At 44.2% G+C, this 125698-nt stretch overlaps 5 protein-coding genes and 1 non-coding gene across 10 annotated transcripts; 3 read left to right on the top strand and 3 right to left on the bottom strand.

Moving 5' to 3' along the window:
- Positions 1-5886: 5886 nt before the first annotated feature.
- Positions 5887-44394, bottom strand: TMED8 (transmembrane p24 trafficking protein family member 8). 2 transcript variants are annotated; one of them, XM_055435927.2, is made up of 6 exons: positions 44009-44394; positions 25903-25984; positions 17406-17535; positions 15508-15634; positions 14729-15034; positions 5887-13517 (listed from the first exon to the last, which is right to left on the bottom strand). In XM_055435927.2, the coding sequence occupies exons 1-6, from the start codon at positions 44124-44126 to the stop codon at positions 13300-13302; spliced, it is 981 nt and encodes a 326-aa protein (XP_055291902.1). In that variant the 5' UTR covers positions 44127-44394; the 3' UTR covers positions 5887-13299. The 2 variants fall into 2 exon arrangements, with proteins under 2 accessions (XP_055291902.1, XP_088695543.1); XM_088839417.1 differs by lacking the exon at positions 44009-44394 and having other exon boundaries at positions 17406-17528; positions 25903-25982.
- SAMD15 (sterile alpha motif domain containing 15) lies at positions 44334-55417 on the top strand. Its single transcript, XM_055435926.2, has 3 exons — positions 44334-46131; positions 47178-47276; positions 53657-55417. Exons 1-3 carry the CDS (start codon positions 44485-44487, stop codon positions 53876-53878), a joined length of 1968 nt encoding a protein of 655 aa, XP_055291901.2. The 5' UTR covers positions 44334-44484; the 3' UTR covers positions 53879-55417.
- A 554-nt stretch (positions 55418-55971) lies between these two features.
- NOXRED1 (NADP dependent oxidoreductase domain containing 1) lies at positions 55972-78746 on the bottom strand. 2 transcript variants are annotated; one of them, XM_088840275.1, is made up of 7 exons: positions 78701-78746; positions 78013-78184; positions 74166-74377; positions 69636-69816; positions 68729-68880; positions 67209-67431; positions 55972-56215 (listed from the first exon to the last, which is right to left on the bottom strand). In XM_088840275.1, exons 1-7 carry the CDS (start codon positions 78744-78746, stop codon positions 56038-56040), a joined length of 1164 nt encoding a protein of 387 aa, XP_088696401.1. In that variant the 3' UTR covers positions 55972-56037. The 2 variants fall into 2 exon arrangements, with proteins under 2 accessions (XP_088696401.1, XP_055292439.1); XM_055436464.2 differs by lacking the exon at positions 78701-78746 and having other exon boundaries at positions 74166-74362; positions 78013-78170.
- LOC129563647 (U6atac minor spliceosomal RNA) lies at positions 74423-74548 on the top strand. The gene has a single exon (XR_008687389.1). It is a non-coding gene; the product is annotated as a U6atac minor spliceosomal RNA (small nuclear RNA).
- A 4037-nt stretch (positions 78747-82783) lies between the features above and the next one.
- On the bottom strand, positions 82784-108801 carry VIPAS39 (VPS33B interacting protein, apical-basolateral polarity regulator, spe-39 homolog). The gene is made up of 20 exons (XM_055436463.2): positions 108663-108801; positions 104456-104548; positions 103724-103826; positions 101830-101973; positions 100714-100752; positions 100310-100374; positions 99523-99579; positions 96425-96517; positions 95700-95733; positions 95094-95196; positions 93069-93096; positions 91658-91731; positions 89690-89765; positions 89111-89245; positions 88463-88504; positions 88059-88148; positions 85836-85922; positions 85179-85268; positions 84659-84763; positions 82784-83788 (listed from the first exon to the last, which is right to left on the bottom strand). Exons 2-20 carry the CDS (start codon positions 104546-104548, stop codon positions 83768-83770), a joined length of 1479 nt encoding a protein of 492 aa, XP_055292438.2. The 5' UTR covers positions 108663-108801; the 3' UTR covers positions 82784-83767.
- A 359-nt stretch (positions 108802-109160) lies between these two features.
- AHSA1 (activator of HSP90 ATPase activity 1) lies at positions 109161-116689 on the top strand. Of its 3 annotated transcripts, none has more exons than XM_055436602.2 (10): positions 109161-109180; positions 109303-109474; positions 110809-110999; positions 112603-112685; positions 113099-113216; positions 114263-114351; positions 115163-115291; positions 115755-115856; positions 116129-116180; positions 116298-116689. In XM_055436602.2, exons 2-10 carry the CDS (start codon positions 109395-109397, stop codon positions 116468-116470), a joined length of 1017 nt encoding a protein of 338 aa, XP_055292577.1. In that variant the 5' UTR covers positions 109161-109180; positions 109303-109394; the 3' UTR covers positions 116471-116689. The 3 variants fall into 3 exon arrangements, with proteins under 3 accessions (XP_055292577.1, XP_055292578.1, XP_088695542.1); XM_055436603.2 differs by having other exon boundaries at positions 109166-109180; positions 109300-109474; XM_088839416.1 differs by lacking the exon at positions 109161-109180 and having other exon boundaries at positions 109245-109474.
- The last annotated feature ends 9009 nt before the right edge of the window (positions 116690-125698 follow it).

Below are 125698 nucleotides of genomic sequence, written 5' to 3'. Positions count from 1 at the left end.
CTCAGGAGACCAACCTGATAACAGCTTACCTTAGGCTGCCCTGGAGCAGGTCCCCAAGCCTGGCAGTGAGCAGCCAGAACCAGGATCATCTCTAGACAGAGATGATCTCCCCAGTGCTCTCTGAGGGGAGATTGGGGTCACTTCTGGGAGAGAAACAAGATGACTTGTATATCCCATACCTGAGATTTCTCTTCCCCTGTGTAACTGAGGTTTAAATGGGGAATTAAGATTTATGTGTCCAGTCCAAATGGAAGTCACCTCTCTCAGCCATGAGTCTTTTTTCTTTTTAAATATTTACTTATTTATTTGGCTGAGCTAGGTCTTGTTCGCAGCATGCGGGATCTTTAGTTGCGGCTTGTTAACTCTTAGTTGCAGCCATGTGGGATCTAGTTCCCTGACCCAGGATCAAACCTGGTTCCCCTGCATTGGGAGCTCGGAGTCTTAGCCCCTGGGCCACCAGAGAAGTCCCTGTGAGTCCCCTTTTCTTAAGCTCCAGTCCCAGGGCACCTAGCTTTTCCCTCTCATCCTGGGTTCCTTGGTGGCATCTCATCTCTTAGATGACCTGGGTTCCAGGCTCTCCAGTGACCAGGGCAGGCCACTCTGGTCCCAAAGTGAGTTCGTCCCGGTGGAGACAGAAGCACAGATGGGAGGGAGATGAGACAGCGGTGGAGAGGGAGGCTGGGCGTGTCCTGCTCTGCTGCCGTCTGGGCCCTTTTCCCAGACGGCTCCAGACTCGCCCAGCTGCATCAGGCTCCCCTGGGCTCTCCCCAGGAAGCCTTGAGATCAGAGACTAATCTCAACTTGGGGATCTATAATGGTCATCTGACTTGGACTTTGAAGGTGATTCAAGCTCCGGTGGATTTTAAAGAGGGACTGAGCTCAGGGGAAAGAGTGGGGGCCCCACACTTCAGGCTGCACTCCCTGGCTGTCCAGAGAGAGTGGGGTCTGCAAGGAGCAGTGGGCGAGCAGCAGGGGTGAGGCTTGGCCAGATGGGGTGCTGCTGCCACCTCCCCAGATGAAGGAGACAGCCGGCTCTGCCTCTCACTCACCCACATAATCCAAAGTGATTGCCAGCACTGCCGAGGTTACCAGGTCCTCCCACCCCTCCCTCCTCCCAGGCTCGTTTCCAGGTGACAGAGAATCCCAACAGACTTCTGGGAAGTGCAGGCACCAGATAGAAGCCACGTCTAGGACTAGGCTCCAGAAGCAGAGACAAGCTGAGACCACTCCCCCAGTCTGAACGATTCCACAGGGAACTTGGTGTAATGAGCCGGGTGGGCTGGGGTTCCTCCTAGAAAGAGACTGGCTGGTGGCTGTCCTGCTGCAGCTGCTAACGGACTTCCCCTTCCTTCCACTCAGTCTGCCAGCATGCAGTAAGCCTTCCCACGCCCCACGGGCTGAGGGCCGGGGGCTGTGGCTGTGTGACTGGATAAGGTAGCTGCAGCCCCTGCTCTTGCTGAGCTGATGCCTCCCCACTGACTTCTGGATATTTACCATCCAGCTCTGACTCCACCGCCCAAACATCATGCCTGTCTGCTTGTATGTCTGATCTGAGATAATGTCCAAGAGCTGATGTATTTCAAGTCACATCTCCTCCTGGACGGGTAGCACAATAGAAACCTGTCTGGGACTTCCCTGGAGATCCGGAGGTTAGGACTCTGTGCTGCCGATCCAAGCGGGAGAGTTCAATCCCTGGTCAGGAAACTAAGGTTCTACCTGCTGCAGTGCAGTCAAAAAAAAAAAATGAACCTGTTTAACTAGGGCCTCCATCAGCCATCCTAAAACTGGTGGCCAAAGCCGAATGGATTTTAAGGAAATCTAAATGAGGTAAAGAGGCAATACAGCCTCTGTTATGAAGCATTTGTAGAAACGATCCTCATGCACAAAACTCATTTTGATATTTTTCTCATGGTTCTGGGCCTCGCTAGTTCAACATGAATTTTCTGACGTGTTGTGAGGTGAACACCAGCAGTGGGTGGGGGCGGGTAGAGATCAAACCCTGTGACTTTTCCTCTGGGCTCAGTCAGATCCTTGGAGTCGTGACATTTCTGAGGCCCTCCTTTTGTCTTCTGGTTTTCCCCGAGCCTAGACAAATCTGTTCTTCCCCACAAAAACAAATGTGTCTAAGCCAAAGAAACACCCTGGGCTCCTCTGAGCTGCCGAGAATCACTGGGTTGGGTTCTTCAGGCGTCCCCCTATCCACGACCTGAGCCACCCAGAGATGTGGCTGACTAACCTTTGTGGTGATGCGACTGAACTGAACTGAACCTTTGTGGTTCTCAGCTGTAGAGGAACCATAGTCTGTCTGCTTATTTCATGATGCTTTTGTAAAGGGGAGACTTTTGTGTTTTAAAGAACCTGAACCACGGACTCTTCACACAGCCTATAGAAAAACAGTCTCCAGGTCAGGGCTGGGAAGCATTCTTGCTGCCGCCTTCACCTGAAACCAAGAAGACTAACCCAGAACCAACTCAGATCCCAAGAGGCTCTGCAACTTTTCTGGAGATATCTGTGAGCTTTGGAGTCTGGGACTGTGGAGGTAAGGGAACCTGGGAGGATGGAATTGAGAGGAGCAGAGAGCAGGCAGGCCCAGGGAAGCCACCAGCTCAGGACCAACTGAGGGATGGAAAAGGAATGGGGCTGGGGGCAGTGGGATGCATAGCATTGTGGCCTCACTGAGCGACACAGCTCCTGAGAAAGGAGAGCACCTGTGGGTTTCCAGGCCTGCGGTTTTAAAGCTACTAAGGCTATCTGTGTTCCAGCCCTGGGGCTTCCATGGTGTCCAGGGCATCAACATGGGTAGCTGCCCTGCTGCTCAGAAAGATGGAGACCTGAGATGTACCCAGCTTCAGCCCCTCCCCCTAGGCAACCATCTTTCCAGAAACTGGGGCTGGATACGTGGGTGAGAAGAGAAGACTCCTCTATTACCAGAGGAACTTAGCTGTGCTGTAGGGAGAAAGCAACATTCCTATACCTTCTCCCCTGTGTGAGGGCAGAGCTCCCTTAAGCTCCTCTAGGGCTGCACTACTGACCAGTCTCTCTTGACCCCAGTTCCAAGCACAGCGACTAGCCTCAATCCATAAATGCAGGTGAAATTGAGAGATGCCCTTCCTGTACAATCATGACTGGTTACCTTCTCCCTCCCTGAACGTCTCTTCCTCTTTTAGAGCCCTGGCAGATCACAAAGGAGCAAATACTTCCCCAAGTGCGTAGACTTTTCTCTAGAGGTCAGACGGTGGCTCCAATGCTTAGCAATAATTAAGCTTCTATAGAGGGTTTTTAAAAACTACCTCCTCTGCAACTCTCTCAAGTCTGCAAGTAAATTCTTATTTGACTGGGCGGGGGCTGAGTTCAGATACATCTCTTAATCCAAAAGGCATCTCCTATTGAGAGGATGTTTTCCAGGAGGGGTTTCTCTCCCATGGCTGACCGAGTGGTAAAAGGCAGGTCCTTCTTTATTTCCACATCAGTTGTTAGATCTGTGAAGACCGATCCTTAGACACCCGATCCCAGGATGCCAAGGACGGCAGGGAGGTCTGATCTGCCCTCCTTCTGCAGTGGGCGTGGCCACAGTGGATTAAGAACAGATATTGGAATGACTTAATGCTGGTAATTAGATACGGAGAATCTTCCAGCTCTATGGAAGTAGTAAGTTCTGATAAATGGATGAAAGCAGAATGGGGGTGCTGCCAGGAAATCTTTAAGAATATAGCAAAATGTAAACGATTTTGTTCCAAAGCAATTTTACACAATCATTAAGGACAGCAGCAAACTTAACTACTGGATAAGCAGGTAGATACACATAAGATAAGTCTCATTCTATTGGCTCCTCCTATCCTTTGAACATAGCTTATTTAGCTCTTGTTTCCAAGGTCAAAAGCAGGCATTAGCCCACTTAGGGCAAATACCTGAACTAAGATGTCTGCTGAGTGTAGCAAGAACTTCACGGGCTAAAGAACATCAGACTAGACGTCAAGGGCTGCAGTGTGTGGCCGCACACATGTATATGATCCTGAATGATGTCAGGGTCAATGATATGACAGATCATATAAAGAGTGCCTTTAAAAGTGAGAAAATGGGACTGCCCCGGTGGTCCAGTGGATAAGAATCTGCCTGACGATGCAGGAGACAGAGGTTTGACCCTGGTCCGGGAAGATTCCACATGCCGCAGGGCAACTAAGCCCATGAGCCACAACTATCGAGCCTGTGCTCTAGGGCCTGGAAGCCGCAACTACTGAGCCCATGCTTCACGACTACAAAAGGCTGCCTGCCTAGAGCCTGTGCTCCTAAACAAGAGAAGCTACTGCAGTGAGAAACCCAAGCACCATGTAGCCCCTGCTTGCCACAACTAGAGAATCTCTGTGAGCAGCAGTGAAGACCCAGCACAGTAAAAAATATTAATTTAAAAAAGAGATGCCTGTTCATATGCTTCCTGATTTCAGTGGGGATGAGATTTCATGCAGCAAAGGCCAAGTGATAATGGTTTAACTATGAAAAGCAACCATTTACACACAAAAAAAAGATAAAAGTTAGAAAATAATCTCCAATATGTTCTGTGTCATTAGTGACATAGTATATTTGGCATACCCAAACACAATGCATTAAAGATCCCCAGGGACTTCCCTGATGGTCTAGTGGCTAAAACTCCAGCTCCCAATGTAGGGGACCCAGGTTTGATTGCTGGTCAAGGAAACCGGGATTCCACACACTGTGGGGCAAGCCCACATGCTATAACAAAGATCTGCCGTGATGAAGACCCAACACAGCCAAAAAAAAAAAATCAGTATTTTTTTTAAAGTAAGTTATAATACATATGTGGCAAAAGAAAGCAGGGAAAAATCAACAGGGTCATCTCAGGACCACAGGTATCACTTAGGAAAATATTTAATGGTGCCCCTCTGCTCAGATGTGAGCCCCCTCCTGTTCTGGAATACACACCAAGGATGCACAGAGGCAGCATTATACGGCATGTCGAAGACATCGTACAGTATCATTTCCGTAAATGAAAGTAGGCTGAATATTACCCAGACTATGTTAAATGATTCCTGTGGTGTCCAAAGTGCTGATTCCAAGTTTGAGTAGAGTCAGCCCACTGGAAAATGGACATCCCTGGGGATCAAATACTAGCAAAACAAATGAAGTTCTATTTAGTAATCATCACTCTAAACTTAGGGGCTTCCTTGGTGGCTGAGTGGTAAAGAATCTGCCGCCCAGTGCAGGAGACACGGGTTCAGTCCCTGGGTCAAGAAGATTCCTGTTGAAGGAAATGGCAACCCACTCCAGTATTCTTGCCTGGGAAATCCCACGGACATAGGAGCCTGGCAGGCTACAGTTCATGGGGTTGCAAAAAGAGTTGGACATGACTTAGCAACTAAACGACAACTCTTCCCTTGGGCCAAGCCCAGTTCCCAGTTTATACTCAGCTATAAATTTAAATGCAGACTTCCCTGGTGGTCCAGTGGTTAAAGAATCCACCTGCCAATGCAGGGGACATGGGTTCTATCCCTGGTCTGGGAAGATCCCACATGCCATGAAGCAGCTAAGCCTGTACACTACAACTACTGCGCTCACAGGCCTACAGCCCATGCTCTGCAACAAGAGAAGCCATGGTGATGAGAAGCCCATGCACCACAACCAGAGAAAGTCCACGTGCAGGACCTAAGACCCGGCACAGCCAAATATACATATATATTCTAAAATTTAAATGTGGATGAAGGCTCTATCATTAGTCTCACTCTTAACTTTTTCTTGTTAATTTTTCTTAAATTTTTATAATAATAGATTATAAAATAATTCATACAGATTTAAAGAATACTTATCCTCTTAAGATGCAGAGGAGAGATGAAGAAAAAAATGTTAAAAATTATAACTCAGATGTTTCAGGTGCATAGTGAAAAAGTTTATTTATATGACATTTCAAAATTTGGAAGAGAAGACAAAGAATGCACAAAAGCATCACAAAACGGTTACATAATATAAAAACACAAGAACTGAGCTATTTCAGGAACAATAGCTCAGGATCCTCTGTGTATCAGGCAATACAGTGCCACGGGGTGGTGGAAATAGGGTATTTTAAAGGGAAAACCACTCAGCAGGACATAACAAATAACAATTTGGTTCAGAGTTCTTAGAAATCATAGGCGATACTGGCAGCATTTGTCATGACAGGAAACACATAACTAGTTGAATGTGACAAATGATTGCTTGGGAAACCATGTATTTTAAAAAGGCTGTGACACTGTTTCCCTTTCAGACTCCTTTTTGTAATGTCAGCATCAGTGCATGATCTAGAATGATAAGGAAAGAATGCCTTTGTGGTTGCCAGTTGCTTAAAAATATTTACCAAGAAAGCATGATCATCTTTCAGTCAACTGATAGATCTCAATGCATGGCACCAAAGCAGGCCTTTCAGAAACACAAGCTAAATGGCATAAGGTAGTTTAGGAGATCTTCAAGCACCTCCTCTATTCCAATTATCCTTACCCAAAGACTGGCTTTCTTATAATCCATCACTTTGACTACAAAGCAGCTTTCTTCTGGGGATTTCAGGACACTTCCCATTATTAAGGGAAAAGGGTACACCAGAGTCATGGGTGACGGGGTTGCTTTCTCCAGACTTTACTTGCTCTTGAACATAGCTACTAAATGGAAATAATTCAGCTTGACTAAATAAAAAACAAATTCATTTATGGGACAGTCATTTCAGTAAAGGATGTTAGTGGAGTTTTTAATATGAAATTTCTCAGTAAAATATGCTGCTTAGGAGAGGAGAGAAAGAATTAGGATAATGTTTTCCACCTGATTCTTGACTGAACCTGAAAACCAATGGTAATAATCAATTACAGGTAACATTACAGATGAGGCGTTTCCAACCTGAGTGAGGAGAAGAGTTCAGGAAGAGAGCCCCTTTACCTGACTGTGAGTTCAAGGTTCTTCTATTATCCCACATACTATCATATTTCAAACCAAGACTTTACAATTGTTCATGATCCTGTATCAGAACATTCAGAAAATATATGTACTTGATCTCCTGGAAACCATTTCACATATTTTAATCCCCAGATGAGTCAAAACTTTCAGCTTAAAATGACAGAGAACTGTGGAATTTAATTTTTCAAAAGCCTGTTATCTCTAGATTTCTGGCATACATTTTCCTTATCTGTTTATAAGAGTGAAGAAGAGCCATGAAATCAACTCTGGTCCACATGCCTGGGGGACTGAAAGAAATCAGACTGTGAGTTCAAACCAGGGACCAGGACTACAGATCATTTCAAAGCCAGAGTCTTGTGCCTTTGGACTTAGTTTCTGAGGACACTGCTGTTTGTAAATGAACCCCCACTAACAAGGGTTTAGGCAATTAACTACGTTTTCTTAGATTGGTGACAAGACTTTAAGATAGGAGGGGCTCTGTCTGGCCTTGGTTCAGGAGGGACGGTGCAGCACCCCAGAGGGAGCGGTGATTTCTGAAATCTGGCCACACAATACTTAGCAAAGTTTCTCTCACCCTTTGGGTCCCAGATCCTGCCCTAACCTCACTACCTAAATAACTGGGTAGATGTCAAAGGTGTGCCCACAGGTGCTGGACTGGTTGGACAGAGCAAGTGGGTGACACTGATCATTAACCAGGTACCAAAAGAACCAAAGCAGCTCTTGCCGGGGTGCCGCTGCCCATTCCCACAAAAGAGGCCACTGGGAACTGACTCTTAGGAGGTTCTGCTTTGCGGAAGGCCAGTCACTGCCCACATTAGACTGGCCCCTTAGTGGGCCCTGAAGCCAGACTGAACCTGCAAAGCTGCCACCTCACACTGAGATCACACGCACAGCTGGTGACAGGGTCCAGTGCCCGTAGATGGAGGCCTTGCTCTGTTTCCCAGCCAACTCAATTAGTGTGTCATCCTCATTGGCATGGCATCATCACATCCTCTTCACTCACTTAGTGAGCTTAACGAGAGTTCCAGCTGCACAGTCACACAGGAGTTACCCAGCTACGCCAAAGTGGGGCTGTAAGTCATACGCCCTCCCCAGCCCTACTTCCAGCCAAGGCTGATGAGCTTATCTACTATTACCTAATTCTGGTTAATTATGTAAACTTGGATATCATGCTGCCAGTTGCAAAACACTACCATAAATAAGAGAAGTGGAGGGGGTCTAGCCCCTCTCTCTCAGTTGTGTGGAAATGAGGGCCTAGGGACAGGATCCCACATGCATGAAAACTGGGACTTTGGTCATAGGGACAGTGCCCATATATTGGGTTGCTGGGAAGCACCCAACTTGTGACTAGTTTTAAACACCCATCCCCTACTTACTCCCCAAAGAATCATGCATCGTGGCTTCGTCAGCACAATCAGATACAATGAATACAAGGACCTGCTCTCTAAAGAGCATGAATCCCTTAACAAGCTGCTGCTGCTAAGTCACTTCAGTCGTGTCCGACTCTGTGTGACCCCATAGACGGCAGCCCACCAGGCTCCCCCGTCCCTGGGATTCTCCAGGCAAGAACACTGGAGTGGGTTGCCATTTCCTTCTCCAATGTGTAAAAGTGAAAAGTGAAAGTGAAGTCGCTCACCAAACAAATGAGACCACCTTCCTTCATACAGAAACTCACTTTCCAACTCTTTTTGACCACTGAGATTCTATAGGGTGGATGCCCTCTCCGCTTCTAGCAAATTCAGGCTTCCAAAAGGTCTACGCTTTTGGCTAGGTGGAAAGAGACTAGTTAAAAAGGTTGGTGTGAACTTTTTCGACCCAGGAGAGATTCTAAATGGAAGCTCTAAAAAGAAGACCAAATTGTGTCTGTCTGTTGGTCCCATTGACTGTGTGTGTATGACTGGCCCACACAGATGAAAGGGAATGAGATTCCTACCCCTCACAGGGAGGTCAGCCTACAGAGGGCACAGCTCCTTCACAGAAAGTTTTGTGTCTTGAGGCTATTCTGGGATGTTGGTCAAAATGAAATCTGTTTCATCCTTTCTTGGCCATAGTATAGTCAAAACCAACTGAGGCTACGGGGACATAGCAGGAACTCCTCCTAGCCTTTCTAAAGTCACCATCTTTTTTCATGGCGCTGGACCCACAAGTCCCAGAGGGTATAGAGGTGAAATCAATCCTCAGGTCAGGGTTACACTTAGCAGAGGCGACCTACTCAAAAATATTTCTAAAGGCGATCGTGTTGGAAAAGAAAGCAAAGTGAGTTTGGGATGTCTCCAACAAGCACAGTGAGAACCAGTGAGGTTTCTGGCTGAAAGAAAAACCCCAATGGATGAAACGCAAACTAAAGAACTACACAGGATTGGACTATGAGCGAGATTCTGGGACACATCTGATAGCTTTTCTTTCTCTCGTTTTCATTCCTTACTATCAATGTAAAAAAAAAAAGCACTTCTCAAGCTGCACGAACCTTTTCACTCCTATCCTTTCCTCTAAAACAACAGCCTTTTGTGTAAATGTTAGGGGTCACTCAGCTCTGTACCTTAGAACCTTACACTTTGGGGTTAAAAGGCAACCTTCTGCAGAAAAGTGGTCTTAAAATAAACATAAAAATACTTTGGGTTTGGGTTTCACCTAATTTCTTTCAAAGAGGGACTGGATAGGGCTCCTCAAAAACATACAGGTATTTTCTATAAATGATGTTTTACAATAATATCTAAACCCCCTGATTAAAATAAGATAGTGAGCTTTCAGGAAACTTCCAGTTAAAACTCTTCCTTATACATATTATAAGGGACAATATATACTTTTTAAAAGTACAAGATTTTCTTTCCTAAATAACAGATAAAAATATTGTTAAAGTGCATGAGTCAATTAAGAAAAAAAAAAAAAACTAAGAATGGCCTAATTTCAAGTTACTACCTACTTCCATTTTAAAGCTACATTATGTCTGAGGATCCGAGTGTTAATTTCAGTCCTGAGGATATGTTGGAAAGCAACAGAGATCAGAAAAAAGTCCTTCCAATGGAAAGCAGTTTTACAATTACCTTCACTCTGACATGCCAATAGAGAAGAAAACATTAGCTTTTAGAGCCTAAGGGAAAGGGGAAATATGGCATGAGTTCTGAAAGATGCAGAGCAGGAAACATTTTCTGAGGATCACCTGCCTGGTTACCTGGCATTGAATGAGGTGAGTTTGCTAAAAACCAGGAACTCTGACACTGGAGCGCTGGTGTCTATGAAGGGGATGCTCTACTGGACACCTGTCAAAAGGAGCAGAATGGCAGACTCATCTTTGTTTAAAAGTTGGCAGTTTATAAGTTTAAAATCTAGGTGATGGATATACAGAAGGGTGCTTATATCATACTTCTTTTAAATGTTGTGTGCTGAGAATTTTTCAAAATAAAATGTTGAGAAAAATGAATACCCTAAACTTTCTAAAAGCCCCATCTCTCAACAAAGTAGCAAAACCAAATAAACCAAAGAAACTTAAGAACTTGGCCACCTTGTGGAGAGAATAGAATTCCAGTCTCTGCTACTGTGAAGTACTTTCTTTCCATTGTACGTTAACATTTATGCTCTAAAGAACAGGGTGGAGGTGAAAGCAAGTGATTTTCACTTCATTGTTTGGTTCTGTAAACCGAGACAGAGACAGACTAAGGAAATGACTACCTCTTAGGATTTGCCAGACCTTGAAATTCCCAGTAATTACATGTGTTTTGTAAGTAATATTTTGTCCCTAAAGTTCAATAATTTCAGATGACTTAATATGGGATAGTAAATTCATTAGACAGTGAAAACACCTTCTTTTAGCTATTGTGTGTGTGTGTGTGTGAGAGAGAATGGATCAAAGCAGCACTGACTGCTCACAAAACACAGGATGAAATATAGCAACGTCCAGGACTTCAAAAGTGGCCAGACAATAAGAGGCACACCGAGGCGATGGGAACGAGTCCCTCAGGCTTCCCTGATGCAACAGGACTAGGATTCTAAAGAAACAAGTATACAGAGGCTCTCGTGGCAAAAATCAGCAACAGCAAGTGTCATCCCAGGGAGCCTCCCATGACCCGACAGCTCCGTCTTAAGAGAAAGTCAGAAGTTAACAATAAACGGGAAAAATAAGCCAGGCTTTAGCTGACTGAAGAAAAGCTCAGTAGAAAATTATTTTATAAAGATTCTATTCAATTAGCTAAGGCATGATTCAATTTCAGTGATGATCACACGGCTACCTGACGGGATGACCGCACAGCGAGTTTGCTTTCAGCACCTCAATAGGCAGTCGCTAGAACAGTTCCTAACTTCTTATAGGGCATGGAAATTTGGGCCAGTGTATAATCCTCTACAGAATGCACTCAGACGTAAAGTAATGGAGGTATGAGGCTGCTTGGAAGAAGAGGGATGCTACGGCAGTCCCCGGCATCGTCTCCCACCTGGGGCTGTGCTCCCAGAGGAGCAGAAGGTGCGGCTCTAGCGCCCTTTGTTCGTGACGGAGGTGCCACCACGGACCTGTTGTGCGGAGCCCTGGTCGCTGAGTTTCTGCTTCTGTGCAGAGGGGAGGCGTGGTGTGAGGCTCCCACACAGGGAAGGAAGGAGCCAAAGGAACCATCGTGACACAGCTGACTCCTCAGAGCAGGCAGAGGGCTTGGCAGTCCTGGCATCACGGGATGTCTCTGGTTGGCTGGTCAAGTCCTCTACACTCACTCAATCCTGGACAAACAGGCAGATTCCCTCACAACCTAGAACTCTTCACAGGGAGTGCTGGGGGCAGCAGGCTGGGGTGGAGAGGGCATCATCCGTCCGTCTCAGGAGGGGCAGACCCCTCCCAGAGCCTCATGGGGACTGACCCCACGGGAGTGGAACATCAGCCCTCCCCGACTTCACCTGAAATCTCCATTTAGTTAGACTCCACAGGAGAGGGGGCCTAGGTGGCTCAGAGCAGGTGGAAGCCTTCTGAGAAACAGATGGAAACTATTTCAAAGGTGAAATGAAATGTGGCTTTAACAATAAATAAAAGTAATAAATAAATCTAATTCTTCCTCGGAATTCTAAGGTAGTAGTAACAGGCTTGATGCAAGGGGTAAGAGAGGAGGAGGTACCGACCGTTGCAGTGGTCCCTTCTCTGCCTCCTCCTCGGCCGGGGTGGGGGGCGCCGGCCACCACATGCTTCTGGGGACACTGGAGGCAGCTCCCCACAGCACGCCAGCTTCATGGCATGGAAAAGACCGTCCCCAGGGAACGTACAGGCTTCAGCCTGGTAAAAGAACAGAGCCGACCAGCAGCAGCAGTGAAGCTTCATGACTACCTCCCCTATGAGACTTGGAACACCAAAAGCCTCTAGCCCTGAATGCAAGCAATCTAGACATCTAGAAACTTAGGAAATCTGACTGGTCCCAAAGCAAAATTTCTAAATATCACCCCTTTTATAAAGACTAAAAAAAAAAAGCAATGGGGAATCTGGAGTGTTGTTTTGTTTTTTAACCTCTTCTCTCATATTATCTACCCCTCCTTCTTTGATTATACATAAAAATGACTTAGTAACACTTGACTTCCAGAGATGTGACATCTGAGATCAATCCAGTACCTAATTTCCACCCCTCCCCCTTCCACCCCCAGGGCCCTTGGAAAGGGACACTGCCTCTTGAAATAGGAAGTGATGGAGGCAGTTTTTCTTCCCAGAACAGCTTAGACTACAGGGATCATCACTGTGGATTGCATGGAAGTTCATGCTGTGATGGCAGGGACACAGCCTTAGAAAAGGGAAAAGAGAGAAGGAGAGGCAGGGTGAAACCACCACCCCTCCAGAGGCAGTGAGGGCTCCCAGCCTGCACTAGAGAACGGGGAGAACCAGCAGGCGGGAATACGGCAGTGGTGAGAGCCTGGCCAGAGCTTTCTGCGTCCCCAAGACTGGGCTCCTGCATGGACAGAGTGCTGTTCCCTCTCTCAGTCCTTTCAGAAAAGTGGAGAGCGCGTGGCCACTAAACTCGCCTGCGTGAAGGCTCTGGAAGAGGAGAGCGCAGCAGTTGAAAGCGCACACCTGGAACCGAAACAAACCTATTTTGAAAAGGCAACACCCAACTTCCTCTTAGGCTTTTGGCCTGATGGTTGTCCCCCGCAGAGAGATTTTGCCGGAGTCGGAAGCAACAAGAGCGTGAGTCAGGGACCACAGAGCAGGGGTACCACACCACCATCTGCGGAAGCCAAGGACGGGGCAAAGCTACATGGATGGGGTCAACAGTCAGGCCCGCCAGGCAGGGCGTGAGGGTCGGGCGCCCCACGCTCAGCTTGGAGCCCTTGCCTATCCAGGACAAGCGGCCCCAGCTGGGAGCCTGCTCCAGCCGGTGCGCGCCACCTGCGTCCCAGCCCGGCGGGCCTTCAGCTCGTGTAGTAGACGTGGAAGTAGAGAGTCTTGTTGCGCAGCAGGGAGTAGGAGTTGTCGAACTTCAGCAGGTAGATGCCCTCGCCGGGGTAGTCATGGCTGCCGGCCTGCACGTCTCGGTGGCTGTCCCGGCGGTACACGGGCATGACCTCCCCGTAGCGGCCCCGCAGGGAGCTCCTGGAGCCTCGCTCCACATCTCCAGCTGGGACGGGGTCTGCGTGAGCAAAGGGAGGGCAGAGTGTTCGGCTATGAATTCAGAGACCAAAGAGGCCTACCTGAAGGCGAGAAGGTGAACCTGGTAACAACCCGGTGGCTCTCCTCCCACGGGGCATTTGGAAATGTCTGGTGGTCTCCAACTAGGCCATCGGAGTGACCGATGGTGATACCGCCATTGAGTGCTCAAGGGTTCAGGAGTGCTAAATGAAAGGATAGCACCTTCTCAACAAAGAAGTGTCTCCTTCCAAATGCCAACAGTATTTGCACTGAGAAACAATGATTTAGCCTTACAGAGCCTTCCTAGCTCCAGGAGTATCTGGAAATTTCCAAGGAGTATCTGGAAATTTCCAAGGGGAAGGGCAAGATATTTAGAAGGGAAGATTCAACAGGTGAAAGAACTCACTAAAGAAAGTAGGACGTGCACGTAAAGGTGCTATAGCAAGTGACCCCCAAAGCCCTCCTGGTCCCGAGGCACAACAAATAAGGTCCTAGGCCCTCCCCCTCCTTGAACACGTGCAGACCTCCCTGTAGACTTGCTTTTCCACGAAGAAGCAAGTTAAGGGGCTGACTGTAGGACGATATGGGAAAATCAAGGAATAAGGCTAATGCTTATTTAAAAAAAAAAAAAAGGCAGCCTAAGGGCCACTGTGAGGAGGCTTGTAAGGACTGGAGCATAGCACAGAGACTATTTTTAAAACTGCTCTGGGCACGAAGGCAAAGTAAACAGAAATCAGCCAGCTGTGACAGTCTGGAAGGAGGAGAGAATGGGTATGTTTGGCAAACTGCAATCACTCAGCTTGGTTCCAGACCCAAGAAGAAATGCAAATATCCCACAGAGAAAGAAATATAAATATCCCTAAGAGAGAAATAAAAAATAATCTCAGGTTTACATACGTGATCTGAAAAACACTGCCTCTACAACACCCCTTTCCCTGCCCCCAACCCACCCCCGTCCCCAGCAGATCCTGGGGGGACAACAAGCCAGGGACCGACTAAAAAGAATAGAAGCCTTCCACTCAGGCATGTTCTCTGAGGGTCTGACTTCAGCCTGCATCACTCAACTTGGCTTGCAAAGCTGAAAGGGATTCTCTATCTGCATTCTCAGAAACAGGAGGACGGGTACAAGGCAGGAAGTGATCGCCTGGTGATCCCTAGAAATTAGGTTGAACTAGGAAAGGAGACTGCAAATTACGTTCAAATTCAACGTACCTTCGAGCTCCTCGTCTTCTTCCTCATCTTCGTCCTCATCCTCACTGGAATCACTGACTTGCACCGTTATGTCAGTGCTGGTTACTGGGGTCCAGTCAAAGTAAACTCCAAAGCCAATGTCATAGTTGTCGGTCGCAAACTCCCAGCACACACGCTTCCCCTCGGGATGGGTCGGCACCCGTATGGTCACCACCTCCCCCCGCTTCACCACCAGACGGCTGTTCTTCTCCTTGCCCAGCTTGCTCTTGAACTCCTTCATCTTGGCAAAGGTCCAGATGCACGGAGGAGCCATCAGAGGCGGGGAGACTGAAAGGACAGACCGCTTACTACTGAGAAAGAAACCCTGAGGAAACGCTGCCACACCCGGCCTTTTGCTTAGGGGAGGTGGTCATAGTCAAAGACCTTCTTCCTACTGACTCCTTGACTTCTGTTCACAAGGAAGGAGGGAGCATTGCCCTGAGGGTGGGTCACCTGCTCAGTTCAAAAAACAGGTCTCTTAAACTTTATTATAAATGAATATATATATATTTATCTATACACACACACACACACACATATATATATACACACACAATGAATAGAGTTCCATATACATATATATATATATAAACTGAATAGAGCCTACTCTATTCAGAATGCAGAATTCAGACACTGGTTGTTTTTCCTCTTTTTGCCGAACGTAATCTTATGCTTTCTCCTTCCTTCCATCTATCTGCCTGCCCTTCTTTAAGTACCTACAGGAACAAAACAAAAACACCTTCCACGCCCCCAAGTCTCACCTCTTCTGTGGTCCCCCAGCAGGTCTGCAGATTCCAAATCAGCTGACAAAATATCAACAGCTCCTGTGTGTTCAGACTGGATCATCACAATGTCCCCAGACATTTGTGGGCCGTGGTACTTGGCCATCTGCACAAGACAGTTCTGGTCACAGGACATACTCAAAGGCAGGTTCCTATTAGCCCCTTTCCAACTGAAGGCTGCCGGCCCTGCCTTATTATTATTGCCTCCCCTCTCCCGACTCACAGGTCTCCCGACTCCCATTGGTCAGTGTTCCTTCTCTCTCCTCCAGCCCCAGGTTGTAAGAAACTCTCCCCACTTTTATTTCCATGCCACCAACATGTTCCCTAGTGTAGAGCTTCTTTCACGTTCTCTCCAGCTTTTTGCTACTTCCGCACTTCAGACTCTACATAAAAACCTGGCCCACAAACATCCTCAAGGCTTGCTACTGACTTTCCCGTCCAGGATGTTTCTTGGCCACGCCTGCACAGCCCCTCCCCACCGCTCCTCTCAGGACATCTCTTGGTCTGGGCCTTCACTCAGCCACACGTCCTCCTGCTACAGTTTCTATCCAGAGGTTCCTTCCAGATCGCTGTCAATCAGTCCACCAAAGTACTGCAGAGAGAGAACCTGGCTCCTACTCTGGCTCCCTTTGTCCCCATCTCTTACCCGTGGCACACCTTGGAAGTCTCACCTGACACAGGCTGTCTCACCCACCAACAATGTTCTATAAATAATCACAGTCTCACCTTAGACCAGCCCCAGGATTTGCATTTGAACAGTATACCCACCGCCAGACATCTAACTTGCATAGAAGAGTGCAAATGTCAATCGATACTCACAGCCCTCACTGACCCACAGCAGGAGCCGGTGGCCTCTCCCTAGTGGGTGTCACTTCAAACCACTCAGATTAGCATTCCCCTATTTCACGCCATCATGCCTTAATTTCCTGCTCCTTCCCCAAGCAGTTGGCAGGCAACTCAAGAAGAAATGCACACCTACTGCCAACACGGAAGAGCCCATCAGTGAGACAGCTCATGTCAGTGACTCCAGGCAAGAGTCAGAATGACAGTTGCAAGAAATGAATGAATGCATGAATGCTGTAACCCTCCCAGATTGTATTACCCTAATATCTGTTTCGAGAGAGTCCTTCAGTTCCTATCACCATTATTAAATGCCTTTGACTAACTTCCTTAACGGAGTCCTTCCCTTTCCACAAGGTTAAACAAAGATTTAGCTTGCAACCTATTAGCTGCATAGACTTAGTAAAGTCAATATCAGCTCTTAACCACAGGCTCCTCATTTGGAAAATGGCGACATAATAGTACCTATCTCACAGGGTTATTCTCAGGGGTAAGTGAAGTGATGTTGGATAAAAATGCTTTATAAACTATAAAGCATTATACAAATGTAATTATAATGCCTGGCATTGTCTTCACTGACACCAACACCATTTGTTATTCTGTATATGCTAATATGTATACATTGTACATAATATATTCTGTATATATGTATACATTATACATAATGTATATGTTAATAATGATACAAACAACTCTTCCCTCCAAAGCAGGGAGACCACGGCTATCAGTACCACTCCCATGGAATCTTTACCATAAATCCCAAGTAGATCTACCACAGGAAAACTGAGACTAATACATAATCCAAAGGTTAAGGGCTCCTCAGATGGACAGGATTTTAGACAACATGTGAACATTCATTATAACCATTTTTTGAACAGATGCTTCCTGGGTGCTAGTACAGTGATGGACCTGGGGACAATACACATGATTATTCCCCACATAACTAAACGTGAGATGACAGTGCTTTCTAATTCCAATCTACCCAAATGCGTCCAAACTTGTGCTTTTGAGAGAGAGAGTAAGAATGTGCTCCCAACCTTGCTGAGGATCTCGGTCTGGTCTGCAGACAGCAATTCCTGTTCCACCGAGGCCTGAGCCTCCCCGGCACTGGCGGCCTTCTGCTTATCTTCTGTGGCATCCTCTGTCACTGGAGACACCATCTGTGACCTCCCAGAAGAAGACAGCAAGTCAATTCATGGACTATTTTTTTTCTTTTTGGCTGTGCTATGTGGCTTCTGGAATCTTAGTTCTCTGACCAGGGACTGAACCCAGGTCCTTGGCAGTGACAACATGGATGGAGACCTAACCACTGGACTGCCCAGGAATTCCCCTCAAGGACTCTTCTAAAGGGTACAGGAGTCCTGGAGAAACTCAGAAAGAAAGAAAAAAGCCTTCAAAGGGCACTCCCAACCCCTGCTTTCCTCTGGCATTTAGGTCCACTGTCATTTCAGCTGACCAACGCCCTGGGCTGAAATGGCCCACAGTGAAGCAGTGATACCATGTAAGGACCCAGGATGGACAACGCCAGGTCCCAGGACCCGAGAACCACAGTAAATACACAGTTCAGTTGTCCAAGGTGGGCTGCACGTCTGGCTTTTATTCCCCACTCTGGGACCCATGCCATTTGCTCAAGCAGAATTTCAACAACAAAGGGGCTGGAATCCCAGTTCTGTTCTACATGGAAAGCTGCCCTTAGAAATAAAGGGAGGAGGCCCCGCCTAAGCCTGAAACTGATTACGATAGGAAGGAAGTGCAGAAGGATTAGCAAGGCAACACTCTCCCCTGTTATCCCAGGAGCAGTTCAGTATTTCCATTCATGTCCTATCACCGATACTCAGCGCACAGCCAGTTCATGGGGTTATAAAAGCAAGGCAACCACTTTTTTTTTTTAAAGTATGATCTTTTATACTTCTTTCTTAAATGTATTTTTGGTTGTGCTGGGTCTCCGCTGCTGCGTGGGCTTTTCTCTAGCTGCTCTCTATAGTTGTGTGTGGGCTCCTCATTACGGCGGCTTCTCTTGTTGTGGAGCGCAGGCTCCGGATGCGCAAGGCCTTCAGTGGTTGCTGCTCATGGGCTCAGCAGTTGGGGCTCCCAGGCTCTAGAGAGCAAGCTCAGTAGCTGTGGCACAGGGGCTTAGTTGCTCCGAGGCACGTGGGATCTTCCCAGATCAGGTTTCGAGCCCGTGTCTCCTGCATTGGCACTCATATTCTTTACCACTGAGCCACCAGGGAAGCCCACTTTTTTTCCTGTTTAAAGCATATTAATCTACTCTTCCAATTACTTCAAATACAACTATTCAAATAGCTAATTTTAAAGAAGCAAGGGAATAACGTATTCTCTCTTCCATTTCTTCTGGCTTCAGAGAGACTAGAAAAGTAGAGTTAAATGCCAGGGCTGTAGTGCAATATCCCAGGCCTCTTGAAAATCTGTTGCCATCAAAATGCGGGGTGGAGTCTTTAGAGAAGCAGTTATCAAAGTACGGTCTAGGGGCCGCTGGCATCCTTAGGATTCCTCTTTCAGGGCAGTCTGTTAAGTCAAACCCTTTTCATAATAATTCTAAAATATTGTTTGCCTTTTTTCATTTTCATCCTGTTAAGCATTTTCCAGACACTACCTGACATATGATATCACAACAGAACGAACACAGAAGCGGATCTGAGAATCCAACTGTCTTTTGTTAATGCAGACGTTAAAGAGATTTACAGCATCTCTCTTCTCACTAAACTATTTTCCTTTGGAAACTAGTTGTTTTTCATTAAAGACAAGTTATTTATATTAACATGTAATGAGTTCCTTATCGTTATTTTAAATGAATGAATAACTTTTTTCAATCTTGCAGTTTTAATTTCTAGTATGGTGAACATTGATAGATATAAGTCACATAAATAAAAATTCTTTAAGGTCCTCAATAATTTCTAAGAGTGTAAAGTTTTGAGAGCTGCTGCTTGAGGGTATCGCCCATGTCCTCAGAAAGGCTGAGTGAATGACTGGGAATCAACACTATAAACTGCACGGGGAAACACAGGGTTTACTTTGGTCATTAGTTTCTTTTCTTCTTTCTTTATGAACATAAACAAGAAAAATCATTCCTAGTTTATAAATCAGCTCTTCTTCAGAGAAAACAAAGCCATCGTTTAGACTATCTAAGTCACTCCAATTTACCTCAGAACAAACAAGAGGCAGTTACTATGAAGATCAGAGCTGCGGTTGATTATCCTGTGTAAAGTGTAAATTGGTCTAGGCTGTGAGTTTACTTTATTCTCTTAAACCCAGAAATCAGAGTCCAATTCGGTTCCTTGACACTACTTATTAACTGTCTTCTCTATTAAGAGGTGAGCTTGATGGCAGGGACTGGGTCTTTCCCCCTCTGCGTGCACAGCCTCTACAGCCAAGCCCGTCCTGTGGAACCCTAAGGCCCTCTGCACTCTGACTTATCTCCGAGAATGACCTCTTGCCTTCCCTGGTCCACTGCAGTCACAATGGCCTCTTCAGTCTCTTGAGTCCTCAAACACCTCAACTCTCCCTCACCTAAGGAACTGGGGTGTGCTATGGCCTCCGCCTGCCAATGTGGGAGATGCGGGTTCGCTCCCTGGGTCGGGAAGATCCCCGGGAGAAGGGAATGGCTAACCATTCCAGTATTCTTGCCTGGAGAATCCCATGGAAGGAGGAGCCTGGCCACAGTCCACGGGGTCACGAAGGGTCAGACGACTCAGCGACTAAACAAAAACAACAACATGGCCTCAGGCTGGAATACTCCTCCCCGTTTCTCAGGGCTTGCTTCCTTCCTTCTTCCCTTCTGCTCATCCAACACTTTCGAGGATGCTTCCTCTCCCTGGCCCATCACTCTTTACACCCTTACCTGCTTCGTTTTTCTATACTGCACTTATGACTGCCTGACGTATTATGTACCATATTTTTGTTGATTGCAAGACACATTTTTGTTTTCTGACTTTAATACAGCTGATATACATGATGTCCTAAAAACTGCTGCTGTCTTAAAACTGTCTGGGGCCTGGAATGACACGGAATCCCTGCCAGGGCCTGGGAATGCCACCAACTGAGGCAACTTGAATTGAGTTGTGTCTAAGAGTTTTGTTTAGATCACACTGGCAGAATGAGTTCAGACAACAGACTTCGGGCTCATATTCTCAGGGGAGGTGTTTTTCCTCCCCTCGCTCAGCACCAAGGCGGAGACATTCAAATTGCCCTCAGGTTCTTTTCTGTGTGCAACAATCTCTTTCCTTTTTTCTCTTCTCACTGAAGGTGCAGGTTTTTGGGGTCCCAGTTTCATGTCTGGGGGGGGGTCTCTTATTAGCCTATCTTGGGCATTCTTTCCTTTCTTGGTGGTATATAAAGTAACAGTACATCTTATAGTTGATGACAATTTAGATTCTATGAAATACAATGTCTACTTTTTTTCCATCTGCCTCCCCCACTAGAATATAAGCTGCATGAGACCAGGGACTTGGATTGTTGGTTCATTTATGGTATCTTCAGTGCCTAGAACACTGCCAGGTAAAAGCAGGCTCTCAACAAATAATCTGTTGAATGATTAAATGAGTGAGTTAACTTTAGTTTGGGAACAAGAGGACTATTCAGAATGTGAGAACACAACAGTTAATCTGACCATCAGCCCAAGCTTACTGTGTATGGCCTCTAAAATGCAGCCTCTCCTTTGCCTTTGTGTATGCTACTTTGCACAAATATGGTTCTGCTTATTTAGAAAAATATTTTAAACAGGACATGCAACAGCTACATAAATTTAATATTCATATTAGCATGTTATGCTCTAAAGAATTAGTGAAGGGTATCTGGGGAAAAATAAATTGCAAATCACTTGATGCTGATGATAAACCATGTAAGGGAAAAACACCCACTGTAAGCCTTCTGGTTTATGCCAACCCAGAGCAGGGAGGCCATCCTGAAGGGAGGGAGAACCAGGTCAGCCAGCCAGCCTCACTAGAAAAGATAGAGTCATGCCATTTCCATTGCTAAAATACACAAAACACAAACACCAGGCTTCAGGCATCATACTCGCTGGATTTTTTTTCTTCACACACTAGATTTTAGAAAAAAAATTTGAACAATATCTCCCTTTTTCTAAGAATATTCTATAATCTTCACTCAAAATATTCATTTACTCTGAAGAGGAAAAAGAAATCAGTTCTGTACCAAAAGCCATTCCCCAAGGATCCTACAAATCAGCATGTGCAAAACAAAGGTGGTAGCAGGAAAATGGAAGGGCAGGGGACATCCTCCTCAGGGGATTTGCTGAAAACATCAACTATCTCTTTCTCTGGTGGCTCAGTGGTAAACAATCTGCCTGCAATGTTGGAGACCTGTGTTCGACCCCTGGGTTGGGAAGATCCCCTGGAGAAGGGCATGGCAACCCATTCCAGTATTCTTGCTTGGAGAACTCCTTGGACAGAGGAGCCTAGAAGGCTACAGTCTATGGGGTCGCAAAGAGTCAGACACGACTGAGCGATAAACACTTTTTTCACTTTTTTTCAATCAGTGCCTTGAGGACACTATGTCTTCCAAAAGGATCCTTATATGTAATAACCTAGTAGCTCTAACAGACAGAGTGCCTGATGAACTATGGATGCAGGTTCGTGACACTGTACAGGAGATAGGAATCAAGACCATCCCCAAGAAAAAGACATTCAAAAAAGCAAAATGGCTGTCTGAGGAGGCCTTGCAAATAGCTGTGAAAAGAAGGGAAGCGAAAAGCAAAGGAGAAAAGGAAAGATATACCAAGTCGAATGCAGAATTCCAAAGAATAGCAAGGAAAAATAAGAAAGCCTTCCTCAGTGATCAATGCAAAGAAATAGAGGAAAACAATAGAACGGGAAAGACGAGATCTCTTCAAGAAAATTAGAGATACCAAGGTAACATCTCATGCAAAGACGGGCTCCATAAAGGACAGAAATGGTAGGGACCTAACAGAAGCAGAAGATATTAAGAAGAGGTGGCAAGAATACACAAAACTGTACAAAAAAGAACTTCACGACCCAGATAATCACGATGGTGCGATCACTCACCTAGAGCCAGACATCCTGGAATGTGAAGTCAAGTGGGCCTTAGGAAGCATCACTACGAACAAAGCTAGTAGAGGTGATGGAATTCCAGTTGAGCTAAACTCCTGGAAGATGATGCTGTGAAAGTGCTGCATTCAATATGCCAGCAAATTTGGAAAACTCAGCAGTGGCCACAGGATTGGAAAAGATCAGTTTTCATTCCAATCCCAAAGAAAGGCAATGCCAAAGAATGCTCAAACTACCGCACAATTGCACTCATCTCACATGCTAGTAAAGTCATGCTCAAAATTCTCCAAGCCAGGCTTCAGCAATTCGTGAACCATGAATTTCCAGATGTTCAAGCTGGATTTAGAAAAGCCGGAGGAACAAGAGATCAAATTGCTAACATCCACTGGATCATCAAAAAAGCGAGAGAGTTTCAGAAAAACATCTATTTCTGCTTCATTGACTATGCCAAAGCCTTTGACTGTGTGGATCACAATAAACCGTGGAAAATTCTTCAAGAGATGGGAATATCAGACCACCTGACCTGCCTCCTGAGAAACCTGTATGCAAGTCAAGAAGCAACAGTCAGAACTGGACATGGAACAACAGACTGGTTCCAAATAGGAAAAGGAGTACGTCAAGGCTGTATATTGTCACCCTGCTTATTTAACTTATATGCACGGTGCATCGTGAGAAACGCTGGGCTGGAGGAAGCACAAGCTGGAATCAAGATTGCCGGGAGAAATATCAATAACCTCAGATATGCAGACGGAGAAGGCAATGGCAAGCCACTCCAGTACTCTTGCCTAGAAAATCCCATGGACAGAGGAACCTGGTGGGCTGCAGTCCACAGGGTCCTTACTAGTCGGACACGACTGAGCGACTTCACTTTCACTTTTCACTTTCACACGTTGGAGAAGGAAATGGCAACCCACTCCAGTGTTCTTGCCTGGAGAATCCCAGGGATGGCGGAGCCTGGTCGGCTGCCGTCTGTGGGGTCACACAGAGTCGGACACGACTGAAGCAACTTAGCAGCAGCAGCAGCAGCAGATATGCAGATGACACCACCCTTATGGCAGAAAGTGAAGAAGAACTAAAGAACCTCTTGATGAAAGTGAAAGAGGAGAGTGAAAAAGTTGGCTTAAAGCTCAACATTCAGAAAACTAAGATCATGGCATCCGGTCCCATCACTTTATGGCAAATGGATAGGGAAACAGTGGCTGACTTTATCTTTCTGGGCTCCAAAATCACTGCAGATGGTGACTGCAGCCATGAAATTAAAAGACGCTTACTCCTTGGAAGGAAAGTTATGACCAACCTAGACAGCATATTAAAAAGCAGCAGAGATGTTACTTTGTCAACAAAGGTCTGTCTAGTCAAGGCTAGGTTTTTCCAGGGGTCATGTATGGATGTGAGAGTTGGGACTATAAAGAAAGCTGAGCGGCGAAGAATTGATGATTTTGAACTGTGGTGTTGGAGAAAACTCTTGAGACTCCCTTGGACTGCAAGGAGATCCAACCAGTCCACCCTAAAAGATATCAGTCCTTGGTGTTCATTGGTAGGACTGATGTTGAAGTTGAAACTCCAATTCCTTGGCCACCTGATGCGAAGAGCTGACTCATTTGAAAAGACCCTGATGCTGGGAAAGATTGAGGTTAGGAGGAGAAGGGGATGACAGAGGATGAGATGGTTGGATGGCATCACCGACTCAATGGACATGGGTTTGGGTGGACTCCGGGAGTTGGTGATGGACAGGGAGGCCTGGCGTGCTGCGGTTCATGGAGTTGCAAAGAGTCGGACATGACTGAGCGACTGAACTGAACTGAGCAGCTCTAAGCATATAACTCAGAACCCTTCTATTACTACTTACGAGAATAAGCTTTAGAGCAAACAAAACTAAAGCAAGCTGTGTGAACTTGGGCAAATTACTACATTCACTGTTTCATTTTCCTCACCTTAAAAAAAATACTTATTTCATTAGGTTTCTTACAAGGATTAAATTAGATAACACATTTAAACACCTAGTTCAGTACTGAGCAAACAAATATTTGATAAAAAGGAAGATTTTATTCGGGGCTTCCCTGGTGGTTCAGATGATAAAGAATCCACCTGCAATGCAGGAGCCCTGAGTTCAATCCCTGGATCAGGAAGATTCCCTAGAGAAGGAAATGACAGTATTCTTGCCTGGAGAATTCCACAGACAGAAGAGCCTAGCAAGCTACAATCCATGGGATTGCAGAGTTGGATAAGACTGAGTGACGAACACACAAGATTTTATCATCATTATTACAGAGAGACATTAAAAAAAAAAGTGGCTATTATATTATTATCACCAACTCTATTATAATTACAGTAATCATTATTATCTTCCATTGTCTGAATTCTGGAGGAAAAAGTTTTATTTCATATACAAAGGTAGGAAGAAAGAATTTCTACTTAAGAAATAGTATTTTTTAAATATTATGGAGGGTTTCCCTGGTGATCCATCGGTTAAGATTCCACACGTCTACTACAGGGGACTAAGGTTCAATCCCTGGTCGAGGAACTGAGATCCTACATGCCATGTGGTGTGGCCAAAAAAAACCACAAAACTTGACATTCCCCCATCCCAAGCTGTCAACTTTGGGTGGGGCATGGAGACCACATATTCTATTAGCCAGTATTATACCATGAGCTGATCAGCTGGACTATAATACCCACTAGCACAGCTCAGTTTTGCATTAATCATTCCAATAATGTTGTGTGGCTGCCACTTATTTCAGGACTCAGTACTACTATTCCCTTTCTGCTATATACTCTGATACCAGTAATGGCAGGTGAATGAGATGGGTGGAGTGGGAAATTAAGAATGATAATCTGAAGATCATCACCATGATTTAATCTGAAAATTACACAAGGAAAACCTGCCTCCAATGCCGTACTTCTGCGTGTGTGTAAATTTTATGGGTAAAAACCAAACACGCATTCTCTTCCAAGTCTAAATCTATTGCTAAATGTTTTAACGTTTGAACCTGGTCTTCAAGAGGAGATAAATGAAGATACTACACTATTTGTTACAGTTTTATTCTCTGAGAGTAAAAGAAAATTTTATCACCTGAGATAGACCTGACATTGCCTCTAAACACACTTTGCTGTTGTTCAGTCGCTCAGTCATGTCTGACTCTTGGCAATCCTATGGACTGTAGCCCGCCAGGCTCCTCTGTCCATGGGATTCTTCTGGCAAGTATACTGGATTGGGTTGCCAGTTCCTCCTCCAGGGGATCTTTCCGAGCCAGGGATCAAACCAGTATCTCCTGCAAGTCTCCTGCACTGCAGACGGATTCTTTACGGCTGAGCCACTGAGGAAGTCCTAACATGCTTAAGGATTGATTAATTAATGACAAAACATTCCATGCTCTTTACTTCAACTTGTCTTCCCCCTTGAAGTCTATGTTTACTTTTTTTCATCAATTACAACCTCAGAAGATAAAACCCCAAGAAGCATAATATCCAAAGCAGTTGCAGTCCCTACCTGTAGGGTGAAGAATGGGGCTCTGGATCAGAGGCAGAAGCTGCTGGAGAGGTGACCTTGGTGTTTTCTAGATCTTCATTCTCTGGAAAATCATGGGAAGAAAAATTCAATACTTCAGAGGGAACACAATCAAAATTATCTTGTATCTTTAAAAAAAAAAAAAAACTGGCAGTTTCAAGTAACTTGCTCTTTCTAAAAATATCCTAGGCACAAACTTTATACTCTGGGAGGCCCAGTACATAAATTACTCAAGTCTTCATATCTATGAGTTCTCAAGACCGTTATAACCCACTCATTAAAAAAAAAAGTCATTTCCCAAAACAAGTCCCCACAAAACTAATCCTAATTCAAGAATCACATTTCACAGACACCAAATGGTTAAATTCAGCAGAAGATAAAGGACAGAAGGGAATGTAGAATGCAATGAACCGGAGTTCAGTGCCAGGGCAGAGCACGCAGGCTCTACACTCGACCAGCTCACACTGCCGTATTCAGGGTGAGGCAAAGGGCTTCTGTCACTTCATTCATTTACTCACTGACCAACGACCTGCCAAGTAACTGCTGGGCACCCTCAAGGAAGACGCAGGGGAACGGTACCATGAAGACGAGTTCACAACAAGCCTACGGCGGATGCTATCATTGCCACTTCGCAAGCAAGCAGAGGAAAGAGAGAGGATGCAAGCCCAGGCAATTAACCGTCACCATTAGGTGCTACCAAGTTTTACAGTGTGTTCACTTAGCCTTTCTGTGAGCACTCAGAAAAGCATTTGGTTCAGTGTGTTTAGATAACCCCTGGTGAACCTCCTCTAGTAAAGACAGCAAGAAACTGAAGTTCACTTCTCAATATAAAATACAACTCACTGACAGAAACCTCAAACACTGAAAATTTCAGAGTTTGGTAGCAATATAAAAGTATAAATGACAAGCAAATATTTGTGCTTCAACTTTATTGTCTTTTTTTTTTGGTATGTGAATAGGATCAGTTTTTTTTTTTTTTTTTTTTGTCAATTCATAAGTGGAAAGACCTTAGAGCTTTTGTGACCAAATTCCCTGTGAGATAATAGAAAATACATACATATATTAGTTTCTGCCTCTAGTTCCTGGCACAGAACTAAAACCTTTCAATTTCCTAAGTGATTAGAGCACTAGGAATTACCTTTTGTTCTAATATTTGGTCTTTGACTTTGGTTCCTGACACAGAGTTCCTTAATCTTGTGGAGCTTCCTGGGTGCTAAGTGTCTCCTGTTCTAATGAGGTGACTCTTGGGTTCCTGGATGGGGGCTGGTAACCAAGCCATGGTTAGAAGCTTGGAATTTTCAGCCCCACCATCCACTCTCCTGAGAGAGGAGAGAGACCGGAGATGGAGTCAGTGATGGATCCCACTTATATTATGAAGCCCCCATTAAAATCCCAAAAGTACTGGCTTTGGAGAGCTTCCAGTTCAGTGAACATGTCTCCATACCAGAAGGGCGACCCACCCCAGCTTCACGGAGACAGAAGCTCCTCTTTTTGGGACCCTCCCAGACTTCACCCTCTGTATCTGACTGTTCATCTGTAACCTTTACCGTATCTTTTAATAAAGTGGTAAACCTAAGTGCTTCTTTGAGTTCTCTGACTTGTTCTAGCAAATAATCAAATCCAAGGGGGAGGACGTCGTGGGAACCTCCAGTTTGTAATCATGTCTGATGAAAGTTGTGGGTAACCTGGGGACCTGCTACTGCTGTTCGGCATTTGAAGCGGGGTGGGAGCAGTCCCATAGGACTGAGCACTCAACCCCTGGGGTTGGACATGATCTCCAGGTAGAGAGTGTTTAACACTGAGCTCAACTGCAGGACACCCAGGTGGCACTGCAGAATTGCTCAGTGCGTGGGAAAGCACTCCATACATCTAGGATCAGGAGTGTTGGCAGCATGGGAGCGCAACAGAGGAAAGCAGAAACACAGGAGGAGGACTGAGGTTTTCTCACACCTCTCCACAAAGGAACTTTGTCTAAGACAAATATCCCCAGGGTCCCCAGTCTGCTCCCCAGGGTCCAGCAGTCTGTGAAGAGGCCCTTTTCACCGAGAGATAATGAGAATAGAAAGCTCTTTCCCATGTTGACCTAAGTAAAATTTGCTTCCCAATAAATTCTGCTCTTCGATCGCTACTCCCCACAATATCCTTTCAAATATTTACAGACTGCTATCACATTTCCTGCAAGTTTCTTCCCAGGCCAACCACCTCTAGTTTCTCTCCATCATCCCTCAGACAACCTCTGACGATGCTGGCCTCATTTTGTTGTTTCTCTTTGTTCCGCTGCAAGTAAAAGAGCTCAAACAGGCAACTTTTTCAGATGTGTTCTAAATCATGCACAGTACACTGACACAATCATCTCTTAATAAGGACACGGTATTTCTTGATGTAATATATTAACTGGGCTCTAGATTTTTTAACTGCAAACTTATCCCATTGGCCTAAATAAATCAATCGAGATCTCCAAGGGCTTATAAAAATAAACTTATTCCAAGCTTAGCTTCTCCTAGGCTCTATTTCTGAAACAGATTTTTGGAAAAATTTTAACTTAAATGCAGAACTTTAAATATCCGTATTGTCTGTTTTAAATATCCGTATTGTCTGTTTTAAATATCTGTACTGTTTGTTTTAAATTAGGTTGTTGAAGGGCTTCCCTGGTAGCTCAGCTTGTAAAGAATCAGCCTGCAATGCAGAAGAACCCAGTTTGATTCCTGGGTTGGGAAGATCCCCAGAAGAAGGGATAGGCTACCCACTCCAGTCGTCTTGCCTGGAGAATTCCATGGACAGAGTAGCCTGGCGGGCGACAGTCCATGGGGTCACAAAGAGTCGGACAGGACCAAGTGACTGAGCACAGCATAGGGTGTTGAAATGACACAAACACATGCTTTGCTCATTGTATAACAAGTTAAATACAGGTAAGAAAACATTTTGCAGTTACCCTTCCGGACTTTAATATACAAATAATCCATTATTCAGTGTAGAAAAATCAGGAAACACAGAAAACAAAACAAAAAAACAACCAAACACAATCAGACGAGACAAAAATAACCATTATTAACCTTTTGGTGCATGTCCTTTCAGAAATACGCACATATGGATATATAGATAAACATATACATGTATACATCTATATATTTATATATTCCCCCTCTATCCACAGCCATTAACTTTGTGTGGGGCATGGAGACCATAGGTTCTAATAGACAATTTTTACCATGAGCTGATCTGTTGGACTGTAGTACCTACTAGCTCAGGTATTAATACAGCTTTTCAGTAACTATTCCATTAATGTTTCATAGCTTCTTATTCTAGGGTTCAGTAAAAATAAAAATGTATATATAATAGTTATATGTGTATCAGTTCAGTTCAGTTCAGTCGCTCAGTCGTGTCCGACTCCTTGCGACCCCATGAATCACAGCACGCCAGGCCTCCCTGTCCATCACCAACTCCCGGAGTACACTCAAACTCATGTCCATCAAGTCGGTGATGCCATCCAGCCATCTCATTCTCTGTCGTCCCCTTCTCCTCCCGCCCCCAATCCTTCCCAGCATCAGAGTCTTTTCCAGTGAGTCAACTCGTCGCATGAGGTGGCCAAAGTATTGGAGTTTCAGCTTTAGTATCAGTCCTTCCAATGAACACCCAGGATCGATCTCCCTTAGAATGGACTGGTTGGATCTCCTTGCAGTCCAAGGGACTCTCAAGAGTCTTCTCCAGCACCACAGTTCAAAAGCATCAATTCTTCGGCGATCAGCCTTCTTCACAGTCCAACTCTCACATCCATACACGACCACTGGAAAAATCATAGCCTTGACTAGACGGACCTTTGTTGGCAAAGTAATGTCTCTGCTTAGGGAAGGGGGAGCCTGGTGGGCTTCCGTCTATGGGGTCACACAGAGTCGGACACGACTGAAGTGACTTAGCAGCAGCAGCAGCAGCAGCAGGTTGGTCATAATACATAAATATTTATATACAAATTATGTTTATATACTTATATTTCTGAAATGACATGTACCTAGTATTAGTGAACATTATTTATGAAAATTTTTCAGTGTCAATAAAATTGGACTAAAGAAAATTTTTTTTTTTGGTCACATTGTGGGATCTTAGTTCCCCGCCCTTGGCAGTGAAAGCATGGAGTCCTAATCACTGGACCCCCTGGGAATTCCTGGGGCTAAAAAAATAATTTTAAACAGTTGCATATTATCCCATATGCTGTACCAGAATTTCTTTAACCAATCCCCAAGCCTCTACTATTAGAGCTACAGGTTGTTTCAACTCTTTCACTGTTATATAGAGAATGATGTTATATTAGAGATGTTCACAACTCTTTCTTAAGAACTTTCTCCAGGGCTTCCCCAGTGGTTCAGTGCTAAAGAATCCATCAGCCAATGCACTAGACATGGGGTCTATCCCTGGTCCAGGAAGATCCCACATACCGTGGAGCAACTAAGCCTGGGTGCCACAACTACTGAGCCCATGTACCACAAATACTGAAGCCCACATGCCTAGAGCCCATGCTTGGCAACAAGAAAAGCCACTGCAATGAGAAGCCCACACGCCACGACTACAGAGTAGTCCCTGCTTACCACAATTAGAGAAGACCTGCACAGCAACAAAGACCCAGCACAGCCAAAAACAAATGTATAAATTTTTTAAAAATTATTTAAAAAAAGAACTTCCCCTGTCCACAGCCTTGAAGGGGCAGTCCTGTGACCAAGGAACATAATGCTGGCCATTGTTTTTGGGTGAACATTTGCCCCGAAGTGTCCAGTTCTCTTCCCCAAAATCTGGGGTTGATACCAAAGACACAGACTCATTGCCTCAGTTCGGTAAGGGACTGAGCCTACCTTTTGAGAGAAGCCTTCACAGGCCATATAAAAGCAGATCACTAAGCAGACAACTGTCAGAGACAGAAAATGATGCATTCAAGCAATGCATCAAGCAAAAAGAAGAAACAAGGGATTGTGGCATCCAGGTAGCTGGTGTCAGCTGAACTTGGATCAGGGACAACCAAAGGCACACCGTGGCCTCCTCCAAGCCAAAAGCTGAGAACTGAATTATCTTTTTATTATTTATGAGATCTCTATACAAAGTTTTATCAATTAAATGTGTTATAAACACCTGCTTCTACTCTGTGATTTACCTTTTTACTCTTTTAATGCTGTCCTTTGATGAACCAAAGTTCTTAATTCAAAATTTATCAATCTTTTCCTTTATTAGTATTTGTTTGTCCTATTTATCTTTCCCTACACTGAGATCAAGAAAATATTCTAGATTATCTTCTAGGAGTTTATTGTGGTTCTTTTCACATTTTGATCTACAAGTCAGCTGGAGTTGATTTTTTTGTGTTTATGGTGTATGAGATCAGGATGAAGTTTTTTTTTCCCCCTTTCTTTTCTCTTAGGATATGCAATTTCATCAGCAACACTTATCATTCCTTCTCCACTACTCCACAGTACAATCTTTGTTGCAAACCAAAGATTTTGTTTCCAGGCTTTTATTCTATTTCTAGGGCCTAGTGGGCTGTTCTGTAAAAAGCATTAATCCATTTATGTTTTCTTTTGCCAGAGCCACGTGGCATGTGGGATCTTAGTTCCCTGAACAGGAATCCAACCTGTGCCCCCTGCAGTGGATGCATGGAGTCTTATCCACTGGACCACTAGGGAGGTCCCAATAAAATTTTTTAAAAGTCTTGATACATGATAGAACAAACCTTACCATCTGTTGTTCTTAGTCAAGTGTCTTGGCAATTTTATGGCCTTTCATTTCTATATACATTTTTTAGAACGAGCTTGTCAAATTCCACCCTAAAAGCCCACCAGAACCCTGCTAGGATTTTTATTTTATCTATATTGGGATTGCATTTTATCTATAAATCAAGTTGGGGAGAACTGACATCTTCACAATATGGAATCTTCCAAACTGAGAATATGATACATTCTTCCGTTTATTTAGATATTCTTTAATTTCTCTCAATAATAATATAATCTTCTGCATAGAGTTTTTACATATATTTTGTGAGGTTTATTCCAAGGTATTTGAACTTTATGCCAAATTATATATATATATATATATATATGTATGTATTTTTTAACTTCTTTGCTAGTATACATGAATGCAGTGGCATTTTGCATACTGGCCTGTACGCAACAATTTGGACAAACTTATTAATTTGATAAATTATCTATAGACTCTTTTGGACCTTCTGTGTACACAGCCATCATCTGCAAACCACAGGTTCAATAGGATTCCTTTAAAATCCTTATATATTCTCTTTTTCTTGCCTGACTGTTCTAGCTAGAATATTCAGTAAAATGATGAAAAGCAAGTGTTGAGAGTAGACAACCTTGTCCTATTCCTAATCTTAAAAGGAAAACATTCAAATTTCCCCATTAAGTTTGATGCTGCTTGTGGGGTTTTTGTAAACGCGCTTTATCCAATTAAGAAAGCTTCCTTTCAATCCCAGGTTGGCTAAGAGTTTCGAATCATAAGTAGAGGCTGAATTTTACCACTTTTTTTGGGGGGGGCTGCTATTAAACTAGAAATTTTAATCCTCTACTGTACAAAAATGGTGATTATACAGCTGACTTTTAAAAAAAATGTTAAAACAACTTTGCATTTCTGTAAAACCCCACCTTGGTCATACATAAGGCTGGATTCAGTCTGCTAATCTTTTGCTAAAGACTTTTTCCATCTATGTTAATGAGGGACATTAAATTGCAATTTCCTTTTCATCTGGAATCATTTTGATTTTGCCTAAAGAATATAGTTACCTGTAGGTAATCAATCCTGCTTTTTAATTGCCTGAAAATATCTTTATTTCACCTTCATTCTTGAAGACTATTTTCACTAAGAAAAATTCTATACTGGTAGTTATTTTCTTTCAGTATTCTAAAGATAATCTAGCTTTCACTGCTCTGTGCATAAATCAGATGTCAGCCTAATTACTATTCCTTTGAAAGTAAACTGTAATTTTTTTCTGGCTACTTGTATTATTTTGTCTTTGCTTTGGTTTTATAGTAGCTTTAATTTAATGTACCCCTGCTGCTGCTGCTGCTGCTAAGTCACTTCAGTCGTGTCCAACTCTGTGCAACCCCATAGATGTCCTCCTACCAGGCTCCCCATCCCTGGGATTCTCCAGGCAAGAAGACTGCAGTGGGTTGCCATTTCCTTCTCCAGCGCATGAAAGTGAAAAGTGAAAGTGAAGTTGCTCAGTCGTGTCTGACTCTTAGCGACCTCATGGACTGCAGCCTACCAGGCTCCTCCGTCCATGGGATTTTCCAGGCAAGAGTACTGAAGTAGGGTGGCATTGCCTTCTCCGAATGTATACCTATTGTCACTTATATACCCCTTCTTGGGGTATACAAGGCTTTATGAATCTGTAGATTCCATTAGTTTTGGAAAAGTCACAGCCATTATCTCATCAAACATTCATCCTGTCCATTCTTGACCTCCTTACCTTCTAGGACTCCAACTGTATAAATGTCAGACTTTTTACCACATCCTCTATGTCTCTTACATCTTTCCTGAATTTTCTACTGTTGTATTTTATATATTTTCTTCTGACCTTTCTTCCAGTCCACTATTCTCTCTTCAGGTGTAATAACTTATTGTTAAACCTATCAATAAAGTTCTTCATTTTCATCTGTATTTTTCAGTTACAGAATTGCTAATTGGTTCTATTTTTATAAATTTCAATTTTCTGCCAAATTTCTCAAGCTTCTCTTTTACCTCTTTGAACACAGTAAATACAATTTTTAATTGAAGTATAGTTGAATAGTATATTCACGATACTATACTACAGTATAATGGTATAGTTGAATTATATTGGAAGTACAACATAATTATTTTAAAGTCTGTATCTGGTAACTCTAAAATGTGATGTTCCTATGGATCCAGTTTTACTCATTGTTTGATTTTTGTTCAGATTGTGTCTTTTCATGAATCCGGTCATTTCTGATACATGCCAGAAACTGTCTCACAAAACTGTTTGTCAAAATAATCTGAAGACTACAGTGACCCTTCAGAAAAGATCTGGCTTTGTTTTTTCCATAATGAGGGAGCGCTAACACCCTGGGGTAATCTTAACCCAATTTCATGAACTCAGATGTTTCTGAAGCTGAGCTGTAGTCTCTGCAATGGCCTGCTTCTAACTTACCGTTACTTCTAGAACATAGCCTTTCAAGGTTCTAGCCCAGAGAAATGGGGGTTCACCAGGGTTCCCCCAACTTGATTAATCCCTGTTGCTTTAATTCAGAGACATACTTCACAGTCTTGCCATTCAGTCTGTCCACTTATGAGTCCAGCATATCCTCTCAGAGGAGAGAAGAACCCCAAATTGGACCCTCATCCTCTCTCTCTCTGCCCTCACATGGATCATAGTCTAATGGTCATTCATTATCTGAGTAGTTCACTGCTCTCCAGGATCTTTAAGCAGATATTTATATTTCAACAATTATTTCCTAATTGTCTCCAGTGGGAGAACTAACCCCAATTATCTAGTCTGCCATTACTCAAAACAAAAACCTGCATCACCTCGCCCCTTTTCAGTTTGAAGATACCTTAGTGAATAGGGGACTGGAATGCAAAAGTAGGAAGTCAAGAAACACCTGGAGTAACTGGCAAATTTGGCCTTGGAGCACGGAATGAAGCAGGGCAAAGGCTAATAGAGTTTTGTCAAGAGAATGCACTGGTCATAGCAAACACCCTCTTCCAACAACACAAGAGAAGACTCTACACATGGACATCACCAGATGGTCAACACCGAAATCAGATTGATTATATTCTTTGCAACCAAAGATGGAGAAGCTGTATACAGTTAGCGAAAACAAGACCAGGAGCTGACTGTGGCTCAGATCATGAACTCCTTATTGCGAAGTTCAGACTTAAATTGAAAAAAGTAGGGAAAACCACTAGACCATTCAGATATGACCTCAATCAAATCCCTTATGATTATGCAGTGGAAGTGAGAAATAGATTTAAGGGACTAGATCTGATTGATAGAGTGCCTGATGAACTCTGGACGGAGGTTCGTGACATTGTACAGGAGACAGGGACCAAGACCATCCCCATGGAAAAGAAATGCAAAAGAGCGAAATGGCTGTCTGAGGAGGCCTTACAAATAGCTGTAAAAAGAAGAGAGGCGAAAAGCAAAGGAGAAAAGGAAAGATATAAGCATCTGAATGCAGAGTTCCAAAGAATAGCAAGGAGAGATAAGAAAGCCTTCGTCAGTGATCAATGCAAAGAAATAGAGGAAAACAACAGAATAGGAAAAACAAGAGACCTCTTCAAGAAAATTAGAGATTCCACGGGAACTTTTCATGCAAAGATGGGCTCGATAAAGGACAGAAATGGTATGGACCTAACAGAAGCAGAAGATATTAAGAAGAGGTGGCAGGAATACACAGAAGAACTGTACAAAAAAGATCTTCACGACCAAGATAGTCACGATAATGTGATCACTGACCTAGAGCCAGACATCTTGGAATGTGAAGTCAAGTGGGCCTTAGAAAGCATCACTACGAACAAAGCTAGTGGAGGTGATGGAATTCCAGTTGAGCTATTTCAAATCTTGAAAGATGATGCTGTGAAAGTGCTGCACTCAATATGCCAGCAGATTTGGAAAACTCAGCAGTGGCCACAGGACTGGAAGAGGTCAGTCTTCATTCCAATCCCAAAGAAAGGCAATGCCAAAGAATGCTCAAAATACCGCACAATTGCACTCATCTCACACGCTAGTAAAGTCATGCTCAAAATTCTCCAAGCCAGGCTTCAGCAGTATGTAAACCGTGAACTCCCAGATGTTCAAGCAGGTTTTAGAAAAGGCAGAGGCACCAGAGATCAAATTGCCAACATCCGCTGGATCATGGAGAAAGCAAGAGAGTTTCAGAAAAACATCTATTTCTGCTTCATTGACTATGCCAAAGCCTTTGACTGTGTGGATCACAATAAACTGTGGAACATTCTGAAAGAGATGGGAATCCCAGACCACCTGACCTGCCTCTTGAGAAACCTGTATGCAGGTCAGGAAGCAACAGTTAGAACCGGTCATGGAACAACAGCCTGGTTCCAAATAGGAAAAGGTGTACGTCAAGGTTGTATATTGTCACCTTGCTTATTTAACTTATATGCAGAGTACATCATGAGGAACGCTGGGCTGGAAGAAGCACAAGCTGGAATCAAGATTGCTGGGAGAAATATCAATAACCTCAGATATGCAGATGACACTACCCTTATGGCAGAAAGTGAAGAGGAACTCAAAAGCCTCTTGATGAAAGTGAAAGAGGAGAGTGAAAAGGTTGGCTTGAAGCTCAACATTCAGAAAACAAAGATCATGGCATCTGGTCCCATCACTTCATGGGAAATAGATGGAAAAACAGTGGAAACAGTGTCAGACTTTATTTTTTTGGGCTCCAAAATCACTGCAGATGCTGATTGCAGCCATGAAATTAAAAGACGCTTGCTCCTTGGAAGGAAAGTTATGACCAACCTTGATAGTATATTAAAAAGCAGAGACATTACTTTGCCGACCAAGGTCCGTCTAGTCAAGGCAATGGTTTTTCCCGTGGTCATGTATGGATGTGAGAGTTGGACTGTGAAGAAAGCTGATCGCCGAAGAATCGATGCTTTTGAACTGTGGTGTTGGAGAAGACTCTTGAGAGTCCCTTATACTGCAAGGAGATCCAACCAGTCCATTCTAAAGGAGATCAATCCTGGATGTTCATTGGAGGGACTGATGCTAAAGCTGAAACTGCAATACTTTGGCCACCTCATGCGACGAGTTGACTCACTGGAAAAGACTCTGATGCTGGGAAAGGTTGGGGGCGGAAGGAGAAGGGGACGACGGAGAATGAGATGGCTGGATGGCATCACCGACTCTGTGGACATGAGTTTGAGTGTACTCCGGGAGTTGGTGATGGACAGGGAGGCCTGGCGTGCTGTGATTCATGGGGTCGCGGAGAGTCGGACACGACTGAGCGACTGAACTGAACTGAGTGAATAAAATGGAAACAAAATAGAAACTTTAAAAGTCTGCCTTCTGTCTGTCACTGGAAAACAGTATAAGCCTCTGTGAGTAGTGAGTCATAATGAATACTTCGATAACATTGATTTTAAGACAGAAATGAAAATTAGCACAAAAATAAGGCTTCCCTGGTGGCTGAGATGGTAAAGAATCTGCCTGCAATGCAGGAGACCTGGGTTTGGGCCCTGGTTTGGGAAGATCCCCTGGAGGAGGGCATGACAATCCACTCCAGTATTCTGGCCTGGAGAATCCCATGGACAGAGGAGCCTGGCGGGCTACAGTCCATGGGGTTGCAAAAGAGTCAGACACGACTGAGCGACTAAGCACAGCACAGCACAGCACAACAAAGGAAGACAGAAGTGGACTTAAAGAGTAACATCATAAAGTAAGCTAACAAGGATATATTGTACAACATGGGGAACATAGCAAATATTTTATAATAACTATAAATGGAGAATAACCCTTAAAAATTATGAATCATTATACTGTATACCTGTAATCTGTGTATTATACATCAATTATACTTCAATTAAAAAAAGAATTACATGAAAATAATCCCTAAGCAGATTTGTAAACCGTATTTCATAGAAATTTCATCTGAGAGAAAAAAAGTCCAGGAGTCAGTTCCTGATGAGCAAATAGGCAAAAAGAGATATGTAGAATGGCTGTAACTTACAAAATAAACACAGTGAAGAATCTCATGACATGCTTGTGTATAGTTTTTCTGAATACATAATACATGCACATTATTCAGAATTCAAAAACCATAAAGGTATAAGTGAAAACTTCCCCCATTCTCAGTCCCTACCTCCAACATTATTAGGTTTTGTGTAGTCTTTCAGAGATATTTTACATTAAAAAAGTGTGTGCATAAAAAGAAAAATATATATATATACACTTTTTCATACAAATAATGGACATACTAGACCTAACACATGCTTTGTTTTCTCCATTTATATCTCAGAGACCTTTCCACAACTATATATAACAAACTTCCTCATTCCTTTCCACAGCTGGTTAATATTTCATTGGCAATGTATTCCATAATTCATTTAACCAGTTCCCTATTGATGGACATTTATGTTTTTTCCAATCTTTCACCATTACAAGCAATGCTATAATAAACTTGTATTTGTTTTAGTTAAACAGGTGTGTGATCTATAGGATAAACTCCTGGAAAAAATGGGGCAACAAGGACATATATTGTAATTCTGAAAGACATTGACAAATTGCCCTCCATAGTATTTGTACCAGTTTTCACCCCCTTCGGCAATGCATGAAAGTGTTTCTGCACACCCTTATCACCACTGAGATATCAAACTACCCAACACAGTCATGATTTCCAGTTTCCTCACAATGAGTCAGGCTGAGCATCTTTCATATGTGAAAAGCCACTTCCCAAAGCATCTGAACAACTTAATGTATGCAGGGGAAAAGAGTGAAAAGAGATACTACTTTTGATTTTTAAGTTTAAAGATATTCACTAAATATAAGAACTACTGGTAAAATAACTTGTAATTGGATTTAAAGAGGCAGGAAGGAAAAAAAGAAGAAATATATGTTTATTTCCAGAAGTTTAAGGTGTTGAAGTTGCAGTCCTGTTTTAAAGAGAAAGAAAACAATTACAAACACAGCTTTTTAGGCTTCCTAAATTTAGTTAGTGAAATTAAGAACACTATAAAGAAGAAAAAGCCAATTTCTCTATAGTATAGCTTTTACTATGTCAGCCAAATGTAGACTAATTCTACAAGTATTCCTAGAAGACAACAGAGAAACCAGGACAAATGTTGCAAATTTAGATGGCACTTAGGACAATGTTTTTATTTTAATTGTATTTATTTTCATATATCTTAGGAAAACTGAGGCATCAAACTAGTAATATCATGAATATTATTTAGAATGAAACATAATATTTTAAACGTCAATTTAAAGAAAAAACAATAACCATTAGAATGTATTCTCTAACGTGGCAAAAATTCTGGCTGTGGTACCTGAATGGCCAAAGTCTTGGAAACAATGAACAGAAAGAGGAAACGGGAAACTCAAGAATAACTCAATTTTAGGGAATTCCCTGGAGGTCCAGTGGTTAAGACTCATTGCTTTCACTGCCTGAGGACCAGGTTCAATCCCCGGTCAGAGAACTAAGATCCCACAAGCTACATGGCTCAGCCAAAAACAATTTTAAAAAAGAGTAACTCAATTTTCAGGGACCTCCCTGGCAGTCCAGCAGTTAAGTCTCCAAGCTTCCATTGCAGGGGACACAGGTTCAATCCCTGGTTGGGGAACTAAAATCCTGCATGCCCTACGGTGAGACCAAAAAACTAAGAAAGAAAAAGAGAGAGAGAGAATAACTCAATTTTGCATTGATGGCCTTTAAAGCAAAAGTGAGAAGGAAAAAAGAAATTTTCTTAAAATAATTTATTTTATATCTGACAATTTTAAAAACATGTTTTCTTTCTATGTTACCAGAATAAGGTTTTAGAAATTCTGGTCATGCTACAGATTTAAATGTAGTGTGTACTTTGTACTCTCTCTACAAAGAGAACCAAAACGCCAGCTTTTTCTAAAGTATTTGAATATCAGGTCAGGGTTCTTCAGAATAGGTCTCACAGGACTTCCCCTTCACTAAACAGGCGGCAAAGATAATTAGCCTAGCCTCTTAGACTCAACTACAGAGGAACCAAAAGCAGGTTATGTGGCTATAGACTCAAGAAGCTTAAATGAAAAGAAACCAGCTGAGTTTAGAGTCCAACCAAATCCAGAGACCATGTCCATGTGATCCAGTTTCTCTTTAGCCCTTGGGAGTGGGTCACGCTCCATGGTCATTACAGATTACAAACCTCGGTTGTACTGTTACAAACAGAATTATGATGGGACTAAATTGACCACCTCAACAGCGTAAAAACACAACTGCTGTTAAAAAAAAAAAAAAAAAGAAATAACCACAGGCAGAAGAAATCTATACTCTTTTGATATAAAACTACAACAGAAACCCCAAAACCACAGGGACTCTTTGGCATAGACATCCACTCTTTTGCTCCATCCAACACAATAACCACCAATTTTAAAATTTTAATTGAAATTGAAATAGCCACAGATAAGCAACATTTCCAAAACTGCAGAAAGACTTATTGCACTGCTCTAAGTCCTACATAAGAATAACAAACAAATTCAAGTTCACCTGACCTGTTTGCAGTCCTTGACGGTCTACATGAGTTGATAGTTCTCAGGGTCATATATACCAGACCAAGTTCTACTGCTACTCTACTCTAACATTTCAAGGTTATAACAGACTTTGTCCTTTATTTTCCCTAAAGCTCCCTAAACTACAAAACAAACAAACAAACCAACAAACCATGAAAGAATGAAAAGAACTATTCTTAAGTGATGTAACATATGCATCAGAGTTTCACTCTATAGAGTGCTCACTCTCTCCTCTTGGGAAGTGAAGGACCCAGGTGCCCCAAATAAAAGACTATTAAAAATAATTACAGTTCATAAAGCAACAAGAACACTATGACCACTGGAGAGCTTAGTTCAGAAGAACATCAACATTCTTCATAACCAAAACCTCAGCTGACAAATATGAAGACCCTGAAATGGTAGTCTCTATCGAGAATACTTTTAAAAAACAAGTCACAGTTATTCTGGATAATTATAAACTCCTGCTTTGACAGAATAAGACACACTGAGACATCTAAACCCTTAATTCAGTAACAACTGCATGTCCAATCTCATTTCTTACTGCACTTTTCCCTCTAATAAAGGATGACAGAAACCTCTTGATTTCATTTTTAGGTCTCTACTGGTTACTCCACTGCTTATTCACTGGGTCATTTTCCAGAGGAAGGCGGCACAAGGATTCAATCAAACTCCTAATTTGAAGCAGCGTACTGAGTTTACTCCCAAGCCTACACACCTCTGAGCTAAGGCAAATGCATGCCGTCCACACTGCTTTGGAAACCCAGCTTAACTCTAATTCAGGATTTCTCGACAGTAGCACTACTGACGCCTGGGGCCAGGTACTTCTCTGTGGTGGGGACAGTCCTGTGCACTGGACGATGTTTACCCGGTGGCTCACCCAGCACAGAATCTGCCTGCAAAGCAGGAGACCCCAGTTCGATCCCTGGGTTGGAAAGATCCCCTGGAGAACGGGATGGCAACCCACTCCAGTATTCTTGCCTAGAAAATCCCACAGACAGAGGAGCCTCGTGGGCTACAGTTCACGGTGTCACAGAGAGTTGGACACAACTGAGCGACTCATATTTTACTTCTTTCCTATACGTGGATGGAAGTTTCTGAGTCTCAGTATCTCAGTAATGGCGCTTCCTCTCCTCCCCAACCCAAGTGACAACCAAAATGTCCCCTAGGAGAGGCAAAATCTCTCCTGATTGAGAACCACTGCTTTAAACTAAAGAACATTCTTGATACGCAGTGGATGCTCCTTCAAATCTCTATGTATGTTGAGACTTCGTCTCACAATCTGGCAAGCATTTCCAGAATGCCTAGGACACAGCATCAAGGGCTCCAGGAGAGAAAAAGACAACAGAGACTCTATCTCCACTCCCCAGCTGACTTCTTGGGGGTACGCACATAAATAACTGCAACAAAAGACACCCAATTATATGAAGTTTTGAATTGTTGATTTTTCTTCCTAGGCACTCTCATCGTACCAAACTAAAAACCCTTTGACGGCAAAGACCATTACCTGCCCGAGAATATCAATGCTTGATCAATGGCCAAAAAATAAATAAACTATTGGGAACTTCATCAAAATAAAGTAACAATTTCATACAGATGGTGAAAACTCCACACCTAACTTGGGCAAGTAAGTTAACCTCTCAGCTGTAGCTTGCTCTGTAAAATGGGGAGGAAATGACTGTTGACAGGATTAAGTCAGATAATACAAGGAAATCTTTTTCCACATTCTGGCACAGAGTAAGCATTCAATTAGTGTAAGCTCTCATTACTATTATCTTATTAGCTATTTTATTAGTAACAAATGTTACCTCAAGGAGAAGAGGTTGTTCTGGAACACAAACAAACCCCTGCTGCTGCTAAGTCACTTCAGTCCTGTCTGACTCTGTGTGACCCCACAGACGGAAGCACACCAGGCTCCCCCGTCCCTGGGATTCTCCAGGCAAGAACACTGGAGTGGGTTGCCATTTCCTTCTCCAATGTGTGAAAGTGAAAAGTGAAAGTGAAGTCGCTCAGTCGTGTCCAACCCTTAGTGACCCCATGGACTGCAGCCTACCAGGCTCCTCCATCCATGGGATTTTCTAACAAACTCCTACACAACATAAAAGAAAACAACACTCACCCTGCTTTCTGAGGGCAAGAGGAAGGAAGTAATCATAAGTATTTCTATCAAGTCCTGGGAGGAAAATGTGAATGCAGGAACCAATTACAAGGGGTGGGCTGGGGGGAGACACACTCAGAGACAAACCCACTATCCTCCAACACATTTCTGGACTATTCTTAAGGCCTTTATATTTAAAATGCTTGGGTATATTTGCCACAAAGATCTAAAGAGGAAGTAAAAAAAAGCCTTAATTTATAAATATTGATAGCTGCAAGGGACAGATGTTAATGAGACATTCTGAGTGTTCATTTGCTCAATCTTTCAGAAAGTAGGCTTAATATTTCTGATTTACTACAAAGCATCAGAGTTCATAAGAAGGAAAAAGCCAAAAATTGTTAAACATTTTAAAGTAAGAGAACATAAAGTCACAGGAAAAGGAAAAAGCTGGGTGATTCAAAGGGGTTTGTGTGTGTGTGTGTCCTAAGTACTCTGGCCCATTAGGAAATGGGAGCTATTTAGGACAGAAGAAAAAGACAAGGAAAGTCACCATGCTGGGAGATGAGCATTCAAGAACACGTCTGACCGCACGTGGAGTTTCGGTGAGCAAAAACAGACCTTATTCTCACAGTAATGGGTAACACCAGTAATCGTGCATACCCTGGGCTAGGCACCAAATGCCTCATACACACTGGTCTGTGCAATCATCCCAGCAGTGTTTCAGGCAGGTACTACAGTGCCCTCAGTTTATAGATGAGGAAACAAATAGAAAAAATAACTTGCCCAAGATTCAGCCTCCAACCCAGGCACCACCTGTACTATATGGGGTCGATTTTAATTTCAGAACTGGAAAGTTAATTCATACTTGCTACTCGGGGAGACCAGTTCTCTCCCCACCTACCCTTTTGTATGTCAAAGGAGCATCTTTTCAGTTGCATTCCGTGTAGAGATAAGGAGACGTGAAAGGTAAAAGTGCAATCGCGGCACACTTTCGCCTTCGAACACTGACAAGGTAGCAATACACAGGGAGGAAACTAGCGTGGGTAGAAACGAGATAAGTCTCCTGAAGAGGGTCCCGGAGAACGACGGAGGTCGCCAACGTTCCTACTTGGTCGCTATTTCCTGCCTTGGCCGCTATGTTCATTCAAAGAGACCCCAGAGCCTACATAACTTCCAACTCTGCTTTTCATCTCGCCCACTCTTGATGGACAGAAAAGGATGCGAGGGGAGGCGCGGGGGGCCTAGGTGCAGGGCGTGGAGGCGGGGGGAAGGAGGCTAGAGCAAATGGGATTCTGGAGAGAAGAAGGCGAGGCTGCCTCTTCGGATGCGGGGCGGAGAGGCGCGTGGAAGAAGGTCAGGACCTGAGACGGAGGTGAGGATCAGGGCGGCGGGGTCGGGGGGCAGCAGCCCAGGAGTGATGGGCGGGCGTGTGCTGAAGGCTGAAGAGCCGCCGGGGGCACAGCAGCTCGGTCACTACCACCGGGGCTGATCTAAAAAGGAAGCGGGCAGGAACTAAGGCATTTCGAAAACAGAAGTAGAAAATAATCTCGAGCGAAGAGCAAGCCCGGAGGATGGCAGCAGCCGGGATGGGGGTGCTGGGCGCAGGAGGGTCGCGGCCCGGGCAGGAGCCGAGGCGAAGGCTCCGCGCGCGAAGGGGCGCCCCCCCAGGCCGGTCCGCTCCTCCAGGCATCGCGGGACGGAGCTCGCCTTGCGCCAAAGCGCGGGGCCCCGAGGCCGGCGGCACGCACCCGCCGGCGCCCGGCCTTGCGTACCTGAGGCGGCCGCCTGGCTCCCCTCCACTCCCGGGTCGTCCCCGAGGCCGCGCGCCGGCCCTCGGCGGGCTGCGGGGCTCCACACGCCCGGCCCCTCAGCCGCCCGCGGGTCCGACATCTGCAGCCCGCGCCCGCAGCGCCGCTGCCGCCCGCCGCCGGGAGCTCCGGAAACAGCCGAAGGCCGAGCTCCGCCGCGAAGAGCCGAGCGGAGCCCGCGGGCCGGAAGAGGCCGCGCGCCCCCGGCCGCGCGCTCGGGGGAGCTCTGGTCAGCGGAGGCTGGCGACCCGGGCTCGGGGGGCGGGGTGGGGTTCAGTTCAGTCAGCCATGGCAGATTTTTAGTCAGTGCTTGAAAGAAGAAACAAAACCCGGGGAGGAGGAAGATTCCTTGAGACCTGGCCGGAAGTCGTGGTCTCCATAGAGACGCTATCGGAAGTTGGAGTTGCTAGGCGGCCTGGGCGCGACGGCTAATCTGCGTCATGGCTGAAGTCCCAGAAGATTACGATTCCCCCTCTGATGAAAATGAAGACCTGAAGACTGAGAGACCGAAACGTCAGTTTCTTCAGGTGACCGAAGATATCGAACCAGGCAGCGTGGCAGAGGCAGGCCCAGAAATTCCCGTAGAGATTGACCAAGAGCCAGAGACAGAGGAAGAGGCCTTCAAAGAGAAGACACCAGAGACTGCTGAAGATGTGCCTCTGCACCTAAAACTAACCTGGACGTCGGAGGAAGAGGTTCCCGACAAGTTCAGGATAGACCTTTTCAGCGAGGTTGAACTAGGGATTCCCCTAGAGGTAAAATCAGAGGCTTTTGGACAGATAGAAAGAGAGCTTTTCAAGGATTTGCAAATCCCTGTGGACAGAAAGCATGAAGAACCAGAGGAGGAAGCCAAACCGGATGTTCCTGAGGATGTACCTGAGGATGTACCCGTAGAAGAGAGCAAACCAGAGGTTCCAGAGGAGTCACTCAGAGAGCAATATGAAAAGACAGGTCTAGAACCTACAGAGCCGACCAAACCAGAATCTCCAAGTGAGAAACCAAGAAAATCAATTGAAGAGGCAGATCAACAGCCACCAAAGGTGAGCACATCAGAGAATCCAGAGGAAATACAAAGTAAGTCACCAGAGAAAAGGACAGAGTCCCCTGAGCAGGCCAAACCAGAGTTTCCAGAAGAGAAACCGAATACAGCCACTGAGGAAACACAAGAAAAAACTCCAGAGCCATTAAAAGAGATCGAATCAGAGTTTTCTGAGGAAAAGTCAAGAAAACCAATTGAGGAAACAGTTACAGAGCCATCAGGAAAGACCACACCCGAAGTTCAGGAGGAGACACCAAGTAAGTCAACTGAAGAGAGAGTTCTAAAGCCACCAGAGGACACCAAACCAGCAGATCAAAAAGATAAGCGTAAAAAGTCAACCGAAGAGACAGATCTAACACCATCACGGAAGTTCAGATCAGAGGAGACACTAAGAAAATCAACTCAGGAGAAAGGTCCAGAGCCCCCTGAACAAACTAAAGCAGAGTTTCCAAAGAAAGAACCAGAGAAAACTGAAGAAACAGGTCAAGTGCCACCACAGAAGATCAAACTAGAGGTGCAAGAGAAGACACAAATAGAGCCAACTAGGGAGATAGATGTAGAGTTACTGGATAAAACCAGACAACTACTTAAAAGAGAGACACCTGTAGAATTTGCCAAGGAAGATAGGCCAGAAGCAATCAAATTTAAACATTCTGTCAACAGGGATGAGCCCGAGTACTCTGACTATCCAATAGGAAAGTTGTTAATAAAAGAAACTAAAGTTTCAAAAGACTATGTATTAGAGCCTCTTCCCATAAGTGAAGTAGACTCAGTGAATACAGATTATGAGTTTTCTAAAGAACTCCAAAATCTGTTCCAGCTTTCTGATACCAATTATGAATTCTACTCCTTTTTCTCTGAGTCTCAGAGGGATGTAAAAGAGTCCTCTGGTGAAAACCAAGATCTGCCCCTAGAGTCAATGAAACTGGTATATAAAGATAGAGACACCCAGCCAGAAAAAAATTCTGATCTACAATTTGAGTATCTTCAGTGGAGCCCAGAAAAAGTTGCCAAGTGGATTTGCCAGCTAGGCTTCCCTCAATATCAGGTACACAAAAATAACATTTTTGTGTATGTGTGTTACATACCCTCATTCCTTTACTTCTTATCCCTCCATCCTTCCCTGAGATTTTGCATCTTCACTGGAAGAAGTGTAGGACAGGCATGGACGATGGTAGAGGTAACTTGGATTTTAATTTTGGCCTTTCCACTGATATATACATATATTCTTATATTGGGAGAGGAGGGAAAGGTCACATTTGTTTTTCCTATTCATCATAGTGATTATACTTCTCTACAATCCTTGACTAATCCTTGACTAATTTATGTAGGCTTTTTTTCATAGAAATCTGTATTCCTAAAAAGATTTCATCTATGGTAGATTTTTTTCGATTGGGGTTTTTCTTTTTTTAATTTTTTTTTGGCTGCAGTGGGTCTTCATTGCAGCTCATGAACTTGGTAACTGCTCCGTAGCTTGTGAGATCCCGACTCCCCGACCAGGGATGGAACCTGCATCCATCCCCCACACCAGAAGGTGGACTCCCAACCACTGGATGGACTACCAGGGAAGTCCCTGAGGTAGACTTTTTGATACTTTGTTTTTATTAGCAGCTCCCTTAACTTGAACTTGCATTGTCAGTATCTACCCCAAATGTGTTATATGTATTGAAATCACCCACCAGTACTAATTTGTATAGCCAATTAACCAAGACTAGTTTTCTTTTTAAAATGGAGTGAATCCTCTTATTTTACTGCCAACTATGTTCTTAGGCTACTATAAACAACACAAGATCTGAAATGTTCGATACTTCTGTACTTAAAAATGTGGTTCAGGTAAGAAAGAAGCACTGGTTGTATCATACCAAAAAGAGAAAAATAAGCAGCAGTATGAAGTTTAATCAAGAGTTTGAGATATGTAGGATTATTAGGATTATTACAATTATTTTTTTTCAGTACAGCACTAGCAACAAACATGATTTATGTATTCCTCCCTCCTAGCCTCTTTCCTTCCTTCCCTCCTCCCTCTCTCTTTCTTGCTTTTTCTTCCTGTATTTGCCATCCATCTTTTGAGTGACGTTCTCATTGTACTGACAGGAGTGTTTTACCACAAACTTCATCAGTGGCCGAAAACTCATACATGTAAACTGCTCAAACCTCCCTCAGATGGGGATAACAGATTTCGAGGACATGAAGGTGAGTTGTACGTGGTTTCCTGATAGAGCACTGCAGCAGTACTACCATCTATCTCAAACCAACCTCCTTTTATTCCAACCTGGCCTTCGATTTCTGCCAGTGGTGTTGTACTCCCAGTCCCCCAGGCTCAAAGTAGTTGCTTCCACTCTTTCCTTTGATCCCCCCACAAAGATCCCAAGAACTGTCTCTCCTCATTTAGCATCTGGTTTTCTCCATTCCCACTTGTTCAGACCTTTATCAGACCTTTACTAGAATATACACAACATTCCAGTATCCTGCTTTTAGCCTCTGTCTATAGGCCCTTTGGGGGCTTTCCAGGTAGTGCTAGTGGTAAAGAACCCACCTGCCAGTGCACAAGACACAAGAGACATGGGTTTAGTCCCTGGGTCGGGAAGATCCCCTGGAAGAGGGCATAGCGACCTGGTCCAGGAATCTTGCCTGGAGAATCCCATGGACAGAGGAGCCTGGTAGGTTTACAATAGGGTCACAATAGAATTGGACACAGCTGAAGCAACATAGCACAGCATAGGCCCTTTGGATTCAAGGGCCCTGATTTTAGACTGTCGCTTTCCAACCATTTACACAGTATTCTCCTCAGAAGCCTTCTTTAGATAGTCTCAACTCCTTAGCTTCACAGTGGTGGGCTTCCCTTGTGGCTCAGATGGTGAAGAATCCTCCAGCAATGCGAGAGACCAGGGTTCAATCCCTGGGTTGGGAAGATTCCACCGGAGGAGGGCTTGGCAACCCACTCCAGTATTCTTGCCTGGAGAATCCCCATGGACAGAGGAGCCTGGCGGGCTGCAGTCCATGGGGTCGCAAAGAGTCGGACACGACTGAGCGACTGAGCACACACACAACTCCTTAGCTTAGGATTCAGGATCCTCCACAGGTGTTCTCCCACCACCATGAATCTCCTGCTCCAGCCGCACAGGTCAAGCTCACACCCTCACAAACCTGTCTCATGCATTCCTCCTCTTATTAATACATCTTTGCTCAGTTCCCCCTCCCCCTGCATGACTACTATGAATCTTAGTCATCCTTCATGACCCCAGTCAATTCTCATCTCCCCAGGAAATTTTTCCCAATCTTCCCAGACCATGGTAGCCTCACCTCCAAAGCTATCTTGCATTTTATGTCTCTAACACCCATATGGCACTAAAACAACAAAAACCCACCATACGCGTTTTGCTTGCTCTACTCCCTAACTTTGAAACAAGTTACATTAACCTCTCTGGACCTCAGTTTCCTAAGATCTCTCCAGCACCAACAGTCCATGATTATCTTTGCATCACAGTACCCTCCATGTATAGTGTTTTGTAGTGTACAAAACTTCCCATACATAAGCTCATTTCTAACCTTTGCTTGAATACCTCCCATCTCAACATACCAGTGGTTTCATTCATTACACTTTTGCCCATAAATGCTCTGCCTTGGTGGTTCTCAATCTTAGATAAGCTTTGGAATCAAATGAGATTTAAAAAAAAAAAGATTCCTGGGTTCCAGGCTCCAGAACTTTTGATTCATTAGGTCTCGAGTAGGCCCTGGAATTTGTTTCCTAGGTGACTCCTTTTTTCTTTTCTTTTTCCCCACCCAAGGGGAATTTGGTGAGTTTTATTTATTTTCTGGCCACGCCACATGGCTTGCAGGATCTGAGTTCCCTGGCCAAGGATTAAACCCAGGTTCTCATCAGCAATAGCACAGAGTACTAACCACTGGACTGCCAAAGAGTTTTCCCCTAGGCAACTCTTGATCAGTCCCCAGAACGATATAATCCCATAAGTCATATGATTTAGAAAGTAAGAAAATTATCCTTGTTAATACATAAAGTCCTTTTTCTGACAACAAGATATAAAGAAATCCTTTAAATTGTTAAATACATAGTCCTAAGTGAACATTTAGCCCCTTGTACTAGTTATTGATAGATAACTATCCTCTCTGAGTTTTTACTGTATGTTGGACACCATACATCTATTACTTCATTTAATCCCCATTTACACAAGAGAAAACTGAGGCCAGAAAAGTGAAGCAACTTACCCAAAATCATTCAGATAATAAGAGCTAGGATTCAAATATATTCTGTGTAATATCCCAGTCCATGCTCTATTTAAACCACTACACTATATTGCCTCTTTTTTTAATATTGCCTCTTTAAATGAATAATTTTGTAACTGTGAACCCACATATACATAATATAGAAAAGGGCAACTTATTACAAATTATTAATTACAATCATGCTTTCATGTAGCTACCAAGTACTACCAGGTAAAGGAGATCAGTCGTGGGTGTTCATTGGAAGGACTAATGCTAAAGCTGAAACTCCAATACTTTGGCCACCTCATGCGAAGAGTTGACTCACTGGAAAAGACTCTGATGCTGGGAGGGATTGGGGGCAGGAGGAGAAGGGGACGACAGAGAATGAGATGGCTGGATGGCATCACCAACTCGATGGACGTGAGTTTTGAGTGAACTCCGGGAGTTGGTGATGGACAGGGAGGCCTGGCGTGCTGTGATTCATGGGGTCGCAAAGAGTCGGACAGGACTGAGCGACTGAACTGAACCAGGCAAATATCTTATCCTTTTTATGTTCAAAAATAATACAACCATTTTTATGAGCTCTAATTTCTACTTATGTATATAATGTACTCAATTTTCTAAATAAAAATAAGGAACAGAAATGCAAAAGTTTTTGCAAAAGTTTTGCAAAAATGCACTGGTACAGTAACTTGTAATATAAATTCCTAAAACATTAAAATACCAAAACTTCAACTTTTCATCATGAGACAGTGTTGAGTCTGCCAAGTCATTTTGCTTTCCTTGACATTTTCATTCCAAAAGTATAATATCAGTGTGAATAATAAAAATTCTAATTATGCTTTTTCTAGTCTTGCAAGAAGCAAGAGGTCTTAAATATCTTCTGAAATCCTCAAGAGTAAACGATGAACCCAGTAGTCTCCTTATATTCCAAGAAGTTTGAATAAACAAACTTTGGAATACTTATTATCAAAGTCAGTAGACAAATATAGGCTCTTCTTGAAATTACTAGGGTAACAAAGATCAAGATATTCATACAGGTATGTTAGATAAGCTTTGCTTGACAGGTCCACGTAAAAAAAGCTAATTATACACTATGATACAGGGAACTTTTTAGAGTTCAAACGTGACCTTAAGCACACCACAGATACCGTCCTTACTGATATACTAAGCGTTTGTTATCCCACCATTGTAATTATAGCACTAGTATGGTATATCCACAGTTTTATCTCATAACAACACTTAAGCAATGTAGTTATCTTTCTCATGCCAACTCTCAGTTATCATCGTTCACAGGCATTAGAGATTGGGAGAAGTCAGGACAGGTTGCTTGAGTGTACAGATTTTGGACATGGCTGCTAAGAAATTGGATCACATGTAAACTGTGCTTCCCATTTATAAGTGAAGTGAAGTCGCTCAGTCGTGTCCGACTCTTTGGGACCCCATGTATTATAGCCTGCTAGGCTCCTCTGTCCATGGAATTCTCCAGGCAAGAATACTGGAGTGGGTTGCCATTTCCTTCTCCAGGAGATATTCCCGACCCAGGGATCGAACCCAGATCTCCCACGTTGCAGGCAGACGCTTTACCGTCTGAGCCACCAGGGAAGCCCCATTTATAAGCCTTGAAGTTAATTCATGGCCAGTTTCTGTTCTCTTCAACTTCCTTTTTACTTTCATAACTTTGCAACTACTCATACTTCCCCTACAGAAATAACTCACCTTTCCCTTTATCCTTCCTAGTACATACTAAGATGACTAGAGAAGAGCTAATGTATAGGTTAGACTGGGAGGAGTGCAGAAGAAAAGAAGCACTAATTCTTCTTCCCTGGCCAAGAGAGCTCTGGAAACTGCTCTCCTGTGTTTCCCATTTGTAGTGATGCACTCCTTTGGTAAGAAGGAGAAAATATTTCTATATTGTCCTTTTCTTGTCCCTACTTATTCTAGGGACAAGCTATTAATAGACAAGATAGCACTGCATTTACTTTAGCTTTCTGTCTTAAAAAAATATTTCTCAAAATATTTTCAACCATTCACTCCAAGTGAATAACAGATAACTCTGTGACAAATATTTGGAGAAGAACAGATGAACTGCACATCCCTTTTATATGCCTGATTGTATATGTCAAAGTAGAGCCCTATCAGCTTTATAATATCTCAGTAATTTTACTACACCTGCCTTGTTGCAAGCTGCTTAAATAGCACAACTCATGTCAACAACATGTCAGCAATTGTCACTAAATGAAAAAAATTTTTTTTTAATTTTCAAGTAATTTTAGTTTTACAGAACAGTTGCAAAGATAGTACAGAGAGTTCCCATGTACTCTTAACCCTGTTTCCCCTAATGTTAACATCTTATGTAATCAGGATACCTTTATCAAAACAAAGAAATGAACACCAGCACAGAACTATTAAACCAACTTTGGACTTTATGCAGACTTCTACAGTTCTCCCACTGATGTCCTTTTCTCTTCCAAGATCCAGTTGGAGATTGCATTTAGCTGTCCTGTTTCCTTGGTCTTCTCCAATATAGGACAGATTGTTGATCTTTCTTTGTCTTTCATGACCTTGACACTTTGAGGAGTAGCAGCCTGGTATTTTGTAGATTTCCCTCAGTTTGTCTCATGTTTCCCATGAAATTACACTTTGTGGGGAAGCCATCACAGAGATGATGATCTCATTTAATCATGGCAGGGAGTACATGGCACTGACATTCTCTGTTACTGGAGACGTTGGCTTTGGTCACTGGGTTAAGGTGGCGTCTGCAAGTTTCTTCACCACACTTACTGTGTTTCTCTTTCATACTCTCTTCACCAAAAGTGAGTTACTGAGTCCAGCCCGCAGTCAAGGGAAGAGAATGAAGCTCCCCCTCCTGGAGGGTGTGAGGGATCTGCAGGCAGTGTGGCAGACCTGGGTTCAATCCCTGGCTCGGGAAGATCCCCTGGAGGAAGGCTTGGCAACCCACTCCATGCTTGCCTGGAGAATCCATGGACAGAGGAGCCTAGTAGACTATGGTCCGTGGGGTCGCAGAGTTGGACAGAGCTGAGCGGCTAAGCACAGTACAGACTTAGAGTAAGCACCACAGTATTAAACATACTGGGGGAGGTAGTTCGAGGCTATGCAAATTACCTGTTTCACCTTAAAGCTTTGCCCATAATTTTAGCATTCATCAATGTATCTTCCCTGCATCAGTTATTACTGTTATTCTAATGATGATTTCCTATTCCTCCATTCCTTTCATGTCTAATTGGAACTCAGCTTAAGGAACGCCTCTGTGTTTGTCTTTTGAATCTTGAAACCTCAGTGGCTACAGACCTCAATTAGTATTCCTACTGGGAATGCAAGGCAATGATATAGACTCTGTCTTTTACCTACAACCATCCCTAGAGTCTGAACAACTCCAACTTAAGTCAGATTTGAGAAGAAAGTTATCTTACTTATCTAAAATGCACTTTATGGGCAGTTTTGCATCAGGCTTAGAAATATCTGTGCTGTGAATTTTATAGTCTTGTAACTATGGTCAGCATTTTTAAACAAATGCAAATTCATTCCACATACTCCTTTGACTGTGTTCTACCAGCAGTCTCATGGACTACATTCTCACCCAGAGGCAGAATATGAATTCAAATAGCAATGTTATAGCAGATCTACAATTAAAACTAGACTTTGAAAGTGCAGTGACAGTTTAATGGAGCATATCAAGTGGCATGGTACTCAGTGAATACCAATTATATTTTAGAGACATTGAAAATTCTGGCAAAAGTATTTTTTAAAAAATATACAAGTATAAGCACTAATAAATTTTAACTGGAATTTTAATGTCTGGTTTTCAGTGTTTGAGATTTATTTCCAGTCCAATGCATTGAATAACTATTTGAGTAATGATTTTTTTCTTAGTTGACTATTAACTGAGCCCCTTATAGACAAGTTATTTATTAACCTTCCTAGAGAAAGTTATGGCTCCTAATCTGAACATATTATCTGCTCATATTGTTGGTCAGATCGCTCAGCCAAAAAAAAGAGAAATGAACCCATCTGTGCCTATTTGATCCAAGGGCCTAGAAACATCTTTAAGTGGTACTTTTAGAAAGATAAATCACATTTAAGAAATGTGTTTTGATAATGCCAGGGTGGGAAACCTTTCAGCTCAGTTCAGTTCAGTCGCTCAGTCGTGTCCGACTCTGCGACCCCATGAATCACAGCACGCCAGGCCTCACTGTCATAGTTTTATTTCCTCATAGAACTAGCTTGAGGGGTTAGCATTCAAGAGGTCTATGAAACTAAGTAAAACTTACTCAGTTATAGTTGTATTTTCAGGAAATTCCCATTAAAAAGCTATCCTTGCATTACAGGTAATTTCTCGGCATACCCGGAAGCTGCTGGGAATTGAAGAGCCATTATTCACACGCTCCATCCGCCTTCCCTATAGAGACAATATTGGCTTATTTTTAGAGCGAAAAGGTCATAGTGGAGTTAAATCTGATTCCTTGACCTTGTCTGAATTTGTGCGAGAACCGGGATTACATGATTATGCTCCACGGGTGACCACCCTTGAAAATGACACAGCATTATAGTCCATGGACCTGTAGGGCAAGCTGGTTCACTTAACTTGAAAATCAGACTAAATTATGTGGGGGAAGAAATGAGGCATTTCTGTGTTTACTTTCTCCTCTTCATTCAGAATCTAAGTTTAAACTGCTGGTCCATTCCTCTTTCTGCCACTGACTCACAGCGCCCTCCCTTTATTTATGTTTCAGCTTCACCCCTTGTTAAAACAAAGATAGCAATAGCTCTCTTTCTGGGTAACTGTAAGACCTCCTGATAAATTCTCCTACTTCATCTGGTTTTGGAACACCTTGGGAAGACATAACTGAAAGTAAAATCACCTGCCAACTCAGATAATCCCAGATAATTATTGAATCAGCATTAAATCAGACTGTGATGCACATTACAGGCACGTCACTAAAGAGATTGCTGAGACAAGGACCTCTCACCCTTTTATATAGCCAGGCAGATATGATCCATTCTTGACATGTTAACTGTCTGTATCCAAAAGAAATTAAAACTTTTCATATCTTTGTGACAAACAGAAAGTTACTACCTGGAGCCACGCCCTTAGGCTAAACTCCCAGTGTCAGGACGACAAAGTAGCCCCGAAATGTTCACATTTCAAAGTGGCTCCAACAGCCCTGCCCCCAGAAGACAGTCCTGGGATAGAAAACTGGCAGAAGGTTTATTCACTTTTTACAAAATATTAGCACACATCTCCAAAACGGAGAAAAAGGATTTAAATTACAAGTTTTAAAAGAAAATGTTTTGTGAAAAAGTGGGGGCAGGGGGAGTTCTCATTCCTTTTTGGCATCAGAGAACAAAAATTTTTAAATATCTTTTTAGATTTGTATTTACCTGTTAAAATAGCATGGCTTATAGAAGTATCACAGACCATGGAGTAGGTCTGGGGTTTGTCCACAAGGCTTTCTTTGCGGCACCACCAGACTTTTAAAAAATGAAATACAGACCAGCGGCTACGCATGACTGGACTGCTCACAAGAAATTAAAAATACTTTTTGTTGCTTGAATGACTCTGATTCCTCTCGACTTTCATAGACTTTAACTTCTCTTTCTCTTCCCAGGCACACTTCTTAATCCTAAAAACCACTGTACCTTATCCAGTTCCTTACACCTGAATGAATATTCAAAGGAATGCTTTTTTATTTTTCCCAGTGAAAGAAAGAACAGTGCCTCAATTTAGCTTTCATACCAAGAATATTAATATTTGATGATGAACCTAATCTTTTCCCCAAGCAGACTAACAAAATTTTATCTTAGGCCATTTAAGATAGTACCATTGAGTCTGCTTGGCTCACAAGCGTGCAAAAGTGAAAAATGTAAATGATTAACCTAAGACCATGGTGGTTTCCATGTACAGTGAATAGCTTTCTTCGAAAGCGCTTTAGCATTTGGCTGACAATAGTTCTGCTTAGTGACAGCATAGTCACCACCATCTCAACTTGATTGTTACTAATACTGTTTTCTGATTGACATAAAGTAATTGCAAAACGTGAAATAAATCTGAACTGTGCTGTGCTTAGTTGCTCATTCGTGTCCGACTCTTTGTGACCCCCTGCACTGTAGTCCGCCAGGCTCCTCTGTCCATGGGGATTCTCCAGGCAAGAATACTATGATTGTTTACCACACATCTTATTTTTCAATCCAAAGTGTAGGAAAATCAAGGTGATTCTTTTGTTAGCTACATACCACCACAGGGAAAGAATGTATCTATGTACTGTAGCTACATATTGTAGTTGCCTACTGCTATAGGAACGTATCTACTGTATAGAATGTAGTTACTGTATAGGAAAAGAATGCTACAGAAAACATGTAACCATCTAAGAAGGACAGTGTAGCTTCTTGAATTTAGCGTTTAGATGAGAGATAATTTGAATTTACTGAATTGATATTTAGCTTCTGGGAAAGCAGCTTACTTAAATGTGTCAGGTTATGTAGTTTCATTCAGTTGCTTCCAAAAGCCAGACACACCCAAACATACTGATGTAAAGAACTGCTTGTTTTATTCTAGATTTTAAAGAGCCATCAGTACAATTTTCTAATTCCTCGTTGCCTAACATATGGGAAACATTGGACAATCACATGACTTCCACTGACAGTTGCGATGATCAAAGCGCTACCTGATTAGGAGAAAAAAATCATGATTCCTGAGAGGTCTCTTCTCTTATTGGGATGGAGAACCCGTGGACACCTCTGGCCCTTGTTCTTTGGTTAGGGAGATGCCAAATGAGTCACAGTATAGACGGGTAAAGCGGTCCTGAAAAGCAGTGCTCTTTGAGAGATACTGGCTAAAGGGAGTTTCCTTGAGTTGCACAGTAGTCAGATCAAACAAGGGGAAAGGCCTGGGGTAGGGAAAAAAATGCTGTTATTTTTTTATGTCTGTTCAATACATCTGATTTTCTGTTAAACATTACCTTTAAAGAAAGTTTTCCTCCACTTGGAAACAAGGTTCTTCATTTTCTATACCAAATTAATTAAAATTCTTAATTAAAATTTCATCTGGATCTATTCAATATGTGGATTTAATTGTACTTATGAGTTTTCACATGTACAAGTCTCTTAAGTACATTTGGAGAGGAATTCATAATTGGGGAGTGATCATGATAATAAAATCAACATCCTTTTCAGTATATTTTCCTTGAATTTAGATAGAGAATACATAAGAGGATCATAGAAATTAGAAATGGGAGAAACCTCATTTCTTTTACAATATCCTCTTTAAAAAAAAAAAAAAGATAACCTCTTCAACTGTATAGAGAAAGAAATAGTGTTACCATGCAAATAAAAATGGGGCAATGTTAAGTATTAGTCTAAAGTGGAATTCAAGTTAAAAAGCATTAAGATGTAGAGTTTTAGAGTATTTAAAAATCAAGAATAAGGCAAGGATATATGCTCTTACCACACTTATTCAACATACCACTGGAAGTTATAGCCAGTGCAATAAGGCAAGAAAAGAAAATAAAAGGCATACAGATGGGAAAGGGAGAACTGAAATCATCAATATTTATAGATGACATCATTGTCTATGTAGAAAAATCCAAACAAATCTAAAAAAAATCTCCTGGAGCTAATAAATGAATTCAGCAAGGTCACAGGATATAAAATAAACATAGAAAAATTAATTTTGTTTATATATATTAGCAATGAACACTTGGGCAATGAAATTAAAAATGTAGTTCCTTTCACACACAAAATGGAATACTTAGTGTAAATCTAACAAAACATGTAAAGGACTTTGTGTACTGAAAACTACAAAATGCTGATGAAATAAATAAACTGTGCACATGGACAGGAAAACTCAACATTATAAAGATGTCATTTCTCCAAGAATCAATCTATACGTGTAATGGTAAAACAAAAATTCACGACAATGCCAAATGCTGGTGAGGATGCAGAGAAACTGAATTATACATTGCTAGTGCTGGGGCGACTTGGCAGCAGCAGCAGCAGTGCTGTAAAAAGAAAGAATAACTTTGAAAAACAGTCTGGCAGTGTCCTAAAAAAATTAACATGCAACCAGTCATTGCACTCCTAAGCATCTGTCCTAGAGAAATGAAAACTTATGTTTATACAAAAACCTGTACATGAATGTTCAGAACATCTTTATGCATAATATATAGCCAAAAACTGAAAACATCCCAAATGTCCTTCAACAAGTGAATAGTTTAACAAACTGTGGCACATACATGCCATGAAAGCTACTCAGCAATGAAAGGGAACAAATTGTTGATATAGTGACCTGGATGAATCTCCAGTGAATCATGCTGAATGAAAAAGGCCAGTCCCCAAAGGTGCATAATACATGATTCTATTTATGTAGTATTCTTGAAATGACAAAATCATAGAAATGGACAACAGCTCAATGGTTGCCAATTCAGGAAGAAACAACATGAAGGATCCCTAGTTACAGAAATGTTTTGCATCTTGACTGTGTCAATGTCAAGGTCCTGGTTGTGGTATTGGCTATAGTTTTACAAATATCTACATATAGATACTGTACTATGGTTCGTTCAGCACATTGGGTTTCTCTGTATTCTTAATAACTGCATGTGAATCAAAGTTATCTTTTAAAAAGTTTTTAAAAGGGAGAGGATAGAATTAAAATGTTTAATCCACCAGGAAGGTATAAAAATATGCACTTCTGTGCAGCAGATGATATGACTTTAAACTTTTTCAGGAGCCGGCATAAGAGACCCTACCCATGACAAGGTCTTGGTTCGAGGAGCTGGCATGCAAGGCTGTCCAGACCTCTGGGGATTTCTCAGGGCCGCCCTCATCATCTACTCCCGGGCCTCCGTCTTTTCTTTTTCTGATGCTTGGTAAGTCCTCTATGCTTTCTAAAAATTTTTCTGACTCCTGCTCAAAAATCCCCCTTGAAACCTTTGCATGGCAACAATACAGTCCCTGGGGGTGTATGGGCCCTATAAACAGGCCAGGAATGAAGAAAATATTTTTACACAGAACATCCTAACCTTTCTGGCACTGTTGGGGTTATAAATGTCAATTTAGAATTTGGAATGCTCATGACTGCACAAAGTGCCCCTAGCATAAAACTAAGTCTGCTAACAATAGGCCTAAACACTCCACAAGCAAAAGTAAATACAGAGCCCTTCACGAGTTTAGAAGGGCACCTTAGGGTGAGATCTGGAGGGAGCTCATGAGACCCTTGGCCTTCAGGGTCACATACCAGTGCTTGCTGCTATGTCTCCCTGCCCCCTGTCTATAGTGTGAGTGGGAGTACACTAGAAGTAAACAGAGATGAAAGTAGATAACAAAATAAGTAAGCATATAGAATTAGCGAGGGAAATTGTCTCTGCAGATATTTGGGGGTAAAGCCCAAACCCAAATACCGTGTTACCTACGGAGCCATAAAGTCTGCCAAGGACTGAGGCTCCCAAGATAAGGCTTGCTAATAGCCCTTGCAGTTGACTAACTGCTACACAAATAAAGCCATTCTTCACGCCTTGTGGCCTTGCTGTCTTAAGGGCCCATTCGAATTGTTTAAGAATTATCCATGAAGGTATTGACTATTCTGGAAGATGGTTTATGACTGCATTCCTGGCACAGTCCTATCAAGACAATCCCTCCTCCCTCTTTAGAATTATTGGTTTTAGGGTATATAAACACTGATGTAAGAAAATAAAGTAGTCTTGATTCTGCACTCAACCAAGACTCGACTTGCTTTGTTTTCTTCCTTTTCTCGCCGACGCCACTCATCGGAAGGGTACCCCTGGACTCTGCCGAGGCTGGACCCCAGCAAAACTTTATAAAACAAAGATTAGAAATATAAAGGTAATTTGAGAAACTACAATCACAGTGGAAATATTAACATGCCTTGCCTCCCATTCTAACAGATCATCTGATGAAAAAAGACCGTAGAGCAGCACCTCTCCAACTTTAACGGGCATACCACTTGGGAGTTTGTAAAAGTGCAGATTCTGATTCCATACATCTGGGGTGGGGCCCTGGAATCTGCATTTCTAAACAAATGCACAGATGCTGGCTTGGCTATCAGGCAGTTTGAGTAGCAAGGATTTGTTGGAAGGGGGAGACTTAAATAAAAACACTCTAAGTGATAAGACTACCCCTATACACATGCAGATTTCTTTCCCTAAGTTGGTTCCCAAAGACTTAAAGATACCAGTAGTCAGGCTTTCCTGCAATCACAGAAAGCTAACCAATCTGACCACATGGATCACAGCCCTGTCTAACTCAATGAAACTATGAGCCATGCCATGTAGGGCCACCCAAAGGACAGGTCATGGTGGAGAGTTCTGACAGAACGTGCTCCACTGGAGAAGGGAATGGCAAACCACTTCAGTATTCTTGCCTTGAGAACCCCATGAACAGTATGAAAAGGCAAAAAGATAGGACACTGAAAAATGAACTCTCCAGGTCAGTAGATATCTAATATGTTACTGGAGATCAGTGGAGAAATAACTCTAGAAAGAATGAAGAGATGGAGCCAAAGCAAAAACACCCAGTTGTGGATGTGACTGGTGATGGAAATAAAGTCTGATGCTGTAAAGAACAATATTGCATAGGAACCTGGAATGTTAGGTCCATGAATCAAGGCAAATTGGAAGTGGTCAAACAGATGGCAAGAGTGAATATCGACATTTTAGGAACCAGCGAACTAAAATGGACTGGAATGGGTAAATTTAACTCAGATGACCATTTTATCTACTACTGTGGGCAAGAATCCCTTAGAGGAAATGGAGTAGCCATCATAGTCAACAAAAGAGTCTGAAATGCAGTACTTGGATGCAATCTCAAAAGTGACAGAATGATCTCTGTTCGTTCCCAAGGCAAACTATTCAATATCACAGTAATCTAAGTCTATGCCCCAACCAGTAATGCTAAGAAGTCAAAGTTGAACGGTTCGATGAAGACCTACAAGACCTTCTAGAACTAACACCCAAAAGAGATGTCCTTTTCATTATAGGGGACTGAAATGCAAAAGTAGGAAATCAAGAAATACCTGGAGTAACAGGCAAATTTGGCCTTGGAGTACAGAATGAACCAGGGCAAAGGCTAATAGAGTTTTGCCAAGAGAATGCACTGGTCATAGCAAACACCCTCTTCCAAGAACACAAGAGAAGACTCTACACATGGACATCACCAGATGGTCAATACCGAAATCAGATTGATTATATTCTTGCAGCCAAATAATATAATGTAGAAGCTCTATACGGTAAGCAAAAACAAGACCCGGAGCTGACTATGGCTCAGATCATGAACCAAATTCAGACTGAAATTGAAGAAAGTAGGGAAAACTACTAGACCATTCAGGTATGACCTAAATCAAATCCCTTATGATTATACAGTGGAACTGAGAAATAGATTCAAGGGATTAGATCTGATAGAGTGCCTGAAGAACTATGGATGGAGGTTGGTGACATTGTACAGGAGACAGGGATCAAAACCATCCCTGAGAAAAATAAATGTGAAAAGGCAAAATGGCTGTCTGAGGAGGCCTTACAAATAGCTGAGAAAAGAAGAGAAGTGAAAGGCAAAAGAAAAAAGGAAAGATATACCCATTTGAATGCAGAGTTCCAAAGAATAGCGAGGAGAGATAAGAAAGCCTTCCTCAGCTATCAGTGCAAAGAAATAGAGGAAAACAATAGAATGGGAAAGACTAGAGATCTCTTCAAGAAAATTAGAAATATCAAGGGAACATTTCATGCAAAGATGGGTACAATAAAGGACAGAAATGATATGGACCTAAAAGAAGCAGAAGATATTAAGAAGAGGTGGCAAGAATACAGAGAACTATACCAAAAAGATCTTCAAGACCCAGATAATCACAATGGTGTGATCACTCACCTAGAGCCAGACATCCTGGAATGCAAAGTCAAGTGGGCCTTAGGAAGCATCACTATGAACAAAGCTAGTGGAGGTGATGGAATTCCAGTTGAGCTATTTCAAATCCTAAAAGATGATGCTGTGAAAGTGCTGCACTCAATATGCCAGCAAATTTGGAAAACTCAGCAGTGGCCACAGTACTGGAAAAGGTCAGTTTTCATTCCAATCCCAAAGAAAGACCATGCCAAATAATGCTCAAATTACCACACAATTGCACTCATCTCACACGCTAGCAAAGTAATGCTCAAAATTCTCCAAGCCAGGTTTTAACAGTACATGAACCGTGAACTTCCAGATGTTCAAATTGGATTTAGAAAAGGCAGAGGAACCAGAGATCAAGTTGCCAACATCCATTGGATCATCAAAAAAGCAAGAGAGTTCCAGAAAAACATCTACTTCTACCTTGATTGACTATGCCAAAGCCTTTGACTATGTGGATCACAGCAAACTGTGGAAAATTCTTCAAGAGATGGGAATGCCACACCACCTGATCTGCCTCCTGAGAAATCTGTGTGCAAGTCAAGACGCAACAGTTAGAACTGGACATGGAACAACAGACTGGTTCCAAATAGGGAAAGGAGTATATCAAGGCTGTATATTGTCACCCTGCTTATTTAACTTATATGCAGAGTACATCATGAGAAATGCTGGGCTGGATGAAGCACAAGCTGGAATCAAGATTGCTGGGAGAAATATCAATAACCTCAGATATGCAGATGACACCACCCTTATGTCAGAAAGTGAAGAACTAAAGAGGCTCTTGATGAAAGTGAAAGAGAAGAGTGAAAAAGTTGGCCTAAAACTCAACATTCAGAAAACTAAGATCATGACATCTGGTCCCATCACTTCATGGCAAATAGATGGGGAGACAGTGGAAACAGTGACAGACTTTATTTTTGGGGAGCTCCAAAATCACTGCAGATGGTGACTGCAGCCATGAAATTAAAAGACGCTTACTCCTTGGAAGGAAAGTTATGACCAACCTAGATAGTATATTAAAAAGCAGAGACATTACTTTGCCAACCAAGGTCCGTCTAGTCAAGGCTATGGTTTTTCCAGTGGTCATGTATGGATGTGAGAGTTGGACTGTGAAGAAAGCTGATCACTGAAGAATTGATGCTTTTGAACTGTGGTGCTGGAGAAGACTCTTAAGAGTCCCTTGGACTGCAAAGAGATCCAACCAGTCCATTCTAAAGGAGATCAGTCCTGGGTGTTCATTGGAAGGACTGATGCTAAAGCTGAAACTCCAATACTTTGGCCACCTCATGCAAAGAGTTGACTCATTGGAAAAGACTCTGATGCTGGGAGGGATTGGGGCAGGAGGAGAAGGGGACGACAGAGAATGAGATGGCTAGATGGCATTACCAACTTGATGGACCTGAGTTTGAGTGAACTCCGGGAGTTGGTGATGGACAGGGAGGCCTGGCGTGCTGTGATTCATGGAGTCTCAAAGAGTCGGACACGACTGAGTGACTGAACTGAACTGAACTGAAAATCACTGCAGATGGTGACTGCAGCCATGAAATTAAAAGACACTTGCTCCTTGGAACAAAAGTTATGACCAATCTAGACAGCATACTAAAAAGCAGAGACATTACTTTGACAACAAAGTTCGTTTAGTCAAAGCTATGGCTTTTCCAGTAGTCATGCATGAATGTATATAAAGGCTGCTGCTGCTGCTGCTGCTAAGTCACTTCAGTCATGTCTGACTCTGTGTGACCCCATAGAGGGAAGCCTACCAGGCTCCCCCGTCCCTGGGATTCTCTAGGCAAGAACACTGGAGTGGGTTGCCATTATAGACTATAAAGAAAGCTGAATGCTAAAGCACTGATGCTTTTGAACTGTGGTGTTAGAGAAGACTCTTGAGAGTCCCTTGAAAAGCAAGGAGATCCTGCCAATCCATCCTAAAGGAAATCAGCCCTGAATATTCATTGGAAGCACTGATAGTGAAGCTGAAACTCCAGTACTTTGGCCACCTGATGCGAAGAATTGACTCATTTGAAAAGACCCTGATGCTGGGAATGACTGAAGGCAGAAAGAGAAGGGGACGACAGAGGATGAGATGGTTGGATGGCATCACCGACTCAATGGACATGAGTTTGAGTAAACTCCTGGAGTTGGTGATGGACAGGGAAGCCTGGTGAAATGCAGTCCATGGGGTCCAAAGAGTCGGACACGACTGAACGACTGAACTGAACTGAACTGAAGGAAAAGCTCATCAAATCACTCTACAGTAGACCACAGTAGCAAACACAGAGTTTCCAAGCAACTTTTCAGTAATCAGGATCTTAAATATGAGCAGACAAGTCAAGGTTTTCCATATACTTGAAAGAAAATCTCTAAAATGAATGATGGAGCGCAAAGCAAATGATCAGAAAAATTCCAAAGGAAACAGACTTCTCAGGAGAAAAAAGCACTATTTACATTCTCAAAGGATAAGAAATGGTATTGCATGGAAAATGACAACAGGATGCACATAAAAAAGGAATATTTGGAGACTAAAGGAATATTTGAAAATGAAAATCTGTATTGAATATAATAGCAAAAACAAAAACAAGATAGTTGATGCAATCTCTCAGAAAGCAGAGAAAAAAGACAAAAATACTGAAAATAGAACTAAAGAAAATCAAAAAATCAGCCCAGCAGATCCAACATTGGGCTAATAAAATATTCAGAAGGAAGAAAACAGGAAACAGGGAATGGGAGGAAATTATCAAAGATATTATTGGAGAAAATTGGAGAATTTAACATGCAGTTTAAAAATGACCATTGAATAGTCTGTTTCTTTTATGGGTGGCAATTGCGTGTATATTTGCTTTACAATAATTCATTAAACTGTATATTCATGAATTTATGGAATACATACTTTTCTGTGTATATGTTATATTGTACAATTCTTTTTTTTTAACTTAAGGGGGACAAAGGGAGAGGCCCACCAAGTGTCCAGCCCAGTGAATTAAAATAGACGTACATCATGATACATAATAAAATTTCAGGATGCTGAGATCAAGAGATACTATAAGCTTCCAGAGAGATAACAAACAGGTTTCAGACCAAGCATGAACTGAAGAACTAGAACGGCACTCTACCTCTCAACAGCACCTCTAAAAGCTGAAAGACGACGGAGCGTTGCCTTCAAAATTCTGAGGGAAATTATTTCTAACCTAGATTCTACACCTTGGCTGTGTTTTCAATAAAATATTAGTGTAGAATAAAAACATTGTCCGACACAGTCCTTCAGAATTACTACACGGCCTTTATGAAAGAAACTAGTGCAGGAGAATGTATTCCATCATAATGAAGAAGTAGATGAAGCCTGAGGAGGAGGGGGTCCAGGAAGAAGATCCAACAGAAGAGAGAGGCAAAGAGAGTCCTAGGAAAAGGGGGAGGAAGATTCCCAAAATGAAAGCGTGTCACAGGGCACTGTGACTAATTAGAAAACAAAACATTAGAGACTTCCCTGGTGGTCCAGTGGTTAAGAATCTGTCTTACAGTGCAGGGGACCAGTTCAATCCCTGGTCAGGGAACTAAGAATCCTATGCTGCAGGGCAACTGAGCCCATGCAAGGCAACTCGAGAAGCTTACATGCCACAGCGAAGACCCAGCACAGCCAAAAAAAATAGGGGGGAGCAGGGGAGGGGGACAGTCAAGGATTTCTTCCAGGTTTGGGGTTGAACAACTCTTCCAAGGAGCATGTAATTAGACAGAAACACTGGAAGAGCAGGCCTGCGAGCAGGGATGCTTTTAGACACGTGGAGTTTGAGTGGAGATGGTGAGTATGAAGTTACCTGGATGCGGAACTGACATCTGGGCTAGGCATATGGAGTCCTGTGCCGGCAGAATAAAGACGGCAACCTAAGTCCCCACAGTGGGAAAGATCACCCAGAACAAAGTGTAGAAAGAGAAAAGAAGGCTTCAGACAGAGCCCTGAAAGCTCCCAGATCTAAGGATGGGGCAGAAGAGGACCTGGCAAAGGCAGGATGAAGGGACAGGAAGAAAGCAAAGAGCGTGTGAGCGTAGCAGGAAAACTAAGAGACACAACCGTTTCAGGAAGGATGGCGTGTGCAATAGCCAAGGAAGAAAAGCATTAGAAGCGTCCTGTGACCACGCTCCTACTACAGGTGGTGCAGGTTCAGTCCCTGGTTGGACAACTAAGAGCCCAAAGGCTGTGAGTGAGGTGCGGCCAAAATAAAAAAACACTTTTAAAAAAGAATGGTAAACTCTATGTTATGTGTATAAGATCATGGCATCTGGTCCCATCACTTCATGGGAAATGGATGGGAAAACAGTGGAAACAGTGTCAGACTTCATTTTTTTGGGCTCCAAAATCACTGCGGATGCTGATTGCAGCCATGAAATTAAAAGACGATTACTCCTTGGAAGGAAAGTTATGACCCACCTAGATAGTATATGAAAAAGCAGAGACATTACTTTGCCAACAAAGGTCCGTCTAGTCAAGGCTATGGTTTTTCCAGTGGTCATGTATGGGTGTGAGAGTTGGACTGTGAAGAAGGCTGATCGCCGAAGAATTGATGCTTTTGAACTGTGGTGCTGGAGAAGACTCTTGAGAGTCCCTTGGACTGCAAGGAGATACAACCAGTCAGTTCTAAAGGAGATCAGTCCTGGGTGTTCATTGGAAGGACTGATGCTAAAGCTGAAACTGCAATACTTTGGCCACTTCATGCGATGAGTTGACTCACTGGAAAAGACTCTGATGCTGGGAAGGATTGGGGGCAGGAGGAGAAGGGGACGACAGAGAATGAGATGGCTAGATGGCATTACCACCTTGATGGACATGAGTTTGAGTGAACTCCGGGAGTTGGTCATGGACAGGGAGGCCTGGCGTTCTGTCCGCAAAGAGTCGGACATGACTGAGCAACTGAACTGACTGAACTGAACAAGAAAATCGTGAATCCCATAAACTCTGGACTTTAGGAATAATAACTTGCCACATGAACGCAAGGGGGTTTAGGGGAAACTGCAGGTCAGGAGACAGGTGCTCTATGGAAACTTTCTGAACCGTCTGCTCAATTTTTCTGTAAACTTAAAGTTGCTCTAAAAAAATAAAATCTATTCTTTTAAATAAAAACATAAAAGTATCCAGTGAATTTAGTGACATGGAAGTCTCTGGTAACAAGGGCAAACATTTGTCCCCATTAGATTATTAAAGATTAAAAAGAATGATCTAATAGTTATGAAACTATAGTGAAATGGAACTCTCATACACTACTGCTGGAAATATAAGTAAGCATCATGTTTTTGATAGGTAATTTAGGAATATCTATCAAACATAAAATATATATAACCTCTGACCCAGAAATTCTACTGGTACAAGTGTGCAAAGTTTAAGGATAAAAATGTTCAAAGCAGTTCCTTTATGCAAAATGTGGGGCCGGGGTACAATGCCATCAAGAGGAAATAGAATGAAAAAATACCGTTAAAGAAACATATCTGCCAGGACATATGTATACCTAGGGCTGAGTCATGCTGATGCGTGGAAGAAACCAACACAGTATTGTAAAGCAATTATCCTCCAATTAAAAACAAATAAATTTTAAAAAAAGAAATGTATCCAACAGATGCCTACATCATACTCGTAAATGACGTAGATATTATTGTACTAACACAGAATGATACCTATGACATAGTAAGTATAGTCCCCATGTTTCTAAAATGTACATATAGATACAGATATGCATACACATTATACTATAATGCTAACATACATATATGTTTGTAAATACATAAAGTGAAAAGACAAAAATATTAAAGCGATTAGAGGTGAAGTCTATAAAAAGGGATTGTGGGGGGCAAAAGAGGGCTCTGATTTCTCCACTAGTTGGATTTTTTTTCCTAAGAATGTATTATTTTTATGAATTTTTAAAAAGAACATTAAAGGAAAAATATAAAAAGCATCTGCTAAGACAACAGTGTGGGAGAAGTTCGAATGGCCACCGTCTGATACTTTACCGTTTCTGAGACAGGTTCTTGGCATAGATCTCACTGACAAAATCTTGGGCTTGAAACTTTAGGGGCGATGCTTTGTCCTCCTTAGAGGCCTCAAAGTGCTGAGAGGAGAACAGCTCGCTCAGATGCTGCAGCACTTGTGAGTGGGGCACGTCCTTTGCTGTGCAGAAGTTTAAGAGTGCATAAAACAGCCCCTCCAGCCACTTGATGTTGAGGCTTATTCCCCCTAAACATCAGTGAGAATGGAAACACCAGTGAGCACCACCAAAAAAGGTCTACAGGGAACCTAGTTCAAACCCCAGACAGGGAACAGCTACCTTCTGTCCAAGAGAGTTTGGTTATATGAACTTGGAGATAAGCACTCTTCCTTTCCAGACCAAGAGCCCTGGGTGCGCCCTTTATAACACGTCATATAGGTTAATGTAGGTCATAAAGGTTAATGTAGGTCATATAGGTTAACCCTACCTACAGATAGGTTAATGTAGACGTTGCTAATGACAAATGCATCTTGGGAAATCTCTGGGGTAGTTCTTGCAATAAGGCGCACTTTTCAGCTTTTCCTTTAAAAAGGCTGCTTTTTTAAAATTATTTTTTTTTTTTTAGATTTTTTAAAAATGTGGATCATTTTTTAAAGTCTTTACTGAATTTGTTACAATATTGCTTCTTTTATATATATATATATATATCTGTGGCTCAGCTGGTAAAGAATCCGCCTGCAATGCAGAAGACCTGGGTTCGATCCCTGGGTTGGGAAGATCCCCTAGAGAAGGGAATGGCTACCCACTCCAGGATTCTGGCCTGGAGAATTTCATGGACTGTATAGTCCACGGGGTCACAAAGAGTCAGACACAACTGAGTGGCTTTCAGTTTTCATATATATTTTTAATTAATTTATTTTATTTTTGGCTATGCTGGGTCTTCACTGCTGTGTGGGCTTTTCTCTAGTAGCTGCAGATGGGGGCTACTCTCTAGCTATGATGTATAGGCCTTTCGTTGCAGTGGCCTCTCTGACTGCAGAGCATGGGCCAGGGCATTCAGGCTTCAGTGGTTTTGGCTCTGAGGCTCTAGAGTACTGGTTCAATAGTTGTGGCACAAGGGCTTAGCTGCTTTGCAGCATGGGGGATCTCCCCGGATCAGGGACCGAGCCCGCCTCTCCTACATTGGCAGGTGGATTCTCCACCACTGAGCCACCAGGGAAGCCCTGCTTCTGTTTTTTTTTATGTGTTGGTTTTTTGGCTACGAGGCATGTGGGATTTTAGCTCCCCAACCAGGGATCAAACCCAAAACCCCTGCTTTGGATAGCAAAGTCTTAACCACTGGACTGACAAGGGAAGTCCCTAAAAAGGCTGCTTTTTGCCACCAAAGTTGTTCCCATATAAAACCCAAGTAGCTGAGAATGCCATCTAGCGTGTTCTTCCCCCCCACACACACCCTCAGCACAACCACACTGGGGTTTCATAAGACAGCAACGGGTCAAGAGGAAGGTAATTTTCAAAAGTGCACAAAATATGGTGAGCCCTTACCAGCAGGGCTGTAGGGGCAGGTGGCCTGAAGAATCACGGGGTCTTGGAGAGCAGCAGTGATCTCCTTATTGGTCCCCCAGATGTGGGCAAGATCTTCAGCACACTGATACTGGGGCCGCAAGATGTTTGTGTGATTCAGTAGGAGTTTCAACCTGCAAGTAAAGCAATCAAGGCAGGGAGTGCAGAGCCAGGACTGGACTGAACCAGCACGTGATCCACGGAGTGCACATCCAGCCCCAAGCACACAGTCCGCTGCACAGCACAGCCCAGAGGCAAATGCAGGTGTGGGTCAGCCCTGGGGGCACAACCTCTTAGCCTGACGGTTCAGCCATCCTCCTCAGATACACTTATTGAAAGTTACCATGAGCCAGGCACTGGGCCCAGCACTAGACGTACCAAAAGGATATTTGACAGATGCTGTCTGTCAGTATTCATGCTGCTGATCCGGACACAAAGGGAACACGAGTCACCTTCAAGTAGGTGAAAGTGAAAGTCGCTCAGTCGACCCCATGGACCTTACAGTCCATGGAATTCTCCAGGCCAGAGTCCTGGAGTGGGTAGCCTTTCCCTTCTCCAGGGGATCTTCCCAACTCAGGGATCGAACCCAGGTCTCCTGCATTGCAAGCGGATTCTTTACCAGCAGAGCCACAAGGGAAGCCCCAAGTAGGTGGAAGCAATGCTCTGTTTCTGCTCTAAACATTTGCACAAAAAAGAAAATGCCCCACCCACAAGTGCTGTTGGCAGAAAAACGGGGAGGACACAATTTCAAAGGCTGGCTTGGCCCTTCTGCCTATGAAGATACTTCCACTTTATGACTGGGAATGGTCAACTCCGAGAGGTAGGGGCGGGGGTGGACATGAGGTGACAGAGAGGTCCGGCCAGCCCTGTGCTCACCCTAACAAGGTACCTGGGTACTGGGATGGCAGAGACAAAGCTGTACACAATGCAGTCTTTCCTAAGCCGGGTTTGAATTTCTACGCAGATATTAGGCAGCTGAGATGGCAGGCAGCAGAGGAATACCACATTGGCCCATCCCACCAGAGAAGCGTTCTGGTAAAAGCACTGGATTCCCAGTTTCTTGAATTCATCTGGGAGGGAATAAAAGAAGTCAGATCACAATACAGAAGACTTCGGACTCAACATCAACTTTGGCGAAAGTGAAAATCGCAGTTCTGTGTGACTCTTTGCGATCTCATAGACTGTAGCCTGCCCGGCTCCTCTGTCCATGGAATTCTCCAGGCAAGAGTACTGGAGTAGATTGCCATTTCCTCCTCCAGGGGATCGTCCCAATCCAGGGATTGAACTTGGGTCTTCTGCATTGCAGGCAGATCCTTTACCAATTGAGCCACTAGAGAAGTCCCCCACTTTGGGGAGAGGGTGGCGACTATTATATCTCAAGTCTTGTCACCACGTGTGGCTTCCTAGGTGGCGCTAGTAGTAAAGAACCTGTCTGCCAGTGCAGGAGACGTAAGAGATACCAGTTCGATCCCTGGGTCGGGAAGATTCCCTGGAGGAGGGCATGGCAACCCACTCCAGTATTCTTGTCTGGAGAAACCCATGGACAGAGGAGTCTGGCAGGCTATGGTCCAAAGGGTCACAAAGAGTTGGATACAACTGAAGTGACTTAGCATGCACGCACACTTTTCACCACATAAATCAGAAGAAATTCCCTTATGGCTTCTAAAAGCCACACAGCAAAGCCCTGACCCCATGACTACGACAGCTGATGCCACCACAGCTGTGCATGAGATTGTTAGATAATTCATCCTGACCTCGTGTTTAAACCAAATGCTAGAACTTTTCAGATTTTTTTTTTTTTTTTAGAAAGAGAAAAGTCTGAACGAAGCTTTCTGCTCCAGTTTACTGACTTTACCATATACCAGGTGATGTACGAAGTACTTTAGACACATAATCGAGGGAAGCCATGGTTCAGTTCATAAGAAATCACCTGCAATGTAGGAGACTCTATTTTTTTTTTATTGGAGGCTAATTATTTTACAATATTATATTGGTTGGTTTTGCCATACATTGACATGAATCCACCCCAGGTGTATATGAGTTCCCCTTTCTGAACCCCCCTCCCACCTCCCTCCTCTCCTTATCCTCCCTCTGGGTCATCCCCGCACACCAGCACCGAGCATCCTGTATCATGCATTGACCCTGAACTGGCGATTCATTTCACGTATGATAATATACATGTTTCAATGCCATTCTCCCAAATCATCCCACCCTCGCCCTCTCCCACAGAGTCCCAAAGACTGTTCTATACATCTATGTCTCTTTTGCTGAGGAGACTCTATTTTGATCCCTGGGTCAGGAAGATCCGCTGGAGAAGGAAATGGCAACCCACTGCAGTATTCTTGCCTGGGAAATCCCATGGACAGAGGAGCATGAGAGGTCTAGTCTATGGGGTCATAAAGAGTTGGACACGACTTAGTGACTAAACCGCCAATGGGGAATCCTCACAAGAACCTTATGAGGCAGAGGCCAGTATTATCCCTATATTATAGGGATATAGTATTTCCCTATAAACTATATGTCCCTATATTATAGAAGTGAAAAACTGAAGCTTTGAGAATCACGTGACTGGGAATTTCCTGGCAGTCCAGTAGTTAGGACTCTGGGCTTCCATTGCAGGGGCACAGGTTTGATCCCTGATCGGGTGAAGACAAGCAACCAAAGCAAAATAAAACACGCTCTTTATAAAGCAGAATTGCGTGACTGGGACAAAGTTAAGCAGCTTAACTGGCTTGAACTGGTGCAGTGAGGGAGTGACTGAGAGGGTGGAAGGGGGAGAGGACAGGAGCAGTTTGGGAAACTCAGCCTGTAGTTTCAGTGAAGTACACAATTTAATGTCAGCAAGGTATTAATAAACATAGAGAGAAACAGAATAACTCGTGTCCTTGCTGAAACCACTCCTTGGTAGTTAATCATTTGATTGTACTTATGTGACCTGAGGGGTTTCCCAGGTGGCTCAGTGGTAAAGAATCCATCTGCCAATACAGGAGACAAGAGTTCGATCCCTAGTCGGGGAGGATCCCAAATGCCACAGAGCAGCTAAGCCCATGAGCCGCAACTGTTGAGTCTGTGCTCTCAAGCCTGGGAGCCAGAACTACTGCAGCCCACACGCCCAAATTTCGTACTCTGCAACAAGAGAAGCCACCACAATGAGCTAGCCCACACATCGCAACTAGAGAATAGCCCCCATTCGCTTCAGCTAGAGAAAAGCCCTCACAGCAGCAAAGACTCAGTGCAGCCATAAAATAAACAAATAAAATTATTAAAAGAAAACAAACCTACTGTATAGCACAGAGAATTACACTCAACATTTTGTAATCACCTATGTGGGAAAAGAATCTGAAAAGGAACATACATTCTTAGATGATGTATAACTAAATCACTTTATGGTACATCTGAAACCAACACCTTACAAACCAACTATACTTCAATTAAAAAAATAACTAAAACTAATTTAGAGCAAAGGAAAACTACCAACTGTATGATTCCATTTGTACAAAATTCTACAGAATGTAAACTAATTGGTAGTGACAGAAATCAAATCAGTGGTTTCCTGAGTGGGACCTGCAGGGAGGCAGAGAGGTTCATGAGTTGACTATGTCGATGCTTTCATAGGAGCACGCAGGTGTCAAAACATCAGACTATGCACTTAAATATATTTTTTAATATTTATTTATTTGGCTGTGCCGGGTCTTAGCTGTGACACATGCGATCTTTAGTTGCAACATTTGGGGTCTAGTTCCCTGACCAGGGATAGACCCAGGCCCCTTATCTTGGGAGCATGGAGTCCCAGCCACTGAAACAGCAAGGAAGTCCCTCAAACTATACACTTCCAAAAGGTGCAATTTATTATATACAAAGTGTATCTCAATAAAGCTGTACCTGTTCTTTGACCTAGCAATTTTTTAAAAAAATTATGAATCAGGAAGTCCTACTCAGTAAGGCACAGTTATATAAATTATCATAAGTCATACTTTAGGGATACTATACAAGCTTAAAAATCATGATTTTGAAGAATGTCAAATAATATGCAAATGATTCATTAACTGTTTTTAAAAAGCAGGATACAAAAAGCTTTGCATAGTATTAGTTACTGGTATAATCTGATATACTCAGAAGAAAAAATGGAAAGGAAATGATAAACCTGATAAGGAAATTATAGGTAGTTATTATTTACTTCCCTAGAGAGTAATTTTCTAAATTTTGTATAACACACATGTATTATTTTACATTTTTTAAATTATTGAAATATAATTTGTGCACAGTGCATCACACTGTGTAAGATCTGAAGTAAATAGTTTGATTCTTTTTGACAAACGCAGACACCCATGGAACGTGCACCTTTCTCAAGAAACAGAATGTTTACATCTGCCCAGAAAGTTCCCTGGGGCCTCTTCTCAGTCTCCCCAGAAGCAATCACTGTTCTGATTTCTACCACCAGAGGTTAATAAATGGAATCACTGCAAAACATTAAAAAAATTTTTTTCAGTACATGGTATTATTATTTTTTTGACTCTGCCACACGGCATGCAGGATCTTAGCTCCCCAACCAAGGATCGAACCTGTGCTCCCTGCAGTGGAAACATGGAGTCCCAACCACTAGAAAGCCAGAGAAGTCCCCCGTAAATGATGTTTTTTAAAAAACGAGGCCAAAATGTTTGGAAGTGGTAAACACCACTCAGACTCTAACTGGTCCAGAAGATTTGAATTCTGTTTGGAAAGCTTCTCTGTATCAAAGGCCCTGAAAGATATCTGGCCACAGGGCGCAGGGAGGAGCTGCTGCTGCTGCTGCTAAGTCACTTCAGTCGTGTCCGACTCTGTGTGACCCCATAGACGGAAGCCCACCAGGCTCCCCCGTCCCTGGGATTCTCCAGGCAAGAACACTGGAGTGGGTTGCCATTTCCTTCTCCAATGTGTGAAAGTGAAAAGTGAAAGTGAAGTCACTCAGTCGTGTCTGACCCTTAGCGACCCCACGGACTGCAGCCTACCAGGCTCCTCCATCCATGGGATTCTCTAGGCAAGAGTACTGGAGTGGCAAGGAGGAGAGATGGATATAAATATTTAGGTGGAAAAGAAAAGCGCTTTAAGGAACAAGTTTTTTAAAAAAATCTTTCTGGGACTTCCCTGGTGGCCCAGAGGCTAAGACTCTGTGCTCCCAATGCAGGGGGTCCAGGCTCCATCCCTGGTTGGAGAACTAGACCCCACATGCCACAACTGAAAAAAGATCCTGAATGCCACAACGAAGATTAAAGATCCCAAGTGCCACAGCTAAGACCCAGGGCAGCCAAATAAAGTATTGAAATTAAAAAAAAACTTTCCAGCTTTTCTCAGGGCTAGCAAGCTGAGAACTTGGCCGGCTGTATGCAAGGATTCCTCTTTTGAGGGGCCCTTTCCTAACGCCCTGCCCAGTGCTCCTCACCCAGGGTCTCTGGCCTCCGAGTGGAGATCTGCAGATTCTCAGCAGGGATGGGGACAAACTGGAGCAGGGTGTTTGCCAGCTGCTTCCCAAGGTGGCCACCTCCGATGATGCCCACCTTTAACGCGTCGTCATCCTGAGTTTCTCCAAGCAACCCAGTCAAGCAACATTTAGAGGTTCGCTTCTCTGGTACTAATTTTCTGGAGAATGATTCTCTGGAGAATGAACACGGACACACACAAATATTAAGACATGCACACATTTTGTATGAAAAGAGAGAAGGTTAGCACTCCCCTTGACAAGGATGGAAGAGGTTCTTGGGCCTGACAACATGCACACGGTTAGGGCATTGCCACCTACTTCGTGGCATCTAGCCACTGTTTTTAAAGAGACACATGTACCCCAATGTTCATTACAGCACTGTTTCCAATAGCTAGGACATAGAAGCGACCTAGATGTCCATCAGCAGATGAATGGATAAGGAAGTTGTGGTACATATATACAATAGAATATTACTCATCTATGAGAAAGAATGCATTTGAGTCAGTTTTAATGAGATGGGTGAAACTGGAGCCTATTCTACAGAGTGAAGTAAGTCAGAAAGAGAAACACCAATACAGTACAGTAATACATATATATACGGCATTTAGAAAGATGGTAACGAGGATCCTATACACAAGGCAGCAAAGGAGACACAGATGTAAAGAACAGACTTTTGGACTCTGTGGGAGAAGGGGAGGGTGGGATGATTTGGGAGACTAGCATTGAAACATGTATATTACTATAGTTAAAATAGATGACCAGTGCAAATTCGATGCACGAAGCAGGGCACTCAAAGCCAGTGCTCTGGGACAACCCAGAGGGATGGGGTGGGGAGGGAGGTGGGAGGGGGGTTCAGGATGGGGGGACACATGTGCACCCGTGACAGATTCATGTTCATGTATGGCAAAAAGCACCATAATATTGTAAAATAATCATCCTCCAATTTAAATAAGTTTTTCAAAAAGACACGCACGCCCTTAACCCTTCTTGACTGCCAATCTGACTTTCTCTGCTTTAACTTTCTCAAATGCAGCCTGCTGTGCCACCTTAAGTCCTTCAGAGAGAAGCATTCCAACTACGTGCCACTGACCCAGCTTCAGGGTTCCCTGGTGGCTTAGTCGGTAAAGAATCCACCTGCCAATGCAGGAGATCCAGGTTCGATCCTTGGGTTGGGAAGATTCCCTGGGGAAGGAAATGGCAACCCACCCCAGTATTCTTGCCTGAGAAATCCCATGCACAGAGGAGCCTGGTAGGCTACAGTCCATGGGGTCGCAAAGAGTCGGACTTGACTTAGTGACTAAACAACAACAGTGACCCAGCTTCTCTGGATGGAATGAAATGTTCCTCCTGAGAGAATTTCCCAAAGATTAAAGCACACCCCTTTCAAAAGATCAGAGCTTGTTTAAAACCTTCTTAAATGAACTCTTTTTGGTTACGTGTATTGTGCATTTCCCTGCCTTCTTAAACACAAGGTCTGACTGTTTAACTGTTTGCCGCAGGGCCATCACTGTGAACAGCCACCATCAGACCTTATCCCGGAACACAGGGAGCAGTCCTTCCACTGTTTCCTGTGCAGACAGCGATCCATTTCCACCTCCACCAGGACAAGTGCGCCCCTCTCCTACCACACACCTCCTCTTCCTAGTTTGCTTTTTCAGTTCTGCACACACCCAGGAAACCACGTAACTTAGCTTTTTCTCCAATGTGATGATTTATCAAAGAAAATGGTTTATAAGGGAAAATAGACCTGAGAAAGGGAGGATCAAGGATTTGAAGCCACTTTTTCTGGAGATTCACTCACTGTTGGTTCTGGATGTGTTTCCTTGGCCCAAGATGCACAAGGTCTGACCCCTGAATACATAAGGCATCATTTTATGTTGTTATAGGATGATCTGATATTTGTGGGGCTTCCCTGGTAGCTCAGCTGGTGAAGAATCCACCAGCAATGCAGGAGGAGATCCCGGTTCAATTCCTGGGTCGGGAAGATCCACTGGAGAAGTGATAGGCAATCCACTCCAGTATTTTGAGGCTTCCCTGGTGGCTCAGCTGGTAAAGAATCTGCCCACAGTGCGGGTAGACCTAGGTTCGATCCCTGGGTTGGGAAGATCCCCTGGAGAAGGAAAAGGCTACCAGTATTCTGGCCTGGAGAATTCCATGGACTGTGTAGTCCATGGGGTCACAAAGAGTCGGACACGACTGAGCGACTTTCACTTCACTTGTAGTGTTCCGTATTTCTGTGAAAACTGGAGTCTTCACGCTCTGGAGCGTCCATCTAAGCATGACAAGCCACATTCTATGTGAGGCTTCTCTTTTGGTTAAAAGGAGAGCGTTTTCCCACTGTGCCTGATCCTTCCAAACAGAAGATGCCTCCTGAGAGTTTCCCATGTTGGTTTCTCATCACCCATCTTTGGAGGCCGCCCACAGGTTTATGCTTCCCTGTCAGTCAGCCAGTCAGCAAGCTGCTTGAGTCCTCTGCCTCCTCAGGCTTGTGTTGTGCCTTTAATATGCTTGATTGGGATCTGGTCCCCCCATCTGGGAGTTAATCTAATGTCAGAGGAAAGTAAACTGAGAAGTAGGCTGAGGGGTGGGTGTTGGGGAGGCAACAGATGCTCCAAGAGTGACCTAGAGTCACAGAACCCAGGAGCCTTAGTCCTGAGTACTTGGCTCTCACATGCCTCTTATTCAAGTGTCAAGAAGCCAGGACTGGACTGAGGCTTCTTTGAAAGTCAGTTTTCCTGTTTTCAGGCAAGTCATCTGGCCATCAGTTCAGTTCAGTTCAGTTCAGTCACTCGGTCGTGTCCGACTCTCCGCGACCCCATGAATCACAGCACGCCAGGCCTCCCTGTCCATCACCAACTCCCGGAGTTCACTCAAACTCATGTCCACAGAGTCGGTGATGCCATCCAGCCATCTCATTCTCCGTCGTCCCCTTCTCCTCCCGCCCCCAACCTTTCCCAGCATCAGAGTCTTTTCCAGTGAGTCAACTCGTCGCATGAGGTGGCCAAAGTATTGCAGTTTCAGCTTTAGCATCAGTCCCTCCAATGAACATCCAGGATTGATCTCCTCTAGAATGGACTGGTTGGATCTCCTTGCAGTATAAGGGACTCTCAAGAGTCTTCTCCAGCACCACAGTTCAAAAGCATCGATTCTTCGGCGATCAGCCTTCTTCACAGTCCAACTCTCACATCCATACATGACCACGGGAAAAACCATTGCCTTGACTAGACGGACCTTGGTTGGCAAAGTAATGTCTCTGCTTTTTAATATACTATCAAGGTTGGTCATAACTTTCCTTCCAAGGAGCAAGCGTCTTTTAATTTCATGGCTGCAATCAGCATCTGCAGTGATTTTGGAGCCCAAAAAAATAAAGTGTGACACTGTTGGGACCCTGAAAGTCCCTGGAAGCTTTCTTGTGAGAAGGCATTCCACTGTTAGCCCAAACAGAAAAGAAAGGACCCCCATTTTCAGCCAGTAGACATGGAGTGGCCCGTCATCAGTAGCTGTGGAAGACAAGCTGGTCGTCCTGATGAGAGAGTGAATGAATGGATGGGTGAGTGGATGATTTAATCAGTCTACTCACCAAAAGGAAACCGCCATTAATCCACGCCACATTACATAACCACAGTCGAGGCACCCTGGTGTGCGTCTCCCCGGTGCTTTCAGATCAGGAGTACTTCAGTGCAGATTACACAAGGTCGGAAGACACTCCCCCTGCCAAAGTTATTCTCCAATATAAAAAGTTTAAGTCATCTGGATTCTCTGCGGTGAGATTCTTCTCCACCTACCTGACCCTAGGGACCCAGCGTACCTCAAATTATGGAGTAGCTTGCAGAAGAAGGTTGCGTGGGCGCAGGCCTTGGTCATCAGGCCATGAGAACGGCCCAGCAAATACAGCCAGCTGTGGTCTTTCTCGTGAATCCCATATTCAAACTTCAGGGTCTCAAGATCCTCTAGCAGGTCCATCTCCAAGCCAGCATCTACTGCAGTGACAGATGGCAATCATTTCGACCCCCTGTCCCCCAAGAAGGAGCGGGGCGTGTGCCCAAGTTCCTGGTTCTCCCAGTTCCAAACTGGCAGCTCCCATCCACTTCTCTGAGTGTGAGTCCTGGAGGATTCCCCAGCACTGACTGACTACCCATGAATCTGGCTTTCTTGGTGGCTCAGCAGTAAAGAATCGGCCTGCAATGCAGGAGATCCAGGAGACGCAGGTTCAATCCCTGGGTTGGGAACAGCCCCGGGCACATTTTTCAGGGCCTGTGTTTCCATGAGCAATGGGTTTCACAGGTGCTCCTGGGCCAGGATGTTTTTCCCTTCCATTCTCTTAGAAATAAGACTGGACACTTGGACCACATTTCACCCTTTCTCCAAACTCCCTTTTCCCACAGGGTAGAAAAGAACCCAAACTAAATATCATGATCCTCTGTCTAGAGTAGGGATATCTAGATTTTAGAAAATGAAGCCAGAGATGTATCGACCCCTCTATGTGTATCTCTCACCAACCAAACTGAGGAAAAGATGGCTCTGATCCTCAGCATGTCTCATCCTGGAAGGTAAGAACTACATTTTCAGGGAGGATTGCCCAGGAAAGCTGTCATTATGACTCCTTAGATACCAGGTTACTTCAGTCTTGGAGTCTTAAAGGGGCCAGCCCCACCTAGAGGTTTTCCAGACCTACGCCATAAGGGCATGAATTCCTTCACTACATCTTGGAATACTACACCAGGGCAGTCTGGGATCCTCCTTTTCCCAACAGAAGGTTCTGGACTTCTAGAATTTTCTTTTTTTGCACATTCCAATATTGTTCAAATCTTAGCACTACTCAGGTGTTAATTTTTAAGCCTCTCTTTTTTGTGTTCAAGAAATCAATGCATAAATAAAATAATAAACGCTAAAATTAATTCTGGGGATCTGATGTACATCATGGTGACTATCGGTAGCAATACAGCACTGTCTACTTTAAATTTGCCAAAAGTAGATCTTAAGCGTTCTCACCACACACACAAAAATGATAACTGGGAGAAAATTTTATTGAGGTGAAATTCACAAAATAGCCATTTGAAAGTGAACATTTCGATATATTCGGTGTTGCCTACCCACCACCTCTAGTTCTAAGACAATCTCATCCCCCTCCAAAGGAAGCCTGACACTTATGAAGCAGTTACTCTCCATTTCCACCACACACCCACCCCCTCAGCCCTAGGCAACCACACATCTGTTTCTTGTCTCTATGGAATTACCTTTTCTGGCTATTTCCCATGAACAGTTGTTGTTCAGCCGCTAAGTCATGTCTGACTCTTTGAGACCCCATGGACTGCCGCATGCCGGGCTTCCCTGTCCTTCACCATCTCCCAGAGTTTGCTTGTTTAAACTCACGTTCACTGAGTCGGTGATGCCACCCAACCATCTCATCCTCTGTCGCCCCCTTCTCCTCTTGCCTTCAATCTTTCCCAGCATCAGGGTCTTTTCCAGTGAGTCAGCTCTTCACATCAGGAGGTCAAAGTATTGGAGCTTCAGCTTCAGCATCAGCCCTTCCAACGAATATTCAGGCTTGATTTCACATGAATGGAATCATACAAAATGCAACCTCTAGTATCTGGCTTCTCTAATCCCTTTTCTAGGAGGACTCTTAGGTCACTCTGCTCTCAGTCTCCTTAAAAGCAAAGTCTCCAGCACTTGAGGTGAAGAGCAAACAAGGTCTCAAGTCTAAGAAACCCTTCCTTAGACCATAACAGTGGGTTGTGGTGAGTGCTAAGCTGCTTCAGTTGTCTGACTCTGCAACACCATGAACTGTAGCCCACCAAGCTCCTCTGTCCATAGGATTCTCTAGGCAAGAATACTGGAGTGGGTTGCCATGCCCTCCTCCAGCAGATCTTCCCTGACCCTGGGATCAAACCCATATCTCCTACGGCTCCTACCTTGCAGACAGATTCTTTACCGCTGAGCCACCAGGAAAGCCCATAACATTGGGTGAGCCACTCAAATGTCTTAAGTGATGTTTCCTGATTCAAACGAAAGAGAAGCTCAAAACCTCCCAGTTCAGCACAACGAGGCACAGGTTGACTTGTACCAGCACTGGCTTCGAGATCCATCCTTTACTTACATGTTCTTGAAAATGGGGATCTGCTGGTTGTGGCTTTGTAACACATGCGGGTGGCTATGTAGAACTACATTTCCCAGCATCCTTCTCCCTGTTTCCAGTTAGAGTGTGCCGCCAGAGAGCTCTCCCTGCAGGACTGGAGGTGGACAAGGCTGTGGGCAGCACTTTCGCTGTCTGGGGGCATCTGATGACTGCTATACCTTCCGCAGATCCTCCTGCAGCTTCTCACACTCCTGGGCCACACGTGTGTTCAGCTGCGTGAGAAACGCCACCAGCAATCTGTCCCTGCAGGTCACCCACTTCGTCAGGTTGGAGGGGGTGAGAACTGGCAGGGGTTCCAGTCCATGTGTGGGCTCTGGCTCCTATTTCCTCACTTTTTATCCACCTTCCCTTTCTCACCACCTGCCCTTCGGATTGCCAGACAAGAAGACAACCTTTCAGAGACCATTTAACCAGCTGCCATAACTTGAGCACAGTCAAGGCCTTGTAATGAATTCCACATGGAGATTAGACAGACAGATGGGTGGACTGTATACTCCTAGTGCTTCTGCCTCTCTGAATGAATCCTCGCAGGCTGGTTCAGTTACCGGTGTCTGTTTGAAGATCAGCCCATAACTTCAGCACGATTTTTGCTGTTGTTTGCTGTACCTCACAGCCTGTGGGATCTTTATTCCCTAACTTAGTATTGAACCAGGGATCTCGGCACTGAAAGTGCGGGTTCCTAACCACTGGACAGCCAGGGAATTCCTTTCAGCACAATTTAGCAAATTAAACTCCCATTTCTTCAACAGCAGGTCTTCCCTGAGAGCTCAGCTGGTAAAGAATCCACCTGCAATGCAGGAGACCCAGTTTGATTCCTGGGTCTGGAAGATCCACTAGAGAAGGGAAAGGCTACCCAGTCCAGTATTCTTGGGCTTCCCTGGTGGCTCAGCTGGTAAATAATCTGCCTTCAATGTGGGAGACCTGGGTTCGATCCATGGGTTGGAAAGATCCCCTGGAGAAGCGAACAGCTACCCACTCCAGTATTCTGGCCTGGAGAATTCCATGGGGTTGCAAAGAGTTGGACACGACTGAGTGACTTTCACCTTTGCTTCACTTTCTTCAATAGCAAGACGGTTGGGGTTCTCTGGTGGTCCAGTGGTTAAGAATCCACCAGCCAATGCAGGGGACACGGGTTCATCCCCTGGTCCAGGAAGATCCCACATACCACGGGGCAATTAAGCCGATGCACCACAGCTACATGCCCTAGAGCCTGTGCTCTGCAACAAGGAGAAGCCACCGCCACAAGAAGTTCATGCACAACTAGAACAGCTCCCACTAGCCACTACTAGAGAAAGCCCACTTGTAGCAATGAAGACCCAGCACAGCCAAAAATAAGTAAACAAATCTTTTTTAAAAAGAGGGTTGAAAAAAATAATAAAAAGAGGGTTGATCAGAGAGGCACCAAACATGAGGTTACCTGGAAATGCAAAGTGAAGGAGCAGACACAAAGCGGAGGGGCCAAAGATGGAGTCTGATCCCGGAGCAGGCTTCCTCCTCATTGGCACTACTGACTTCGAGGGCAGGTTAATTCTGTGCCATAGGGAGCTGCTTGTGCCCTGCAGGCTCTTCAGTGGCATCCCTGGCCTCTATCCACTAGATGCCAGTGGCTCCCTTCGGTTGCGGCAGCAAGAAGTGTCTCCTGAAACTGACACACGGCTCCTAGGGGGCAAAAGTGCCCCCAGAGGAGCACCACACTGCCTGAAAGCCTGCTGTCTCTGTACCAGCGTTGTCTTTTCCCCCTACCACTTCTCCCACTCAATTCAAAAGAAGACTCTTGAGAGTCCCTTGGACTGCAAGGAGATCTAACCAGTCTACCCTAAAGGAGATCAGTCCTGGGTGTTCATTGGTTGGACTGATGTTGAAGCTGAAACTCCAATACTTTGGCCACCTGATACAGAGAGCTGACTCATTTGAAAAGACCCTGATGCTGGGAAAGATCGAGGGCAGGAGGAAAAGGGGACGATGAGGATGAGATAGTTGGATGGCATCACCAACTCAATGGACATGGGTTTGGGTGGACTCTGGGAGTTGGTGATGGACAGGGAGGCCTAGCGTGCTGTGGTTCATGGGGTGGCTAAGAATCGGACATGACTGAGCGACTGAACTGAATTCCCCCACTCCCACAGTCACAGGAGTGCAGACTTCCACAAACCCTGAGAGAATCGTGCCTTCCTCTCACAGATGAAGACAATGAGGCCAAAAAGAAAGGGACTCGCCCAGCACCACACAGCTTGTCAGTGGCAGAGCTGGGACAAGAGGCCGGGTCTTCAGCCAGGGGCGGCGTTCCCTCTGTTAAGCACATGGCCCTACTTTGCCATAAGCACTGTTACTCCATAACCTGAGGTGCTGACAGGCCAATACATGCAGTCACCCAGGCAGGGCTGTAACGGTCCCAAGAGACAAGGCAATGATTTCACGGCTCTGCACAAAATAACCAGGAGGGAAAGAGAAGGCACCAAGGAAGAAACGGCTTTATTAGGCATCTAGGCGTGTCTGGGAAACCCAGGTCAGTCACGTTGGCACAGGAATACAGGACACAGGCGTTACAGAATATCCTCTCTAAAACCAACTGCGAGACCAAAGCCTCCCTCTTGCTAGCCTACCAGAAATGCTGCTGAGGTGAGCCCTGGTGAAACTTGTAGAAGCTCCTAGTGACACGAGGACGTGTGTGCAGAGAGGGAACACTCGCCCCAGCCCTGCTGACTCATGTAAGGTGAGGGGCCTGGGTGGGAGGAGGAGGAATGGGAAGGAGGGTGCCCTCATCTCCTGCACCAGGCTCCCCGGGGTGCGCGGAGAGAGGAACCAGTTTGTCTGTAGAGGGAAGACCAGGGCAGCAAGGCGGGGTGGGCCAGCTCTGCCGCGAGGTGGCGAACTCTGTACAGTCTGGGGTGAGGGCGCCTCCAACAGGTCCCGGCAAGGTGGGCGGCCCTTCCTGAGGCCCCCTCCCCGGGGAGACAGCCATTCCGGTTCCGTGCTGACCTCCTGCAGAGCAGATGCCACCGTCCAGCACCAAGTCCAAGGCCACAATCAGCAGAGGGGGGTGGAGTGGGCCGCCCGACGACACCTGTACCTTCGGTCTAGGAGACCTCCTTTTTGGAGCAGTCACTTTCTGCGGACCAAGAGCCATCTTGCCCAATATGGGCCCAACCTAGAAATTAATTCCCACCTTCACGTGAGCACCAGGTGAAGAGTGTCTCTCATGAGGCGAAGCTTTAGATCTCGGCCCTTCAGTGACAGTCCCGGGACAGAAGACCAGTCTGAGGCTGTCGGTGCCCAGGCGCTGGTCTCTGTCCCACGGGCTGCAGGCACTGCCTGCTGACCACGGGCCCCAGTGATGTGATGCTGGAACTCTCCCAAGAGTGCGCTCTACTTTCACAGGCAGGAAAGGAAGAAATGAGGCAGGCTGCAAGGGAGCTGATGCCACTTAATTCTTCCATCGAATTTGCTGGGAAAAAACAAACAATGATCAGTTTTCACGGATCCCTACAGATAGGCAGACAGAATTGAATAAAACAAGGACTCCAGGTAGGTAATGTAAGGAAAAGAAGGATGGAGCCGGAAGGCTGAGAAAAAAATAATTAATGTGGGGAAGAGGAGTTCATTTATTCAGAGATGGATTAAACACCTATTCTGTACCTATTCTGTAAGCCTGATTTAGGGCATTTATTCTGGTTCTGCCCCCATCAGGACAAAGATTCAAAGATTCACTAGCTTTAGCTTGCAGTAGATTCCAAAATACCTAACTGGGACCAATGCTCCACGTTAACAATAAGCTCAGCAATTCCATGCTATGAGAGAGAAGGCAGCTGTGTTCCCCAAGTAGCTAAAAATCAGGGGGACACATGTATACCTGTGGCCGATTCATGTTGATATACGGCAAAAACCATCACAATGTTGTAAAGTAATTATCCTCCAATTAAAATAAATTAATTGAAAAACAAAAGTAGCTAAAATCTACTTCACCTACTTCTTTCTTCCAATAGGGAGGTCACATCCAGCCCCAGGAAACTCTACAGTTTGCATATTCTGATTCTATAACATTTGTTTCTAACTTCCAGGGGTTAGTCCTTCCTACCTGGTTAAGTTTAACAATGATCACAGCACTATAATCAGTGTTAGTCAAGGTCCCCAGACCACCCTAAGTCATCCCACGTCTCAGGAGTGACTGCTGCCCTGTAGGCCTGTAGGAGACCCTTATCAAGAGATCCACAGGCTTGGCCGACAGCGATCCCATTCAGGCCTTGGCAGTATGCGCTCGACGCTCCTCTGAGAACTGTCTCCTGAGCCCGCTGGAGGGCAAGCTGCGGCCCCTCACCGAGCTGTTGAGAAGGGCATCAATCTTCTCCTCCTCGGCAGAGCCTTTATCCACCTTGCTCCTGTACGCGAGCAACTGCTGACGATCCTTCAGGTCCCGGCAAGTCTATCACCAAAAGAGATGACAATAAAAACCTCCGGTCAGCCTTCTCTAGAAGGGCCTCTTTGCTTCTGTCTCTCCCACTCTGAGCCAAAGTTCCGAGGGAAGACAGGGAGCTGCAGAGGGATGACAGGGGCTAAGCACCCACCGAACTTCACACTGAAGAGACGTCTGCAGAGGTTACATGGTTTGCTTTAGTTCTACGAATTCTCCGAGTGCAACGAATTTATAAAAGCAGAGAGAACCCAGTCAGAGAACTGGGCAAATCATACAGGAGAGCTGGTCTCCAAACTAACTCTTGCCAGACCACACTATGCACTGAGTGGACACTGACATTAGCACCTCAGGATTAGGACCTGAGACGAGGCCTGCCACTGTCCACTGAGGTCTAACTCAGGGCTCTCATTTCTGAGGGACTCACGTCAATGACGACATCGTGACACTTGAACTTGGTGGCTAAGTTCAACTTCGTGTCCACATCTTCCACCAGATTGACATACTCCTGTAAAATCTGTGAAAACAAGTACTTCTGATGAATGATTCCCAGCCGTATGAAACCCAGAGCTCTGAAAGGCAGGGAAACAATCCTGAAGAAGGCAGAGTCAGTGCCTGCTGTCTAGAATTCCCATCACGACCACAGGACTAGGTCTGCAATGGGCAATGAGGTGGACTTTCTGCAGTAATCCACGTTCTCCCAAAAAGGAAGAGAAAGGCCCACTCCTCCCCATTGTGGAGCCAGACCCCTGTGCCAGCAACAGGTGTGCCCTGGGTCTGGCCTCCCCCGGTGCCCCCTGCTCCTTGATGGCCTTTCTCATGAAGTTCTCCTGTATCATTTGAGTAGTATGCCTCTCTCTGGCTGAACACAGCAGACGCTCCTCTGAGGGGATGGTCTGGGGTCATACGTCTAATGGCTGAGCAGAACTTCCTTCCCTGGCCCTTTCTAGGTCAAGGCGCAGTACAGCCATTATGCTGCCTTTAAGATAAGACCAGAGCAGGTCATGTCTCCCATTGCTGAGCAGCAAGAGGCTGAAAGGTCTCCTAGAAGACCCTGTACCCGACTTTCTCTGGGAATCATTACCTGGACAGGGGCACTGTTCTTGTGCAAGATTTCCACCACCCGATGGAAGCCAATGGGTGCTCTCTTCTTGGTGTAGCCCAGCCAGTTCTGAAACAGGAAGACGGGGTGGCCGCAGGAAGGTCAGACAAATCCAACCCACTCTGAGCTAGTCTCTCTACGTTCTGTGCTAGGACGAGCACAATAAGGTGGTGAGAGCAGGTGAACGGGAGGTGGGGGAGAGAGAAAGGAAGACAGATGAGAGTTTCAGAGGAGTCAAGGAGCTCAGGAGGGTGGAAAGAGTCAGAGGTTCTGTAAGTTCTTAGCTCGAATAGGCGTGAATGCAGGAAAGTCTGAAACGCAGCTAAATGAAATAAGCAATTTCGTTACCAATACTTGCATTGATAGTAGGAAAGTCTCTGGGTAGAATAATCCTACCCTTTACATCTTTATATTTACATAAATGTTTATTTGTAAATTCATGAGGAAAGGCCTGGAAAGCTACCAAACTTCTCACAGTGCTTGCCTTGAGGAAGGGCCTGAGAAAGGAGGTGGACAGTGGAAGAGGAACTTCACTTTTTACCCTCCCACTTTCACAGTGGGTTTGATTTTGACACAGGCGTGTACTGCTTTCATAGTTAATGTTTCTAATTAAATAACAAAGGCAGAAAACAAAAAAATTGTCAAACCCATAATGGAAAAATGGATATTTAAACTGCAAACCAACAGAGACATGACAACCGAATGGAATGCAAGATTCTTGACGATCTGGACAGCAAACAAAAACAAACAAAAAATAACAAACATGTGAAAAAATGCTCAACATCCCTCATAATCAGAGAAATGCAAATCAAAACCACAGTGAGATACCATTTCACACCAGTCAGAATGGCTGCTATCCAAAAGTCTACATGCAATAAATGCTGGAGAGGGTGTGGAGAGAAGGGAACCCTCTTACACCGTTGGTGGGAATGCAAACTAGTACAGCCACTATGGAGAACAGTGTGGAGATTCCTCAGAAAACTGGAAATAGAACTGCCATATGATCCAGCAATCGCACTCCTGGGCATACACACCGAGGAAACCAAAATTGAAAGAAACACATGTACCCCAATGTTCATTGCAGCACTGTTTATAATAGCAAGGACATGGAAGCAACCTAGATGTCCATCTGCAGATGAATGGATAAGAAAGCTTTGGTACATATACACAATGGAGTATTACTCAGCCATTAAAAAGAATACATTTGAATCACTTCTAATGAGGTGGATGAAACTGGAGCCTATTATACAGAGTGAAGTAAGCCAGAAAGAAAAACACCAATATAGTATACTAACGCATATATATGGAATTTAGAAAGATGGTAACCTTAACCCTGTATACGAGACAGCAAAAGAGACACAGGTGTATAAAACAGTCTTTGGGACTCTGTGGGAGAGGGTGAGGGTGGGATGATTGGGGAGAATGGCATTGAAACATGTATATTATCATACATGAAACGAATCACCAGTCCAGGTTCGACGCATGATACAGGATGCTTGGGGCTGGTGAACAGTGATGACCCAGAGGGAGGATAAGGGGAGGAGGGAGGTGGGAGGGGGGTTCAAGAAGGGGAACACATGTACACCCGGGGCGGATTCATGTCAATGTATGGCAAAACCAACCAATATAATATTGTAAAGTAATTAGCCTCCAATAAAAAAATAATAATAAAAATAAATAAATAAATTTTAAAAAAAGAGCTAATCAATTTACGTGTATTATAATATTATTTTTTTAAATTAGAGGATAATTACAATATTGTGATGGCTTCTGCCATACGTCAACATGAATCGGTCATAGGTATACATGTGTCTTGAACTCCCTGATAATATTCTTACGTTAATGTTAAATTTCTCGAGAATGATAATACTGTGGTTACAAATGAGAACAATGCTTAAGTAGTTAAAGTATTGTGATGTCTGCAGTTTACTTTCAAATATTTCAGCAAAAAAAACGCATATAGAACAAGAGAAAGCAAAAATGGCAAAAATGTGAACAAGTTCGTTAAGTAGGTGAAAACTTAATTATTCTTTCTTTTGTTTTTCTTCAGATCTGAAACTCTGGAAAATAAAATGTTGAAGGAAAAATGTCAACCAGTAGCTGACACCTGAGTGTCCCAGGAGGCGTGAAACCTGAGACTCCTAGGAGGCGTGGGATGGCAAGACGGCATCTCCACCAGAGTGCCAACAGCCCCAGGGCACCCACCTTGGTGGTAAACAGGGCATCAACGTCATGCCAGGCCCGGAGCTTGGCGCGAGCGGCCAGCGCTGTCAGCACGTACTGTTTGTCTGGGATCTGAAAGCAGAGGCCCGGGGAAATTAAGAGAAGAAGAAATGCATCAGCGGAGGGGCTTGAGAGTTCTGGAAAGAGGCAAAAACATTCCCTGGTACTGATTCTGCCCCTTACGATCCACAAACCTCTCAGGTCGCCAAGCCCCAGCACTGCTGCAGGCTATTCAGTTAAGGCCGTCCCTCACTTCCCACAGACTCACTCCATTCTCCCCTGACCCCTGAATGTCAAGGGACTTACTGTGCATGGTTGCAAAGCAACATCCACTCCAGAGTGATTCTCATACTACTTTTACTAAACACTGCCGAATTTATATCTACCTTAAATGTCTTCTTCAGGTTGACCGGGCTGCTGAATGTCCCCTAGGATGAAAGTGGAGAAGGAATCTTGGTGTTACTGACTCTCTCAAATACCACCAATCTCCTGTTTTCCTGTCCACTAGCTAGACATTCTACATTTCACTCTGTAACCATTTAAACCTGGAAATTAATTTAAGAGAAAAGCTCTATCAGGTCTAACTGGACATCACCATCCAGCTTAAGAGCACTGGATTAATAGGTATAAAGTATTTCCTAATTTTCTGCTAATCCTATGATTGTTACGATCATGTCCACCTATGGGGTCATTAAAGTCACACCTCTTCAAAACAACTTTTAAAAGTATGCACAGGTAACTACCCTCTGCTGCTCTTCTTTACCCTGTGGGAAACCATTTGAAACTCTGGGCCTCTGACCAGAGACGCTCACAGCACCAGCACTGGTCAGGCAGATGTGTTCTGGGGCAGGCCAGCTCACTGGAAGCCACGCGAACCCTTACAGACCTCTTTTCCCTTCTTGGAACGGTTCCCCGGTGGACCGCCAAGAATGATGTGCACCCACTGTAAACAAAATACGCTGAAACACAGGCTCTGAAGGATGCCTCCCGTGCAGTGAGAACGTGTGGGCCTTTCTCCCCCGTGTGGCCCGCACCTCAGCCTCCGTGTAGTGGTAGAAGCAGGAGTAGAAGAGCGTCGTCACCAACGGCATGTTGAGGATGGATGCTTTGCGGGGGTGCTTCCGGAAGATCTCAGTCTGTCCCGCGGATTCTAGATGCCGATCGTTTGCCTGTGGTGGAGTGAGCCAAGAGAAAAAAAAGAACAGTGTCCATAAAGTGGAGGCAGCAAAGAAGCCTGTAATACTAGAGCGGATGTGTTTCCTACCCTAGGAAAGAGGCGAAGGGGAGAAAAAGAAAGAAACTGCCCAGGAGAGCCCCAAGGAGCTTAAGATCCAAAAAATGATGATCTAAGTTGGATGGAGGAAGACCAGAGAAGTAGTGATGAAACAGAGCTCTGGGACGAAGAGGAAATAGCTCCAGATTAACAGCAAGTGAGGGAAGAAAAGATGTCTGGAGACAATGGAGGGAAGGCCACCAGGCAGAGAAAGAAAATGAAAGACCCTTAGAAAGTGTAACCGGAAATGACGTATGTGGGCAGAGCGGAAGTCTTCTAGCTGCTGAATGACACAGAGCTTTAGCACTGAAGCAGAAAGAACAGAAACAAGGATTCTAACCTCGATAATGATCTGACGTTCCAGGAGTGTGTAATGGTCTTGTATATGTGCAGAATCTTCTGCTGAAAATGGCAAGCTGGGAGAGAAGGCAAGAAGGTTAGTATCTCATTCTTTACTCAAACAAGAAACACACCTATCTAATCCAGGTCACCACTTTAAGTCTAAGATGCTCATGAAGCTTTGTAATTCTGATCTCTGTTCTCTTTAGAGCATCCCTGAAAGGCAGAGAGAAAGCAGGAAATAGAGGCGACCTCTGGCAGGGATTTTATACTTAAGGTTTTGCCAGTTAGATAGGGAGCCTTCAAGTTCACGAAATACATACAGTCACTAGTGATTCTGCTGAGAGTGAGGCAGAATCCCCTCACTGTGTGCGGTGCGATGACTTATGAGTGAGTCACTCAGCCAATGAGTGCACTTGGCCAGTCGCCCATCATCCACATCCCAGGGAGGCTCGGTGGTTCTGGTCACTGCCTGATGTCAATGCTGAAATGTCTTTCAGGAGCACTGACATGCTGGCCATTTTTTAATGCAGAGTAATAAGATAAAACTCAAGTTACAGAGCACGGCAGTATGTCTGTAGATTGGTAAAGATCTCAATAGTTCTACATGATGTCAACGGTCCCATCTTTAACACTACATTATATCCGTCCACATGAAGAAGTTGATGGACAAACAGTGTCTTGCTTAAAAGTCATTTGGCAAGTCAATGGGTAAGGCCAGGAATAGAAGCCAGATTTTAAATGCCCAGTTCCCAGACCTTCCTTCAGAAAGTACCACCTTATTCCTCTACTCCACTCACTCCAGGAAGAATTCTGAAATTCAATTACTCTCCCAGGTAAGTGTGAGCGCACAGCCTATTTTTAGAAGCGATAAAGAAGACAGCAAAAAGTTGCAGTTACTTCAGTATTCTAACTTCTCTCTTTGTTTACCAGAGGCCATAAACATACTGGCTCAGTTCAGTTCAGTTCAGTCGCTCAGTCGTGTCCGACTCTTTGCAACCCCATGAATCACAGCACGCCAGGCCTCCCTGTCTATCACCAATTCCCGGAGTTCACTCAAACTCACGTCCATCGAGTCGGTGATGCCATCCAGCCATCTCATTCTCTGTCGTCCCCTTCTCCTCCTGCCCCCAATCCTTCCCAGCATCAGAGTCTTTTCCAGCGAGTCAACTCGTCGCATGAGGTGGCCAAAGTATTAGAGTGGACATATTGGCTCAGTAGCTGCTAAAGTTAAAACTAAGGATTGTACTGACATAAATTTCTAAATGTGAAACCTGGTGATCATGTCACATGAGGAATGACTGAAAGAACTGGACTACTGAACCTCAAGTAAGGTCTACTGGGTGGACTCTACACCTGTCTTGAAAGATAAACAGGGAAGCAAGTTTCAGCTCAATATAAGGAGGCGCTTGCAGTAATAAAGGCTGTCCAACAACGAAATAAGCCACTTCCAAGAGCAGTGCATGCCCCACCCCTGGAAGAACAGTACATAGGGCTGGTTTTCACAGGGACTTATACTCTGGATAAAAGCTGGACTGAATCAGCAGTTGTTGGACTGTGGGGTTTCAAGGACTGGTAATGCTGAAAACAATACATAAGATGTTGCCGATTTTTTTCTTTTAATACATTAGATCACACACACAAAAAACTTAAAACTCATTTTTCTACCAAAAAGAAGTGTGTGGGAGGAGGGTGGAATCTCTGAATAAAACGCAGTCTTTCAAATTAAATAAATTTAGCTTTAGGAGAAAGCTCTCTACACTGTCTTTATCTTTCTCAGTTTATCACCGATCAGTGAAAACTCTGGGGGAACAGTGTTTGGAGCCACTGAATGAGATGATCCTTCCTCATGTCTGAATGGCCCACTGCTGGCCTTTCCCTGCAACCATCTATCCATTCTGCCCTCGTTTAATCTCACCATTGTTCTGTATGACAGTACTGACAGGGAAAAACATTTCTCCCCACTTACCCAATGCACGTCTTAAGAAATTCTTTTCGTTTCTCGGGGTCCTGAATGGTCAAGTGCTCTCGATAATGGGACAGCTACAAAAAACAGAGAAGAACTTTGATCTATTTCTTTTCCTCAGAAGGGTGAGTTAGTTCTGTCAGTAGGTTTTCCATGCTTGAAAGCTAAACTCTTCATTACTAGAGATTCTTCTGGGAATAGATGGCAGAGGGGTGGGGGAGAAGAGAGATTCAAAATTATTATCTTGAACTGCATTATCCAATACAACAGCCACCAGTTTCAAAAAAAAGTTCTTCTTAGGAGATTGTCCTACTCTATGAGGATAAACTAAAAGCAGACTGTCAGGTTTGCCAATTCCAAGATTTATAAGGTTGGAAAACTCCAAATTCATATATAACAGCATGCATGATAAATCACCTTCAATTCAAACACAACAGAGAATATGAAGAAAACATGAAAGCTTTAGATAAAAATGAGTTACCCAAAACACATTTACTTTCACTGATTAATCAAACTTCAAAACAGCAAAATGTATGAATGCTATCTGAAGAAAATTCCTTATAGTTTTGAACCTATGGAAATTAAAAATATAAAAAAGCTTTTCAAAAAGAGTACTACAGATTCTGAATCATTTTGAAGAGATTAAGAGAAAAGGTTTTGAGATTTTCCCACACTTTGAGTATTAAGTACAAGTTCCGTTTACAAAATGTTACTGAAAAACATTTTCCTGAATTATACTCTGGTGTGCAAAGCTTAAAAATACATCACCACCAATGTGTGGTACAGTGACTAAAAGAACAATTCTGACATCGATGGCACCGAGAAATCCTTACCCTTACATGATAATGTCAAACCTTTTAAATAGATTATTGAAGTTTTAATAAGAAAATTACATTTTTGGTAAGATTTCAGGTTCATTCTTATATTACAAGAGTTTCGTCTACAATGGTAAAAATCTGTCCAAAATCAACTTTAACATTTAGTCATCGAGCTCCCATCCAAAATGTGTATTGGGTGCCCTACCAGCAGCTTGACCGATCTTCTTTCATGACCTGTATCTGATTTCTTATCCCTGTTTGCTTTCAATATTGTCTTTAGTATTTGAAGCCAAAACCCCAAAGCTCCTACAAACCAAGAACTAAAAACAACTAGAAATTAAGAGACAAATTCCAAATTGACCAGGACAGTTTTCATTCGGTTATTTTTTTTAATTTATTCAGAAGCCCAATCAAAAGAGCATATAAGAAGACACAAAACAGTACATCATCTGGATTGTTCTCAGGCTTCCCAGATGCCCCTCTCTCCCAGATATAACCAATATCAAAGGAAAGGAAATAGTCAATCAGTGTGGTAGCCTGGGTTTTGGCTTAGACTTTTTAAAGAGGGCCCCAACTGAAACAAAGGCCACACTTACCGCAAGCTCTTCTGTTCTATCTAGGAACCTGGGAAGAAGCAGAAGGGAGCAGGGTGTTTTTAATCTATTGATGCGTGGCAGTATAACCTCACAAAACAGGATGAGTGTTCTAGGTGAAACATCATCCAAACTCATCTGCCTCCATACACAAGATAAGCCCTTCTCTTCTCAAACTCTCTACCATCAGCAACCCCTTGAGAACACATGCCCCATCTACTGAGCTGAGTGAAGAGCAGAAACTGGAAGACATCGTGGGCACCAGTAACTCTGTAATGTCAACAGATCTGACAGAAAGGCTCAGAGTCTCCACGAAACCTTACCCCACAGTAGTCTTCTGGGTTTGTTTGTTTTTTTTTAAAGATGAAAACACTCTTCTCTGTCAGTAGTCTTGGAAACAGACTGTCTATACTATCCTCCTCTGTTGTTTTCTATTTTTTTTAAGATTTAATTATTTAATTTTTAGCTTCAAGGGGTCTTCATTGCTGCATGCAGGCTTTCTCCGGTTCTGGCGAGAGGGGGCTACTTTCTAGCTGCAGGGCACAGGCTCTTCACCGCGGTGGCTTCTCCGGGTGTGGAGCACAGGCTCTGCGTGTGAGGGCTTCAGTAGCTGTGGCACAGGGGCTTAGCTGCTCCAGGGTATATGGGATCCTCCCACACCAGGGATGGAACCCGTGTTCCCTGCATTGGCAGGTGGATTCTTAACCACTAGACCCCCAGGGAAGCCCTATTGCTTTCAGGGACAGCATACGATGCATTTTGTCTCTGCCCAAAGATGGTAAGGCCTTTGAGAACAAGAACTTTTGTCATCTCATTGCTTTTTCACTCTGCAAGGACCACTATAATTAACATCACTACTTTGGCACAGAGGTGATGCTTCAAAAAAGCCTTGTTGGTTCGGAGGGAAGGAAGGGAGGAAGAGGAAGGGAGGGAAGAAAGAGTTGGGGGAACAGCTCGTCTTGGACATGGTTTCTACAAATTCCTGGTTAACCGTTTCTAATCTTGACCCTGACCCTGTGTGCTCTCCTCACCTGAGTCTTCGGGAAAGCTCATCACTCTGCGGAAGCCACTGGGTAAATAAAGTTACCTCAGGCCATGTGTCAGCCTAAACAGAGGCTCTATCCCCTGCCCTGACACTGAAGAAAGGACACAATATTCCTGTTTTAAGCTAAGAGTGGGAAAAAGCCCCTAACAACTGAAATGAGATAGGGAAGAAAAACATGGCCGAAGACAGCTGCCCCCAGTGGGCACCCCCTTCCCCAGGTCCCCAGCAGACATGCCTGCTTCTTGCCTCTCTACCCATCAGAACTCAACCCAGTCCCACAGGGCCCACTCAATTCCTAATCACTCCCATGAGGTTCTCCCCAGATATCCTGATTGAAAACTGCATTTGCTTCTGCTCTTCCACTGCGCTTCTCACTGGCATCACCAGGGACCAAGTAAAAAGGCATCTTTAGTCTCGGTCTTTTGTAAGAAAATAGTTAATAAATATTAATACCACAGACTAGGCATTATGCTGAGCGCTTTACATGCATGAACTCCTTTCACCTTCATAATGACCTGTGGAGTAGGCAACATTACTTCCATTTTACAAACGTGAAAACTGGTGCTTGGAGAGGTTGAGGAACTTGTACAACATCATGCTATGAACTAAGTGATGGAGATAATATTCAACACAGGTGCTTGACTCTGGAGCCTGATTTCTCAACATGGTCACTTTATTACAGGTTGTGGTGCAATATTAGTTATCCCACCACATTTCTTTTTTCCTTTCTTTCCCTCTTTCAGTCATGCCACATGGCTTGTGGGATCTTCGTTTCCCAACCAGGGACTGAACCTGGGTCCATGGCAATGAAAGCACCAAGTCCTAACCACTGCCACCAGGGAATTCCCCCATTACCTTACTGTATCTTGTCTAATAACCGTTTCGAGAAAAAAGGGCCAGTGTCTTCTCTTTCTTTGTAATCACCCAGAGAGCTCTGAACTAAGTACTTAACAAACTTTACAGACCAGATGATCAGTTCTTACCTAAAGAGGTCTAAAAGCAGCTTCTGATCACCCATCTCCTTAAGGAAGTGAATGAGATGTCTCAGGGCAACCTGCCGCACCTCCAGCTCTCGGAAGAGGATCTCTGGTAGGCAGGAAGAAAGGAGTTAGAAGGGGAAAGATTAAAGCCTAGAACTCAATGGAAAATCAGCACCCCCCACTCGCACATTCTTAAGATGATCTCCTCAAAGTCCATCAGAAGCTAGGAATGGTTTACAATGGTGCCCACCTTGGGCTCAACCCACCAGCAACACACTCCAGGGTCCAGGGCAAGGCTAAGCCTTTGTGTTAGCTTTCAGCTCTCACCAATGCAACCAGCAGACCCTGAGCACAGACTTTCACTTTCTCAAACCAACACAGTCATCTGTCTGTGCAGTAAATGAGGGGCTTCTTAATTACTGTAGTTATCACTCTAAAGGAGGAACTGCCCTCAGTGTTGGAATGTGTACTCTGAAGTCTCAGGCCCCCCAGCTGTCCTGAAAGTAGACCTGATGCTGGAGAACTCTGGTATGAAAGCCACGAGACCACTCTCCCTTCAAGTACAGCAGACATCTTACTGACTACAGATTTCCCTCAAACCACGCTCACCTTTACTCAGCGTCCTCTTCAGGAAGATCAGAACCTAGAGGAAAAGAGAACCGAGAATGAATCGCCCTGTGGAACCTTCTAAACACGAGGCCCTGTCTGAGCACCTGACAACTAGGAATGAGGCCAGCAACGCATCAGGAATCTTGGCAGGTCCAGACAAGGTGTCTGTCTATGTGATGAAAGGACAGGTGATGGACATATGGAATGAGCTCTGTCTTGGGAGTCCACACACCTTTGCCCCTTATGGAAGAGAAGCCTCCCTCCCTCTGTGAGAGGCTGCTCTCACATCTCTCTGCCTTCAGATTATTTTTGAGGACACAAAGTAGCCAACCTACCCCTTCTGGGTCATAATCAAGAGTGTCACACACAATGCAAACTGAGCCTTTAGAACACGCACTTCTGAGAATCTTCTACTTCAAGAGGAAATCCAGTGTCTCTACTTGACTTAAAGGTCTATTCTATGGATAACCAACAAGGACCTACTGCACAGCACAGGGAACTGTACTCAATATTTTATAATAACCTATAAGGGAAAAGAATCTGAAATATATATATATATTAATACATATAACTGAGTCATGTTACTGTACACCCAAAACTAAAACACTGTGAATCAATTATATTTCAAATAAAGAAATAAAGATTTAAAAAAAAAAAAATCTATTCTGATTGGACTTTCAGAAACTGATGAAAGCAATAGTTAAAAAACAAAAGGCACAACTCACTGCAGTAATGACGTTTCCATCGTGCATGCTTACTGCTTCTTCTAGGAGCTGGATTTTGTCCTGTAAGGAGCGGAACCTTTCCAGTGAGCAGACCTGCCAGATAAGAACAGAACTGGCGTGCAAGGAAGAGGACCATTTGCTATATTCCTTTGTCACTGGAAACTGAGGAAGAGCAAGAATGACCTGAAATATCCCCAACACATACACGCATGCTCAGTCACTTAGTAATGCCTGACTCTCTGTGACCCCATGGACTGCAGACCGCCAGGCTCCTCTGTCCATTGGATTTTCTGAAGTAGATTGCCATTTCCTTCTCCAAGGGATCTTCCTCCAGGGATCGAACACACATCTCCTGCACCGCAGGCAGATTCTTTACTGCTGAGCCACCTGGGGCTTCCCAAGTGGCACTAACGGGAAAGAATCCGGCTGCCAATGCAGGAGATGCAAGAGAAATGGGTTTGATCTGTGGGTCAGGAAGATCCCCTGGAGGAGGAAATGGCAACCTGCTCCAGTATTCTTGCCTGAAAAATTCCATGGACAGAGGAGCCTGGCGGGCTACAGTCCGTGGGGTCACAAAGAGTCAGACACTACTGAGCACACACGCTGGTCCCCAAGGAGAGCCTCTTGATTTTACACAACAGTCCCCAACACACGAAGCCAGGAGGTTCCCACCACCCCCTCCCTAGTTCAGCCTTATGCCTTGGAAGATGCTACTGTCCTGATGAAGGCTTGCCAAAGTCAACAGATAGGGAAATCACTTGTTCTCTTTTGCCTCTTTTTTTTTCCCTTTTTAAAAAAATCTGTTTTTGTTTGTTTGGTTGGTTGGTTGCTTTTCCAGACCCTTGTGTTGAACGCCAACTTTCAGTAGATCGTAGTGAGGGAGCTGCTCTGCTACATATGAAAGCCAGACCCAGAAGCAGGTCCTCTATAAATGGTTTAGGACGAGCTTCCCTAGGAACATGCTGGGTGTGACAGGGGAGGCGGCGGCCACCTTTCTGGCCACGCCCTGTGTCCCAAGACAAAGGGCTCTCTGCACGGGGACTCCCAAGGCTCTGCAGCATTTGCCACGACACGGGGGTTCCGTGTGGGGTCCACTTGAGGAGAAAGCAGGGGACTGGCTATCTGAAGCCAACTTTTATTTCTTTTTAATTAACTTATTTACTTATTTTTGCCTGTGCTGGGTCTTCGTTGCTGTGTGCAGGCTTTCTCTAGTTGTGGCGAGCGGGAGCTACCCTTCATGACAGTGTGCAGGCTTCTCACTACAGTGGCTTCTGCTGTTGGGGAGCACGCGCCCTAGAGCTCGGGCTGCAGTTGTGGCAGAGCGAGGGCTCCAGAGTGCTGGCTTGGTAGTTGTGGCACATGGGCTTAGTTGTGGCATCTTCCCAGACCAGGGATCAGACCCATATCTCCTGCACTGGCGGGTGGATTCTGAACCACTGGACCATCAGGTAAGTCCCAACTTGTTCTCTTTTTAATGAGGCACAATTTATATCGTATAAAATCTACCCTACTAAGTGTACAGCTCAGTGAGTTTTGACAGGTAAATAATCCCATGTTAACTACTACCATAATCAAGACACAGAACATTTCCATTACCACAAAAACTTCCCTTGTCCATCTGACAAGGGATCTTACTAGCAGATATTTAGGTTATTCCCGCTTTAAAGGTTATAATAAATAAAGTTCCTATGAACATCTGTGTCATACAAGTCTTGTCATACAAGACTTGTCATACAAGTCTTTGTATCAACATATTTTCATTTCTCCTGAATTGTAAATGTCTATTAGTGATTAAATGTGTGTTTAATTTTGTAAGAAACCGTCAGACTCTTTTGCAAAATGGTTTTACCACTTCACCTTCCTGTTTGCAGCATTTGAGAGTTTCAGTTGCTTTGCATCCTCCCAATGCTTGGTATGATCAGTATTTTTAAACTTAGCCATTATAGTGGCTGTATAGTGGTATCTCAGTTTTAATTCACATTTTCCTGATAACGTTGAGCATCTTTTCAAGCACTTATTGGCCATTCACACAGCTTCTGGTGATATAACTGGTGAAAACTTGAGCCAGTTTTTAAATCTGATTGCTTATCTTATTACTGAAGATACTTCATCATTTTTTATATACATATTCTGGAGAAAACACTTTATAAGATGTATTTTACAAATATTTCCTCCCAGCAATGGTCTTTTCGTGTTTTTAACAGTGTTTTCAAAGAACAAAACTTCTTAATTTTGGTGAAGTCCATTTTCCTTTTTGGTCTGATGGTTTTTGTATGCTTGGTTAATAAGTCTTTGCCTAACTCAAGATCACAAAGACTTTCACCTAAATTTTCTTCTAGCTTTATAGTTTTAGCACTTATTCTACTATGATCCATTTTGACCCAATAATTATTATGATATCAATTCTCTCAAAATTGAAATACAGATTCAATCCAATCTCAGTCAAAATGCCAGCAGCTCTTTTGTAACACTGACAAGCTAATATGGAAATACATAGTATCTAGAATGGCTGAAATAATTTTGGAAGAGAAGAATAAGGTTGAAGAACTTACATGACTTGATTTCAAGATTAACTACAAAGCTACAATAATCAAGGCCTTGATAATGGCATAAGGATAGACAAAAAAAATCAATGAACTAGAATATAGTCCAGAAAGAAACCTACATATATATACAGTCAATTCATTTTCAACAAAGGCACCAAAGTGAAAATGCAGAAATGGATAGTCTTTTCAACAAACAGTGTTGGAGCAAACAGAGAACTGTATGGGAAAAAAATGAATGTCCAATTGTACCTCACACCATGTATTTTGTATTAACTCACAATGGACCACAGACCTAAACATGAAAGATCTGCTCTCACTCTTAAAGGCACTACTTTTCCCTCTCATCCATCACTCTTTTCCTACTTCCCCATCAAAACAACACTAAACCCTGGAGAATTAGAAATTTTGCAGCTGAATTGCCATCTTAGTGGAATGATTTTCCTCCTGAAAATCATTTCATTTAACAAAACTGAAGAGAAAGGCCAAGCTGCTCAGCTTCCAAAAAAAAAAAAAATTCCAATTCCACAAGAATTCTCTCCCCAGGGGCCTTACCTTGCCCTTCCGGAGGCGCCGCACTGTGTCACTGGGGCTCCAGTCGTTGCTGTAATCCTGAAATATTAGCAACACATGAATTATAGGAAGTTAAAGATCAGAATTCAGAATTATCAGTGCGTCAGCTCCTCACCTCATGCTTATAGTCTTAGTCCCTAGAGCGGAAGCATTTTGTGGAAGAAGATAGAAGAAAAAAAACAAACTAGGAGAGTCTGGTCCTGAGTTTCTTAAGCAACCAGGACAGAGATTTTACAGGCAGGAGGAATTGGATCAAAGAGGGAATGGATCAACTGACAGAGCTGGCAGCCCGACATGTTAGTGGTTCAGAATTTCAGCCCCCAGAGGCCGTTTTGGGACTCTAATTAATGGTTTTGCCGACAGAAGGAAAGAGAGAAACATGTTCTTTTTTTGGACCTTATGATATCGTTTTTTCCTTTTCATTCAATTTGCTTTTTCATGTGCTTCATGTGAATATGAGCTCCACCAAGCTTCTAGACCACAGGGATGATCAAAAGTTTCAAAGCACAACCTAAAAGATGGCAGTATAATGGATAAGGAAAGTACGCCAGGGCTGAATCAGAAACTAAAAATTCTGAGTTCCAGTTCTACACGTAACTAGCTGTGAGACTCTCGGCAAGCTCTAATGTTTAGAGATTCAATTTTCTTATTTCTAAGAGGGGTTTAAAATAATACCTGCTCAAAGATTTGGGAAAATCAAACAAGATAACAAATGTCCAAGTACATCAAACTGTGTAAAGTGTCATGACCATCGTAAGATATAACTCACCCTATACTCCCCCTTGGGTCTCCCCAGCTCTGGAGCATAGCTCTTGGCAGGTGTGTCTGACAGAGCTGCAAAAGAACAGGCAAGGGACTGAGAAGGACACCATCTCCCTGCCATGCCTTTCTTCCACTGCTTGACTTGTGGGCTCCCGAGGCATCTTTATGGCCCAAAGTAGGGAAGACCAAGTAGATCTCAGTTCCTACCCAAGGACAGCATCCCTAGATGCTACCCTTTGACCCCACAGCCAGAATGGTCTCAACCTCTTTATTCAGCGTCAGAAAATTAATGACGACAGATTCCAAAGAAGTGCCATCATCTAATTATCGCTTGTCCCCACGACTCCCCAGGCTGTACCCCAGACCAGTAACATCTCCCTCAGTAATCAAGAGAAGAGAGTCCATGCCTACCATCAGAGAGGGACTGGAAACTTCCAGGTCTAGTTCTCCCTAAAGGTAAAGAACACATAAGGCCAAGAGTTAAAGTCAGAGCCACCCAGACTCAGTTTAGGACGCAGGGCATACAGAACCTTTTTGTGAAAATGAGAACTTAAGGCTCAAAAAGCTTTTAGTCAACTTCAGAAATTTGAAATACCATGGAAATAAAAGGCACTGTGGAACTTTTTCTTTTAATTGTGGCAAAATACACCTAACATAAACGTCACCATTTTTAAGGACGATACAGTTCAGTGATACTAAGTATATCCACACTGTACGATAATCACTACTATCTACCCCCAGAACTTTATGGTCATTCCAAACGGAGACTGTTCCCGCTGAACGATCACTCCCTTTGCTCCTTACCATTTTCTAGCTCTATCTATCTGACTATTCCAGCTATCTCACAGAAATGGAATCACACAGAATCCTTGTGCGTCTGGCTTCATTCACTCAGCGTTTGTCCTCACGGTTCATCCACGTTGTGGCATGAATCAGAATTTTGACTCTTTCTGAGGCTGAATAATCCTCCATTGCATGTGCATGCTACATTGTGTTCATTCATTCATCAGTGAATGGACATTGAGGTTGTTTCCATATTTTGGCTACTCTGAATCGTGGTGTATAAATACCTGTTTAAGCCCTTGCTTTGAATTCTTTTTGGTATACACCCAGAAGTAGACTGCTGGATCTTACGGCAATTCTACGCTTAATCTTTTGAGAAACTGCCAAGCTGTCTTCCACAGTCTTCCGGTGTCCTCTACACACAGGCTGTACCATTTGACATTCCCAGCAGCAGTGCACACGGCTTCCCGACAGAAGTGCACAGCGGGAGGGAGGGATTCTGACCTAGACAAATGTCTTCAGTATGTGTCACAAGGTTAATGTCAATTTTGTTTATCACATTTGAGAAACCCAGTCCAGCCCCTCTGAACTTCCCTCACTTCTCCCCCTTTCTGATCCCTAACTGCTAGCTCCAAAGATTTTTATACTTCAGTATTTTTTTCTTACAGAGTAAATGAAAATCACAGCCTTAGTGGTTTTTCGGAAAAAAGGAAAGGACTCTATCCCTTTAACCGTCGCTCTTACCTCTAAAAAAGCTGCTCAGAGAGTAGGTAGAGGCAGGTTTGGGTAGCTGTGCATAGGTGGAGAAGCTGTTCCGGTTCTTCAGCTGTTCTCGCTCATGGCTTAACCCGCTGTTACCAGCAGTCTCTTTGATGGACCATGAGATACCTGCGAGACAACAAGACGCAGATTAGTCATTCTCATCCAAAATAATGCCACCACAGCCAGCATTCCAATAAGCTCTAAAAGCTTTTCATCAGAAGCCCTGGTCCTTTGTCAACATGGACTTAAAATATTGGGACAGGGAGAAAGAACAGAATCAAACAGACCAATCAACAGAAAAAGCAGGCAAAGGAAATGAATAAATGGATCAAAGAAAAGGAAATACAAGTAGCTGTTAAACATATGAAAAGGTGCTCAACCTCACTCTTAATAAGAGAATTACACAAATTAAAAATACACTTAGGACTTCCCTGGAGGTCCAGTGATTAAGACTTTGCCTACCAACGCAAGGGGACACAGGTTGGATCCCAGGGCCGGGAAGATCCCACAGGCCATGGAGGATCTAAGCTCACGGGCCACAGCTACTGAAGCCTGTGCACCTGCAGCCCATGCTCTCCAACAAGAGAAAGCACCGCAATGAGAAGCCTGTGCACAGTTAGTAAACAGACCCTGTTTGCTGCGGCTCGAGTAAAGCCCATGCAGCAACAAAGACCTGGAGCGGCTGAAAATAAATAAGTATTTTTAAAAAGCACACTGAGATACCACTTGCCCCCTATAAGATTAACAAAGACCCAAAAGTTTGAGAACACTCTGTGCTGTCAAGGCTGAGGGGAGAAAGGAACACTCTGACACTGCTAGGTGGGAGTGCAAATTGGTGCAACATCTAATCAACACAGATGCAAACACCCTCTGCCAGCAACTCCACTCTAGGAACTGAACTTTCAGATACTCTTACATGGGCAAAATACAAGGTCACTGACAGCGATATGAACAACAAAAGACTGGAAACAATCTAATGCTCATCAACAGTGGACTGGTTACATAAATTATGAGTTCCATACAGTGTATACTATGTTGCTATTTTTAAAAAGGGAGAGGCAGTATGAGAAAACTTGGAAAGATCTTCAAGCTATATATCCAGTGAAAAGAGGAGGGTATAAAGTATGCCACCCCTGGTGTAAAAAAGGGGGTTCATTTTCCTATATGCAGTTCCACAAGCAGAAAGCATCTCTAAATGAATACACAGGAAGCAAACAACAGCGGTTGTTTTTGGGGGCTGGCAGGGTCTGAGAACTAAGCAGAAGCGTGACAGTGTGAGGGAAACTTTTCTCAGTACGCCTTGACTCCTTTTTGCTTTTTAAATCACGTGACAGTTTTTCCCGTTTAAAAAAAAACAAAAAACCTTTAAAACTATGCTTAAAAATCAGATGCACTCAGCAAAGGTGTTAAGTGGTATTACAGAACGATTAGGCAGTGGGACTCGGTGGCTTAGGAAGTCAGTTCTGCCAGGCAATTGTGAGCATTTAAGTCAGCAGTTCTCAAATAAGACTGCGTATCAGAATATTAGCAGCGCTTATCATCATTTGAGACACCGCCCTAACCCACCACCCCACACCCAATATCAAGACCTACTGAAGAGTCTCTCGAGTGAAGCTCAGGAATCTAATTTTAACGAGCACCCCAAATAAGTCTGAAATAGCCAGCCAAACTTTAGCCCTAGGACAGCAGACCTAGACAGCCGTATGGAAACTGCTGCCGTACTTCCCCAAGTACCCTCTCCTGGGTTAAATTTCCAGGTGTACGCTCATCTGAAAATAGCTTAGCCTTGTTCCCTGTCCTGACAAGTATTGAGGAGACTTTATGAGTGGTAAGAAGCCTGAAGAATTAACCCCCTCCCAGGGCCTTTTGTACTTACTTCCCACAGGTTCCCCGGTCCAGCTGACTCTCTCCAGGTCATCTTCATCATCGTCATCCACGAAGTCTCGAAGGCTATTCACTGCCCGCTTGGATTCCTTTAACTGAGACAGACATCAGGCAGGGCGCTCAGGCAGTCACCACGTCTCACCTCTCCCTCTGACAGCCAAGAAGGCTGCGGAACTTGGACTTGAGAATGGCCAATATTTTAACCTTTTTGCCATGGAAAGCCTAGCCCACTAGACGTTTGCCAAGAAAAGAAACTGCTATTTAGCCAACACGGGAGTCCAGTGGCAAAAGGTTAGGAAGAGTCAAAGCCACTTTTGAATTCTAATCCTATTCCTGGTATTGACTCGCTTTGTAGGGAGTTTATCCATCTCTCCAAAAATGAATGTTTCCCCCATTGGTAAAACACACACGATAAAGACAAAACTCCCAATCCACTTCATCCTTCAAAAATAATAATTATATTGCATGACAAAAGATCTAGGGCTTTTGGAAAAAAAAAAGCAAATGAAAGAAATGAATCATCTTAAGAATGTAAAGCAGGAAGGGCAGAGAGTTGGCTTTGACAACTCCTCTCTTTTCCCAGGGTTCTTCTCCATGAAGAGTCTTCTAAAGATCTGACTGAAAGCACTGCTGAGCCTAACGGAGACAGGTTACCGAGGAAGCAAGGGAAAGGATACACAGTGGAAGGGAGTGAGAATTTCAGCAACTATTCACAGAAACCTACCTGTGAGAGCTCATCATCTTCGTCATCAAAAGTGAAAGCCTTGAACTTGGAGCTATTCCAATACTCCTCCTCATCACCCTTTGTCCGATTCATCTGGAGGGAGAGGAAGAGAGATATACTGTACGTCACTTTCTGGATTCCCCTCAAAAGAGCTCCAAAAAGCTTTGGGTTCCTGGACTACAAACTCCCTGCTCTAGTCAGGGATGCATGAAAAGTGTCTGGTGAAGAAAATACTGAAGAGGCCACATAAAATCAGATCCTTGGGTCTCCAACCAATCCAATCACACTTTTGATTGTCTGATAACTCACAAGTAGTCATTCATTCCTAGAGCAGCTACTTTGTTCACAACACTACCTCAGGCGCTCTGTCAAGTGTTTTATTACGTAAGGGATATCTGAAGTACAAAACACAGTCCCTCTCTGAAGGACCCTACAACAGAGTATTGAGCATATACCTTTTCTAATTTATACACTTAAATAGGAAAAGGAGTGCGTCAAGGCTGTATATTGTCACCTTGCTTATTTAACTTATATGCAGAGTACATCATGAGGAACGCTGGGCTGGAAGAAGCACAAGCTGGAATCAAGATTGCTGGGAGAAATATCAATAACCTCAGATATGCTGATGACACTACCCTTATGGCAGAAAGTGAAGAGGAACTCAAAAGCCTCTTGGTGAAAATGAAAGAGGAGAGTGAAAAGGTTGGCTTGAAGCTCAACATTCAGAAAACAAAGATCAAGGCATTTGGTCCCATCACTTCATGGGAAATAGATGGAAAAACAGTGGAAACAGTGTCAGACTTTATTTTTTTGGGCTCCAAAATCACTGCAGATGCTGATTGCAGCCATGAAATTAAAAGACGTTTACTCCTTGGAAGGAAAGTTATGACCAACCTTGATAATATATTAAAAAGCAGAGACATTACTTTGCCAACAAAGGTCCGTCTAGTCAAGGCTGTGGTTTTTCCTGTGGTCATGTATGGATGTGAGAGTTGGACTGTGAAGAAAGCTGATCGCCAAAGAATTGATGCTTTTGAACTGTGGTGTTGGAGAAGACTCTTGAGAGTCCCTTGTACCGCAAGGAGATCCAACCGGTCCATTCTAAGGGAGATCGATCCTGGGTGTTCATTGGAAGGACTGATGCTAAAGCTGAAACTGCAATACTTTGGCCACCTCATGCGACGAGTTGACTCACTGGAAAAGACTCTGATGCTGGGAAAGGTTGGGGGCGGGAGGAGAAGGGGACGACTGAGAATGAGATGGCTGGATGGCATCACCGACTCTGTGGACATGAGTTAGAGTGAACTCCGGGAGTTGGTGATGGACAGGGAGGCCTGGCGTGCTGTGATTCATGGGGTCGCGGAGAGTCGGACACGACTGAGCGACTGAACTGAACTGATGTGTCCTAAGTCACTTCAGTCGTGTCCAACTCTTTGCAACCCTATGGATGGTAGCCCACCAGGCTCTTCTGTCCACAGGATTCTCCAGGCAAGAATACTGGAGTGGGTTGCCATGCCCCTCTCCAGGGGATTTCCCCAACCCAGGACCTTAACCTGTGTCTCTTAGGTCTCCTGCACTGGCAGGGGGGTTCTTTACCACTAGTGCCACCTGGGAGGCCCCAGTATAAGTATATATAAAGGTAAAAGTACACACCAGGCATGTGTTACAAGCATGCATCATGAACTTTGCTGAATACACAAGGTTAATCAGAGCATGAACAAAACAGATAGTAACTACATTTATGGACTCCACATGTGCCTGTTGCGTGCCACCTCTCAGGCCCTGTTCTAGGCTCTGGGAACACCGCAGAGAATAAAAACCCACAGACATCTTACTCTCGCATGTGCTTCCTGAATTCCTGGCAGCAAGTAAGCAACTAAAGGAAGCTGAATTAGCCTGCTTGTAACTTCAACTTCAAATCATGATTAATTTAATAACAAGTACGGGCCAAAATGTGGGAAACGAGGGCATGGCCAAAGAAGGAAGTCTATAAAGAATCAGTCAAAACAAGACAAGTCCCTCTCATAACTATTCTAAAATTAGATTTTGCCCTGAAAAAAAGTTTTGCCTTAGAATCACAAACTAAACTATCCATGCCAACTGGATTAGAGTGAAAACTGATTTAAGCCAAGAACCAGGTACCAAATTTTCCAGTGCCAAAAATAACTGCAAAGGCTACAGAGAATCCAATTCTAAAGGATGAATTTGCTTTTTCTATTTCAATAGCACCTTTCTCAATAGAAGCTTAAGAAACACTCACCATGGCAGACCCACTGAGGCTCCCAGTGGCCTTAACAACACTCTGCCCTCACTCAGTGTGTGGTCAGGGGATCTGGGAATGGCAACGCAGCCTGAGAAGTTTTTACCATCTGACCCTTTCCCATAACTGATTTCTACTGAACCCAGACGTGGCTTAAAAATCCTTTTGTATAGTCAATGAAGTGAGTAAAATCAAATACAAAAGCTAGCAGAAAAAAAAAAAAATCATCCCTTATATTGCAACAAGCATAGGCTTTTTAGTCAGGTAGGCTTGAATTCGAATGTCAGTACCTCCAATTCTCAGCAACCTGGGTAAATAATCTTACTTCTAAGCCTTGGTGAGAGTGCAAGGCGACCTCACAGGGTTGCAGTGAAGAATAAACAGGAGTCAAGAAAGAGATAACAAAAATCCCCAGTATAAAGTAAATCCTAAAGGATAGCTCCTTTTAGTATAGCAGGATATCTTCTGCCATCTTTTTATCTCCGCCATTTGTGAATATGGGACTTAACAACAGAAACATACCTGGTAAGACTATTGTGAGGCTGAAGCCAGTGAACCACACGGAAAGCACACGTGCTGACACAAAATTTGTTTAGTATTAATTTTTATTATTAATAAATCAATATCTTGGGAAAAGCTAGAAAAATATTTTTAAGCAGTACTAAAGTTTAAAGTTTTGAAACAAAAACTCAGAGCGGCCATCACAAACACTGAAGGCACCCACAGACAGGTAAATGTCCACGGTGCAGGCGCCAGTTTATAAAGCCTCAGAACCACCCTGCAAAGTAGGCCGAGCAGGTTCCTTTTCACTGATGAGGGCAATGAGGCACAAAAGGATTAGGACCAAAGTTTTTAAGCTAAAGCTAGTTGCTCCTATCCAGGTTTTCTATCTCCTGGGTCATTTTTACTCTGATTTGCATTGTCCTTTTATCACTCTAGGAAAACTGAAGGCAGGTCGTTACTACAGCATCTACAGATAGGCATCAGTTCAGTTCACTTCAGTCGCTCTTTGCGACCCCATGAATCACAGCACGCCAGGCCTCCCTGTCCATCACCAACTCCTGGAGTTCACTCAAACTCATGTCCATGGAGTCGGCGATGCCATCCAGCCATCTCATTCTCTGTCATCCCCTTCTCCTCCTGCCCCCAATCCCTCCCAGCATCAGTCTTTTCCAGTGATAGGCATAGCATGGGTCTTAACAAACCCTGTAATCCACCAGAGGATTTCTGGAATCTTTTCTTAACTATGAAAAGGCAGTGGACGCTTGACACTAATCTGTACTTCTAGCACTAGTCAGAAACTATATTTCCTCAGCAAGTAAAAAAGACAATGATTCAATGGCTCTAAAATTTATAATGCAATCAGGTACAATTTTAAGAGGGGCTGAGAAAGGTGCTTCAAAATCATTTAAAACACTTCAAAGGCTTGTCCCTGTCACTTGTTTACTGAGACCCCACCATACAGTGCAGTAGATCTGAGGGAAGAGCAGGAATACGACAAAGGAAGGAAAACGACTCGGCCAGAAAATATCTACAACCAACACGCTCCCCGCCTGAGGACACCGCCGAAACAAGCCTGTGAGAAGTCAGATTCGGACTCATTTATCATCTTTCAAAGCCAAACCTACACAAGTGAGGTGACGAATTGAGACGAGGAAATGTGGATTAAACTAGGAAGACTCTGTGGGCGAAGGGTCCAGGAAACAAGGATCCACCGCAGAGGCCAGAGCCCAGAACCTTGGTACAATAAATGCTTGTTCAAAATCAGTTGTCTGGGCTTCCTCGCGGCGCCAACCCCGAGTGCAAGCCCAAGGATCGCCACAACTGGAGTTAACAGTCAGGCCAGGGAGGTCGAGGGACGCCTCAGACAACTAGGGGAAAGGATACGGATGCGGAGAGGCTGGGCTCGGCCAGATATGTAGCCCAAGGAGTTTGGGACACCCTCACCTCTTCCACACCGAGCCCTCCCTCTCAGGTCAGCCGAGAGGGTCCAGCCGCCGAGGGTCCAGCCTTTCTAGACAGGCTGTGAGGCATACAAAAGGGACGGAAGGGGATAGTCCCGAGGAGGGGGGAGGAGGGCTGGGGTGATGGTAGGAACCAAGGGGCGAGACAGGCGCCGCAGGGCATGCTGGAAGTTGTAGTTCCTTCCTCCCCTGCAATCAGGCTCTGCCCGGACATGCCGCGGGGGCCTCTTGACTACAACTCCCAGAATCCCCAGCGCACCTTGCCTAAGCCCGTTTCCTCTCCTTCCAGCTCGACCTTCCGAGGTTATCCCGTGGGTCACTCGACAAGACTACAACTCCCGTGAGGCCAAGCGGGGCCGATGAAGGGTGTAGGGAAACAATGAAACGTGTCCTGTGTGTCTCTGTGGGTGAGGAATGGTCGCGTGAGCTGTCGCCTTTCGGGCCTTTCAGGACATAACTCGAAGGAGTGTGAAGGATTCCCTGGAACAGACGGAAGCGAAGGTCCAGCGAGGGGGAGCCGACGTACCCGGCGGGAGGGAGGCGGAGCCGGAAGTCAAGGCGGGGAGGGGCGGGGGGGTGGAGGGAAAAGCAAGCCAGGAGGATCTTGCAGCTTCTTCTAGTAGTTTCCAGGCGCTGCCGGGCGGCCGCGACCGGGCTGTCCTGAGGCTGTGGCTGTGGCTGCTCGGGAGCTGGTGACGGCGCGATAGGAGAGCCGATGGCCAAGTGGGGTGAGGGTGACCCACGCTGGATCGTGGAGGAGCGGGCGGACGCCACCAACGTCAACAACTGGCATTGGTGAGGGCCAGCGGGCCAGGCCGCGGGAGCGCTGCGGCCGGGCCGGGGGTTGCGTCGGGGGGCTACCCTGGAACCTTGACCGGCACACTGCTGGGGTCGAGGCAGCCCTGCCTGCCAGGAGATGGGCGTGGGTCCTTCCCGTCTCCAGGGGTCCGTAAGTCGCAGGCCCCTCCAACCTCCAACCTCCCTTTCATTGGGTGGAGGGGGGACCCGGGGTGGTGTGGGGGGACGACGTAGAAGGCTGCATCCCAGACGAGGGGGTTTCACACAGGCGGACGTAGCCCCCCTGGCTGCTGCATTCAGCCTGAGCGGAGAGATGCTTCTCACACGTGGCCGGAGGCGTCACTGAGACCCAAAACTGCTGTGTATAGTGTTTAGAGATTGCAGTGTTAGGCTCAAGAGGGTTAGAGTTACTATTTTTTCGACTTTCGTCTGGAATTAAAAGTCAGTCATAAGGGATCGCTGCCTCACTCCAGAAAGCCAGGTCTTAGAACGTGCTCTGCAGGTGCTCAAAGCTGAGGGATGCTCCAAGGCGCCGTGGCCTCTCACCCGGAACTGTTAAGTTGCTTGTATCGTTGCTCCAGGGACTACCGCTGGTTGCCGGGCAATCATGGTTTACAATCCAACCACTCTTAAAAGCCTACTCTCTTTCCTGAAATGTTCTGCAAGTAATATTTTCTTATTCTTTCTGATTCCACTGAACTTTGCACGTAAACTGTAGTTTTATTTTGTTGTAGCTCACTTTAACTGTTGTTTTCTCTACCAGTTATAAAGTTAGAAGGTAGATAGTTTTCCTTTGTATTTCAGCCTGAGTCCTCTCCTCTTAACACAGAATGGTTGACTTTAATTTTTGTTTGTTTTGAAACCCTGGACTTTCATTGTTTTCATGGCCATTTGGAGGGCACAAAATTTATAACACAGCCTGAATTTGATAGGTCAAAACACTGCGGTAATGAGATCAAGATTATTGGTTTATTCTTAACTGGACCTGGCCCCCTTGTGTGCTCCTGACCTCAGAAGCGCACAGTTTTCCATTTGGTCAGACGGGGGCGCCATGTTAAAGTATTCAGTACTGACCCCAGCACCATCATGCTGAGAAAGAAAAGCAGAATGTTTCCATTAAGTTTGAAACCATGCTGTACAGCAGTAGTCCTTATTGACAGTATAGGACTCCTGGTCTTCCTAAAAGAGTAACACGTTTGTGGACCTAGTGGGGTGGGGCTGAGGGTTTTGTGTTCTTTTCCAGCCTCCTATAGCCTTGGGTGCTCTTGCATAGAGCAAGCAGTGTATCCTTCATTTGGCTGTTGGTCCATAGCTCTGTTTCTGTTTTGCAGGACAGAGAGGGATGCTTCGAACTGGTCCACAGATAAGCTGAAAACACTGTTCCTGGCTGTGCGTGTGCAAAATGAGGAAGGCAAGTGCGAGGTGACAGAAGTGAGTAAGCTTGATGGAGAGGCATCCATTAACAATCGCAAAGGCAAACTTATCTTCTTTTATGAGTGGAGCGTCAAACTAAACTGGACAGGTAAGTCTGTGCTCGACTTTTGGACAGGGGTTAACTGCATTTTGATTGACCTGTTCAGGAGCCAGGGAGAACAGTTTTTGAGAGGTTACGAACTTTTTTCGAGGGAGATAGTTCTGCTTTAGAGTCCTATAGGAATCAGTATCGAATGTTAAAATTTTTCTTCCACTGCAGGACACTAGATGGGTTTCCTCTCTGTGGGTCTCACAAGTCCCTACTGATGTAGCAGCTGGGCTGCTGAATCTTCAGGCCTTGTCCTGTTCGGGAGCATACAATGTGACATTTTTCAGACTAGCTATTTCTGCCTCTTGGATGACTTGAAAGTAGGCTATGGGAGTTTTTTGTCTTTCGTTTTTTTAATTCCAGTGTGAACCTAATAGTTTAGAGTGCTGTGGTAGTGCTGCTTGCATGTAATTATAACTGGGGCTGGTTTTATTCTCTAGCTTAATGTCTCTTTTGTGAGGATATTAGGATAGAATTGGGGCCATCCCTGGATGATCTTGACAGGAAGGAAAGACAGTAAAGTTAAAAGAGTACATGTATGGGGCAAAACATGTAAACTCTTCTCAAGTGAATGGTAACAAAGAGCAAAATGTATTTTTTTTTTTTTTAATTAAAGCATAGCAGTCTGGAAGAAACCATAGGTATTATCTTTCCCAGTCTCCTTTTTATAGATTGAGAAACTGAGGCCTAGAGAGGTAAAGATAAATACATGTTAACTTTGAAATACAGTCAGTTCTGCTATAACGTGACACGTGTTTCTAAAATTCACCACACTGCAATCTTCCAACAAAAAACACAGGGCTTGTAGGGAATATAGGGTTAGGGACATGACAGAACGCTCAAAAGTTTCATCAGTGATATTTTTTTAAATTTAGGAATGTAAAAATTGGTGGCACAGTTTACACGTTAAATCATAAGAAACACGTAAATCATTTGACAAATATCGTGCTTTACCTTGACAAAAACCTGAGGTTTGCTTGTGAAAGTGGGCATCAGGAGCGCTGAGGCACATGGGTTGTTGTGAGATGATGGTAGGAGAGTCACGGGAAATCAGAAGGAGCATTATAACACCAGTCGTGGATGGTGTAGCTCCTAACACACATGGTGAACTGAGGTCACTGTCCGATAAACGTTTGCGACGTGTGTGTTGTGTTTTCCTATACAGCTCTGTTTAGCTGTTTGGGTTTCTTTGTGGATGAAACTGCATATAAGCAAATATGAAATTCATATTACAATCAAATTGTCACTTAATATACCTATAGCATTGGAACAAATCTGTATTTTCAAAACAAGCGTTTTAGCAAAACTGCCAGTATTCGCTACTAACTCAGGTCCTCCTTAGCAGAATCCATGCTAGTGCTGAATTCACGGAGCTCTTAGTCTCACCCTGGCAACACAGTTAGTCTCCAGAAATCTGATGAGGAAAGGCGTTTCAGGGAGGGGGGCAATGGCTGCATCTAGTGTGGCAGCCACCTTCTCTCAGAATAAAGAAGGTGGGTTCAGTTGTCCAAAAGAAGCATAAGCAAAATAGTAGTTAGGCGTCCAGAGCAGGAGACTTAGCCTGCAGAGGAGGAGACTGATAATACTGTGTTGCTTCTGACAGGTACCTCTAAGTCTGGAGTGCAGTACAAGGGCCATGTGGAGATCCCCAATTTGTCTGATGAAAATAGCGTGGATGAAGTGGAGGTTTGTGCTTTCTGATTCCTCATCTGTCTGAGTCTTCCACATCCTCTTATTCTCAGATGAGAAAAATGACGTGTCATTCAAGATTACAGACCAGGCTTGGCCTAAGCATTCAGAACCCCAGTTTGCAGACGACTTTCTGGGTCTGTGGTGCCATTAGGAGCTTCCCGAACAGTTTATGCTTATTCAATTACTTTGCTTTAGTGAGTGGTGTGTTTTAACATTAGCTACTTTTGTCTTGGCAGTAGGTGGCAGAGAGACCTCGAGAAGAAACACTCATGGTGATTGTACGAATACCTCAACCGTCATGCATTTCCTTTGCAAATGTCAGCAGTTATCTGACTGCTCAGCACCTACATCCCCCAATGTTGGTGCCTCTCAAGCTATTTACCACCTACTTCTGATCTTTCATTCAGATTAGTGTGAGCCTTGCCAAAGATGAGCCTGACACAAATCTCGTGGCCTTAATGAAGGAAGAAGGGGTGAAACTTCTAAGAGAAGCAATGGGAATTTACATCAGCACCCTCAAAACAGGTATCCTTTGAGTAGTTAATGAGTGCCTTGAGAAGATAGTTTTCCACCTGTCAGATGCTAATTAAGGGGCTTGACAGTTCTTTCGTTAGTAAATGAGTAGAAATTTGGGCGGAGAAGGCTTATTTCATCTTGAAATCAGTCTGTAAAGTTTGAATAAGGGAAAGATTTAGAGATGTGTTGTCTAATCCGTTGGCTGTTGAGGACGTGAAATGTGGCAGTCCAAATTGGGATGTGCTGTGAGTATAAAATATGCAATAAATTTTGAAGACTTGGTATTTTTTTAAAAAAGAGGAATATCTCAGTTATCTGATATTGACAATACACAAATGGTAAAATGGATATATCAGGGTAATGTGGTCAAAATTAATTTCACCTGTCCGTTTTGACACTTTAGGGTGGTTACTAGAAAATTTAATGTTACATTTGAGGCTGAGGTGGTATTTCTGTTGGACTCACTGATCTAAAGACCCAGCATCTCCAGATTGAGCACTTGAGCACTGTCCTGGACTATTTTTAGGTTTACTTGAATAGTAGTCCTCTCAGCTGTCCCCCAGAACTCCAGCTTTGCCCATGTGTCTGGTCTGGGTGTCGGAGTACTGATGGTGACCATCAGAGGGAGCCAGTGTAGAGGTGGGAACCAGTGCTCTGACGCCCTAACAGTTGTGGCTGTCCTACAGAGGTATGGCAGAATGGAGAAGGGGACTAAATATGCAGCTGTGAGCATCTTCCCCACTCCTGAAGGCTTTAGAAATGCCACTGCATTCATTGGCTGCCATCTACAGTAGACCTCACACATATTTAACAAGTTGTGATGCTTCTAATTGCGTCAGGGGTTTCAAGTAATCCCAGTGACCATACTGCATTCTGTAGGATGCACTCAGGTACCCATCTGGCATGGATCGAAGGGAAAGACGTAAAATGGATAGACTCCTTCCGTTGTCATTACCTCCTCCTGAGTTAGGATGGCCATGTTTGTGAACTACAGTGAAGCCCCAAATCTCAGCTACTGAGCAATAACTTGCAAGAGCCGGATTTTGTCTTTTCAGAGTTCACGCAGGGTATGATCTTGCCTACGATGAATGGTGAGTCAGTAGACACAGCCAGGCCGCCAGCACTGAAAACTGAGGAGCGCAAGGTAACCGGTATCCCTGCGTGGTGGGGCGGGAGGCTGTCTGGAAAGGGAGCTGAGACACTGCCTCTTCCTTAAGTCTGTATCTCAGCTCTTTCCCACGCTAACCTCCGAGCCAGAGGTGCTGCTTTTCAGGGTCCACAGAATGTAGTTGTGTGTCGCCCCATCTTTAACCTGGTTTTTATTCATTTATGACAGACCCCTAGAGCAAATGGAAGCCATCAAGCTGTCAGGGGCTTCAGAGTCCAACTCTTGGCATTTAACACCAGTAAGGAGGTTATGAACACAGGTTCCCCTGTATGCATCTAAAATAATATATCTACATTTCATCCTTTGATATTAAAGGTCTCATCATAGTATCATAGGTTACTTAGGTCACTGACTTCACCTAACAGGAAACTGATTGATCTCAAAACTGATTGTTTTGGCTTTAGCACTTGGTTTTCAGCCCTCTTGCCCCTTTGGCAGCACTCTGAAGGATATTCTGGGGGTGCTGCTTCCAGCTATGTAAATAGACATTCTGCTTGAGGATTACACAGGACTCTTCAGAAGTACATAATGATTTAGTGTGTCCTTTGGCAGTGGGCTTTTAAATAAGCATCACTCCTCTTTCACCCAGAGTGGCATTGAGAGTTTGCTGAGAAAATTCCCCTCCTGACAGAAATGCTCATGCACATAAATTTCCTCTGACCCCCTGGAATAATTTAGCCTTGGAGGTGACAAGGTTTGTGAGAATGAATGGCAGTGTGTCCCTGCCTTGTGAAGTGAGGTCTCACCAGTACTCTATAAACTGACAGTTTCACTGCCACTTCCACAGGCTAAGTCTGCTCCTTCAAAAACCCAGGCCAGACCTGTTGGTGTCAAAATCCCCACTTGTAAGATCACCCTTAGAGAAAGCTTCCTGACATCACCAGAGGAGCTCTATAGAGTTTTTACCACCCAAGAGGTAAGTATAGTCCTGTCCTTCCAGCTCCTGGCGTCTGCCGTTCCAGGTGACTAGAGTTGTGGGCACATCCTCTCATTGTGCAGAAAAGTGCTGAGTGGAACCACAAGGCTTTCCTCATTCACGAAGAGGCAAAGGAAAGACATGTTTGTTCAAGCCACCACTCATTAAAGTGGATTTGCCTTTTTTTTTTCCTTCTTGTACTAGTTTTGGGTCCTATAAGTGGGAACAACTGGAATCATTCATGTTAGAAAAGGAAATGGATCCAATGTAACAGCATCCTGGATTTAGAAAGAATTACTTGAGTCGAAGCGTGGTCTCTACTGGAACAGAAAAGAACCTGAAGCTGGTTCTTGGGCAGAGTAGTGTCTTTGGAATTGAGAGCCGAGGCACGCAGGTGTCAGCTGGCATTTCTCCTGGGTCCCCCTGAGAGCCACACATCTTCCTACCTCCTTTTTTTCTGCAGCTCGTTCAGGCCTTCACCCACGCTCCTGCTATGTTGGAAGCAGACAAAGGTGGCAAGTTTCACCTGGTAGACGGCAGTGTCTCTGGAGAATTCACTGATCTGGTGAGTTCCTGCTAGCCAGGACATGGCTTTTATCGGCTTAGAAGAAGAACGTGTCCCTCCCTCCCCACTTCCCTCCTTTTTTTTTTTCCAGCTCCGTAGATAAAATTTAAGACTTTAATCTCTTGGGTCAGTAAAAGCTCATTTTGTTTTTCAAAGGAATGCTACAGTTGGACTCTCTTACTTTCCTATAATTTTTTCCTTCGTGGGGCAAAATTAGTTCTTCCAGGAGAAAGCAAACATCAAAAAGAGGCTAACCTCTCTGATTATTTCAGGTCCCTGAGAAATACATTGCGATGAAGTGGAGGTTTAAATCTTGGCCAGAAGGTAAGTAAGCATGTTTGTTCATTGCCGTTGCCCCCAGAACCCTTTCTTTACCCCCTCGCCTCAGGCCCCTATGGAAACCCTGGATCTGAAACCTCCCTCCCTTCTGCCTTCCCCCAGGGCACTTTGCCACCATCACCTTGACCTTCATCGATAAGAATGGAGAGACTGAGCTGTGCATGGAAGGCCGAGGCATCCCCGCCCCAGAGGAGGAGAGGACGAGGCAGGGCTGGCAGCGGTACTACTTTGAGGGCATCAAACAGACCTTTGGCTATGGCGCGCGCTTATTTTAGGCCCCACAGCGGGGGTACAGCCTGCCCAACACCAGTCCAGCCCTCTCCTGACCGGGGCTTGTGACTCACAGGATTGCACCATCCCAACCACTAACTTGGGGCTGGGGCCCTGTCCCTTCATGTATACCTTGGGTTTGTGCATGTTTTCTGCTGGGTGGGAACAGAGGGTGATTTCTCTTTTATGTGTACATACGCTAAATAAACATAATTTAAAAAACATGCACGTCTGGAACCTATGCTGATGGGGTGGCTGGTATTAAAGAGTCCCCCTGAAGGTTTTGAATTTAAAAAAAAAAAGAAGGGTTTTGTCTCCTTCTGGCTAAGTGTACATAATCAAGAGGCATGAAGGGAGCCTGCTTCTCACCAGCAAACATTCCTGAGCTCACATCCTTTCATAATGAAGACTGGCAAAAAAGGGCAGTGAAATGTAGCCTGGCAGGGGTGGGGGTGGTACTCTGCAGTAAACAGTAGCAATAAACTCCATGGCTGGTGGAGGTGGCATCCTGGGGCTCCCACTCCCCATGGCCTCTTACCCTCTTGCAAAAAGAGGATCACCAGGAGCTGGTTTGAGACGCAGAGATTCCCCACCTTGTGGGTCCTGGGTTTCTGTTTTCTGAAGTTCTGTTTATTGAGCGGTTTCTACGTTTCAGACACTGCACTAAGCAGTTTCCTTAGAGTAGCTTCATTAGCCCCCACAGTCGCCCTGTGAGATAGATACTACCACCATTTCTGTTTTACAAGAACCTAGTCCTTGTATTTCTTAATGGATACCCCAGATTTTACCACAGATAATTTAGCAGAGTTGGGGTTTGGAACAAGAACTGAAACTGCAGAGCCAACGCTCAAGTCCAAACTTGTCTACTGCCTTGTCATTGCATTCATCCCCACAAAGAAGCAGCTACATTTCTAGCATGTTAGGCATCCCTCCGGGAGTAGAACATTCCAGGCCTATTACTCCCAGAAAGAGGAAAAACTGAAAATCCTTGTTAGAGTATTTTTAAATACCTGGTTCCATTAAACAAGCTTACTGAGCACTGACCAAGTAGGGTCAGTGCTACTGACCTTAGTGGGGTCCAGGCTGCCGTGTTCCAGGTAGAGAAAAACTACCTACATACGTGCGTGTTTAGTCGTGTCCCAACTTTTTGCGACCTTATGGACTGTAGCCCGCCAGGCTCCACTGTCCATGAGGGTTCTCCAGGCAAGAATACTGGACTGAGTCACCATGCCCTCTTCCTGACCCAGAGATCAAACCTCCATCTCATGTCTCCTGCATTGACAGGCAGGTTCTTTACCACTAGCACCACCTGTATGGCAAGCCACTCCAGTACTCTTGCCTAGAAAATCCCATGGACGAAGGAGCCTGGTGGGCTGCAGTCCGTGGGGTCGCTTAGGGTCGGACATAACTGAGCAACTTCACTTTCACTTTTCGCTTTCACACATTGGAGAAGGAAATGGCAACCCACTCCAGTGTTCTTGCCTGGAGAATCCCAGGGACGGGGGACCCTGGTGGGCTGCCGTCTATGGGGTCACACAGAGTCGGACACGACTGAAGTGGCTTGGCAGCAGCAGCAGCAGCAGCACCTGTGAAGCCCAACTACCTGCACAGGGAGGGTCATTTCCTGGACAAGCCCCGCCCCGGGTCCACCCCAGTGTGAGTCAGCGTCTTCCGATGCAGACACCATCCCCTGCAGCTACAGCTATTTCCTCCATCTATTTTTGCCTGTTTTATTAAGTGGCATGGATGCCTGCAAGCTAATCCTACCAATATGAGCTGGTCAAAATATAATTAAAGCAGAAAGTCAGTACCGGTCTGGATAATTTAGACCCCAAGATCCCCCCACCCCCTGGCTTGAATTACTCAACAAGTGCTGGACTGAAGCAATCTTTGTCTAATTGGGCATTATGTCTGCTGCCTGGGGGCCTGAAAAGTACTTTTATGAAAAATAAAGTACCTGGACTCTAGCTTGAATCAAATCAAGAACTCTGTGGAACTGCCCTGGTGGTCCAGTGGTTAAGACAGCATTTCCCTAGTCAGGGAACTAAGATACCACATGCTATGTGGTGTGGCAAAAAAAAAACCAACAAAAAAGGACCCCCTTCTAACACAGAGACTGGTGACAAAGAAGGACCACTTTCACACCTGGCTGGAAAATTACCAATTTCAGAATACCTAGGAAAAATCTGAAGCAAAGTTTACAAATGCCTTAGTAAAAATCAAAGCACCAGGCAAAGTTGCTATCGTGAGCTCAGCAACCTTCACATCCCCAGTACTGGTGCTGTTACAATTTTTACCACTTCCGTCTCACTGACAGTATCCTGGTTAGGTATCAGAGCCTAAAAAGCATAATGACAGAGCTAAAGACAGAACTTTGGACTTGGGTTTGAATTGTAAATATCACCACCTAACAAACTGTACAAATTTCCTCATCTGTAAAATGGGTATAATAGGTAACTAGGAGAGCATTAGGGGCTTCACAGGTGGTGACAGTGGTAAAGACCCCATCTGCCAATGCTGGAGACCTAAGAGACGTGGGTTTGATCCCTGGGTCGGGAAGATCCCCTGGAGAAGGGCATGGCAACCCACTCCAGTATTCTTGCCTGGAAAATCCCATGGACAGAGGAGCCTGGTCCATAGGGTCATGAAGAGTCAGACACGACTGAAGCGACTTTGCACTCACGAGAGCATTAGAGATGGACAGAGAAGCTCTGGCACCTGGTAGCATGTTACCTGGGGATTCCCTGGTAGTTCAGCTAGTAAAGAATCCACCTGCAGTGCAGGAGACCTGGGTTTGGTCCCTAGGTTAGGAAGATCCCTTACCTGCTGACTTCTGGGCTCCCAGGCCCACATGTTTTCCTTTAAGCAGGAATTAATCTTTTAAAAAGCTGGTTAACTGGCCAAATTGCAAATCCTAGGCTAAGGGTTCACCTCAATTAAAGTACCACCTGAGAGGAACCTGTTAAATGCAGGAGAGGGGACTCTACCCCAGTAACTCATCCTGGCTGTGGGGTGTAGCCTGTGAGCTTACATTTTAATATCCCAGGTGACACTGATACCAAGGATGAATTTTGAGGAGCACGTCAACATGTTAGGAAAATCTAATTGTAATGGAGGAAAAAAGGAAGCACATCTGGGTCCCTTTTGTGAATAATGAGACAAAGGAGCTGAACCATCCTGTCTTCCAAGAGACCAGGACCATCACCAGGATCTGGCAGGTTTGTACTGTGGGTTGTTTTAAACAATAGTTAGAATTCAATGTGACCAGTCTTGCCTAGCCTAGGACCCTTTATGAGGTAACCAGGGTGGGGGAAATGGGGCAAAGCCATCCAGGTAGCCAAGGCACCTAAGTTAGAAACAGCGGTGGTGTTCTTGCTGGATGTGTGGTCACAGATGGCACCCGGGGTCCAAGACAAGAATAACAGCCATGTGAGCTAGGACGGCCTATACTGGACCAGAGCGAGGGAGGGCCCTCTTTATTCCCCGGGCCCCTCCTGGCTTTGACACCAGCCACTTCTAAAATCCTCCCTTTAGCAGGGTCAGTGACCCCTCTGCACCTGTTTCTCCTCACACACAGGTGTTCCCTAAGCCCGCAGTCACCTGCAAGGTGTCTCTTTCTCCTTTGTACAGTTTGAATAAACACTGTTTTATAGCTGATCAATGCCCCAGTCCATCTTAGTTCACTGATTCCTAGAATGTTTACGTTCACTCTTGCCATCTCCTGTTTGACCACTTCCAATTTGCCTTGATTCATGGACCTAACAATCCAGGTTCCTATGCAATATTGCTCTTTATAGCATCGGACCTTGCTTCTATCATCAGTCACATCCACAACTGGGTATTGGTTTTGCTTTGGACTGGAATGGGTGAATTTAACTCAGATGACCCTTATATCTACTAGTGTGGGCAGGAATCCCTTAGAACAAATGGAGTAGCCATCATGGTCAACAAAAGAGTCCGAAATGCAACACTTGGATGCAATCTTAAAAATGACAGAATGTTTTCTGTTCATTTCCAAAGCAAACCATTCAATATTACAGTAATCCAAGCCTATGCCCCAACCAGTAACACTGAAGAAGCCAAAGTTGAACGGTTCTATGAAGAACCGTTAGTTTTAGAACTAACACCCAAAAAAGATGTCCTTTTCATTCTAGGGGACTGGAATGCAAAAGTAGGAAGTCAAACACCTGGAGTAACAGGCAAATTTGGCCTTGGAGCACGGAATGAAGCAGGGCAAAGGCTAATAAGAGTTTTGCCAAGAGAACGCACTGGTCATAGCAAACACCCTCTTCCAACAACACAAGAGAAGACTCTACACATGGACATCACCAGATGGTCAACACCAAAATCAGATTGATTATATTCTTTGCAGCCAAAGATGGAGAAGCTCTATACAGTTAGCAAAAACAAGACCAGGAGCTGACTATGGCTCAGATCATGAACTCCTTATTGCCAAATTCAGACTTAAATTGAAGAAAGTAGGGAAAACCACTAGACCATTCAGATATGACCTAAATCAAATCCCTTATGACTATACAGTGGAAGTGAGAAATAGATTTAAGGGACTAGATCTGATAGATAGAGTGCCTGATGAACTCTGGACGGAGGTTCGTGACATTGTACAGGAGACAGGGACCAAGACCATCCCCATGGAAAAGAAATGCAGAAGAGCGAAATGGCTGTCTGAGGAGGCCTTACAAATAGCTGTGAAAAGAAGAGAAGTGAAAAGCGAAGGAGAAAAGGAAAGATATAAGCATCTGAATGCAGAGTTCCAAAGAATAGCAAGGAGAGATAAGAAAGCCTTCCTCAGCAATCAATGCAAAGAAATAGAGAAAAACAACAGAATAGGAAAAACAAGAGATCTCTTCAAGAAAATTAGAGATTCCAAGGGAACTTTTCATGCAAAGATGGGCTCGATAAAGGACAGAAATGGTATGGACCTAAGAGAAGCAGAAGATATTAAGAAGAGGTGGCAAGAATACACAGAAGAACTGTACAAAAAAGATCTTCACATAACATGATCACTGACCTAGAGCCAGACATCTTGGAATGTGAAGTCAAGTGGGCCTTAGAAAGCATCACTACGAACAAAGCTAGTGGAGGTGACAGAATTCCAGTTGAGCTATTTCAAATCTTGAAAGATGATGCTGGGAAAGTGTTGCACTCAATATGCCAGCAAATTTGGAAAACTCAGCAGTGGCCACAGGACTGGAAAAGGTCAGTCTTCATTCCAATCCCAAAAAAGGCAATGCCAAAGAATGCTCAAACTACCACACAACTGCACTCATCTCACACGCTAGTAAAGTCATGCTCAAAATTCTCCAAGCCAGGCTTTAGCAATATGTGAACCGTGAACTCCCAGATGTTCAAGAAGGTTTTAGAAAAGGCAGAGGCACCAGAGATCAAATTGCCAACATCCGCTGGATCATGGAGAAAGCAAGAGAGTTCCAGAAAAACAACTATTTCTGCTTCATTGACTATGCCAAAGCCTTTGACTGTGTGGATCACAGTAAACTGTGGAAAATTATGAAAGAGATGGAAATACCAGACCACCAGACCTGCCTCTTGAGAAACCTGTATACAGGTCAGGAAGCAACAGTTAGAACTGGACATGGAACAACAGACTGGTTGCAAATAGGAAAAGGAGTACGTCAAGGTTGTATATTGTCACCCTGCTTATTTAACTTATATGCAGAGTACATCATGAGGAACGCTGGGCTGGAAGAAGCACAAGCTGGAATCAAGATTGCTGAGAGAAACATCAATAACCTCAGATATGCAGATGACACCACCCTTATGGCAGAAAGTGAAGAGGAACTAAAAAGTCTATTGATGAAAGTGAAAGAGGAGAGTGAAAAGGTTGGCTTGAAGTTCAACATTCAGAAAACAAAGATCATGGCATCTGGTCCCATCACTTCATGGGAAACAGATGGGGTAACAGTGGAAACAGTGTCAGACTTTATTTTTTGGGGCTCCAAAATCACTGAGGATGCTGATTGCAGCCATGAAATTAAAAGACGCTTACTTCTTGGAAGGAAAGTTATGACCAACCTAGATAGCATATTAAAAAGCAGAGACATTACTTTGCCAACAAAGGTCTGTCTAGTCAAGGCTATGGTTTTTCCCGTGGTCCAACAAAGGTCTGTCTAGTCAAGGCTATGGTTTTTCCCGTGGTCATGTATGAATGTGAGAGTTGGACTGTGAAGAAAGCTGATCACCGAAGAATTGATGCTTTTGAACTGTGGTGCTGGAGAAGACTCTTGAGAGTCCCTTGGACTGCAAGGAGATCCAACCAGTCCATTCTAAAGGAGATCAATCCTGGGTGTTCATTGGAAGGACTGATGCTAAAGCTGAAACTCCAATACTTTGGCCACTTCATGCAACAAGTTGACTTGCTGGAAAAGACTCTGATGCTGGGAAGGATTGGGGGCGGGAAGAGAAGGGGATGACAGAGAATGAGATGGCTGGATGGCATCACCGACTCGAATGACATGAGTTTGAATGAACTCCGGGAATTGGTGACAGACAGGGAGGCCTGGCGTGCTGTGATTCATGGGGTCGCAAAGAGTCAGACATGACTGAGCAACTGAACTGAACTTAACTGAATACCCCAGTCCCTTCAAAGCTCCTTTCCAGCCCCCATTTTGTAGTTTCTCTCATCTGTGGCTTGACATGGTAGCACATTAGAGTGTCACTTAGATTACAGGTTTAAAAATGGGGCTGCGTAATTGCCAAGCATTAGGTATAGATTTGGAGAAGGCAATGGCAAGCCACTCCAGTACTATTGCCTAGAAAATCCCATGGATGGAGGAGCCTGGTGGGCTGCAGTCCATGGGGTCGCTAGGGGTTGGACACAACTGAGCGACTTTACTTTCCCTTTTCACTTTCACACATTGGAGAGGGAAATGGCAACCCACTCCAGTGTTCTTGCCTGGAGAATCCCAGGGATGGGGGAGCCTGGTGGGCTTCTGTCTATGGGGTCACACAGAGTCGGACACGACTGAAGTGACTTAGCAGCAGCAGCAGCAGGTATAGATTAAATTTAGATAGTGTATTTAAGTACCAAGGTAAATTATATTAGAAAGGAGGAGGATCAGCATTCACTTCAGTCGCTCAGTCGTGTCTGACTCTTTGCGATGCCATGGACTGCAGCACGCCAGGCCTCCCTGTCCATCACCAACTCCCAGAGTCTACTCAAACTCGTGTCCATTGAGTTGGTGATGCCATCCAACCATCTCATCCTCTGTCGTCCCCTTCTCCTGTCTTCAATGTTTCCCAGCATCAGGGTCTTTTCAAATGAGTCACTTCTTCACATCAGGTGGCCAAAGTATTGGAGTTTCAGCATCAGTCCTTCCAATGAACAGCCAGGACTGATCTCTTTTAGGATGGACTGGCTGGATCTCCTAGCAGTCCAAGGGACTCTCAAGAGTATTCTCCAACACCATAGTTCAAAAGCATCAATTCTTCGGCGATCAGCTTTCTTCTTCACAGTCCAACTCTCACATCTGTACATGACCACTGGAAAAACCATAGACTTGACTAGACAGACCTTTGTTGGCAAAGTAATGTCTCTGCTTTTTAATACGCTGTCTAGGTTAGTCACAGCTTTTCTTCCAAGGAGCAAGTGTTTTAATTTCATGGCTGTAGTCACCATTTGCAGTGATTTTGGAGCCCAAAAAAATAAAGTCTGCCACTCTTTCCACTGTTTATCCATCTATTTCCCATGAAGCGATGGGACCAGATGCCATGATCTTTGTTTTCTGAATGTTGAGCTTTAAGCCAAACTTTTCACTCTCCTCTTTCACTTTCATCAAAAGGCTCTTTAGGTCTTCATTTTCTGCCATTAAGGGTGGTATCATCTGCATATCTGAGGTTATTGATATTTCTCCTGGCAATCTTGATTCTAGCTTATGCTTCATTCAGCCCAGCATTTCTCATGATGTACTTGGCATATAAGTTAAATAAGCATGGTGACAATATACAGCCTTGACATACTCCTTTTCCTATTTGGAACCAGTCTGTTGTCCCATGTCCAGTTCTAACTGTTGCTTCCTGACCTGCATACAGATTTCTCAAGAGGCAGGTCAGGTGGTCTGGTATTTCCATCTCTTTCAGAATTTTCCACAGTTTACTGTGATCCACACAGTCAAAGGCTTTGGCATAGTCAATAAAGCAGAAATAGATGTTTTTCTGGAACTCTCTTGCTTTTTTGATTAGCCAGCGGATGTTGGCAATTTGATCTCTGGTGCCTCTGCCTTTTCTAAAACCTGCTTGAACATCTGGAAGTTCACGGTTCACAAACTGCTGAAGCCTGGCTTGGAGAATTTTGAGCATCATTTTACTAGTGTGTGAGATGAATGCAATTGTGTGGTAGTCTGAGCATTCTTTGACACTGCCTTTCTTTGGGATTGGAATGAAAACTGACCTTTTCCAGTCCTGTGGCCACTGCTGAGTTTTCCAAATTTGCTGGAAAATTGAGTGCAGCACTTTCACAGCATCATCTTTTAGGATTTGAAACAGCTCAACTGGAATTCCATCACCTCCACTAGTTTTGTCCATAGTGATGCTTCCTAAGGCCCACTTGACTTTGCATTCCAGGATGTCTGGTTCTAGGTGAGTGATCACACCATCGTGATTATCTGGGTTGTGAAGATCTTTTTTGTATGGGATCAGCATTAGGTATAGATTAAATTTAGATAGTGTATTTAAGTGTCAAGGTAAATTATATTAGAAAGGAGGGAAATTAGTTTCCTGTGAAAAGAGACTTTAGTGTATCTCTATCTTTCAAGTTTCTACTAACACATAATTAAAACATTCCTGTGCTAATCGTGGGCTTTCCTGGTGCTAATCCTATTAAATTCCCCATTCAAGAGACAGGGAAGGGAACTTAGCTCCCATCTAGGGACCCGAGATGCTGCCCTCTTTGATCCTGTAATATTCTAGTTGCACCAGTGTTGTTAGATTGTGATCCCAGACCAGACTAACACACTTACCTTTAGGTGTGATGGTAACTGGAAACATCTGGCTCTCTGAGCTTCTCCAGGTAGCGGCTCTGAACACACCTTGTCTCATTCGGCTTCCTGGTGTGACTTCCCCAAATGCCTGGAGTGACAGTGGAGTGTATGGTAAGGGTACCAACTAAGGCAGGGTACAGGTCCACCTTGGTCATCTTTCAAGTGTAGTCCTTGGGACAACTCTGCATCAGATCCCCTTGCGGCAAGTTCCTTGGGGAA

Source organism: Moschus berezovskii, chromosome 9 (assembly GCF_049115385.1).
Source record: "Moschus berezovskii isolate FMDL1 chromosome 9, NW_MosBer_1.0, whole genome shotgun sequence".
NCBI lineage: Eukaryota > Metazoa > Chordata > Mammalia > Artiodactyla > Moschidae > Moschus > Moschus berezovskii.
Note: the sequence above shows the minus strand (reverse complement) of the source record. Positions and strands in the feature narration are given on the sequence as shown.

What these genes read in the sequence shown, in the direction of transcription:
- TMED8 (XM_055435927.2), bottom strand. Translation starts at nt 44,126, where the DNA reads ATGTCGGACCCGCGGGCGGCTGAGGGGCCGGGCGTGTGGAGCCCCGCA. An exon ending in GAGCCAGGCGGCCGCCTCAG is followed by an intron (nt 25,985 to 44,008) that starts GTACGCAAGGCC and finishes ATGATTTTCCAG; the next exon opens with AGAATGAAGATCTAGAAAAC. An exon ending in AGACCGAGATCCTCAGCAAG is followed by an intron (nt 15,635 to 17,405) that starts GTTGGGAGCACA and finishes TGTCTTGTGCAG; the next exon opens with ATGGCCAAGTACCACGGCCC.
- AHSA1 (XM_055436602.2), top strand. Translation starts at nt 109,395, where the DNA reads ATGGCCAAGTGGGGTGAGGGTGACCCACGCTGGATCGTGGAGGAGCGG. An exon ending in GAGTTTTTACCACCCAAGAG is followed by an intron (nt 115,292 to 115,754) that starts GTAAGTATAGTC and finishes TTTTTTCTGCAG; the next exon opens with CTCGTTCAGGCCTTCACCCA. An exon ending in CTGGAGAATTCACTGATCTG is followed by an intron (nt 115,857 to 116,128) that starts GTGAGTTCCTGC and finishes TGATTATTTCAG; the next exon opens with GTCCCTGAGAAATACATTGC.
- NOXRED1 (XM_088840275.1), bottom strand. Translation starts at nt 78,746, where the DNA reads ATGAGACATGCTGAGGATCAGAGCCATCTTTTCCTCAGTTTGGTTG. An exon ending in TCGGAGGCCAGAGACCCTGG is followed by an intron (nt 69,817 to 74,165) that starts GTGAGGAGCACT and finishes ATTCCCTCCCAG; the next exon opens with ATGAATTCAAGAAACTGGGA. An exon ending in CTGCCCCTACAGCCCTGCTG is followed by an intron (nt 67,432 to 68,728) that starts GTAAGGGCTCAC and finishes ACTGATGTTTAG; the next exon opens with GGGGAATAAGCCTCAACATC.
- VIPAS39 (XM_055436463.2), bottom strand. Translation starts at nt 104,548, where the DNA reads ATGAATCGGACAAAGGGTGATGAGGAGGAGTATTGGAATAGCTCCAAG. An exon ending in ATGGAAACGTCATTACTGCA is followed by an intron (nt 95,734 to 96,424) that starts GTGAGTTGTGCC and finishes CTTTTCCTCTAG; the next exon opens with GTTCTGATCTTCCTGAAGAG. An exon ending in CTGCTTTTAGACCTCTTTAG is followed by an intron (nt 93,097 to 95,093) that starts GTAAGAACTGAT and finishes GCTTCTTCCCAG; the next exon opens with GTTCCTAGATAGAACAGAAG.
- SAMD15 (XM_055435926.2), top strand. Translation starts at nt 44,485, where the DNA reads ATGGCTGAAGTCCCAGAAGATTACGATTCCCCCTCTGATGAAAATGAA. An exon ending in TAGGCTTCCCTCAATATCAG is followed by an intron (nt 46,132 to 47,177) that starts GTACACAAAAAT and finishes TTGTACTGACAG; the next exon opens with GAGTGTTTTACCACAAACTT. An exon ending in CAGATTTCGAGGACATGAAG is followed by an intron (nt 47,277 to 53,656) that starts GTGAGTTGTACG and finishes CTTGCATTACAG; the next exon opens with GTAATTTCTCGGCATACCCG.